This window comes from Cavia porcellus, unplaced genomic scaffold, assembly GCF_034190915.1.
Source record: "Cavia porcellus strain 051 isolate PalLab524CR breed Dunkin Hartley unplaced genomic scaffold, mCavPor4.1 scaffold_6, whole genome shotgun sequence".
NCBI lineage: Eukaryota > Metazoa > Chordata > Mammalia > Rodentia > Caviidae > Cavia > Cavia porcellus.
In genome coordinates, this window is record NW_026947489.1 from 14,164,862 (window position 1) to 14,309,040 (window position 144,179).

The window sequence follows — 144,179 nt, forward strand, 5'->3', positions numbered from 1 at the left end:
TCTTCCTTCTGCAGTAATACTGCTTTCTTCTACTCATCCCCACTGTGTGCTCTCTAAGGCTATCTTGTATAACAGGCTTTCTTGAAGGGCAAGAAATGACAGAGGAATATTTTGGGTATACATATTTAAATACATAGACCCAGAAACAACTCTACCTTAAATATAGATCTCTCCACATTTTCTCTGGCATATACTGCTCACAAAGTTTCTTCTTAGGTTCTCTCTACCATCCTGGAACACCTTTGCATAGAAAAAGCCTTTCTGACATCTTTCAAGCTATTACTCCCAAACTCCGAGTTTCTCTTACCTTAATGGAAGAGCAGTTTGATTCTCAACCTCTGAAAAGCAGAGGTATAGTTCAAAAACCCACATTAAGTTATTTATTTTTCTCATTTTACTTTGTTTCCTTTCCACTGGAAGCACTGATATTAGTGATAACCTTCAGGGGGTGCAGGCAAACATATTAAGAGAAAAATCAGGCATTTGTCCTTATTATGAGACTATAGATTGCAGTCCATATTCAATTGACCAGGAGAAAGCCCTAAGTTGTGTTCATTCCACAAACTTTCACGCAACTGCTATCTAATGAGATTTTCCTATCTTTTTTATTTTGTTTTTATTTTCATTCTCAAATGCACCTAGATGGACTACAGCTAAATATTATAAACACATATTTACTGGGGTCAGATAGGTGACAGAAACAAGAATAATGAAATGCAAACCGTGTCCCTTAGAATTTGGCCTTCATTTAGGTCCAGTAAACTGTCCTCTCCATTGCCACCAAAGATGCTAATTTCTTAAAGAAAACTGGAAATCAGTTTTACACAATGTCTTAGTTACTATTTACTCATCGCTGAGACAAAACACCTGATGCACCAAGTTGGGAAATAATAGGTTTATTTCTTACAGTTTTTGGAGGTTTCAGTCCTCAATTGGCTCCAAGGAAGGTGGCATGGCAGGGCTGCAGTTCATGACAGCTGCAAACAACAAGCCAGAAACCAGCAAAAGAGAGCAAGACACTCCTTCCTGCCGTTACATTACATCCTGGCTCCATCCCTTGGCCAGTGTAACACTCACACCCCCAGTCCAAGCTCAACAATGAACCAATCACAAATGCACAATGCAAATGCATGAGGCCTGGGGCCACCAACATAAATCATGACACACAAAGTATTCTAATTTGTAAAAATGATACCACACAGGCAAGAATAAAACACATCAGTTTGGAGGCCAGTCTGTCCGTGAGTTTTATCCTTGCATCTCCTGATGTGCCTTTGTCTAATGAAATCCCAAGATCCTTGTTGGCTGCCATTTGCAGAGGACCTCATGGGTCCCTCTCCTCTCCTTTAGATTTAATTTGAGGTTAAATCTTACAGTGAGCTGGAGTCTAAAGATAAAGAAGAGCTCATATTTTAGCTTCATCAAATATTTGAGGGAATAGATGAGTGGCTGAGAGTCCCAGAGAGCCTACTGCAGCCTGATAACTGTTAGTGAACTCTAGATTTTGTTGAGCATGTAAAATAAACTCTATGTTCTTCAACAGACATCTTCTTCAGTGATATGCTTAAACCCCTATTACATCACTAGCAAGTATCTGCTCGGTAGGTTTTTACTCTCTCTGATCCTCATCACAACTTTAATCCTGAGATTACTGAATATGGAGGCTCATTCATTATCTAAATATTTCATTCTACCTGTTATAAGGGATTCCATCAAAATCCAGCATCAATGTTTGAAAGTTCAAAGATTCTATGAATTCTGTATTTAACATAAAAAGTTTAAAGTGGAAATTTATTCATAGGCTTAATTGCTACCAGTTATAGAACAAAATACACACAAAAGATAGATCTTAAGTTTTAGTTCATGCTAAAATACTATAATATGCTTTCCATTTGTTTATAGTGTAGTCTTCTAAAGCACAACACCATCCATATTAAATATGTCTGGTTGGATAGTACTTGTTTTGTTATGCTTTGATATTTATGTCAGAAGCATATGTGATGCATATGGCAAACAAATATGAGAAAGCATGTTTGCTATCAAATCAAAATTATCTCTGGTAATGAAATATGCTTTCATTTTAATAAAGATGTTTTATCAGATATCACAACCAAATAAATTATTCATAATCCTTGATCCCTGACACATTTTCCTGTGAACAAGTTAGCTTGATTTCACTTCTTTTGTCTCTGCTAAGTCTGCTTTTGCATTGCATGACTTCATGTGAAATAAAATGTTTGGGAGAATCCTTTCACGCCACATTGCATTAATGAGACCTTCAGATTTTTTTTAAACTAAGTTTTCAAATGACTGCTTGCTAGTTTCAAATGGCCTTTACCATCATGTGTTTTTGTTATTTGGGAATTGGCTGCAGATTCTCAGCATAAGAATCGTGGTAACAACTACAAGGTGAAAAATTCGAATGTAAGTTGTATCAATTCTAGTAGATATCTGAGCAATTCAAATAGAAACAAGTGTGGGAATCGTCTCTTCATCAACTAGCTGATAATTTTTATTTATTTGCCTGCCAAATGAGCTCCTGAATTTTCAGGACATTTTGCTGTACTTCTAACGGCAAGATATTTTTTTTTCACTTGTTAACCACTGGAAATTATTCCAGTAAGTGTTGTTAACCACAGTATTCATTTCCAAATTATAAGGTCAGATATGCTGATTTTGACTAGCAAAACACTGATGAGGATTTATGCAATATTTGTTAGCAACTTATCAATTAGAATGTGATAGACACCGACACAAGAGGCAAACACAACTCTTCCTAGCAAATACTTAGAAATGGTTCTTTTATCATGAAGTTGCACATTTCAAGTTGTCCTTTTCAGGGATCCTTTTAACCAATGTTTTCATTAATTGGACAGAGATATATTCCTCAAGTGCAAAGCAACATTCTTTAAAATTAGATTTCCAGAGTGGAAAGGGTTTTGAAATTCACTAAGTGAAGATAAAGAAATACACATTCTTGGAGTGTCACAGTGGGTACCAGTGTGTTAAAACCAGTAGAGAAAGCTATACAATTTTATTTAACTCAGGGAAATTTATTTTTAACTAACGTATGTGCTAAGAAGGTTATGTCAGGAGATCTGGGTTTTTCTACCTGCAGGTTACTAAGCCAGGTCTGTCTTCAGGAATGGCCCTTGGCTAGAAGACCTTGGGAGATAAACTGTGAACACTTAGAATATTCTGCCTGATTAAAGCGATTTCTATGCCTGAGGCCTTAGGTGATGCTGTGTTGGTTTAACCAGATCCAAGTGACTTGTGGTGGACCACATGTTTCGCTCTGGGGAGGCCGGGGTCTGAAAAGGGGAGGCCAGGCACACGAGCACTGTGCCTACCTGATTGATCTTGATACAAATCTTTACCATCAAACCTAAGCCCAAAGGCTTTCCTATTTGGCAACATATCAATATTTAATTGTACGTTCTTGGCTAGGTGAATTAAACTGGTCCTTGGGGATGTAAGAAGTCTTTGTACTGTGTCTCTCCTAAGCTTTACTCTATCCTTTTTCTCTGTGTTGATTTTATTCAATATCATTTCCCTATAATAAATCAAAATCATTAACAAATCTAGTTCCTAAATCTTGTGCACTATTCTGGGAAATCATCAACACTAACAGTTGTCTTAGACACCTCTGATGTACCCACTCATTAATAGTTCAAAGAAATGAATTTTGGAAAAGTGCAGAGGCTATTTATGACCAAATAAATGTATAAAATGAATTTCAAGAGACTGTTTGTGTTGATAATTTTTTATTTTTCTCTGGTTTGTCCTGCAGGGAAACTAACACCAAAAATCCATTTAGTAATTTTGTTGAGGAAGCTATCTTTGGTAGTTTTGACTCTGGTGTGTGATATGTCACTCAACAAATTAACAGGTAGAAATATTTGACTAATCATGTATGCTTGTGCAATATAAACCCACAGGGATAAGTGCACACACAAATACTCCTCTGACACACGTGTTTTTAACAATTGTTGAAGCAAACACCTACATGAAACGTTTGATGATTCGTATCTGAACAGTTGAGTATAATTTTGTTTTAAATTGACTGATGAAATGGAAACTAATTATTATAAAATTGCACCAATTCCTCTCAGTGAGAATCGGGATTAAAGACAAGTCAAGTAGTAAATCACAGTGCTTGGAGATGTGCTGCCAGGCTTCTTAAAACAAACTGCTAAAATGCTAAGCGAGATTTGTCACAAACTAAAAGATAAGTATTTTTTTTTTAAGTATCGTTTAATTGTGGCTGAATAGTCAGGAAAAAGTTTTATCACTCACACAAGTAAAGGGCAGCCCGCCCAAGGAAAGTAACAGTTCTATTGGCCATTCTCTAGCACAAAATGAGCTGTGGGATGGAACCAAATAAGAACGTAGAGTCAAATACAGTGGAACGGTAGACCATTGTGGGGACTGAGTGAACTGCATAGAAGAATAAAAAATGGAAAAGGAAATTAGACTTTTCACTAGTGGAAAAAAATGACTAGGCAACTCTGGGATATGTTACAACAAGCTTCTGAATAAAATAAATAGGAAGTATTTTTCAGGCTGTCGGGATTGAATGAATGCAATCAATCTCCTTCTGCGGGAACTGCATCACTCTTACCTACAAGCTCCCTCTAGTGAATTAAAGCAACTCACAGCATCTCAACTTGTAAGCCGTTGTCCAGCTTGAGCGGTCGCCATTTAGTCAGAACAATATCTTGCAGCTAACCAGTCAGACTGACAATTACTCTGTATTTTGTTATGATCTCTTATCTAGGAAACCACATCTCCTCCCCACTCTAACTCTATTGGACATAATATATGCAGAATCATTCCTGAATGACCAACAGGGCTATTGCATGATTTCCAATGCCAAAAGCTGACATCATTTTCCTTGGGGCTTTTCAAAGATGTGAACTCTGTATAGAATAACTATTTATGTCTCTGAGAAATATTCTTAGATTACATGGCAGAAGTACGATAGAATTTTTAAATACACCCAATAGATTAATGGCTTGGGGGACATCTCTGAATTCCTTCCATCTGACTAATATATATTAAGTATATAATACATATAAGATTAGTAGATCACAAAGATAGGGTATTAGTGCAATCTTGCCATGAAGGAATTACATATGTCATTATAATAAAAATGGAACTTAAAAGAAAATAATAGCGAATTAAGAACATACCTAAGAAATAGGCCCTGTTTGGCATATATTAGACTCATGATTAGACCATTGACACCAAAAGAAAAAAATCATGGGCAAGTATTTATTTCTGTAAACAAGATTTTAAGTATTTTTAATGTCTCTTCTTCCTTTTACTGAAAAATAAGCCTTTTATATCTGTATCTTGGGCTACCAGCTTTTAGCTTAACTGTTCCATGAAGCAATTTTCTCAACTGGAGAAATCCAAGGAGATCTTGCTGATGAATGAGTAAAAAATAAAGGAGAGAAAAAGACACATGGATAGAAAAGCCTGACAGTTGAGGAAAAACAGTTGATTAAGAAGAAAAGAGAAGATGGAGGACTAAAACCGAACAGAACAAAAGGGGAGAAATAAGAATGATTTGGAAATTTAACATAAAATAAGGAGTTAGGCAATTTATCTACAATAATAAACTCAAACTGTAAATAAATTAAAGAGCAAAATAAAAAATACTAGGAATTAGGGAGATAGTTCTTTTGCAAAAGAAAAGGAAACAAAGAGAGGGGGTGGGGTAGCCAAGAAAGTGTAAAAACTTGAGATGTGTTACATACATGTACCAAATTCCCATGATGAATGTAACCATTATGTACTTTAAACATGTACTAACAAAACTATAAAAATTTTAAGAGTGCCTTAAAGCTGTCTGGCTTTGAAATGTGGTGTAACCCACACATCCATATACATTCCTGATACACACTCATTGAACCTCCCGGTCACTCTTACACTGAAGGGCTGGAAATAAAATTACTTCATTTGTATGTTTTGCTATAAATAAAAGATATTTCATAACTGTTTAATTTCCTCATTCAATTTTGTGAAGAACCATTCAATTACAAGTCTGTTTTTCTTAGCATGGAAATGTAATCAGATGATATCCTTTGCACATTAAAAGCATTTAATGAATTTTAAATCTTTATGAGGGGAGCACTTAGTCTACTGGGCAGGAAAACTTGTGGGGTACCATGAGGTGACACAAGACTGGGGGACCATTTGGGGTCACATGGTCTAGCCACAGTATCTGGTAACTGTGAGCCAACCCTAACTCAGTCCTTTGAGCAAGGAGTCACTCGAGGCTTAAGCAGAGAGAGGCTTTTGGAAGATCTAGAAGATTCACTCTATCAGGAATAAATATTTTCTCATTCCTAGACTTTCAGGTTTCTTTTAGATATTTGAGAAACTGTGGCCCTGTCTTTTCTATCGAACGATATAAACAGAGGCACCTCCATTTTAGACAGTAATCCACCCCTAGGCAGGCTCACCCCTGCCTAAATTATGGGAAATGCCTAAATTTTGAGAACCTAGCTGCAGACCAAAGATAGCTTATCAATAGCAAGGGATTTTCTGCGCCCCACATTCCTCCTGCTCAGTCATTCTTTCCTTTTACTGCTTAAACTAGCTAAATAGCATGGAGTGCAAGCCTTAAGATTCACCAGTGAATTTAAAGGACAGCTGCTTCCCTTGCATTAGGGTTTAATATTTCCCCCTTTTCCATCACTCAGTACACCTGTACCTCCTATTTGCATCTACCTGCAGGAGTAAAAACTTTGCCTTGTGGAGACATCTTGCCCCGTGTCTAAGTAGATTAGTTCCGGAACTTACAAATTGAATTAAGAGACTAAGAGACTCATTTCTAACCAGTGGACTACTTTACACAATGGTTTGGTAGCAAACCAGCTCTCTAGAAGGTAACAACAATAATAGTAAAATACTTGATTTGCTTCAGTTACTAATTGTTATGGAATAATTTGAAGCAGCTATGGATTCGCTCACCAGCTCTCAGAATTTCTGATTATGTAACAACTGACATCCTAGATTGATTCTTGTCTCTTGCAAAAAAAAAAAAAAAAGAACTCTGGATACCTGACTTGGTAAAAGCAGACTCAGCTTTCACAACCAGCACTAAGTTAAATTTACATTCAGATCTGGGAAGATGTACGCATTGGGTCCTCTTTATCATGGTCACTTCCTATAACCTAGCTCCTTCCTGGAACATAAGAGTCCTGGCAATGAACATGTTGCCCCAACCAAGATAGAAATTTAGAAAAAGCAACAAACATGAAGAAGACATGCACAGTTTTTTGTTTTGTTTTTCAGTCTGTTGGTGTTTGTTTTTTACCACTGGTGTTAGAAACGTCAACCTAACTTTTAGTCCTCCATGTCTCCATAAGGAAAATCAAGATAGTATTTTGTGTATATGAAGAGGATGGTGCAGGAAAGTAGACTTTGCAAACAGCATTTCCAGTCCCAAGATTTATTATAGTTGGATCTCTGTAAAACCAAACTGAATAAAGCAGACTGGAAGGGATACTTACACTGCATTGCCAGCTAAATTGAAAGGAATTAGGGTAGAAAACATAGCTGAGATGCAAAGCTGAGTTTGAACAGGAAGAAGGACTGGAAATCCCACAGAGAGTGCAGGGCTGAGTGCAGGATGGGTTTGGAGGCCTCAGTGATGGTGACCCCACATTTCAAAGTCGCCTCTATGCCCCCTCCCTTCCCTTCTCATCTTCCTCCCCTTTCAGCTGTGCACAGTGAGAAAATGACAGAAGACAATGATGTCACTTTAAAGCATCTTACACTGGGGGCCTTTTTTCTTTGCCTTTGACTTGTGAATAACTGCAGATGGTTTTATTGTAAAAAGTTCCTCAAAGAAAAAGACTTTTATTTTACCTAATAATCAAGGGAGCAAGGGAACAATCAGCGTCTTGTCTCCAGCTGCCCTCCAGTCAGGGAAACTGTGAGCAGAATCTCCCAGCCAGAGCTGGGCGGCTGTAGCCTCTCCAGCTTTCTTGACACTGGCTGTAGGGGATGTGGGCAGATAAGCCACTAGGTTCTGTTTAATTTGTCAGTTAAAATATTGGTGTCTTTTAGCAGGCAAAATATCAGGGTCTTTTAGCATCCAAATGAGAACTTTTTCTGAAAGTCTGAATCTCAGCTGGGTTAAAAGACAGGAGAAGAAACAGAGCCTCCCCAGTTAGATTGAGGAGCTACATGGGGGGTGGGATGGAGAGCCACCTCTAGGGGTGCTACTGCAGAAAAGCAGGCACTGATCCCCATTTTCACAAATATTTTATCTACAGATTCATTCTTGATAGTTAAATGTTGGCCATTTACAACTTAATCAGACCTTTTTAACCCTTCACAGCCAAAGGGGTGTTAAGAAAAGTGACAGTGGAGAAGGGAATTTAGAATAAGGACTGGGGTTAGCCACACATTTAAATGTCAATTAGGATCCTTAAAAGTGAAGAAAATTTAAACTATGATGGCACATGATATAATCACATCAGATGACTTTAGTAACCAAGGAAAGAGACATTTCTCTAGAGGTTTTCTAGACTAAAATATTAGAGAAAGTAAGTTCCCTGCAGGCTCAGTTTCACAGAAGTCATGAATTTTAAACAAAAACAATCCTCCTCCAAAGAAGAAACCTAAAAGGAGTACTTAGGTTATTTGCTTAAATTTAGAGTGCTCCTTAATGGTTCACATGTACAAAACATGCAGATATGCAGAAATGCAATTCATAAAAATAAATTGGCAATGATTTAATGTATTTAAAAAGCTGATTTAGTTGGGTTGGATTGTAAAATTAAGAGAAATAAACACATATGCATATTGAGTAAAAAAGGTTTTTTTATCTAATTCAACTTTTTAGATAGACAGCTAGATACAGATGATGGATAGAGACATATTGTATATATATGTGTGTGTGTGTATAAATACATAAAAAAATTGGTTACCCTTTCAGAAGAAGAAAATAAATATTAACCAACTACTTACATTATCACCTTAAATTTTAACAGGGTTTTGCTATGAATATTACACTCATTTGTTACATGTCAAAATATACTCATAAAAGCAAATTAAACTAGACTGTTTTGGTTGCTGTGCGCAGAAAATGGTTTTTCTCCGGAGTTTAGAGACTACTCCCATAAATTGAGTCCCTAAACACTATTTATTAGTTAGATAATGTGGATTTTTTAAAGAGTTCAAGCCTTGCTCATAATAAAATAGTCAGGTGATCATGAGAGGTGGAAGGAGGAGGAACATATGGATGAGAAGACAGGGACACCAGAGGCCAGGGACGGCCAAGAAAAGTGGCCCTGATTTCAACGTTTTACTTAGAGATACACTGGATAGTACAATATTTAACTTTTTTTTATATCACATGTTGGGAGAAGCATAAATGTCACACTACACACACACACACACACACACACACACACACACACACACACACACACGGACTTTGCAATACACCCATGTAGACAAATTTAAAGAAACATGAAAATAACTACTTCTAATGAAGTCAGATTAATGTGACTGCAGTTGGTATCTGCAGTCACTGAACAGCTTTTCCCAAATCATGCTAGGATGTAGGAAAGCAGAAGTGGGAAATAGACCATCACCTCTGTCATCCAGTAGAACAGAGAAATTTGTAAAATAACGTTATGCTCTACACTCTGTAGCAGACGTATGAATGAAAGGTGATGGGACACCAAAGGAGGACAACATTAAGCATGGGGGTGAAGAACAGAAAATTCTTAGTGTCCAGGAAAAGTTACAGCCATAGATTCCAATAATCTCAAACTTAGGTACAGAGGAGGAAGAGTTTAAATGTGTAAGACTGTTATATTCCACTTCCAATAACGGCAAAACCAGCACCCATCAGACTCACTTGCAAAAAACACCTCTAAAACTTTGACACAAAATAGCATCAGCTGACTGGTAAAGACTATGCTCAAGTGGAGGAAATCAAACGAAGAGGTCTTCTTCCTTGTATATTTGGAAACACGAGTCTAAAGGGGTCCCAGCCTGGTGCATAGTTATTTGAAACTTCAGAATGCATGATTAATATAGAATTTGGGAATTCAGTGAATGAAAAAAAGTCAAAAGTGGGGGCTCAACTCCTACTGGTCCACATGTTGCAGTGAGCCTAAACCATGCACTATTGGAACAGATTAAGAAGGAAAACAGATGAAGGCTAAGATTTGGATGCAGACCAGAGACGATGAGCAGAATGGCATTTGTCTTTTGAGTCTAATAAAAAAAGTATTCTTTACTAAATCAAAGGAAAGAACATGCATCAGAGAATATCAATCTCAGCATCCTCACATCTTAGCACCAATAATGGCTAAAATACAAATAAAAGGAGCTGTCATGCAAAACTAGGAAAATGAAAATGGAGCCCTTTTTAAAGACAGAAATAAACTGAAACTGAATTCAAATGACCTAAATATCAGAAACATTAGACTATAATTTTAAAGCAACATATGTAACTATCCTCACTTAAGTAAAAATATATACTCACTATGAAAGAAAAAATAAGAAGGAACGACTTCAGAGAAGAAGAAATAATTTTGTAAAGAACACCAAAGTCAAACCATAACCAGCCTACAAGAGACACACTTCAAGTATAAAGACAATAGCTCAGACCAATGACATACAAAAGAGTCAAAATTGCTACACTGATATCAGATGAATTAGATCTGAAAATAAAATGTATCACTAGAAATAAGAAGGTATCTCAGAATAATAAAAATATTAAGGAAACGTAACAAGCATGTTACTTCTATCTTAAAACATATAGTATCATTAAACAAGTATTAGAAAAATTAAAAAAGAGTGATAATAACACAATCACAGTTGAAAATTTTATCTTAATGTTGTCAGCAATTGATAAAACAGTTAAACAAAATCACCAAAAGTTCCAAAACATAGTTCGACTTCTTTGACTTCAATGATGCACATAGAAAACCAAAAAACTACAGAATATTTAGCAATAAAACCATCTACTACTTATTAAACATAAGTCTCAGTGAACTAGAAAAGACTGAAATCATTTAAACTGTATTTCAACCAAACTGAAGTTTACATTGGAAATTAATGTAGATAAAATAATACTATAAATAAAATACCAAATACAAGCAAATAGAGGAATGAAATCTCAAAGATATATAAAAGAAAAATTACATGGGAACCCATAATCTAGAAGAGGAACTAAAATATCTTGAATAATTAGAAATTAAAATCTGAGAGGTTTATCTAATGGGAGATTTAGAAGAAATTATAACATTAAATGTCTACATTAACAAAGAAGAAAGACCTAAATTTAATTATCTGAGTTTTTTCTTTAAGTAACTAATAAAAATAACAAATTGATCAAACATATGTGCAAAATAAACTGTAAGTAAAAAACTTTATGAAATAGGACACAAAGAAATACCAGAAAAATTATGAGAACAAAAGCTGACATCTGCAAAGAAGCTAAAAAATAAAAACAACAGATATGCTACTTCATATATATATATATATATATTATAATTATATATTAAATATATTATACATTATAATATAAATTATATATTATAATATAAATATATTATATATTATAATAAATATTAAAACTAAATTAAATGGAAAAGCATAGCAAAATTAGAAGTTAAAGGACTATCACTACAGGTTCCATAATTTTTAAAAGGATAAGTAGTATGAACAATTTTTATTAATAAATTTGACAATCTACATAAACTACATGAATTTTTTTAAAGAAAAATAATGCAATGGATTATGGAAGGCATATAAATTGAATAGCATCATTTTTTAAATTGAGTTTGTAATTAAGGATCTATCTCATCACACACACTTTGAGGGGATTCCCCAAGACTGCTTTTCGGATACTAATCCCAAATTTGAGACCCCCCCCCAAGCCACTTCTCAATTTCATAATTTCTTAGGAGGTGTCACCGAACTCACTAACCTGGAGTACTCATGCCTATGTTATATTAAAGTAAGATACATATAAAAAAAATAGCCAAGTGAGCCAGAAGGATAGTGCGCACCAATAATCCTAGCACTCTTAAAGACTGAGAAAGGAGGATTTCACGTTAGAGTACAATTTGGGCAATGCAGCAACAATGAAAGTCTATCTCAAATATACGTGAGTGTGAGTGTGTGTGTGTGTGTGTGTGTGTGTGTGTGTGTGTGTGTGTGTGCAGGTGCGCTGGTGACGTAGCTTACTGCAGAGTACCTGGGTTCAGTCTCCTATGCCATTGCCCCATCTCCCCAAAGGAAGAAACCCAAGGAGCCGAAGTGAATACAAGAAATTTCCAAGGTTGGAACCTTAAATTGTCCTTTGCTGATTAAATAATGGCCAATGCTAATTTTGCTTACAAACAATGTACGTTGATATAGGTGAAGCTTTCCCAGCTCTTAGGAACTCACCCAAGCCTTGGTATCCAGAGTTTTAATTGGGGCCAAAACATATAGATATTGTTGAGTGTGCCAGTTGTAAAACTCTTAATTTCTTGCAGTTATGGGGGTAGAGCTGATATGATGTGACATAAAGTTTCACCATAAATTATATTGTGAAATGTCTGTGAAGTAGGGGCCCAAGGTAAACAATGTCATGTTTATCATAGTGATGCTCAAAAGCTTAAGGATTAATTCCAAGGAAGCAAGGTCAAAGAAGTGACTCTATTTGGATATGCACATTTTAAAATTATCAACCACTTCCAGGGATTTAGCTCAGCAGCATAAGCGCCTGCCTGGCAAGCATGAGGTCATGAGTTCAATCCCAGGTACAAAATAAATAAACAAATAACCAACCATTAAAAATAAAAACTTCAGGTCCAGGTACTTTTATTGGTAAATTTTATCAAATAGAAATAGTAGTACAATACCACAAAAGCTGTTCCAGGACATAGAAAATGAGGCACGCTTTCATGTTGTTTTGTGAGAGCTGTAGGACTGTAACCCAAAACTGCAACAAAGACATTGATTTGAATGTAGGCACAAAAAAATTTAAATAACGTATTAGCGATAAAGTCCACAAACATAAACAGGCACAATACATTATAATCAAGTGAGGCTTCTCCCAATACTGTAATGCTGCTCCAACATGGAATACCTCAAATTAATGAATGAATAAGATAACCATCTGATTATTGTGCCACATGAAGAAGGCATATGAAACAATTCACATTCTTTATTTAAAAAAAAAATAAACTCAACAAGCTGAAAAAAACATATGTTTCAAAACTAAAGTTACATCATAATCAGTGGTGCAAAGATCAATGCTTTTACCTACACTTGAGAACAAACAAGGGTGAACCCTCTCATCATTTACTTTCAATATTATTTTGTATTCTTAGAAATCAAGTGAGGAAAACAAAAGGCTAGACAGTTTGGCAAAGGAGAAATAAAGCAGTTGTTATTGGTGATAAAGTACTTTAGAAAAAACTCTCATCAATCCAGAAAAGTATAAATAAAAATTATATTTAGTAAGGTAAGGGTTACAAGGTTTAATGGTTCACATTTAGATGCCCCACCCCACAAAGTCTCACGTACTTATAAAATGAGGCTTGGGGAGGTGACTAGATTATCCGAGTGTGTGGCTGACTTGTTAGGAGACAGGATCTGGTCAGAGAGGTGCATCACTGGTGTGTGTCCTCACAGGACTGATCTCTGCCCTGGCTCCGCCCTCTTGGTTTTCTGCTTCCCAGTCATCATGCCTTGAGCATCTCACTCTCTGCTTCCTGTCAACATGCGTGGGGCAGCATTCTCTGCCACACCCTTCTTCCATGCTATCTTGGAGTCATCAGACCGTGAGTTAAAACTTCTGCAAACTGTAAGCTGAAGTCAACCTCTCATCCTCTAGCGTGTGGGTGTCTGATATTTTGTGGCAGCAGTGAGAACAGACTGAGACACAGGGAAACAAAAGAATTGTGTTTCTGTACACTAGCAATGAAAAGTTAGAGAATGAGATTTCTAAAATAATTCCAAATATGATGACAATGGAAAGTAAAACAACAATAATTTCAAAAGAGTTGTCCACAGAAAACTGTAACACATTTCAACAGAAAATGAAACACAACCAAATGCAATCAAGAGTTATACCAGATTCATGAATTGGAAAACATGAAATGGAATCATTGCATAGCATGGAAGAAAGCACAACTTCAAAAAATGAAACACATAATGACAATAATTACTTTCCAATTTAAAACATTTGCCTTTTGAAAAAGTAAGTAAAGATAATAAAAGTGAAACTTCAAATAAGGTGAAAAGATTGACAAAGTATATGTTTTTCAAAAGCTTACATCAAAATGTCTAAAGAACTCTTACAACTAAATAATAAAACAGCCCAATTAAAATGTGGACAAATAATTTTTACAAACCCTTTACAAACAAATACAGGAAGATATCAGTAATCATACAGACACTCAACACCTACTAATCATCAGCATGATACAAATGATAACGGATAATGGAATGTCCACTAGAATCAAAAGTCTGCAGGTGCTGTGTACTACCAACAAAAGTGTGAAAAATTGGAGCCCTCATATCCTGCTGGGGAGATTAGGAAACTGTATACCTGCTTTAGAAAAAATGTGAATATCTTATAAAACTAAACTCGCACTTATTATATGATTGAGTAACATGACTCATAATTATTTACCCAAAGGAAATGGTGACAGCATTCCACAGCTCGACTTTCACATGGATATTCACAGCAGGCCTATTCATGAAAGTGTCTCAAGAATATCAGACCAAATTATAAAAGCAAACCAGAATGATAAAATTATTGCATGATTCCTTGAAATGGAAGAGCTGTAATGACTGAAAAATTGGTAAGTATGTATGCCTAGAGTTAAGGGGAGAAAATGAACTGTAAATATGCACAAAGTCTAGTATCAGAGGAATGTTTCAAATGTTGGTTGTCATGGGTCAAATGCGAGTGTATACAATTACGTAATTTCATCAAATGCATACACTTAACTGGAAGCGTCATTCTTTGCAAATTGTACCTAGAGTGATAGAAAATATTCTGCCCTTTTATTTTATTAAAAGACAAAAAGGCTCTTAGAGACAGCCAGAATATACCTGCTATACTTTTATCACTGTGAAAAATTAATCAGTAGAGACCCAAGCTTGGATAGTAAACTATGAAATATTACTTAGTCAGGAAAAAAGATTTTCTTTTCTGACAAGTCTTAGTAGATACACTGTCCTGACTGCCTCAGTGTCCTAAATTGATTTCAAATATTTACCTTTCATCTCAGTGTTGATTTGGGGAAAGCCAAGAAGTGACAAGGTGCCAGATCTAGTAAATAAGTCCAATGAGGACACAACATAATCATGTTTTTACTACCCTAACTTTCCATTGGACAGCACTTGGCAATGATTCATTGCAATTTTTTATTAATCACATTTCATAAAGACACTCACAATAGAGCACTTCCAGAACTGCTTCAGAGAGGGATAAATATGGTGGGATAAGTATGTGCAAAGGGAGTGGGGCCTTTTCAGGGAGATTAATGGCTGGCTCTCTCTCTCTCTCTCTCTCTCTCTCTCTCTCTCTCTCTCTCATTTAAAAACACACCAGATATTTTGCTTAGCTTCTGTTTATATCTTTCTGTTTTACTTACCTTTTTCTTCATTGCTGAGATGAAGCACTCATCACTTAAGATTAAGGAAGAAAGGTTTACTTAGTTCACAGTTCATACAGGAGTCAATCACTAACGGGCCGGTTCTAAAGCAGGGTGGCATGGCAGAGGTGCAACCACTCATGGAGGTGGACGATACCAAAAGCAACAGAGCAAAGGGGCAAATAAGACTCCTTCTGGCCCTTTTATCTTATCCTTTCTCCTGGGATTAGGATGGCTCCATCCAGTCAGTGGACTGATTCAGTAATCCCCATCCTTAATCTCAGCACCCTCAATCTAAGTATTAAACCATAAATCAGTCACAACTTTAGATTCAGCTACCTCCGTAAAAGCCCTATCTTAAAAGGTGAGGCTTTGAGGGGGACATCTAGATACAAATCGTAACACCCTCTGTTCCTCTAAAACTTCTCTGACAGGTTTTGCTACTCTGTGATGTTTTTCACTGTCATTTTCAGGTATTCTGTAGGTCCAACTTGTCACTACTATTCCCTGTCTACACTCAAGCAACTACTAGTTGAGAAACAGGCATGCTAGTGAACCTGGCCATTCACTTCAGGTATGTACAGTTCATCAAATGCATATATTTCCCCGTGTATTTTTTCAATCTGTGGAGTCTCCCATCTATCCTTTCCACTGAGAGTTCTTAGTTAACTGTCGCTGAAATGGGATCTCAAAACCAATTCTGACTGAAAGAGCAACATTTCAATTAAATGAATAATCAAATTCCAAATGTTATTTGAATAATTTGAGTTCTTAAATTAAGCACACAGATCTTTTTCTTCCCCACAAGTAGGCTATAAATTACATTTTCCGCTACATTGGCAGTAAACGGGTAATTAATATTTCAACTTTTCCTTCTCAATGTTGATTTAAAAAATAAAATTAAATAAGCCCAGAACATAAATCAGCACACTATCCCACGTGAGACGTGATTGCCCATCTCCTGTTTACTCCAATTTCTCTGGAGCAGGTGCTTCTATCTTGGAGTACAGCCTACATCAGGCAGAACATCTTACATGGCAATAACAGTTTACAGTAGCTCAGAGATGACACTTGAAAGTTTTTTTTTTTAATGTAGTAAAATCTATGAAATAGGGCAGGGTTTTTTCCTGCTTTAAAATTCATAAAATATTTTCACACAAAGATAATAGCTTACATTTAATATGTTATTTCCACTGTCCCTTACTTAATGATGGGAAAAAGATAATTTAGTGCAAAGATAACATAGAACTCTTTAAAGACATATTTTCCATGTGATCTATTATTTTGGTAAAAAGGATCATGGAATGATATTCAAAGAAGTCCCAGGAAGGTTTTGGCCACGCCAGTCTCAGCTATAAGTGCTTTAGATACACTAATTCATTTAAGCTGTACAATAACCGTAGACAGATATCAGTTTCACTATTGCACTCTAATGGGTGCTATGCTCTGCAAAGAGAGGCAGCTCCTCACCTGAGCTCGCTAAAATAGCAGAGCTGTTTTGGCGTAAGGTCCACCTCTTACCAGGGCCATGGATTCTAACACTGCCGGATTTCCCTGCACACAGTGTGGATTCGCTCTTGCCAATTTATACTAAAGTGACTATTCTTGTTTGTTTAATTTTTACAATTTTTCTTAGTATGTGTTTTCAGTACGTAATGATTGAATTCATCACAGGGAGTTGGTACAGGCATGAAACACATCTCAACCCTTTATACTTCCCCTTCTGCTCCTCTCTCTCCCTCCCTCTACCTTCCCTTATCCCCTTCCTCTTTACAAAAACTCTAATATTTCATGGATTTCTCTTATAAGAAACTCAAAGTATAAATAATTTAGAGGACAAAATAAAAAATCAATAACAGGGAAGATGGAGACAACATGAATATTCTCCTTCACATACATGGTGGGTGCAATCCTAAGTGGACTACTGATAGTCCTGACAAGCTGCATGGGCTAGAGGAATGGTGTTCACTTCAGGTATCTGCTACAAGCTGAGGGGTCTCCAGGTCACTTGAATTTCTGAACAACTAGCTAAAATTTATAGATCCCCCTACCCCTCAGGTGTGATGATTTTCTAGAACAAATGCAGACCTAGGGAGAGTACTATAGGTATGTTTTAACAGATATAAATCAAGACCAGTCACACAGAGAGAGGAGTTATGTGATGTCTGCTGAGGCCCACTGGCTGGGCTTCGGTGACCTCAGGATGCATCATGCCTTCAGTGAATCCGGGTATGATTATTAAACTGGGAAGAGTATCTGAACTTGGTTATTGAGTTTCACTATACAGTATAAGTAATTTAATAATTGTGTACACTGCTGAATTTAATATCCAGCATGATCTCCTCCCTGTAGTACAAGAGATCAAGCTGCTGTCCCAAGGCTAAAACTCTAACCCTTTAATGATATGATTGGTCTTTTTGGTATGGGCCCCAAGCATCCTAAAATATCTAGGGACCTACCTTGGATCATTACCATAAACATAGGGATGGTGTAAGGGACCATGTGTGTCTAAGGGAGATAAAGACACTCCTATCACTAGAGAAACTCCAAGGGCTTCGAGTGTTCCTCTCAGAAGAAAAGACTATGCAAATTATCATGCAATAACAAATCAACCCAGTGAACACTGGTCTCCTCTAACTACCCTTACGACCTCTTCAGAAATCTTTGAAAGATCGCCTGAAAAGCTAAAGAATCTCAGAAGCACAGCTTATTTCTTTAAAAAACCTACCAGCTTGTGACAAAATCAGGAGATGGCTTTGAATCATCAGTAGATAAATTCTGTTTTCCCGAGGAAGACCCAAATGAAGAGATTCAGGGCAGAAATTAAACGTGGTCACTTCCCAATCTCTTTCACTTTTTTTCAGCTTTTCCATTAACTCCAGGAACTATTTGGGTTCCATGTGACAGAGTTACTTTCTGCACTTACCTGTCTTTCAAAATAAACATATTTGGTTAAAAGTTGTTCAGTTTTGTTTACTCTTTCACAGAACAAATTTTTGATTCATTGATCCTTTATGTGTTATACCCAGTTCAGTTATTTCCCAGTCTGATCTTTATAATTTGATTTGTGTATAAGTTTTATATCACGTTATTTATTTGGGATTATTGTATTTTCTAATACTGGCATCCACAATTATAAACTTCCCTCTTAGAATTGCTTCCCATAGGTTTTGGTATGTGATGCTGCTGTTGTAAGTTGCTTCTAAAAAACTGATACTGAATTTAAAGGAGTGTATTACCGCTTTTGAATATTTACCACTGGGCAAGTTTCCCAATATTATCACAATGAATATGCCATGCTACACTGCTTGCTTGCATTTTATACTTCTCTCCCCTCCTTTCTCTGTCTCTCTCTCTGTCTCTCTTTCTCTCTCTCTCTCTCTCTCTCTCTCTCTCTGTCTGTCTCTCTCTCTGTCTCTCTGTCTCTCTCTCTCTCTCTCTCTCTCTCTCTCTCTCTCTCTCTCTCTTTCTCTCTGTTTCTCTCTCTCTTTCCAGATAATGGGACTGTTTCATACCCAGTACTGAAAAGATCCCAGACAATGAATTTACTATGGTATTTCCATATAAACATATATCAGGAATTAATCGCATCCTTATATGCTTCTACTCTTATCCCCTCCCCTGAACACATGCATCGTCTACTTTTAGGTCCATGTGCTTTAAAATCCACATAACAAAACGTGGGTTATATTGGTGATAGGGAGGGAAGGAGACAGACATTTTTGTCTCTTCTAAGGTTGCCCTTTATTTCGGTGTCATTTGTTATTAGATTTATAAATTATATTTACTGGTTATAATGTCACTGAAATGTAAAAAAGTTGATTAATAAAAATAACTTACTCTATTTTATTTCCTTCTTGGTATCTTAATAAACAGATTCATACTGATTCCAAAGTTGTCTTAATACCATCTTGAACTTAGGTGATTTTATCCTTGTTATTCTATTCATTCACTTGCTCATTAAATTACTGTACATATACTGCATTCAGCACGTGGTGGAGGAATAAGAAGCTGTTGTAATAAAACTTGGATCTTATTCCTATTAATCTACCATACATGTGGCAAAAAGCAAAATCATAGATTATTTCCTTTGAAGGAAACTTAAAATCCGCTTTCTCCAATATCATTCCTAAGGCAGAAATACTGTGAAACATTTCATTCATTTTAGTTATAGTTTAAGCACTTCTAACCAAGTTTTGATCTTCTCTCATAAAAAAAGTTTTACAGAAATCTCCTTTTTCTCTCTCCTACTTTTACCCCAAATAACCAAAAGTTAGTCTTGTTTCTCTCTCATTAGTCTCCCTTCTACTTTGTGGTAATTGGCCCAAAGTCTAAGAAACATACTTCCCAGAATAAATCTAAATCTTCCTCAGCCAGACAGAGTGGTCTCTAGAATACCACTTTCTTATTCTTTAATGTCACCTCCACCAACTGCAGAATTTCCCATTGTTTCAACTATTTCTCACCTGGTTGGTTGCTGGATATTTTGTCACCCTGGACACACTCTCAAGAGGCGTTCTAACCTTTCCATGTTCCTGTGGAGACTCAAACCTACATAGTTAAACCCCGTACTGAAAGAAGATGGGGCTGAGGAGAGGACAGATGGGAACAAACACCAGGTCATCTACTAATGAGCCAAATGACTTTGAGGGAGCCTCTTCTTTCTCTTATAAAATTAGGAAGACAAGCACTTGGGATGCTTTACCCCTGATGTGACTTATACGAGGATAAAAGCAGATGTATTAACATTGTCTGTACCCCTTTGCCTTTCTGGAAACCACATTATATCACTGTTATTATTGATTCATTAGTTCACTAAACATTTTCTTTATGTATTTTCTTATCCCAACTACATAAATAGGAAGGATTTTCCATGCCATTAATTTATTTAACTGCAGAGCAGAGCTTACTGTTTATCTAATTTATAAAATTTGTGGCATAAAATAATGAACATCTTTTTATTTCAAAAATTCCTATAAAACAAAGAAACAAACATAAACAGCAAAACATAGAAACTAAAAATAGTTTTATTGGGGGCCTCTTTAAATATCATCAATATCAAATACATGAAGGTGTATAATAAAACTTTGAATGTACTTCATAATTTAAGAGTGAAATACCCATGAGATAATTGGCTCTCTGATACTAAGAGAATTACTTGATTACTATATTAGAATTTAAAACTGAGATTCCAATTACAACTTTACTGATTTCTTGTAAAACCTTGAGAAAGATACAAGTGTGCTTGTAATTTCTGAGGTCATTTCTAGATGGGATCACTTTTAATGATTTACCAATTTGTATTTTCACATAAATGTCTCCCTTAGCTTCTGATAGAAGAGAATATAAATCCCTAATTTCATATCCTGATCAAGTAGGTTATCGTAATTGCCCTCCTGTTCCATTTTTCACTGTTTCAATCATTAAACAAAAGGCAAAGAAGAAAAATTGCAAAATTGAAAAAAAAAGAAGAGAAGGAAAAGAAAAAGCACAAAGAAAAATTTCCAGAATATAACCACCATTTGATTCTCAGTTACTTATATTTAATTTTAGGAAGTAGGTTTATTTTACATCTCAAAAAAAAAAAAAAAAAAACGCAGTTACTATTTTAGTTTTAAGTGAACGTCTGTTTATACAGAAGCCAATACTTTTGTAAACACCACTTTTTATTTTAGATCAACCAAAATAAGGATGCTTGTGGCAAAGATAAAGAGAAGACAGGAGGTAAATGGAAATTTTGCCATTAACTCTTGAATTCTCTGATGTTTTGTCCAAGAGTACATGATGACAATTATTTTATCCATTTTACAGACAAGAAACTAATGTCAAAAGAGTAAGAAACTTCCTTAAATAAAACCTGAGGAAATCCTTAGACCTTGTAAGGAACAGTACTTCTATTCCTCTGGATAAAATAATAGGAATTAGATTCTTTTGTATACTCACCATTTATAATACCATAGATTTCCAAATTAAAGGAAACAAAATTATACTTTTGAACACTGATTCTCAATAGCTGAAGATATTCCTGATTCTCATTGATTTCTTAGTGACAGTTTTAATTGCTGATTTTCAATTAGTTATAGTGATCTAAATATTAAACACATTAACCTCTACACATTGGAAAATTGATCAGTAAGAAAAGAAAAAGCCAGCATTAGAGAAGTCTCATAAGGATTTGGCATTGGTATGGTTTCTGTAAAAGGAATTTTAATCTTTACTTATACACAGCTGTATTTTAATAAAAGATCAATTAAACATTAAAATATACTACTGGGCTAGAAAGCATTCTGACACGATTTCTTAAAAATTTCAAGAAAATGTTAATGTGTTACAAAACACATCTCTGAGAAAAGAAAATAATATAAAAAATATTTTTCAGATCTTCTAACTTTTTTACATTAGGAAGCCATCATCTTAAACCAAAAACGTATGTACACACACTCTAATATGTTAAAATATATATGCATATATATTATAATCATTGCTATTCAAATTTCAATGCTATTTGAATGTCATCACTATTAATAATAGTTATTTTTGCTTGTGTAATATGAAAAGCAACATAAAAATATTAAAGCTACTGGAAAAGATGAAAATACACATATATTTTTCCCTAATATTGACTAGTACTTTTTAAATCTGAAAAATGATAAGCATCAATTTAGATGGAGCAAGACTGAGTGCATTCCCTATAAAGAAAAGGAAACAACATCTATTAACGTTCCTTCTATGTAACATTATTATGAGAAATTGACTAAGGCAATTAGAAGTATGAAAAATCAAAGGCCAAGTTAAGCCAAAATTCTAGCAATTGAAGAATCTGTAAAATAAAAGGGTTTATTGAGCCATTATGGATACTACTGTTTTGAGACAAGATGATTTTTATTTTTGTTTCTGTTGTTGCTTTAGGATATTTTTCTGAGGTGGAATGGACTCACTGTGTAGTCCAGGCTGGCTTCAAACTCACAGTGATACTCCTGTCTCAGCCTCCCAAGTTCTGGAATTACAGGGATGCCACCATAAACTCTTGTCTTTACTTTTGATTTTGAAATGAAGTCTTAAGAAGTCACTAAATTGCCCAGCATGGACTCAAACCAGCAAGGTTCCTACCTCAGTCTCTCAGCTAAATGGGATCACAGACTGGTGGTACCACTTTTCCACAGGGTGGAAAGCAATTTTATTGAAGATTAAGCATCAAGGAAACAGTAGATGAACTAAAAAAATGTCTCTGCAGTGTGTTCTACAGAGAGATTTTATGGAAAGGGAAAGGGGAGAAGCTGTTGGTTCACTGGGTGTCCAGTAGTGAAGGCCTTGGGTTCTCCACATGGCCCTCTTTCACCTTTCTCTTCCAGGGTCACACATCTCTTCTGGAGAAGAGTTCTTAAAGTCTTTCCCCAGTGGTTTGAACTTGTGACATCCAACGGTCATCGTCTGGACCATCGGGTTTTTCTTTTGTTCATATCACCTGATGAAAAGCTGATTTCACTTTACCTCTGGCCGATTTTTGTCCCGAAATCAATAAATAGACACTCTGTTCTTTAAGAAATTGGTATCTACATTTCAGTAATTAGCAAGAAAGGATTGATCCTGAGACTTGTGCGCAGCCCCAGAATCAAAATAGGCATCCACTGAAGAAAATGTCTCATGGATTTACGAAAACAGAGTATTTTACACTGAAGATTTGGGTAAGGAGGGCATAAGCTATTTACTGAGAACCTACCCAAAATATAAACAAAGAGCAAAGTAAGAGCTAGATTTTAGGCTCATGATAGGAGTTGAGTTTTGTTCTCTTGTTTTTTTCAGGCTTGTAGTAAATTATTGATCAACCTCTTAATTTTTCTCCCATCTGTCCTCCTGTCCTTTGCCATTTACATCACATTGGAAATTTTCTCTTATCATCACTGACATAGAGAAGGAAATATAAAACTAATTAGAATCAGAAAAATATTTAAAATACACTATTTAGAAGAACAACCCAAATGTAAACTATCATCATAAATGTAACCAAAACTATGCGAAAGACTTATACACAAAATTATAAAATTTCACAGTAGGTCATTAATGAATCTACAGTATAGATAAATGGAGAACTGACACATATTCATAAAAGAAAGAACATTCGTATAGAAATCAAATCTCCTTAAATTAATCTATGTATTTAATATGTTCTTCAAATTCCCAATAACCTTAATTGGAGAATTTAACCAACTTCTTTGAAAGTTTATGCAGAAAACAAGAGATTGTCCCCTTCTGAAGAAGAAAATGTAGAAGGTTTCTGTGTAGCAGATGAAAAGACATATTAATAGAGCTATAGTGATTAAAAAAATACGGTATTGACAGAAAGACAAATAGACTGGAAGAATTAAAATAGACAATCAGAAATATAAAGTGAACCTGTGCCTAGAAATGTGCATGAGATTATTGGAAAAAGAACCTGTTTTTCAAGAGAAAAAGTGACATGAAAGAAACTTACAATTCATATCTGTTAAAAAGAGTAATACCTAGGAAATAAGGACCATTGGTTAAAAAAAAAAAACTATTAAGGAAAGAAAAATCTGTTAGAAAAGTTGGTAAAAAACATGAAAGGCATTTGATAGAGGGGGAAACATACATGTCCAGTAAACAGAACTAGTGTTCAAAATATGCACACCAGCAAAAGTGAGTAATTCCTTTACAATGGTTTATCTCGCAATGGTGAAGAATTCCAAGAATTGGAAAGGGTATAGTTCCACTGAATCTCTTACAGTTTATGGTTACTGATATAAATTGCTACAGCATATATGGGAAACAATTTGACATCTTATCCACAGTTGAATTTTTGCATACCAAGGATCTTTGTACACCCAGGAGCGTGTACACTAGAAATGCAGCACCTAACTCCCAGCAGACTGCAAACAAGGACACTTGTTGTAGCTCTTCAGCCCCTGGAAGCAATACAAGTTCTCTCCACAAAAAAATAGTGGATCAAAAGATTGAGTTACAATCAGAAAAGGGAAACACAGTAATAGCAAATGACATGAAATAAACACAAATGAAAGATAGTCACACTTAACATTGTGAATGATTGTCAACATAATTTCAATGAAAGACAAAATTTTTGAAGAGTCTCTACAAAATGATATGCTCCTTTTATAAAGTTCAAAGCAAGCAAAGTTATACAAACGTTATTCACTGAGATGTATACTTGTCTGTGTGGTATGTGTCTTCCCCTTTGAAGGGCTCAGTATCTGAAAGTGTTTCATCTTTCCTGAGCAGCAGAAATCAGTGTCAGCAGCCTTTTGTGAGTAGTCAGGCACTCAGGGATGGCCTAGGACATGGTAGTGAACCTATGACACAAGTGCTATTTGTTTTCTTTTAAGACAAACTGTTCATATATGAGTTGTTTTCTCTAAACTAAAACTTGAGCAGTCAGGATTAATTGCAGTGTTTTCACTCTGCAATAAGTACATAAGTTTGGGGTTGGGCACTCGTATCTAAAAGGTCTGCTAACTCTGGCATAGGGGAACAGTTTGGAGGGTGATATCAATCTGCCAGTGTGTCAAATGTGTGGGAGCTCTATCGTATTCTAATCTGTATGCCAGAGCACAAGGAGTCAATGGAAAGATCATTAGAGATTTTGCTGATTCCTGTCTACACCTGTCTGTAGTCTGTCTTTTACCCCTGAAGTTGTGATTCAGCTGAGAGTTTACTGTACCCATGAAAGAACCTTTGCTTTCTAGAATTTATTGCATGTGAGTTTCTCTATGTTCTCGATCATTTGATGCAATCTTAAGTAATGACTTTTGTAGCTTATTGAGAGTATTGTGCATTTGAAATGAGAACAGACCCTCCACTTTACATGTCCAACCATAACTGGATGTGTGCCACAAACCATTTAAAGCGATTGACTCTTGAGAAATGTATCATCGTCACTCATCTAAAACTTTCATTCATTTAAATATATGTATATTAATCTCTAGCCTTTAACATCATGGATTACGGGTTTTAAATGTCACTTTAAAAGGTTTTCTTTAGTTCTGGATTACTTAAAAAAATATCCACTCATGTTTTCTAATAGTGTTTTAATGTATTTATTTTTAGCACAAAATCTTTAGTCCATCTGGAGTTTATTTTGGTGTTGGAAATAGAGTAGAAATACAGTTTCATTTTCTTTTCCAGATGGCTACTAAGTTGTCCTAACTCCATTTATGGACAAAGGATATGAACAGAGTTTTTATATGAGTAATTTTTGTACACATGAAAGGGTGTTCAACTACACTCATAATTTTTCTTAAACTGCAAATAATGACATTATTTAACTAAATTAAATGTGTACATACCTTTTGACCCAGAAATTTTATTTCTAGAAGATTTGCTTTTAGAACATTTTGCATGAATTCATAAATACATAGATGCATGAACATTGTTTATAGATAAGACAGTTAACTGGATAAAAGTAAATTCAAGTTAATGTTTTCTAAGATGCATTGGTATAAAAACAGTCATACACCCACAGTAAGAGAACTATAAGCTCTTTTTAAAAAGTGCACATTTAGGGCTGGGGATTTAGCTCAGCGGCATAAGTGCCTGCCTTGCAAGCAGGCAGTTATGAGTTTGATCCCTGGTACTGATAAAAACAAAAAAGACCAAATAAATAAATAAATAAATAAATAAATAAATAAATAAAATAAAAAGTGCACATTGTACAACCCTGTTAAGATACTGGTTATTTTATTCAATTAAAAAACAAACTACTTTTATGTTGGTACTATAAATTACCGCTTCACCAAACCGAAAATACATACATTCACATGCAAACAGATACATGTATGAATTTGTGTTTAAAATAAATTATCTGAAAAGCTACTAAAGAATCTGAGAGCTGGCATAGCTTTTAAGGGATGAAACCTTCGAACAGAATTTCTACGTTGCGGTGTCGGGAGAAGTCACCTTTGCCTAAGCACGTTTCTTGAATATAATTTCAAGAATATTGCTGTGACTTACCAAATCAAAGCAAAGAACTGCAAATTCATGGTGTGAATATAATGGTCCCTTTAGGTATTACAGTGACAATCACAAGTTCTTTACGTTATTTTTTTTAAGCAAAATCCAAACCAGGAACAAAACATGAGTTCTAAACGTTAACGTCTCTCCTCCATCACAGCTGTAACTAAAGCATCAATTTTCTGAGCCAGTGATTGCTGAACCAAACTTAGGGCTGACCAAACTTTCCACAGGTAGATTTCAGATGCTGCCCTGAGAAACAGGAGACAAAAGAAGCGGAGAGAACATTGTTCTGTTTATTCAGAATAATTCCAGTATTCTTTTTTTTTTTTTTTTTTTGCTTTGGGGGATTTGTTTGTTTCTTTGTTTACTTGCTTGTTTCTGTGGGAAGGAGTGAAGACTCTGGATAACTGTTCTTTTTAAGAAATGATGCTTAAGGTAATCAAAAAACAATCAAACTTCCTCTTCTCTGCTATGCTATTCTAAGCTACATTGTATCATTGATAAAACAACTTCATAAAGTTATGGATGCCTGGAATTTGGAGAGACCTATGAAAACAGAATAACCTTGTCCTTATATTTGATACAGAAGGACAGCGAAATCACAGAGATAAAAGAGAGCATGCCCAGGGTCACACTTGGCTTATTGGCGGTAGATTCAGCTTCTGTTATCCCGGGGTTTTTCTTTATGTTACTCATGGGCAAGTGATTATCCAGCTTCTCAAATGCTGAAAGGAATTTAGAATCAATGTTTTGCTGCTGTAGCTGTAAAGTACTCACGGGACCAACCACCTTATTTTCTCTCTTTGGTGATTACTTGCTTTTCAGTTCAATTCTAAAAGTTTTCCACCAAAGTCTGCTGTACAAGGAAAGCTCTCTCTCTCATTGGCTACCACCTTTGACAACTGTATATAAAGCCAAACCCAATTGAAGACAAAGCAACTTGTCCAAAAGGAACAATGATGCATCTTTAGAACAGGTTTGAAGGTAAAAGCCTTGTGATCATTGCATCTATCTATGAGTTTGCATTATCATTTCATAAGACAAAACAGAAGGTGGCAAAAGCCCACTGCCATCCCTTAGTTTTTGATGGAACATATTCATCAAAAAAGCATTCAGTCCCCTGAGCTTGCAGCCATATGCTACAGGAAAATGTCACCAGTTAAAGATGTATTCATTTGCTGTTTTGAAAACTCTGTTTGATATTCATGCATTCCAAGTGTTTTGACCTAGATTTCTGTAGAGGCATTAGATCCAGTCTTGTGCAGGCAGCTAGACAGCTGTTGCTTGTGTAGTCAAAGGAAGAATCTAAAGTTAAAAAAAGAGAGAGAGAATGAAAAAATGAAAACATTTATTAATGGGTGCCAACATTTTGCAAGCCAATATGTTTAATACTAGATTAACTAATATAAGCATATGGGGATGCATTTGTTGCAAAGCTTTAAAGAAAAGAACAAAGAAAAAAGTTGGAAGTAGCTAAAGTTCAAGGGAAATGGAATTTGCACTTTCTCCTGTAAATGAAAGCTTGGTGAAATGGCAGCATTCTTTAATTATAAGCAAGTGGCTAATGTCATAACATTTAAGATGTTTTTTTCAGAGGAGATGGATGATGTTCCTTGCTTGGCACACATCTCAGATAAACCTAAAATCTATGTATAACAGCAGGTCCAGGAAATCTTTTTAGATACCAATCTTGTTCATAGCCAAAGTCCTCTAATTTTTTTTTTGGTGTATTGAAGATCTAGTTAATTCATTGATATACATTGATATATAGAATAAATAATAATAAATATGAAATATTTATGTTCAGTACTGTCTTTTTCTCACAAGTGAGATGAAAGAAACCATAATGCTTAAGTAAAGATTCACATGGCCTTATATAAAAATTATAAGAAACTTCAGTAGCATTTCCTCTCCACTTCAGTAGGATTATAACAATTAATTTAGTTGTAATGACTTATTTTTTTAGCTATGTGCTCTCAGACTCTCTTCTTTTAGCTTTTGAGCTAATCTGCTGATGCATATGCATCTGTAGATTATCTAAGACATTTGATCAAACAATCACAAATGATTATTGAACATTTACTAATACAGACATTGATAGATTAAGGGAATACTAAAATAAAAGAACAAATCTCACCTTATGGTAGACTCCAGAATATGAGTTTATTACTCTTCAAGGGCACAAAATGACTTGGAACACTATACTGGCTGGAATAGTTTGATTGACTTGAAGTATGAAATTGTTGCAAGCTAGGTGAGATGCTAAAATCTCTGTGTGACATGAGGATGAGCTTGATCCAAGACCTTGGAACTAATAAAAGAAAAATAGTACTTAGACTGATCGCAAAAATTTCTTGTTAAGTTGCCTTTTTTCTCCCTTTTCCCCAATCTTCAGTAGGAACATTTGAATAAATTTCAAATAATGTTTATTTATTCAAAAACATTTTTATATGTGAATAATGCATTTAACATTGTAGAACTAAGATAGAAGACAGAGCCTTGAGATGCATTGAATACAAAAGGAAAGATAATGTGAACATTATGTTCTGCAAACCTGTACCAAGAAAAGACATAGATGGAGATCAGGAGATGGATGGAAGGAGGAGAAGACGGAAGGGAAATAGATGAAAAAAAGGAACTAAGATGTATAATGTATGTACCAATTCCCTATGAGGAATGTAAACATTGCATATGTATTAATAAAGAAAATGATTCACAAACAAGTGTAAGCACCTAATTATGAATGTAATATAACAAAAACAACTTGAAATATAGGCAGTGTCATTGAGCAGCAGAACTGACAGTGATCATTTGTGCTGAGGACATAAAGTATGAATGAAGTTTACCTTTTTTAAGAGTTGTACATAACCTGTCTCATAGCACATCTGGGCAGTGGCCTTTCAGGCTGAGGCAATGGGGTGGTGAGTAGTGGGGCCTGGGTGTACCAGCTACATCTAGAGACAACTTTGAGATCAAAGCAGTCCACAAGGAAAGGCAAACACTTCAGTCAAGCTATCGAGGAAATGAGAAACAGAAATAGAAAAAGGTCAAAATAAATAAGAAAGATGAGGAAGAAGAAAGTAAATACTCTGGATGCTGGAATCAAAAAGCTCCAAACAACATTTTCATTTTAAATCACTGTAAGCATAGAAAATGAGAATTGATTTGATTTTCCACTATAACTTTTGGTTTTTAGAATAAATGTCTATACATCTGTTAAGTAATAAGTAAAACTCTCAATGCACAGTGAAGGAAGCCAAACTCTTTGGTTAACTGAGTCCCTACCAAGAGGAGAAATGTCTGCATGAATTTGAAGCATGAGAGAAGAGTAACTAAAAGAGGAAGAAATGGAGATCTAAGAGGTAAAGTTGTTACCCCACTGCTTCCCCTAGATGAGGAATGTTTGATATGCCTCACATATAATTATGCACTTCTTTTCCACAACACTATGAGATAGAAACTTACTCTAAAGATGAGGCCAGGAGACGTTAAGTAACTGGCCCACAGACACAGAGGTGGAAAGTAGCAGGTCAAAACCTCAGTTATGCACTTCTAACTGCCTGTCCCACTACTTCTGAAAACTCTGAGGTGAGCAAGGAAGCCCTGGCTAGGACCCCTCCATCAGTTCCAAGTCAGGCATGGAAAAATGGGTTTATAGTGGGAAAATCTAAGGAACTGAGGTTTGAAGGCAGATATGATGCAAGAGAAATATGGGGGAGCAAATAAGAAAATGGAGAAGTACCTCATAAAAGAGTTTTAATATGGGACTTCTTGTATCCCTGAGTCAGCATGGAAGAGATAATTCAAACTTGCTATTCTAACTTTTCTTGATGAAATAAATATAATTGAGCATATGTTAAATAGTTTATCTTCAAACAAGGATGTATCCATAAGTCCTCCATAATTTTAAAGAAATGGAGAACCACAGAAACCCCATTGGGAAGCTATCCACATTGTTTAATAAACATAAAAATGAGTGAATACATGTTGCTTGAACAGCCAAATGAGAGTCTTTGAGGTATTCAAAATACTATACCTTTGGAGACTCATGCTACCTTGGCCAGCAGGAGACCCACTGGACTCAGATTCTAGTGGAATCAGTGGGGACTCCAGCTCCACCATGTCACATGGTGATTCACAGTGTCAGATTTAATCAAACAAAAGCATAGCTGTAAGGGAAGGCCCTTGTTTTATATGAACAGTGAGATTTTGGTGAAAAAAACAAGGATGCTCATTGTGTCTCACCTCTTTAGAATCTGAAGAAAAGATGGAGAGAGACTGAACTTTTATACTAATGGGAAGATTCACTCTAAGAGAAAATACAAACTAAGTTTCAAATTGGATTAGCTAACACAGGAAATTCAGGATAGATTAGTGATTATTACAAAGTTTGTTTCATATCAGCTACTAGCACATAAAGATGAGAATGAACAAAGTACAAGATTTTAAAATAGATGTGTGTAAATTTTTCTGTTAAACTTCATTTAAAAAGTCACCAGCAAACATAGCAAATACCTAACTTATTTTGGCTGAAATATGGAAATTTATCCAATATAAAGGTAAACATGCAAAATAAAGTTGAATTTAAAAATCACAAGAATTGCTAAAATAACATATTGCGTAAACGAAATTTTTGTTTTTACCAACTGTGGCGGCACACACTTGTAATCTTAGCTCCTCTGGAGCTAAAACAAGCAGATTGCACTACTAAGGCTAACATTGGCACCTTCATGAGATCACCTCAAAATTTTTTTGAAAAATGCTTCAGGTGTAACTTAGAGGTAAAGCCTTTGCCTACCATAAGAAAGCGTCTGGGTTCATGTTCCATGAGAAATTTTGCTCTTACCCTAGGCTTATGGCAGCAGAGGCCACACCTTTCCTAGATTTTTTTGCTGCAAGGAATGAGTACAAAGACTAAGGTTGAGGTTGGTAGAAAATGACAAAAGCAATGATGTAGGGAATACTGTGATTTTAAGCTTCAAGAACTAATAAATGCATTAGTATTTTATCATGTTATAAAGGAGAACCACACTTTACAATTGTCAGTGATTGTCACTTTGCAAAGAAAATTAAATATAACTGATTTAACTAGCACAAAATTCCAATCCTACAATAAATTTCAACTCCTTACCTATTCTTGACATATTTGGAAACGTTTCTTCTGCCATGAAACTGATCATGTTAATTATATTAAAATCTCACCAATTATAATTGGGGCAATATAGAGCATATTGGTTATAGAAAATAAGTTTTTTTGGAGTATCATTCTCAAATCATCAAGTTTCTACCAACACTGATTTAGTAACAGTACTCTAGCATGTGTACATGTCTGTATGCATTGACATAAATGCACACACAAACACCATGTAAATTCTGCAAAGTTCAGAAGAAGATCTTTACTAAGTAAGCATTTGAGCAATTGTTAATGAGGACATTCCTTGCCTGTTTTGCTCTTTTTCTTTTGGACACTAGATGTGTGATGGAGTTCTTCAGCTTTGTGTTTGGTATTCACATTAAATATGGCAGTGAATAAGTAACATTCAGCTGACTTCATGCCATCTTATATTTCATAAACACCTCCGTGCCATAGTTTCATGTCTGACTCTGTACACATTAGGGACATCCTCAGAATAGACTGTCTTTACGCAGCTAACGACAGCTCAGTTGCCCATATGTATCTTACTCATGAGCCACAGAGATAATATTCTGATTCAGGGTGGGTGTTTGTAGAGCCACAGAGCAGAGACGATGAGTTGTCAGTGCACATTCATTCCTGATTGCTACACAGTACACATGGGAGCCAACTGAGAGCCATTAGGATTGCAGATCCGACAGCTTCGCTATGAGCTGCCAGGTTAAGTTAAGAACTGAGGATTATAGAAGACCAAATGTTTCTGCTGCAGCTCCAGAGGATTTTCTTCTTTTTAAATTGGGCAATAGAAGATGTCTAAATCTGAAAGCAGAGAGACACGACAGAATTATAACTGATGCAGCTAGTGAGTCACCATAAAGGTAACAATATGTGCATACCTTGTCTGAGACTTTTGAAAACTAGAAGTGGTCGGGTGTTGCTTGATTTCTAACCAGAAGTTTGAGCTCACCTAGCTCTTTTAGAATATGGAATTTCCACTTCAAGAATCTAAATGTCTTTATTGAGAAGGTTAAGAGAAATTTAAGTGTCTTTTTACATTAATAACATCCCTGTTTCTAGCCTTAAAACCATAAGTCCTGATGTGCACAAATTTAAAACTGCATATAGTTAACTGTACTACAGCCAGTTTGAGCAGATGGATTGAGGAGAATCAGTCAAATATATATCTTCTCAGAATTTGGCTGCTTTAGCCACTCATGTTAATATTACAGAGAGAGCTGAATTATTAAAACTGCGAAAACTATGAAAAGCTTACTCTTTTACAAAACTCCATGGTTGAGTTTCCTTGCTTTTCATATATGTAGAATTGCTAAAAAGGTGAATCTGTTGAGGTTTAGCCAATTAAAATACTCTAGAATCTATCCATCCTCTCATCTGTCTGGAATACAGGTGAATGTGTATGTGGGGCAGACCAGAGGCTGGCATGAACTTGGAGGTTTGAAGGCAGCACTAGTGGAGCCCGTAGGGAATCTCAGCGCAGGAATATGCAGAGTTCCAGAAGAGCTGCTGGTCTATAGAAAAAGTCTTACTGGGTAGAAGCTTGACTTTGGCGAACTAACTAGGAGAGTGAGTCATGGGATCAGAAAATTGATGCAAAGTCAGCTCCAGACTCTGGCACTGTGAGAATTTGTAAAGATTATTAAGATAAGGTACGAAATCCAGAGAGAAATGAAGGATAAACTTTCACTGAAACTGGGAGGAAAGACTGGAAGAGATTTAAGAGTGAATTAATATTAAAAGCAGCTTGGGCAAGTGGCAAATCAAATAGGCCTACGTTCAAAGAATAAGAATGTTAACTGAAGAGTACATCATCATGTGACCATTCAAAAGATTCTGAGTATCTGCTTGTATCACTGGTGCCATTCTTGGAATCATTTGCTGTAATCATTTGTTTATTTATTGTTGTTGCTATTGTTTTGTTTTTTGTTTTGGTATTTTAATTTCTTTTGGTATCAAGAATTGAACTCAGGACCTTGCACTTGCCAGGCAGGTGCTGTGTTGCTGAGCTGTTTCCCTGGCCCCTGCTATAATTATTTAAATGTAATGGTACATCTTGCAAGAACATTAAATTCTGAAACTTGCTGAGAGGTTAAAAACCACTGTCTTAGTCACTTTCATTGGTTCTGGGATGAAATACCCAACACTCATTACATAAATGAGGAATATTTGTTTTGACTTACAGTTTGTAGAGGTTTTAGTCCATACTTGGCTGGCTACAAAACAGGACAGTTCAGTAAAGAACTTCTCACAACACAGCAGTGGAGAAGCAAAGAGAGAGGGAAAAAAAGTAAGTCAGATTATGGGACGGAGATACATCTTTCCAAGACATGCACCCATATTCCTGCCTCCATCGACCAGGCTCTACCCCAAAATGTACAGTTATCTATAAATGTACCAGTTCACTAATCCTCTCCAATTCCCTCACCTGGAGCATGTGAGGCTTTTCAGGGACATCTAGATATAAACCATGACTACCACCTATCTAAAATCTACAGTTGAGTCCTTCCAAATCCTCCATATATAACCCACAGAGAAATTCACATGCACACAGAACTTTAGAGTGTTGGTTAGAGTATAGAAAAGAACAAAAACAGAGTCTATATAAATTTAGTAAGATGATGAAATCGTTGTCTGGGTAACTGGCAGATCTCTGTTGGCAATTACACAGAAATGCAGAAAAAGTTCTATCATGTCTGTTCTTCTTACAACTGCAAAGCTTCTATGACTTAAGACTATGCATAAATTGTGTTATTTTTAAGAATTAAATAAAAATATACAATAGTATTCTGTAAGCTAATATAATTTATTTATGGTGCCTTTTATTTCATTAACAAGAAGTTATACATTAGTTGTGGTACTTTGAGCTGTATACATTAGAGACATTAATTAACTTAATCTTACCAGAAACCCTGAAAGTTAGAAATTATTGTATCCATTTTACAGATAAAAACACTGACTCAGAAATATTAATTGACCTCAGTCTATACATAATTTAAATAAAATCCTACCTGACTGCAGATATTTTTATTTTCCCTAAATATACATAACCAGTGTTAACAAGTTAACATTTTTAGAGTAACGGTCATGATTTCTTAAAAAGTAGGTTACCACAGAAAATAGATTCAAGATGATTTACTATGATACTTGCAGTGAAAACACCAGGATGGCTTAAAACCGATTTTCTAACTTCAGAATTTTTTTCCAACTTTGTAGAACCAAATCAGTAAAGAAGCCAAGAATTGCCAGAATTCTCAACAATGAAATAAGTCAGTCATCTCTCTGTCTCTTTCAAACTATAGCAATGATTCAAAACGAAATTAAGCAAGATTGTCTTCCAGGGACATTACTTATCAACACTTCTAATTTTGTTCAGCTAATTAACAGAAGAAAGAACTAAAATTTTAAATTTTAATTGCTAATTTTGTAATGTTTTCCACTATGCTAACCTGCTTCTAGGCAAATGAAAGCAATACGAAATGACTAAAATCAGTGAGTACAGGTATAGGTAAGATTCTTCTTTTCAGAAAATGTAAGTCTGGCATCAGTATAAAGTGATTTATTTTGAACATTCATTAATGGGATTCAAGTTTGTGTTGTTGGTTAAGCTCACTCTTTGTATTTTGTTTGTTTCTTTGTTTTGGGTGTGGGGTGAGGTGGAGTCTACTCTGAATGTCTGTGCAAATGTAGAATTCTATAATATTTTTAAAAATATGTGTGTTCACATTAGGTGTACTGATGTCATTTCATTCATTCAGCAAATACATATGACAAGCAGAGGATTCTAGAGTCCCAGTTCTGGAGTCATTCATGGAATGCGCTTCCATTACAGACTTCAGGCCATGTTTGATGCTTTTTGTAGCACAGTGCAGGGGGTACTTTTGCATGGCATGGTCGAAGAAGGTTACGTGGAGAAGATGACTCATGGGCACCAATGTACAGTACAGAGTCAACCATATAGGGCCTCTGTTCTACAGTTGCATATTTTATACATAAGCATGCTAAACTTTAGAGAGATCAAGTTATGTACTCACTATGGCAGTTGTATGGGCTGAGAGAGGTGAAATTTAAGTGCGATTCTATCTGAATTCAAAACCAATAATGACTTTCATGATGAGAAAAAAACATGAGTTTGAAATAATTCCCAAAGAAACCAGCATATGGGAAAAATGCTCACACACAAACACAACTCGAGACTCCTGGAAATATAATAGGTTATCTTTTTCTTTTGCTCTTTAATTCACCACGATTCCATTTATTTCAGAAATATTTGTCTTATGCTAGCCAAGTACAAGAGAGACCAAAAGAGAACTGGAAATGCTGCTCTTCTCTGGCAGATTGTCTCAGGCTCTGGTTTTTCTAATACACACAAAAACAGAATGATAAAATAGGAAGAATTTTACAAATATTTATATAAATGGTGGATTAGGACACCTGGCAGAGCAGGTGAATTAGCTACAGAAGGAAATGTTGCCTGAGAATTCAACTACGAGGAAAAAGTGACACATTTTACAGCTAAAATTAATGCAAATTTGCTCTTCAGTTTATCTCCAAAGCTCAATAAAAGTGAGGGATTCCTTTGTTTTCTTTTACATCTACAAGAATATTTTAAAATTAGATACTCATAAGCAATGACTCTCCAATCTATGCAGACAAATGTATGAGAACAAAATATCAAATTTCTGCATCTCACCCAGATTTAACATGCCACCTATACAATTCCGCAACAAAATCTATCCCTTGAAAGTAGCTCCTGCCATTAGTGTAATGCACCAACGCAGGCAACTGTAATGATTATTTAATTGAATATAGATGTTGGTTGAATACCAGTGCACAACACCATGCATTTTAAATCAATTGTGATACATATTAATTCAACCCTCATAATAGGCTGTTTCTGATAACAAACATAAAAGGATAGATTTTTAGTCTTGTGGGAGTTTATAACCTAAATGAATACATATTCTCCTTTTAAATGTCATATTTTGTTGGCAAATAAGAAGGAAATTTCCAAAACTTTTAATTTATCTTAAATGAAAACTTTATTTTGGTATAATAAATGCAGCATTCCTGAGAAAGAAATTTAGTGCCTTTCCATATTATTAGTCGTATAAGTGGTCATTTTTGAATCTACTATATAGAAAACTGTTTCAAGAGATGAGTAAGTAGATCAGAAAGCAAAGTCTTTCCTCTAGGAAATTTAAATTCTGGCTGGAAAATATATATCACATAGAATAGATAAACGAATATGTAATAACACCAAGGCTGCTAATTTATTGCAAAATAAAAAATTGAGGTTGAACAGAGGGGATTCCTTCAGGTAACCAGGGCAGCCCAGGAGAAGCAACAAACAACTCTGTACCCACATGCACACCGGTCACTGGGGAAGCCTATTGAGTGTAGCCACATGGGTTTGACAAAGCAGCCCCCTACCCCAACACCTCCCTGAGAACATGTCGTGGCCACAAAACCCAGATGACAGGTCCACTCCCTTATACTGAGCCAGTGGGGAAGTGCCTGAGAACTGGCTCCTTTGGAAGATCCCAGGAAAACAAGCATTAAGATGAAGAAGCAAAAGGCAATCTGTAGCCTCCAGTCCACACAGAACAGGTCCAGGAAACATAGGAATGGAAGAAATCAGCAATTACACCCCTGAAATTTCTCAGATAATGGTAACTGAAGTAAAGAAACAATTTCATAAGACTGTAAAAGTCATCAGAACAGAAATAACATCTCAGAAAAAACAAGAAGTGGCAAACATAATAGAAAAAAAACATAGATTTTTTTTTTTAAAGGAGCATAGCAAAATGAAGGAAACCTTGAATGAACAATATGGGAAGGAATTACAAAAACAGGTTCAAAGAGATATCCAGGAAATTAAAAAGTCAATCAAAAACTGGCAAAAACACTTTAAAGAGGCACTTGAAACACACTAAAGATAGACTTTGAGATCTTGAAGACAGGATTACAGCTAGTAATTGTGAAAGGGAAGATCTCCTAAAACTAACAAGAAAGCAGAAAACAACAAAATGAAACAATGAAAAATAAAAAGGTTGATAGGTGTCAGTGAAAATGCAGAAGTCAACACAAATGAGGTGAAAAGGCTTATTTACAGAACAAATTGCAGGGAACTTCACAAACATGGGGAAAGGACCAGATGTACAGATAAGTGATGCATATAAAACTCCAATTAGCTTACAAATAAAATAAAGCTACATCCAGACATGTAATAATCAAGATACCAAAGATTCAGTACAGAAACAGAATATTAAAAGCTGTTAGAGAAATGAAACAAATCATCTATAAAGGAAAGCATATCAGAATCACAATAGATCTCTTAATACAAACCATCAAGTGAAGGAAAGCTTGGTGTGAAGTACTTCAAGTCCAACAACATCCAACCCAGATTGATGTACCTTGAAAAATCATCTTTCAAAATTAATGCAGAAATAAGATACTTCCATGACAAGGAACAATTGAAGGATTCATGACCACAAAACCAAGCGTACAAAGAGTACTGAAGGATATTCTAGAGAGAGATAAAGAGGACCACAGCTCCAGGAAGAGTAGCAATGGGGGATCACTGAGCATGGCAGGCAGTCGAACAGTGGGGCAAAGTAGGGAGCCAATGGCAGGAAAATAACATGGCAGAGATAAACCAGGGCATGTTGGTTGTAACCATTAATGAAAGTGGCCTACATTCACCAACAAAAGTAAACACAGGCAGAATGGATCAAGAAATAAGATCCATCAAAATGCTGTATAAGAGAAGTACTTTTAACATGAAAGGAAACTCATACACTGAAAGCCAAAGGAGACAAATCAATGCTGCATGTGACAGAGAATCAGAAAAAAGGCCGCCACAGTAGCATGCCCATTAACTGCACAATGGGCAAGGAAGATACGGTGTTTTTATACAATGGAAAACTATTCAGCTATAAAAAGGATAATCTTCAGGCTCTTGTAGGTAAATGAATGCAACTTGAGATCATGCCAATCAGTGAAATGATTCAAACTCACATGGGTGAACATTGTGTTGTCTCCTTACTATAAAAAAACTGAAGTAGTTAGTAGGATCCAAAATGTACAATAGACATTGTGAAACTGAAAGAGAAGGAAATGCCTAAAATGGGAAGGTGGTAGCTCCTGGTGATTTCCTATTATCTTGTACTAAGTTCCGGTATCATTTTCATTGTTTTGTTTTGTTAAGTTTTGTTCTGTTTTGTTTTCTTTGATTTTATTAAGTCTGACATCATGGGCATCTGTTTTGAAGGCAACAAGATATACTATGGTAGCTATTGTTATTTCTTATTATCTTGTATTGAACTTGTATCACTTTTTTGTTTTTTTTTTTTTGTTTGTTTTTTGTTTTATTTTAATTCTATTTGATTTGTTTGATTTTATTATTTTTGATGGTATGGGCAGCTATTATGAAAATAACAAGAGGCATAGCTGCCAGTATTGGTTTCCTATTATTATGTTTGAAGTCCTGTATAACTTTCACAGTTTTGCTTTAATTGGCCTTATTCCATTTTATTTTGTTTGGTTTTATTCTCTTTTAAAATAAAAAAAAGATTGATAAAGGGTATAAAGATATAGCAGTACAGTAAGGGAATTATATCATATAAGATGCTCAGAGCAAACATGTCTGTTAAGATATTCATTGACACTTTCATGAAGAACTACAGAATTGATTGTGTAGATTTCTGATGACAGAGAATTCCAGGAAGAAAAGATACAAAGGATGAACCAGAAGGTGCATGATGTGGCAGAATGAGATAGAGACGAGCAGTGTCACTATAGCAGAATGAACTAAGGAGGATTGCAGAAGGATAGGTCAAAAATGGAAGGTCACTGGAATCATAGAGTGACCTCAGATCATAGTAATGACTTTGAACGGTGCTGAAAAGGGATTGTATATACTTTGAGGAATCTGAAAAGAGAAGGAATGAGAATTTTTGGTCAATTGAAAAAGGAATGTCTATAAAGTAAATATATGTCTTTCAAAAAACTCACAAAATCTCAAAGCAAACATTTTCCCCTTCATAGAATAATAGTTTTGGTCCTTAGAATAAACACAGTTGTATAAAGCATAACTACCAAGATATTTTTCTGTCTTTGTCTCTACTTTTTTAAAATCTAAAGTTGTATATGTTTGAAATATTATGATTTTATTTTAGTAGATGTGAAATTCTGGCATGAAATGGAGTAGGGAGGAAGAATTCATGTTATTAAATGTTCTCCCACACTGTGGAGAATTATTTGATTCTTCTAAATTTATATTTTGATTAATATCAAATGCTTATCATATTCCAACAGAAAAACACATCATATGCAATTTGATCTTTACAATATCCTGAAAATTGTACCCATGTTTGGCAGGTAGGGAGATATAAGCAGTCCGCACTCCTGCACACCAAGCCACCACTAATAAGCTTGCATCTCTTAGATAACCTGCATAGTCAGGGAGCAACAACCAGATGCACCGTGTGTGCCTGCAAGCTGCCACTAGAAATTTTTGCTTTGTTTAGGCAGCCGGCATCCACTGATAGAATCAGAAAAATACACCTGGTCTGCCTGCCACCATCAGGGGAATCTTGATGTAGACACACAGGCTGAGGGAAAAAGCAATCCCAACACCATGAACCCCTGGCCAACTGGGACGACTCAGTGTAGATGTACAGGTCCGGAGAAGCCCACCCCATGCCTTGCTCTCTCCCTGGGAACAATTGGTGGTCTCATTCCCTTACACTACAGAGAGGCAGCCAACCTGAGAAATGCTGTGGACCCCACAACCAGCATGTTGGAATGAAGGCAGGAAAAAGTCAAGACAAAAGAACAAAAGGCAATCTCACACCTCCAGCCCACACAGAACAAGTCTGGGAGATATTGCCATGGAACAAAATGGAAGTCACACACCTGAAGTTTCTGAGAGTATAGCAACTGAAGTAAATAAATAACTTCATGAGATTGTTAAAGTAATCAGATCAGAAATAATATCTCAGGCAAAAGAAGAAATCACAAACATTTTGATAGAATTACTGAGCATATCTAAGAAAGACAGATAAAAAAGAGAAGCATTAAAAATGATGGAAATGAACAATATCGGAAGTAACTGCAATGTATGAAGAAGATTCAAAGCGATATCCAGGAAATTAAAGTCAGTCAAAAACTGACAGTACCACTGGAAAGACATTGAAGATACTTTCAGACCTTGAAGACGGGATCACAGCTAGTGATCAAGAAAGGAAAGACCTTTAATTAACAAGGAAGCAGGAAATCAATGCCTGCAAGGCGACACAAAGAAAAATAACTGAAGAATGATAGATATCATCAAAAAAGCAGGAGTCAACACAAATTTTTAAAAAATGTACAGAAGTAATAGCAGAAAACTTCTCAAAAACAGGAAAAGGATCTGACAGAAGATAAGCAAGGCATACCAGACTCCAACTAGCCACAAGCAAAATAAATCTATACTCAGATATGTAATAATCAAGATACCAGAAATTCAGTACAAGAACAGAATGTTGAAAGCTGTTAAGCACCAACAACAAAAAACAGATCGCATATAAAGGAAAATCAGTCAGAATCATGACAGACCTCTCAATGTAAGCTATCAAATAAAGATGAGCATGGAGTGAAGTATTTCAAGTCATGAAAGAAAACAACGTCCAACCCAGATTGATGTACCTTGAAGAATTATCTTTCAAAATTAATGCATAAATAAGATATTTCTGTGACAAAGAACAACTGAAAGAATTCATGACCACCAAACCAACCCTACAATGAGTACTGAAGGACATTCTAGAGAGACATAAAGATGACCGTAGTTCCAGGAACCCCTGCAGTGGAGAATCACCAAAGAGGACAGGCAATTAAAAGAAGGAAAAAAAGTAAAGGACCAACAGCAGAAGGACATCATGGCAAAGACAAGCCACTCCATGCTGGATGTAACTATTAAAGTAGGAGACATCCATTCATCCATAAAAGAAACACAAATAGATTGGATCAAGACACAAATTCCCATGAATATACTGTATACAGGAAACACATTTAACTTAAAGGAAATTCATAGACTGAAAAACAAAGGAGGGAAAATAATTGTTCCACATGACAGGAGACTTGAGAAAAGCAAGGGTAACGCGCATTTACAATAAGAAAGATATGGTATTTTCTTACCATGGAAAGCTATCCAGCTATAAAGTAGGATAATCTCAAGGTTTTTGTAGTTAAATGGATGCAACTGGAGATCATGCTCATGGATGAAATGGTTTGGACTCATACAGGTGAACTTTGAGTTGTATCCCTAACATAAAAAAACAGAAGGAGTAAATGGGATCCAAAAAAAAAAAAAAAATAGATATTAGAAAATCAATAGGGGAGGAAACACCTAAAAAGGTGCCAATCACTGTTAATGTCCTATAACCTTGTTTTGCATCATCGTATCAATTTTATAATTTTTTTAGGTTTGATTTTATTCTGCCTTGCTTGGTTAGACTTTATGGTTTCTGTTAGTGTAGGCAGCTGTTTTGAAGATAACAGGATGTATTATGGTAATCATTGTTGATTTCCTATTATCTTGTTTTGAAGTCTTTAATGCTTTCATTCTTTTGATTTTATTGTTCTGTTTTGCTTAATTTTATTATGTCTGAGAGTATAGACAACTATTTTGAAGAAGGTGAGAGACATTATGATAGTCATTTTTCATTTCCTATTATTTGTTTTCAAATCCTATAATACTTTCATTCCTTTTCCTGACTGATTGTAGTCTGTTTTGTATTGTTTGATTTTATTATATGTGAAGTTATGGACAGATATTTTGAAGAAACCGAGAGACATTATGGTAGCAATTGTTGATTTTCTATTGTCTTTTTTGGATGTCTTTATTGACTTTTCCTGGATGACTTGCATTGTTCTGTTCTAATTTGCTTTATTCTATTTTGTTTTGTTTGATTCTTTTCTCAATTAAAATTAAAAAATTTTTTAAATGCATGTATGTGTTTATGGGGAGAAGAAAATAGGGCTTTTAGAACTAATTATCCCACATTCTTAAAAACAGACAAACCTGACCCAAAAGTCAAGTGCTCTCTCCACAAAATTATGGTCATCTATCTTGAAAAGAAGATGAGTAAGTAGATGAAAGAGTAAGAAAAGAGTAAGTACAGGAAAGAATGAAAGCAAGAAAAATGGGAAACCAATTGGAAAATACAATGTAAAGTGGTTTTGTTACTCCTCTAGAAGGTAAACATATAACTACATTATGAATCAGCATTCCACTACTGTATATGTATGCCTTGAATTAAAAACATATTCAAACACTTCTAAACATGTTGCTCATATCAGCACTATTCATAACTGCCTACAGGTAGACATAGAAAAATGCCCTTCAAAGAATGAATGAATATATGAAAAACAAATTGTGAAATATCTACAATGCACTATTGCTCAGCCATTAAAAAGATCGCTACTGAAATCTACCACAGTGTGCAGGAACCTCAGAATCATGGAGCTAAGCGAAAGAGTTAAGACACAAATAGTTATGTGTTTTGTGAATCTATTTGCAGAAAATAGTCAAAATTAACAAATCAACAGAAATAGGAAGAAGATTGATTGGTAGTTCCCAAGGATTGGGGAGAAAAGGTTATAAGAAACCCACTTTTTGAGTTCCAGATTTCCCTTTACAGTCTGGAAATTGTGTTGTAACTTGATAAATATGATGGTGGCAACAGAGTATGCATGTGCTAAGTGGTTCCTCTTATGTTATAAGGATTTCAGCTGATTAATGAAAAATGAATAACAATGAAAAGAAAATAAAAAAGTAAAAAGAAGAATAGAATAGGTTCATAAATATGAAATATGAGAAACTCAAGTATGAGAAATTGTTCTTAGTTTGTCAAAAAAAAGTTGGAGATACACTGAATGTAGGTATGTGTGCTCCTCTTCTATCATCTGTGCACGGGCTCGATGAATAATTACAAAGGAGACTTACAAAGCCACATCAATCCTTAAGTGTTGTTCTGTTGCTAAACTTTTATAATTCAAATGCAGTAAATGTCATTAAAAAGTCAAACCACACAGTAGTATGTAAAGTGGTTAATGTGCACCATTTTTCATTCTTCAGTTTTAACTGTGGTTAACAATTATCTATTTTTTGTTTGTGTCACTTAGTGATGGGTGACTCATTGAAAGACCTCACATCTTAGGTAGAAACGTATTGTCATCGTTTCAGAAAAATCGCATTGCTAAAATTCTTACTACATTAAATAAAGCTAACTGCAGATTAGATTCAACACGTTTTTTACTATAAAAGACATACTTTGCTGTTGCTAGTTGGCTAGTTTTGTTTTAGTGAGAAGGAAAACACAGGAAATAGCACACACAGACACACACACACACACACACACACACACACACACGCACGCACGCACAGCCTCTCACATGACCAGCCATTGACCTAGTTAAATGAACTTAGCACTGCAGGTTGAATCAGATAGACTGTCATTCCATCACACTGAAGACAGCAAACCAACTGTAACAGATGGGCAGCAATGAAAGCAAATGAGCCTGAGACTTTGCAAATAAACCTTGTTTCACCTCATCAGAAAATGTTTGAACTTTCCATATACTGTTTCCTTAAGAGGTCCATTTGTGTTGTGCTGTATTATAAATAAAAGCCTACCATCTGAAGGACCGTGGCTTTCGCTAACCTTAAACCTAGAAAATATTACTCTAAGACAAATAGTCAAGTGAGTTATCATAATCCAATAAAATATCCTCTATTCCTCTCAGCTCAAAACAAGTGAGGCACATAGATTTAAGTAAAAGCATTCCCATGCTACATTTAGTTTTCCACTGAAGAATTAGATATAATACTGTGACCATTAATTGCAATACAGCAACTTCACTGGAGTAAGAAGTGCCAGGCAGTAAAACACAGTTCTGGGTGTGTCTGTAAATAACAGAAGCTGGAGGACTCGCTGTAGTGCTGAGTGGCCCCAACTAATGTTTTGGGGCTTGGATGGAGTAAAACATGAAAGAAGAATGTATACTCCTTTTCAAGAGCTCCAGGCTTCCTGTGCCAGTGTGCCCGATGCTGTCAGTCACCTGGGTCATGGCCTCCAAGTCTTCAGTTCTTGACCTTATATAGCAGACCTTATAGCCCTCTGACAAGCTTCTAGGTCTTTTATCTTGAACTGGTTCCACATCCTTAATTTCTCTTCTGCAACCACCATCTTCCTAGTTTAAGCAGCTACTGGACCTTCCATTCTCCAGCACACATACTGTGGACTGTCCTGCCTCTTATCAGGCAAGCATATCTGATAAATCTTCTTGAATAATTATACATGTATTTTGTATTGATTTTGCTCCTCTAGAAAGCACTAATAAAATATGAATATTATTCTGTGCTAAATAAGATCTTACTTTTATATAAAACTTTGGTATATTTATCTTTGCACTCAGAAACAAATGTCACTATGTTGTATATATTTAAAAATAATTGTTGTGCTTCACCATTGCTATATTAGTTGTATGGACACAACACTGTTTAATAATGTTTATTACTTATTAATTCTACTTTGATTGTTTTCAAGTATTTATTTGCTATACAGTATTTTCCTAGGAATTATTTGCACAACCAATGTGTGCTCATGACATACAGAGGTAAAGGGAAGGTTGTCACATGGAAACATTTTTTGCACTAGGTGTAAACTTCCTTATTCTTATGTCACTGGCCAATAGCATAAATGCCTAAAATGTTTTGTTGGAATTGTAAATTTCATATTTGACCATATTGAGTAATTTCCACACAAACTGTTACATTACCTTCTGATTGTTCTTGATATACTGCAGTCTGTGGAAACAGTTTTTGTAGCCTCTTTCATTTCCTAAGAATTTCAAATTACCAAATATTTACTCTTATATAACTTAGATGGCAGTGTTATTTTTTGTATAAGTGGTAGGCCTGATGAGGTCAAATGAGATCTCAAAAAGCACTTTACATCACCTACTTAGAAAATGAGCTAGAAATACTGTGTTGCTAAAGTAAATCTGAAACAAACTTCAGGAAATTCTGCATTGAAATACAGGATGTTTGTGATGAAAGTTAGTTTTCTGGACTATTGGCTTCTGCTTCCTGAATGAGAAACATATCACATAACACAAAATCCAACGAGAAGGACAAATTTTAACTAGGCATTTAGTGAGCTGGAAAACAGCACCTAAAAATGAATTTCAAGAGATAAAAAAAGCATCATTATATTATATTAGGAAAGAGTAATCTAATATTTGCAACAATAACATTGAAAATAACTATAACTATGGGTCTTGAGTGGTCATGAAATCTGAGAGCTTTCAAAATTCAAATATCTAGGCAGATCCTTTGAGACTGTGATACTGAAAAGCACTTTAAAAGCTATTCTAGTGATTATAATTTGTAGCCAAAGTAAAGAACCAGCAAACTATACCTATGTGTGAAAACAACATCAGATGTTTATCCAGTAATACTCAAGATATAAATAATAAACAAAGAAGACAGGTATTATTGATGAAATCAGAATTCAAGGGACTATTAACCAGCTCTTCAGATGTGTTCACAGAACTCTCCAAATAACTGAAAAACAGCAGCTATGTAGAAGCACATATCATATAATGACATTTTGGTCAACAATGGATCACATATACAATGGAAGTCTCATAAGATTATGTCACTTAATCATGTTGTAGCTCCCTTAGTTTTTGGAGGTATGATGTATGATCTTGCATTTAGAAGAACACTTAATGATGCATTTCTCAAAATAACACAAAAATAAACAAAAATAAATACTAGTAAATTTTACCTCACTATTACAATAATCACTTCTGTATGCTAATCACTTTAAATGTGAATTTCCCTAAATGCACTTTAAAAGACATTGTTCTATTTAATTAAACACAAAACAAAGCCCACCTATACATCATTTATAAGAAATTAATTCTAAAAAATCAGATTGGTTAAAAGTAAAGGGACATAAAGAAAATTATCTTGCTCGTACCAATCAAAATACAGGAGGAGCACCTGAGTATAATAGATTCTAACAAAGAGAATTATAGAATAGATGATTAAGGTTTATGAAAGATATTATATAATGATAAAATAGTCAGTTTTCCTAAAAGATATAACAATCTTAAACATATATGTGCCTAACAACAGTTCATCAAAATTCAGTAGGCAAAACTTAACATAATTATTTTAGATGCTTCAATATTTTTTTCTTTCAGTACTTGGTAGATTAAGCAAACAGAGAATTAGAAAGTATATGGAAAACAAAAATATACCAATCAAATGGATCTAACTGAAATTTATAGAACACTGTAGCCCATGGCAGCAGAATACATAATCTTGTTTATCTAAATAGTCCACTCTTAGTCATAAAATGCATATTAAAATTTTTCAAAGAATAAAAACCAAAGTAAATTCTTAGACTATGACAGAGTCAAACAAGTAATCAATACCAGAAAGACAGTTATAAAATTCCCATTTATTTGGAGAGTGGTAAAATCTCTAAATAACCCACCAGTCAAGTTAGTTTTGGAGAAATGTAGAAGCGGTTTTAAAATAAATGCAAATGCAGTTTATTAAAATGTGAGGCCACAAGGGCTGCGGATTTAGCTCAGCAGCATAAGCATCTGCTGAGCAAGTGCAGGGTTGTGAGTTCGATCCCCAGTACCAAAATAATAATAATAGTAGTAGTAATAATAAAATAAAGTATAGGGCCACAGCAAATAAACATAAAAAGTATATAACATTAAAAGCAGTTAATAGAACAAAGGTAAGATCTTTTAAATGTAAAAAAAAAGAAAATTAAATTAAAAGCAGGTAGAGGAAATAAAATGTAGTGTAGAAATTGAAGAAATTCAAAGCAATAGAAAAGACCAGCATATTCAAAAGCAGTTTATCTAAGAATATAAATAAACATATCAATCTCTAGTCAATCTAATCAAAGAAAAAAGAGCAAATCCAATGCATAAATTAGCATAAAAAGTGTCACCACTATTTATCCTACATAAGAAGGTTAATAAGGGACACTTAGAATAGATTTCCATATGGGCTGGCATAAATTAAAAAGGGTGTCATCACTGTGGAAAATAGTTGGATAGCTTTCTACCCAGTTGAACATGTATTTAGCCGTGATCCGCCAACCTCATACTGATTTGTGGTGTTTCTCACAGAAAAATGAAAACTGATCCTTACAATTCCTGTATATAAGGTTTTCAGCAGCTTTTTCCATACTTGTCAAGAACTGAACACATAATTACATAAGTTACATGCTATATAATTCCATCCCTATGATGTTCTGGAAAATGCCAAATTACAGGAAAAGAATACATTAGTGGTTTCCAGGAATTGTAGGGTAGGCCCTGGATTTTTCACTAAAAAATGTTGGTGTTATTATACTATCTTACATCTTGCTTTTTGAACTGTAGACATTTTTGAAGGCTCAGGGAAATATACATAAAAAAGAATGAAATTCCTTCTGTCTAAATCTGCAAAAGTCAATTAAACAAAATAAAAAGTTTCAGTGCTGCTGCTTAACCAGAAATAAAATGTGAGTTTACATTTTCAATAGTTATGCTAAGAAACCAACCAAACAGAACTCCCAACAGGTAAACAAATTAATCACATGCATTTTAGTGTACTTAAAGTAAAAACTTGAATATACAGTTTGAAATATTTAGTAGTGATATTCTAAAACATCTTAGTTGATTGTGCTCTAGCGTATTTTTGTCTAAGTGCAAAACACTATGTATGCTTGAGAACCAGGATGTGATGGTTTAAAAACAGCTTGTAAGTCAATAAGCCCTAGCTCTCCACCCAGATCTTTATTTGGTATTTGTCAACCACACCTGAAATACTTAGCCAAATTCTTTTGTCTGTATCTTCCATAAATAATTCAGAGAAGACAATTTAGACAATAAGAACTCTTGAAATTATATGGTAAGACGGACAGTTGAAGAAATAGGCTACATATAGTCTGCAAGAGAGAGATTTAGGTAGGGAAGGAAGTCATAAAAGCAGTTTTTATGGGTAGGAAAAGTACTCTTATAAAGAAGACTTTCCCCACACATCAGTAAGAGTCCTGTGATTAAAAGAATCCAAATAGATTGTATGCTGAGTGTCAAAATTCTTATAAAAAGATATACCATACTTGGTCTATTGGAATCACTTTAAATTCTTCACATTCTAAGATTTGTACTGTAACTATGGACATGTCAATGAACTATCTTGCAAAATAGTGAGCTCTTCCACACATAAAGCATTCAGGAAGTGGCTGAAAAGCCTGGACTCAGATGGGAAGTTGGTTGTCCCTGGATTTCTAGGTTCCCTTTTGATCCAGAACTTTATGGGACTTCTCTGGAATGTTTATGTTTAGACGGATCTTCAATGGTTAACAGTGTTGGTGAATAAGTCTTATAAACAATATTAATTAGCTTTGATTCCCAAAATTACCCCCCTCTCATTTGGCATATGGGAATATTTTATTTTTCTTCATGCTGTTGAGATTGGTAACGCTTTCCTACTTTCTTTCTCAGTGAATTTATTATTGATGTGTGGGAACACTATTGATTTTTGTGTGTTGAGCTTGAATCCTGCTACTTTGCAGAATATGGTTATCTCTTCTGGTTATCAATTCTAAGAGTCTTTCAGTGGAATTATTTGGGTCCTCTTTGTGGAGAATCATCTCATCTGCAAATAATGATAATTTGGCTTCTTCTCTTCCTGTACATAGCCCTTTTATTTCTTTCTCTTGCCTAATTGCTCTTGCTAATGTTTCAAGTACTACATTGGATAGAAATAGGGACAGTAGACATCCTTGTCTTCATCCTGAATTTAGAGGAAAAGCTTTCAATTTTTCCCCAATTAATATAATTTTTGGACACAGTTTTGTCATGAATGACTTTTCTCAATTTGAAGTAGGGTTCTTTTATATCTATTCTCTTCAAAGTTTTTTTTGTTTGTTTGTTTGTTTTGTTTTTTTGTTTGTTTGTTTTTTTAACGTGAATGGATGCTAAAGACTTTCAAAGGCTTTTCTTTGTATATTGAGATGACCATGTGGTTTGTTTCTTGCTTTTGTTTAAGTGTTACCTTTGTTGATTTGCATATGCTGAACCACCCTTGAATCACTGAGATGAAGACTACTTGGTCAGAATGTGTGATTTTTTTCATGATTTATTTCATTTTGTTTGATATATTGCATTGATATGTCTCATCCTTGTGGAGGAATTTTGTATCTATATTTACTAGAGAAAATTGCCTAAAGTTCCTGTTTGATTAGTTTCTTATCTAGTTTTGGAATCAAGGTAATGTTAAATTTTCAGAAAGAATTTGGGAGTATTCCTTTTATATTTTCATTAAAAATTTAAGAAATTCCATCAGGACCTGGGCTTATTTAAGTTGGTGGTATTTTTATTACTGTTTCAATTTCATTACCTGTTATTGAATTATTCAGGGCTATTATGTCTCTCATTTCAGTTCTTGGTAATTTATATGTATCATATTACCTCTCTCTAATTTATTTCTTTACATGTTTGCAAAATAGCTGTACTAATATTCTGAATTTTAGCAGTGTTTGGTGTGATTTCACATTTTTCATTTATAATTGCATTTGCACATTTTTCTTCCTTATGGTAAGATTGTTCATGGATTTATCCATTTTGTTCTTTCAAAGAACTAACTCATTAATTTATTAACTCTTTGTATCGAACTTCTAGTTTCCATTTCTTTGACTTCTACTCTGATCATTATAATGTGTTTCCTATGGTTACTTTCCTGCTTAGAGGTGGGGCCTGTTTGAAAATGGGTCAAATAGCGGCGAATTAGTAGGCTCCTCCCTTTTCTTTCTGCTTCCTGGCATCCATGATATGAGCATCTTTCTTCTATGGCAGACCCTTCCACCACGCCACTTCTGCCTTGGACCCAGAGAAATAGGGACAGAATCTTCTAAAATCTGTGCACCAATATAAACCTTTCATCTTTTAAATTGTGAGTGTCATTTACCATGTCTCAGTGAGGTGCAAGTGACATAGGCACAAGTACCTTCTTCGAATGTCCTGCTTTCTTGCAAAGCTGCCTTCATCTCTGCTGTTGCTTTGAACAGAGCTGCTGATCTCTCCCTCTCCATCATCATGAATGACAGTCCTTGGCCAGCAGCCTTCCTGTTCCTCCCAAGCCCTGCTGTCACCAAAAGTTAATTCATCCTGTCTGTAGAAGTACAACCACTAATCTGGCTCTCAAAATCCTAATCACTTCCTCTCCCATGCCCTTCTATTTTCTATCACTTCCCTCACTCCCCATGTAGGCCTTGCCCTTTAGCAGGGCAGCACCAACCCACTGCTTCAGCCAGGCTCGCTAACCGTCACCACTCTCGGGTGTAACTATTTTTCAGCTGCTCTTTGACTCTCATGGACCCTCCATTCCTTCTCCCTTTGCACTGACCCCTCCTTTTATATTTCCTCCTCAGCACCTGCATTACATGACATGGGTAATGGCCACACTCTCAGGTCCTGTCTGCCACTGCACTGATAGGGCCCCAAGTCAATCAATATTGGTACAGTGTACCAATAATTGGTGTATAATAATACCTGACTCTTCAATATTCCCCAGTAATTATTCACTATCAATAGTTTAAACCTTCTCTACTAAGGCTGCCCCATTGTTTACCTCCTTGTCACCAAAAAAAAAAACAAAAAAAAAAAAAAAACTCTACCTGTATTTCAAGCAAACATCTAACCTCCATTAGAGCCAGTCCCATCTTCTCCCAACAGTCACCATGACACTGTACTTAGGACATGCTGATGACTTAAACCCTAAAATTTATCTCATGACCATCACCCGTAATCTGACTTTCCTCCAAGAATGGCTCTAGCTTTCATCTAGTTGCATACATCAGAAATCTAATCTAAAATGCATTTTTGTTAGCTCTCTTTCTTCTCCCCTCTCCCCTCTATCCCTTTTCCCCTCTCCCTTCTCTCCTCTCCCCTCTCCCTCCTCTTCTCTCTCTCTCTCTCTCTCTCTCTCTCTCTCTCTCTCTCTCTCTCTCTCTCTCCCTCTGTCTTTCCCATTTTGAGATAGGCGATAGGCTCTTACTCTGTAGTCAAGGTTGGCCTTGAACTCAAGTGCTAGGATATGCCACACCTGGATACTGCCCCATCTGCCTCATCTCTTTCATTCCCACCTCTCATCACATTCTGTTTACCTTCTAATGGACCATTTTGTTTTAACCTAGATTGATCACATAGCATTCTAACCATTCCCGTACTCTGTGAATCTGTCCTTTATACAGCAGGCAGAAGTACTGGACCTTCAGCCACAGCAGGTCCTTTCACTGTTTCCTGAGACATCCACCATTGCAGTCATCCTAGTGCCTAACTTCACATACTGAATCCACTGCCTACAATATTTCTTTCATACCCACCTGCCCTGGCCTGTTTAAATTCCCCCACAGTGTACCTCAGCACATCATACAAATGAGTATTTGTAATAATCACTTATGTATCTCATTTGCTCCTATCTGCAAAATTAGGATCCATACGGTTTTTTGTTTTTCTTAACACAATATCTGTCAGAATAATGGAATTGTTAAAATAAAGGATTTCTTAGCTCCTTTGTAGAAAATGAGAGTTTAGAGGCATTTGGCAATCTCTGTAGTATTCTCATCCCAGAACAAATCTCAAACCTTGTGCCTGTGTCTTCCTGGCATATGATACAGCTCTCATCACATGGAATTATAGTTACTGGTCACTCCCTTTCCTGATCAGTCAGTAAGCTACCTCCCTTAGAGATGAAGATTGTCCTATTTGTTTGTATATCCTCTGATACAAACAGCCTTTGTTCCTCAGCGGGACCTGAGCCCAAATAGCAGAGTGACCTCAAGCACTAGGAGAGGCTGGCCTACCAATCCAGAAGCTGGGGTGACATTGTTCAAGAAGAGTGAACAGGAGCCAGATTTACACAGCAAAGACTGAATCACTTCTTAAAGGAGAGTTTACACCACTTTCACCTAACATGGACAAATCAGAATACTGAAACTCCAGCTTATCATCCACGCCTATTTTGTTTGGAGCAGACTGGTATTATAGGCAGCTAAGTTAGATATAAATTAATATACCGAGAAGGATTGGGCTCTCAAGCAAGTGAGCTCAAAAAATAAAACCATCAAAACTGGGCTACAGGCACATCTGAAGAAGGCCAGACCTCAAAACACAAATGCAGTTGCCAGGCCTCTACACCTCCCTAAGGGATATACAGTAACTTGGTATTATACTGTCATTAACGCCACTTGGTCAGATGAGCTCAGACAGGCAGCCAAGCGTAGGGGACCAAAGTGGATCTAACCTTTTCCAAAAAGGTCTTTGATCTTTTTATGTACCCTTGTTATGTGATTTGTTTCCCTGTAGGATCAATAGTGATTCAGATAAATGGCTGTACTGGTAATTCTATAGGTTGATCGTAGTTTGACCCACCTTGTTTTCAGGTTGTGACTTTGCTGTATGTGTTGCTCCTACCAGGGGCCTCTGTGGTCACCCCGGGCCTGTTGTTTTCTCCTTATGTCCAATAAAACTCTCCTAACCTCTTCCTTTGGTTTGTGACTTCACTCTTCCATGCAGTGCGACCATGGAACTCAGCACATCCGGCATCTAATAAGTTGGGGGTTAATTTCTCCTGTATCATTTTGCTTTACCGTTCTATAGACAACCCATACTTATAGAAATCACAAATTTCACTCCAACTGCACAGGGTAAAACACAGCTCTCCAAAGACAGCCTGCCTCTTATGAAATGCAGAAAGTCATTAGTAAATCCGATCTACGCAATTCTGTCTCATCACAAGTTTTCTAGAGAACCTACTCACCTAGAAAAACATCCTTCATTACTTAGCTTTCAAATAAAATTAAAACTAAAACCCTGTAAACTCAAAAACAAACAGAGGGTCTGAGATCCTCTCAGCCGCCTTCACCTGCTGTAAATCTGGGTTTCCTTTGTGCTTTCCTCTCTTCATCTGGAAACTGAAGATAAAAGTATCAGAGAACGCAGAGGCTTGTTAGGGGGCATAAAGAAGATAGGGGTAACACACAGAACTCGGCCTGGCATACTGATGCACGCAGGACCCATACAATAAACAATTGCTGCCTCCTCTGAGATCTTCAGAATGTCACCTAAGCAAGACATCAAGGGCCAGACCCAGACAAAGCGAATCTGCAGGAAGGGCTGGAGATGGGGTCCCGGGCCTGCTCCTGGAGTGCATTCCCTGGGGTGCAAAGTCCCCGCTGCGGCCGTGTGCCGCGGGGGTGATAAGCGGGGCAGGAAGCGCTCACTTCTCGCTCAGCGCGTGTGCGCGCTGGAGGACAATGGGCTCCGGGGCCAGCGCTGCGCCCGGCCCCCACCGGCGCCCCGTTTCCGGACTCCGGGCCGCACACATCCCCCCTTTGTTTTCCCGGGCCCGGCCGCGCGTGTCGCAGCCGCGGTCGCCCCACCAAGCCTTTCCGCCGGGGGGCGCGGGGTCGCGGGGAGGAAGCGGCGGGGGCGGGGCCGGGCCGCGGAAGTGTCGCCGCCGCCGCCCGCGCGGGAAGAGCTGCGCGCCGCGATAAGGCCTCCCGGGCCGGGCATTGTCTGTCCCGCGGCCGCCCAGTGAAAGTCCCCGCCCGGGGATGCGCCGTCCCGGGCACCTGCAGCCGCGCCCAGCCCGGCGGGATGCAGCCCATTGTGCAACCCCCGCCCCGAGGGTGGGGTCCTGGGGTCCCTGCCAGCCACCCCGAGGGCGCTCAGGTCGTTCTGTCCCGGGGATCGTGGCTCAGCGATTTGCCAAGGAAAAGCCGGTGGCCTTGGTGGAATCTCTGAGGCCAGAGAGGCCAGGCCACTTACTTGTACCAGCTGCCCCGTTCCAAAAAAAAAAAAAAAAAGACTGAAACAAAGCTTTTATTGACTATATGCACACAGATTATTGCGTTTAATATGCACACATGGGGCATACATCAATATAATTTTTATTTTGGTAGTCACAAGATAATTACAGAATTTCACCCTCCCCTTTTTTCTTTTTAATTCTAAGCAACTGTGGTTGACATGAGATCCCCCGCCCCCATTCACAGCTGTGTGATGCACTTTTGCCTTGGTACAGATGCAGGACAGAACTTGGGGTTTTCTCTAATCCTCCCCTTCTTCCAGACTCCTGCCCCAGGTCAAAGCCCAGGGCTTGCTCTTCTCCCCTCTCCCACAAGGAGTTTCTTCTCTCTACTTTGGCTCCTCCTCTGTCTGCCTCCTTAGGGAAAACAACAGGGATGTCTCTCCCTTAGGATTAGGTAGGGACCAGGGAAATTGCGTGGAAAGGAACATCTCATTGGCTCATAAACCTGTTACTGTATCTATGGCGCTATGGATCATATTGTGTTCATTTCAAACTACCCGACTTTAAAATCTTTGAATACATATGTTATAGACAATGAGTTAGATCGTTACATTATAGGCAGTAGTTAGACAGGGCTGAGCCCTGGAAGGAGCCAGAGCAGAATTCCAGGTACATTGTAACTATGGAGAAGACAGACACTTGCCTGTGGGTCAGGTCTCAAAAGATCAAACAAATACACCCACATTCTAAGGATTAATATTCTAAATGTCACCCTGTGGACCACAGTAGTCACCACACCAACCCCTGGTGGGAACAGTCACTGCTCTTTAAGCATGTCTGCTTGCTACTTGACTGGCTTCCTGTTTGTCCCCAATTTAGTCAATTAATTTTACTGGTTCTATCCCAGCTCATACCCACCAGCCTTGTGAGTTCCCAGGTTTTCCCTACCTTAGAATTGCCTCGCTTTGTGATTTTACTCTTTAAAGGTCCCTAGAAAAGCGAAGCCTTTGGCACCCAACTTGTGAGACCCTTCTGCCTCTCTCTCAGACAGAAGCATGCTTTCTTAACCTCCATTGTTCCTAAAATTCATTCTTCCATTTCAGACACAGGAGACATCTAGCTGGTTGGGAGTTTCATTCCCCTGTATCACAGAGAGTGCTCTAAATGAGCTTTTAGAAACTACATTGAGGGCCTCTTGGCAGAAAAAAATGTGTTTCAGAGGAAAAATTCGCTTCCTCTGTAGCTCACCCTTCCCTGCTGCCAATTCAGGCCTGTTCAGGTCTCTGAGGTATTTGCTCATTGTAAATTATAGGTAATTGATAGTTAAATTCTGTCCTGCCCAGTGAAGATATAGTTGAACTTCACCAGCTCCCTTGTAGAAAATGCTAGTGTTATCTCCATTTTAAATTCACCTCAAGATTCTTTACACATTTGTGTACATTTGTGTACATCACTGAAATGTGTGCCCTTTTGACTTTTCTTTCCCATTGGCCACAGCGCTGCCCTGGTTGCTTTTATCAGTACTTTAAAGAGTATAATAGAAGAGCAAAACAAGTTCTTCAGTAGGTCATTATAATCCGTATCTGCATGCAAGACATGGTTTTACATATTTCTGAAAATTATGTTTTAACTGGCTTGCTAATTAAGAGTTTTGCAAATCAAAAAGAATGCAGAAAGGAAAGGCAGGGAAAGAACTTAGTGACAGCTTTGGTTCACCATCAGACACAGGTGGCAAATTCATTAATTTGTTCATTATACATAAGGGGCACTAACGGAAGGCTTTTTTTTTTTTACAGTAGGAAGCTAATGTGAAGCAATTATTATATCTCTGAATTATCTTTATTAACTACTAAGGTAATGGAAGGGAGTTAGGGAGAGCTGCAGAATTGAGCTGGCAGATTGCTTTTCAAATCCTGCATGGTACCACTTACATGTTTTGCACAAAGTGAGTTACTTCTGAGTCTGAGTTTCCTTTTCCATAAAATGCGGTTACTAATATCTACCTCCTCTGGGTTATTGGAGGAACAAATGAAGAATTTTTGTGAACTAGCCTGCTGTTATTGTCCCTGCTGCCCAGGAAATATTTGCTCCTTACACCATACTGTTTGCAATCTGGGACAAAGATATAGGAAATAGCAACAAGTAGAAGGTATTCAAATGGAAAAGCTATCAGTATACAGTGTAAACAGGTTTTACAGATAGGTCTAAATACATCTTCCAGAACTGATACTTGGCTCTGTGACCTTGAGCAAGTGAAATCATTTATCTGAACTGCTACTTTTTCATTTGAACAATAAGATTGAAACATACACCTGCGAAAGTTATAGAGCCAGCAAACAATGAATGTCAACTTAAAGGAGAAGCAGTGGCCAGCAGAAAGAACACACCCCGTAAATGCTATCTATAGCTGAGATCTGTCAAAATAATTCAATCTCTAATTACAACCACACTCCTGATTTGCAGGAGCATATTTATTGACAAGCTGAATGCTATGATTTTTTTTTTTCAGTAGACCACCAAGAATAAAAATTCCTCCTCCCTACTTGGAAGTATTCTGCTTGAAGTGCCTGCTGGCTAAAGAAAGGGATTATCCCATGGATGCTAATGTGACAGATCTGTTTCTACAAAGAGGAGGAATGTATAGATGTCATCTGTAACTACAGCCATTCCTGGGGTGCAAGGAGATAGGAGTTCCAAGAAAGGAAAAGTGAAATCTATATGCTGAGCATTTTCATGAAGATGAACACGGGGATATGGACTGCTTTTCATCTATGGCAACAATAAAATAGTCTGTTCACAACATGAGTAATGCATAAGCAAAATAAAGATGGCCACGCTTTATTCTTGTGATCCTTTCTTTCTTTATGTCCTTCTCCAAAATACCGTAAATGAAGACATAAATGACTGGTCCCAGTATGGACACCAGCCACACGGCCCCAAGTTTGAGACTGGCTAGGAACTGACTGTTGAAGTGGGGCGATTATAGATGATAACACGAGCGAGGGAACAGTCCTACTCTCTTTCTGCAATTCAGTTGGTAAACAGAGAAGACTCCGTGAATAATAGCAGTTAAAGAACCACACACTTGCGTAGTTGGTACAAACCCAGGTGATGAGGTAGGATGGAGGTTGAGTCAATGGGAGTAAAGCTAAGGTAGTAAAGATGCCACATGGTTCCCTGGCAAAGCTGCCTGGTGATTTGCCTCATTCCCAGGGGTTTGTGAGCCTTGAAAGGCAGATGAGTAGAGAGGGCCAGTGTTTCCTGGTTTCTGCTACTACAGAAATCTTGTGGGTAAGCTCTAGTTTAATTTGCTTGAAATAAGAGAAAGACACTCTTCTTTCTTTACTTTTTCCTCCCTCTATCCTTCCATTCCTTTCTCTTTTCCTCTCTTTCCTTGTACACTTCTAGCTTTTAAAAAAAAAAAAAAAATTGAGTCAAACTCCTGCTAATGCACTGAGTGATCCTCCTGCTTCAGCTTCCCAGAGTTCTGAGAGTACAGGAATGCACCCCCACACCCTGCTTCTCTTTCCTTTTCCACACAGACTGGACATAGATCTAACAGCCCTAAGGGAAGAAAGAGCTGCAAAAAGGAAGGAATTTATTTCCCTGAATCACCATTAGAGAGGTGCTACTCCCTGAGATTACAGGTACATTGGGCTATTTCTTAAGCAAAGAGCAAATTTTATTGCATTAAGTTACCCTAACATACACACACAAAATGAGGGCGGTCTAGATGAAGAGTAGAGATGTGTGGTCGTGTGACTGTGAGCAGGGTTGTTGGCCCTGCCATGGACTGTGCAGATAGTTGAGTGAGCTCTGAAACATCTCTGTGAGGTCTACTGAGGAATCCAGTCCATGTGTAGCCCTAAAGCTTATCTCATTTATTGGAGATGACAACATATCTGTGATGTTTATGTTGTACACAGATAAAGAAATGAATGGATATATCCACATAGGTACATACATTTATATATGTACTCACTTAGAAGATAGTTGTTTTATTTTTTACATACATTTCAAATTTTCTTTCAAAAGTTTTCTTTGTAACACTTCAGGGATCTATACTCACAAAAGTGATTTTTGCAAATCTTATGTGGCAACTATTTGCCTATTTATTAGGCCCTAACACTCTCAAAAGGAAAACCCTAATATTTTGATTGGCCTTGATAAAATATTTACTAGATGAAAAGTGGGGCAAGTAAACAGTAAAAGTATGACCTAATCTTTATGAAACAAGCTGCTTCCTAGGAAGCACTTGTCTAAAGGTCAGTTTCTGATGTTCCCCGGAGGCTGTCTTGCCAAAGATGTCAGGGAGGCTCTGTGGCCATTCGTGGCATTGAAATATTAAAGTAGGAGAGAAGAAATAAATAAGTAGAAAGGAGACAAGAAAAATCATAACATTAAAGTTTGAACATATAAGAAAAACTATAGCTTCTGGACAAAAATTTTCTAAGGTTATAATGCCTTTATCCCTTTCAGAAAACTCATTCTAAGCAAAACAATTTCTGAAGGTCTTGAAGATATAATAAACCTGTAAATCGGGCCTGATTTTCACCTATAAATTATACTTGTGCTTTTCTCCCCACAGACCTCCATCACTATTAAGCAGGCCATGGATCTCTAAACTTCAAACACACACAGACGGTTTGCCATCTAACCCGGCCACCAAATGGGTAGCCTGATAGACAATAGGAATAAACGTCTTACATCATCCATTTAAAGACAGCCCTAGATTACAAAATCCCCAACACCAAACCATAATGCAGCTCGCTCTTGAAGGCCCAGATTCCTCTCTGTACTTTTTTTCTGCCTAATCAATCTCTTTTGCTTCTGGCACATCCAGAAAATTCTTTTTTCTACAATGGAAGTCAGAGAGAGCCTACAACTGACCCCATGGGTGGAGTTAGTTGTAATCCTCATATCCTCTTTGAACTTCTCCTTGGTGACAATGTCATTGGAAATGCATCTTATTCTGAGCTCTCATTTGTTACTTCTTGATGATTAGACAGGTCCTTTAATATTTTAGGTTAAATTTGGATTAAAAAAAAAAGAGTACTAGTAAAAAACTCTAAGTCAGTAAAGAGAAAACATCCTCTCCAAGTATTATAGGGGTCTCCAGGAAATGATTTTGTACCCAGAGGTGTTTAGGATTTCTCCTGTACTTCAAATATATGCCTAAAACCTTTAAAAGGGTGTGTGAGAGAAAAAAGAAAAAAAAAAAAAAAAAAAAGAGGCAGAGAGAGAGAAAGAGAAATCAAAGGGCCATGAGAATGCAAAGCTATATTTTCCCTTGACACCCAAGGCCACACAGGAGACAAGTGAGTGTCACTTCTGTTGAAGATGTAAGGTGTAATAGTACAGTGACAACTCTTAACACAAAAAAATGAACATCACAGCCAGCTTGGAGAGCTTTTGAAAGTTAGTGGGAAAATGCTGTATTACACTGAATCTTGCACGTATAAAGAGAGGCAATACCACATATTAAAATACCCAGGATTTGTTGTAAGGATATATATTGACTGTTCTAAGCATTCATTTAAAATACTGGCACAAAGGTACAAAGCATAAGGAATGTCAAAGCTGTGGCAGTTATTTTATTTTATTTCTGTTCCTCAGGAATGTGAATTGAGTGCCTATTAGTATTAACAATCTCAGTGTTCATCACATGCCTACCATATGCCTCCACCCATACTCAAGACTGTTCTCAGGAATCGGATCATCACTTTTGTAATATGATGTTCCTGGAATTCTTGAAGACTTCCGGAGTGTGTGCTGGAAAGGAACATATCCAAGTAGTGTAGAAAGCATAGGATACTTAATTTTAATGGAACTTTTCTTTTCTTTCTGACACAAGCAGATCCTGCTGTGCCTGACAAATATGTTCGAGAAGGAAGCTCAATCTAGATGTTATGTGTAACTTTATCTTATTCCCCTTTGAATACTACTGTTCTTGCAAAGTGATCTCTCTGCTGCCAAAGTCATTACACCCTTTTCCTCTCACATTGTCCCTCTGTAAATGTCAGGAATAACTACGTTTTTATTTGCAGAGATACCGCTGCTATGAATGAGAGAAAGTTTTCTGCTCCCCCGCCTCTCTCTCTTTACCCTGTGTGCATTCTACTAATATGATTTGTTGAACAAATTGTTCCATTAATCTGGGGCTGTTTGACAGAGTGAGAAAATAAGTGCCAAAGTGAGAAGATTCACAAGAATCGGAAATCTCAGTGCCTCTTTCTCAAGGTAAATAGTTATTATATCAGGGTGTCAGACTGCTGAAATGGATGTGCCTTCCTTCTCAGTTTGTAAATGTCACTTTTCCTCAGCCCATCAGGGTGACAAATGAGGTGTGGGTTACAGTAAGAGTTCATTCTTTGACAAAGTTCTTAACAGTCTATTTCAACAGAAAGCATCCCTAGCCTTCCTCACGTTTATAATCTAAGCCCTGTAACACCGCCAGAATGTCCCACTTTGGCTTATGCTGCTGTACCACAATGCTCAAAGAGAAACATGTCCGTAGCCAAATTTAAAATCTCAAATAAAAGTAAAAGTAAATAGATTAGAAAGTAATTTATAAACCATGACACAGATTTCCCAGGGAAATTCCACTTACTGGCTTGCAAGAATTTTATGATCCAAGGGAAATTTATTTTATTAAGGTTCTTGTTTGAATTTTCTTTCACTTTTTTTTTTAACAACATTAACTCTTGATGATTTTGCTACACTTATTTTCTTAGTATAGTTAATGAATTTTGTATCATAATGGATATAAACAATTCAGATAAACAAATTTCTATAATAAATGAATGAGAGTGACTGAGTAAAAGAAAATTCTGCATCTGATTTCTTCCAAATATGTTTCTTTGATTAAAATGAAAAATAAAAAAAACACATAAATGAAACAGGCAAATAATATAATAAATGGAGTTTAAGATAATTTGTGCAAATACATTTCAAGATATAATAATGGAATGAGAAAACCAATGCTAATACATAGTGTATAAATTGATACTAATACTCTAAGAAACACATATTTTTGTCCAGGGTACAATTACAATTATTTTGTTGATAACATCCATCATCACTGAATTGTCTTTCTCCACTAATTTTCCACATTAACACGTTCTTGATTAGTTACAACTAAAAGATTCAATTACTGAGTCATCAAGGTCTTTCATTCATACCACTTACTCAGTCTTCCTTATTCTGTTGTTTAAAGTCCCCAAGCCTTGATTTCATCTCTAAATTGGGTATAATGTCATCTGCACAGTGTCATCCTTGGATATATGTTATCCTCACAAGACATTTAAGAGTACCACATGACACAGATGTACATGGTGAACTTTCATGGAAAATAAGTTACACTTACTCACAATGGCAACTTCTTCACTAATTGGTTCCAGGAGTTGTGACAAGTACCAGAAATGAATGCTAAAAACACTTTTGACTGAAAAGTGTGGCAAGTCACAATGCAATTGACATCAAAAAGTCCAAGCTTATACATGGAGTACTAAACATATGACGAGTGCTAGTGATATTGGGGAATGAAACCCCCAACCTACTCTGTCCGTGAGTTCATGTTCTCTAAAATCAAAGAATGAATTTTAGGAACAATGGAGGTTAAGAGTAGAATATATTTATTGAGAGAAAGAAAGGTTCTGAGAGAGAGATAGAATGGGTCCTGAGCGGGTTGCCAAGGAATCTTTTCCAGCACTCTTTTATAGAGCAAAATCATGGGGCATGATGGGGTAATGGTGGGGGAAAACTGGGACCTCACAAAGCTGTTGGGCATAAGGTGGGACATAACTATAGTTAGCCAATAAGATTAGTAGTTCAGGTAAAATTGATTAAATTGAGGACAAACGGGAAAGCAAATCATGTAGAAAGCAGGCATTCTTAGAGAGCCTTGACTTTTCCCTAGGGGGTTAGAATGGCGACTCCTGGCTTCCTCAGGATGATAGTGAACTATTTAGAATATCAATCCTTAGGATGTGGATGCATTTGTTTGATCTTTTGTCTTGAGGCCTGGCCCCAGCAGGAGGTGTAAGCTCCACACTCCATCCTTCCCCTCACCCCCAGACAGTTGCAAGGTACCTGGGCTTTTGCACTTTTGCACAGGCTCCTTTGAGGACCTAGCCCTGTCTCATTGCCTATAATATTTCTAACTAACTCAGCTGTTTGCAACATTAAGACAAAATTTTTGCTTCAAAATGTGCTCAGTACATATTTGATAAATTTTAAAACTGTCATGACTACATATATAGATTTTTGTGGGTGGAAATTTTCCAAGGAAGCTCAAGGAAAAAGTAAAGAACCAGTGAACTTGAGATTGGTAGATAGGGAGGAAATATCCAACAAAAGAAATAGGAAAAAAATCAGTCACGCTAGACGTCAATAGATAGACAAAAGGTGTATTGATTTAAAATGTTAAATTCAGAGAGTAAATGGGTCCATGGGCTAAAAAAGGTGTCAGTAGAAAATAAAAGAATAGAGGATCTCACCATTCAGAAGGCTCCATGTGAAGATTCTTCAGGTGCGATGTGAAAATTGGTTTGAACAGCCAGTGGAGCTCTACAGGATAGTTTGGAGAAGAAAGGATGGGCTAAGAAGGAGAATCATGCAGTTTCTTGATCCAGGAGAGTGATGGGCCAGCATGGGTCATCCAGCCTTGGAAGAGATGAGAAGGAATGTGGTGGCCAGAGCAGAGTCTATGGCTGTAAAGGCACAGGGGGTGAAACAGTGACCATGGCTTCCCTGATCATTTTGCAATGAAGTTTTTTACCTGCAGGTGCTTGTATAGATCATCTACCCCTATTTATAACAGGACACGGAAGCCAATAATCACAAAGGGGCATTTTAATAAACAAGTTACAACTGAGAGCACCTTGTCACCAGAAAAGGTATCAGTAGTGAAGAGACCAGCCACAAACAGCAGAAATGATCACAAACCCACAAAGTCAGAAGTGCACTGTCAAGAAAAAGTAGATGATAGTAAACTGCATGTACTGCAAATATGTACTTTTTTAAAGTTAAAAAAAAAAATCCTCCACAATTCAGTAAGAAAAGAACAGAACACTACTGAGGAGAAAGATTTCCTCAGCCTTCTTAGACTCCCTAGCTGGGTCTGAAAATAAAAACTGAAGGAGAGATTAATAGAAGAAATATATACAAAGTTTTTAAGAATCTTTCAATGTGACCTAGAGTCTATGAGGAAATGAAGACTCAAAGAAAGAGAACTCTGTGTGCTATAATTGTAAGCGTGATGAAGAAGTAGAAAGTTGTAAAGATATAAGATTAAACAAATTGGTTATGTTCTAATGGAATAAGCTGGGGGACAGAATAATAAGCTGTTGCTTGAATTCCTCCCCAGGTCTCTGTCTTCTGTGATAAACTCCTTACTCTTCTTGGGGAGAAGTACTCAGCATTTTAGGAACTTCTTTAGGGGAAGACCAGCTGGGCTCCAGGCCCACTTTGGAGGGGAAAGTGCAAAGGGAACCCTTTCTGGTTCCTATAGCACTCTTTAGAAGGGATGGGTTGGAGAAGGTCAGAGACACCACCCATCCCCCATTTCTGTCTGTTTTCTCAATTTCCTGAAGATTAAAATATTCCGTAGGTCAATGTGCTGCATTCTGGAGTAGTGTAATCTCATCCCATCACAGCACACAAAAAGTAGAATTCAGCCAGCCACTTCTAAAACAGAAAATCCAAATGACCACGGAATATAGCAAATCTGCACTCAGTATCATTAACATTCAGAGAAATGAAAATGAAACCACAATTGGCAATTAGTATGCAAATAGGAGCAGAATGGCAAAAATCTAAAACTGCTTGTTGTCAATATCAAGTGTGGCTAAGGATGAGGGTCACTGGGAACTGCAACACACAGCTCTGGAAGAGTGAAAATATTTGCTAGTTTATTGCAAAATGCTCTTCAGTAAAGTGGAGAATGCATTCAAAGTATATAGCGGGGGTAAAGGTCACCCAGTACAACTATGTGCAATAATATGAATAAATGTTACAGACATGATGTTGAACACAGTGTGCATTTATCAAATCACTTGTTCATACATTTTAAAGAACTGTATTGCTTTATTATCTACACCAGAGATCAGCAGACTAAGGTCTACAGGATTGTTTTAAAAACATGAGAAAAGGAAAAATAAAAGATAGTGACTATACATGGCTTTTAAAGTCTAAAACATTATGTGGCATTTTCAGAAAAACAAATTTCTGACCTCTGACCTACATTACAAATAAAAACAAGGAAGCAAGCACAAGATTTAGGAAAATGCTAATCATGGGGGGGGGGAACAAAACAGGGAAGGAAGCTTCTTTTCTAGGAAGGTGACACTGACATATCTTCAACTAGGTGATTGCTCTTTTGGTGAGATTTTAAAATAATACATACTTTTTTGTTTTGTTTTGTCTTTTGTACAGGGAATTGAACACAAGGCCTTGGCACAGATCTATATCTTCGGCCCCTGCCTTCTCTTTTATTGAGACAGTCTTGCTAAATTGCTACATTGCCCAGGCAAGGCTTGGAACTGTCCTGATTCTCAGCCTCCTAGAGAGCTGAGATTACAGGTGTATGCCTTCACACCTGACTTAAAATAATCGTTTGTAACCTGTATACCTGCACCTGTACATGTATCTTGCACATTTCCTGCAGTTTCTCTTTGTATACTCTGCATAGAAGCTAGTGGAAAACACCTTTCCCTTACACAGCTCTTGCTGCATCTCTATCACTAGCTGATGTGACCCTAATGAGAGTAGTGGCCACACAGATTTGTAGCAAAGTACGTTATATTTGGGCACAGAAACTAGGAATGCTCTTTACTCGTATCTGTTTGAGATAGCAAAGCCAAGAGGTAAGGGCTTTATTGGAGAGAAGAACCAAAAAGGAAGAATTTCATCAAGGGTGAAAGGGGAGTTATGACCATAAATGAGGTAATGAAGAGTGATGTCAGGAGCAATTCATAATGTAGCTCTCAAGTGATGTGGGTCAGGCAGTTCAGGCCTAATCCTTGAACGGTGAGAACATATTGGAAACCAGCTGCTATTATGAGGCTCCATCTCTGAGAGGGTCAGCCAGGTAGGACAGAAAGGGAACAGAATTCAAGTACACATACGCAATATAAAGATTTAACTTCTGCTTGTAGACCACTGACCTCTTTGAAATAACCAGGCAGCAACTCAGACTGTAGCCAATTAATCAATATTACTTGTCCACAAGTATTTTCATCTAGTTTACAGTACTCCACATTGCCACACTGGAGTTCTTTCTCTTCCCTTTTGCTCAGAATTATAATTCGGTAGAAGCAAATGAATATTATAACAAGATGTTTTCTCACTTTGCAAAGGCCTGGTTCTCAGTTATCAAGAAACCCATATTCACTATGATGAGAAATATTCCTCAGCTTGGCTTTGTTTTCTTTTACTTAGCATTAGGGTCACAAAGTATAAATACATAAAGATCAAAATGAAAGACAGATAGCAGGAAACAGGGAGAAGCATATTTTGCAATGAGGAAGGGGACTGTCTTAGTTACTTTTCTCTTATTGCTGAGACAAAATACCTAACACTCAAAATGAAGGGAGGAAGGATTTATTTCTTATAGTTTTTGGAGGTCTCAGTCCAGGGAGAGAAGCCAGCAAGGGAGAGAAGCCATGCTTTCTCCCCACCTTTGCACTGTATCCTGGCTCCTCCTGTGGGTGGGTGTAGCACTCACACCACCGATCCCAGTGCCAGACAACAAACCAAACACAAACGTCAGACTCAGCCCCTTCCATGATTACGTGAGGCTTAAGTGGGGACCATGGGAGCACACTATAACATTCCACCCCTGGGCCATCAAAGACTCATGTATATCTTTAGTACAAAAGACGTTTAGTTCATCCCCAAGATTGTCAAAGCGCTAACAGTTTAAGCATTGCTGAAAAGTCCAAGTCTCAACTCTTTTCTGAGAACTATAGCAAACTCTGAAGTGTAAGCCTCTATACAAATGAAACAAGGTTAAACTTTTCCAGGATGCAAAGGCTCACAATAAACATTACTGTTCTAAAAGTTACAAACAGGAAGACAAAGCATTGGAAACAAAGCAGTCCAAGATCCAGCAGGGCGAGCATTAAGTGCTAGAGTTTGATGCTCAGCATCTGAAGTAATCTGGTTGCAAGCTCCAAAAGGCTTTACCTCCATGGCACTTTCAAGGTTTCCAGTTCTTACAGTTTGTCTCCTAAGCTTTTTATCCTTGGTTTTTGCAGCTTTCCTTGGATGACCCAGGTTCCTGGCTTTTTTAAAATTCTGGATTTTCCACTGCAATTTTGCTTCACCCTTACGTCTTTACATATTGCCCCTCTCAGGGACATACTTTCTGGCCTCCCAGGTCCTCTGAAATCAGGGTGGAATCTGCCTTAATCTCAGAACTTGTGCATTTTCCTTGCACTTAAAACCAGTACCACATGGATGCTGCCAAGGTCCACTGCCAGCTGGAGCAGTAGCCAGGCTTCCCTTTCTCTAGGATTTAGGGGTTGAGTGTCTGGATCACTCAGCTCTTGAACTGACTGTGAGGAAAAACTTAACAATATGGCGACCATTATGGAATCTGGGATAGTTGCCACCATTTTGGAACCTCCTGTGGCCTCCTGCGCTGCAGCTTTCTCCTCAGAGTGGTCTTTTGTAGATTGGATACTGTAAAAGGTGGAGGCCCTGCTGCTTCCTGGGATGGCACCAAGCCATCTTTTCTTATTTCTTTGTTCTTTCTCAGCAATGGAAGTCTCAGCTCTATCTTTACAGTCTGCAGCTTCCTGGCCAAACTCACAAAGTTTTAAATTATCTGCTGGGCCCTTTGCTCTCGATTCACAACATAAATCTGGTTTAAACCCCCCCCCCCGCCAAAAAAAAAAAGCCATGCCACCACCCCAACATTTAACTACCTTGAATTCCTTTATCAGATTAATCAAGCCATTGCCCTTAATCTCAGTCTCAGGAAATCTCTAGACACAAGCAAAATGCAAACAAACTTTCTGACAAGCCATAACATACCAATGTAGTCCTTCTTCCCAGCAGAAACCTCCCCAAGCTGATTATTACAAGCAGGCTTTCTTATCAGCCTTCTGGTTTCCTGAGCTTTGACCAGAATCTCCCCTACAGAACAGCATAAGTTGTTCCAGCTCCATGAATTCAGGTGACATTTCCAAATCTTTCCAAATTCTTCCTCCAAGCCATTTCCAAAGGCTCTTGAACCACATGGTCAGGTACAGTCATAGCAATGATCCCTCTTTCTGGTACCAACTTCTGTCTAGTCATGAGTTGTGATGGGAAAACTTACAATCAGGGCACAGAATTTATAATATTAGTTTATGGTGGTCATGCAAAGTTAAACAAAAAGTGCAGGAAATCTGTTCACAGCACCAAAGACCCAGAATAGTCAGCCAAGGGTCTGAATCCCACAGCAATGCCTTTCATGAGTCCAACTGAAGACCTAGAGCCCATGACAATGCCTTCCATGAGTCCAATTAGAGGTCTAAAACCCACAACAAGGACTCACACCAGTCTGTTTTATGCATGTCTTAGGAAGGCCCAGAGGTCAGTGGTGGAAGCCAGAAAGTCCATGCCAGCTGGATGAAGGAGCTGTGCCGGTAGGTTGAGTGTTCTACACTGAAGCCAAGAAGGCACACTCAAAATAAGGACCAGGGCTCCCCTGAAAAGTGCCATAGCCATCCTCAGTGACAAGGAGTTCCTGAGCTCCTCTGACAACAAGCACAGTCAAGTACATGTCAGGAAGCCTGCATGACAAGCTTCTCCTGGAGATTAAATAGCACACATCTTCCCCTCCAAAGGCAGGAAGCAATGCTCAATGTAAGAAGCAGAGCTTCCCCAAAGTGAACTGCAGCTACTCTCGCTGACAAGGTCTTGAGCTCCCCAGATGATAATGGCTGAATTCAGATCAGGGAAGCCAGCATGACAGGCTCCTCCACGAGAACAAACAGCTGGAAACAGCAACACTTAGGAGAACCCATAACATCTAGCCCTGCTTCTCCACATCTCTATTTACACTGGCAACTTTCCTCAGGTGGCCCATCTACACTCAGCACCATGCTGATTTAATTCAACTGGTGTTAAATTGACCACCAGTTTTTAATTCATAACATGGACCAAGAGACAGATGGGGGGAGTAACAATGGGGTTGGGAGGGGACAGAAAAGAATTAAGCTGTATTATGTATGTATAAGAACTCCTTATAATGAATATCACCATTTTGTACTACAAACATAAATGAGCAAAAATAGAAATTAGAAAAATATTCCTCACAAAATTAGTAATACCAATTAAGCATGGATAAAAATGTTGTCCAAAGAGAATACCATGAACTTCTGAGTGACTTTAAATGTCTCTGCTTGGGTTTTTTCTCTGTTTGATTTTCCAGCTCTTGGAATATTAAGGAGAAATTCATACTTAAAATAATCTGAGTGTGTATAAAATGTTGTGATATATTCATAAATGGGATACAATTCATCATTTAAAAGGAATCAACCACAGATACAAAGTGAGTGAATATAAAAAAGGTCTCTGTTAAAAAAGGAACACATGGAAAACTATGCACTGTATGTACAAGTTTAAAAATTCACCAGTAATGACATAACTATGACTACTTGTCTGAGTCTGGAAGTGAAGAGAACTTGACTGAAATGGGCCATTGGGAACATTATAGAATTGTGCTTTGTTTTCTGAGTTGGAACTATAATTAACATGATTGTATGTATTCATCAAAATCATTGAACCATTCTCTTCAGAGGAGTATATTTCCTTGCATAAAACATATGTACAGCCTTAAAAGTTCATTAATAATTTTATGTGAAGCTTGTAGAAAAGAAGGAACCCTCCCTCTAGAGCAGCTGATATTATCATTCGTTTGGTATAATGGTAATACAGGGGAGGAAGTAGATTTAAAGTAGAAGCCAAAGATGAGTATTGATTCATACTGTGTGTTTGAGGTGCCTGGATATCCAAAGAGAATCATGGAGGAAGTAGTAAAACAGACCTGACTGTTGCTCAGAACCTAAGAAAGATACAAATGCTTGACAATGGGGTTGAAACTTGCCATGAAAGGTGTATAGAACACTGAAAGATTAGTCAAAAGTTTAAGATTTGAATGGTAGCCCACAAAAGAGTCACATTAGTAGAATATCACTTTTGATTTCAAAATTTCCACTTTTTGCAAATTGGGTACCTAATAATTTTGTACCAACAAAATATAATCAACAAAGTCAAACATTTTCTCCGCCTATATGAGGAAAGATAATCATTGCTATAGTTTGAATCTGGAACAGCCTCAGAAAACTCAAGCATATAAGACTGGATTCACAGGCTGCAGGTATAGCTCAGTGGCTTAAGCACCTGCCTAGCAAGCGCTAGACTGTGAATTCAATCTCTGGTACCAAAAAAAAAAAAAAAAAAAAAAAAAAAAAAAAAAAAAGAAAGAAAGACTGGATCCACAGCCACAGAGCAATTAAAAGGAGGTTCACACGTTAAAAGTTGGGGCCTAGTATGTGGTCTTAGGCTATTGCACTTGTGCCCTGGGAGGGCCCTGTGGAATCTCATCTTTCCCTGTCTCTTTGCTTCCTGGCTGCCATAGAGTGAAAAGGTTTGCTGTCCCACAAATTTCATGCTGTGATGTGCTGCCTCACCACAGGGCCGAAGCTGAGGGACCATGCAACAAATCGACACTCCAAACCGTGAGCCAAAATCAATCTTTCCCTTTCATAAATTGATTACAGAGTGCCAAAAATGTGACTAAAAGAGTTAAAAGTTGACCCCTTTGGTGCATATTCTTTGTCATCTTTATGTTGATGTATTTCACTTATAAGACAAGAAATTATTGAGTCTATACAATTGTCCAATCATTTGCAACAGAGGAGAAATAATATTTAGATGTCTTTGAGAGATCATACTGTACTTTGATTAAGAAGAACTTTGGGCCAGGTATGTAGATCAGTGGCACGGTGCTTTGCCTGACAAATGTGAAGTCATGAGTTTGATTCCAAGTGCAGAAAGAATGAAAGAAAGAAAGAAAGAAAGAGAAAGAATGAAAAGAGAAGGAAAACATATCAACCTGCAAATATAAGTAACTGTTTTAAAGTATATATATATACTTGCAAGGTTATATGAAGAGCATATAAAACAGAACAGTTATTTATTAATGGAGATGAAATAAAGTAGCAAGGAAAATACAACTGAAAGATGAGCAGTCATTTGTCAGAAGTGCACAGATTGTCATGGAATTTTATACAGAGGGAACGACTTGCGAAAAAGCATGGAATATGACGTCTTCAGGCACATTCTGGGAGATGCAGGAGATGTAGGACAATGGAACATACTGTGGAATACACCCCACTTGGAGTATGGAACAAAGATACTCCATCTGGAACACACTCTACTCAGATCTGGGTATGAACTGAAAATGAGACTCAAAAGACAGGAAAAGAACAGATTGTCAGAGTATACATGATCTATATTAGGCATAAAATACCCAGATTGGTAAGATATTTATTTCTTCTCATTGCGAGGGTCTCCCTGCAAGGGGTTTCCAGATGTTAGGAAATAGGCTAAACCAATAAATACAACAGACGTATTTGGAGAAACGTTAAATTTCAAACCTCTCATTTTTTGGGACACTTTTATACAATCTTAACTCATCTTCTTTTTGTATTTTATTGAACTTGAGTAGTTGACAGGAAATAAAGACAAGAGAAGTAACTGGGTTTTTTTTAAAAAACACTTGGTTGAATTATTGAAACATTTAAAGTGTCTAGATTACACAGAAACTGTTGAGTGATTGGGGAGAAAAACTACTCAAACAATCTCGTCAAAAAAATTTAGCAAGCCCACAGATGGAACCATTTGTTGAGAATTTCAATGATGTTTTACCTTACTAAAAGACAACCTTTATGATTTTTATTCCCTTAAAAATTAGCAATGGCTAACTAGTTTGCCATGACTGTTTTGCCATGACCTGCTTACTTCTAAATCTGAAAATAATCAAATATACCTACTGATATTTTATAAGTATAATTTAGAAAGCACTTTTTACCAAGTATTTCATATCATTTGAGCAAAGAAATATGGTTACATTATACAATTTTAGAGATAAAGAATAAAAAATGCTAAAATCAAGTTAAAAAGAATTTAAAGACCCAATGAGGAGCCAGTATTCACAAGACAGTGGACAATAGGTCTTTCAAAAATAGAAGGCAGGTCTCCTGACATGTATGCCGAGGCTCTGAAGTATGTTGCCTTTTATCGTAAACAAGTAAGAACTACAGCAGTGCCCCAAACAGATCTTTCTTAACTGACCAGATTGTGATGACATAGACCCCCATAGCCACAAGCCAAGAATCCAGAGAACAGAGAATAACAATCATTTTTCCAAAAAGTCTGGAGGAGTAAAAAGCATTCAGCAATTAAGATGCAATAAGGCCAAAGAGGAATTAGGTGAGTTAAAGAGGGCAGTTTTTATATCACCATGTACCTTTCACTTGCCAAAATATACTACTTTCTAATAAGTAGTCTTTTTATTCATTGAGATAATTAAGACATTTTTTATATTATAGGGAAAAAATTAAAATGATACAGAGTTTCAAAACAATATAGTAGGAGATTGACAATGGATAATATATTGTATACTGTTAACTTCAAAATAGTTTCTCAGATTATAAGAAATAGGCATAAAAAACTGATCAAACAATATGATCACAAACCATTCTTTTCAATGAATAGAAATTAGTAGTATAATTATCTATCTTATATGTGTGTGTATATAGAGACGTAGATAAAGATACATCCCCATCCCTGTTGTTCTTTCCTTTTGAGAAGTTTCTTCTCATTTCATAAAATGTGTTGTGCAACTTGGATCTTGTTTATTATTCTAGTTTCTTAGACTAGGAATACAATAAAGTGTTTGCACATTTGCATCTGATTTATTTCACTTATGAGTATTGTCTCAAGTTGCATCTGTTTACCTATAAAAGCCTCAAGGTTATCCTTCTGTATCGCTGACTAGTACTCCATTCTATAAAATATCACTTCTTTTTTATCCATTCCTCAGTTGATGGGCATTTGGGTTGTTTCCAAGACTTAGTTATTACAAGTTGTGCTGCTATAATCATGGATATATATATATATATATATATATATATATATATTATATATATATATTATAAATATATAATATATATAATATATATATATATATATATATATATATATTAAGATGGTTTTATTTCTTTAGGTAAAATACCCCAAAGGGATATTTTGAATGGGGTCTCTGATCTTACTTTTCAGAGGAATCTCTACAGTGGTTGCAACCAATGATGGAGAAGTGTTTCATTTTCCCCCAGGATCCCTCCAGCAATTTTTATTAATCGATTTCTTGAGGATATCCATTTTTTCTGGGGTGAAATGAAATCTCAGTTTTGTATTAGTGTGCATCTCTCAAATGACCAATGATGTTGAGCACCTTTTTTAATTGTTTGTTTGCCATTTGTATTTCTTCATCTGAGAAATGCATATTCATCTCAAATGCTGAGTTTTGGATTGGGTCTTTGGATTTGGGGCTTGATTTTTTTTTAATTCTTTATACGTTCTAGATAGAATTCCTTTCTCTGAGGAGCACTTGGCTAAAACTGTTGCACAATTCATGTGTTTTCTTTTTACTCTGTTAATGATTTTTTTGATGTGCAGAAATTTTAATAAAATGAGATCACAGTTGTTGATTCTTTGAAGTATGTCCTATGTGGTGTGAGGTTTGTTCATGAACACTCTGTCCATATCTACGTCTTCAAGATTTCTATTCACTTTCTCTGCCAGTAGATTTAGTGTTCCTATTATATGTGGATCTTTGATCTATTTTGACTTTAGTTTAGTTCATGATGATAGGCATGGTTCTAGTTTTAATCTTGAGCATGTGGAAAGCCAGTTTTTCCATTTATTAAAGGGGCTATCTTTCTTCCCAGTGAATAATTTTGGCCCCTTTGTCAAAGATAAGGTAGCTAAGTGTGTTTTTAATTGTGTCTGCATCTTCTAATCAGTTCCACTTGATCCTCATTTCCATTTTTCTTTTGTCAATACCAGACTGATTTCATCACAGTAGCTTTTTAGTATATCTTCAAGTCAGGGATTGTGATGCCTTCTACTTTACTTTTGTTGCACAGGACTGCCTTTGTTATTCTAGATCTCTTATTTCTTTTTTGAAAATTTTATTTTAAAGAGGGTAAAATTAAACATAACAAAACAGAATGTAAGAAAACAATACAAGAGACACAGTTTTCAAAGCAAGACAACAAGAGCTCTTCACCATCATACTGTCTTTTGCTTTCTTCCAAATAGTTGTCCATATCTTCACATACATTGAATTCATACAAAACATCTTAGTATAAAGCTGATCAGAACAGGATGATGAGGGCATTTTAGGTATTCAAGATCAATCAATAAGGAAATCAGCAATGACTGTAATATTGTCTCTCATTCTTTTCGAAATAGCTGCCCATCCCTGCACATATGTTGAAATTAAACAAAACAAAACAGACTAGAATCACTCTGAAAAAGAATAATAGTATTGCTGGATTTCATGTCATGGCACTACAAAATCAGCACTGGGTACCTTAGTGTCTCTTTTTCTTCAAAGTAGTTGTTCATTTCATCATGCATTATATAATCAGTTCTCATAAACTATTTAGAAGTTCTACACATGCGTGAGTCTCTTCATATATAACAATCCCTTCTCTATTACAGGGAAAAACAAAATAAAACAAAGCAAAATAATACAAATTCCTAGAAAAATATGAAATGAAAAAGACACATAAAAGCACAATACAAGATGATCTACAATGGTTCCTATGATGTCTCTTGTTAACATCAATATAATTGTCTATATCATCAGGCATAGTATAACTGAACATAGCAGTACATAACAATATTAATAAAAACAAAACATTGAGACATTATAAGACTTCAAAAGCAGATGATAGTTAAACCAGAGTGGATATCCTAGTGAATCTTCTTGTCTTCTGAGTATTTGCCTATACTCTCAGACTTGATACTATCAATAATAACAGTTTTGAATAAAATCAGTCAAGAAAAAACAGTTATCTAATGAACCAGATTCAAATTAGATCAGTCATAATAAGACAGCATAAGTTATACAGGGCTTCAGATTAAGTTAATAAGAAATTAAGGATGGTTACCATAGTATCCTACTGTTTTTCAAAAGCTGTCTGTGCCCTCAAATCTAGTACAAGTAGCAGATTGGAACAGAATATAATCAAATTAAACAGAGCAATGAGAATAATGTGGATGTTGAATCCTGATACACTATTAACAATGTCCTCTGAATTCCTTTTTTAGACAATTCCTCCCCTTTCACTTTCACAGGGTGCATTGTAAATGTTGGGTCCTACTAACTCCTTTAGTTTTTAGATTAGGGGGTAATCCACTACTTGAATAAGCAGTTTTGAACCTTTTTGCCCCTAGGCTTGATCATTAGTTGTATTCCTTTACCTACAAATGCCTCCAAGTTTTCCTTCATTATAGCTGAATACTTCTCCACTACAATAAAGTGCCGTGTCTGTCAAATCTATCTGAAGCTGATGGGGAGCTACCCCTATTTCTCTCTGGTAAGCATTGCCCTCTCACATTTGACTTTCAGTCCATAAACCCTCTTTCAGGTTAATTATATTTCCTATACAGAGGTTCTCGATGGACTCATCTCCTGATATACTCTGCCTGTGTTTCTTTTTGTTAGTGTATCAAGGCCATCTATGTTAGAGGTTATAGCCAACCTTCTCTGCCTCATTTCTGCTGTGATATTTTTCTGCCATTGGTTATCTACTTTTCCCCTTCATTCCACTGCCTGCCTCATTCATTGAGGCCTCTCTGCTACTGTTCCTGATACACTGGTATTTATTTTTCTCTCTCTAGAATGTTCTTCAGCATTCCCTGTAGGGTTGGATTGGTGGTTATGAATTCCCCCAGTTCCTCTTTGTCTTGGAAGCATCTTGTTTCTCCATTAATTTCTAGAGACAGTTTTTCAGGATACATCAATCTAGGTTGGAGGATATTTTCTTTCAGGCTTGGAATACTTTGCTCAAAGCTCTTCTTGATTTGACGGTTTGTGAAGAGAAGTCTGTCGTGATTTTGATGGTTTTTCTTTTATAGGTGATCTATTTCTTTTCTTTGACTGTTTAATATTCTGTTCTTGTGATAAATTTCTGGTATATTGATTATTATATGTCTGGGTGGGGATCTGTTTTGGTTGTAGCTGGCTGCAGTTATGTATGCCTCATACATCTGGATATCATTTCATTTTCCTATACTTAGGAAGGTTTCCTTAATTATTTCTGTAAACAACCTTTGTATTTCCTTTGTGTTCACCCCTGCTTTTTCACTCACATTTTTTATTCTTAAGTTATAGATCCTCTTGTCATTTTCTAACCTTTGTACTGTTACTGCCTGTTTCCTTGTTATTTTTAAGAGATTTTTTTCCTTTCATGATCATACAATGCAAACATATCATCAAATTTTGTTAACCTATCTTTAGTTTCTATCAGACAACTTTTCCAGCTTTCAATGGAGTTTTTAATTTCCTGGTAATCTCTTTGAATCTATTTTATGTATTCTAGGTTTTTTTCAATATTCTTCATTAAGTTTTCTCTCCTTTTTCTGTATTCCTCCTTTCTTCAACCTGTGTCTTCCTGAGATGTGCTTAGCATTTTCTTTTTTTAATCTTCTTATATCTTGCTTTATTTGAATTAGTATTTCAGTTTTGAGTTCATCTATAATGTCACAAAGCTAATGTCTTTACATTAGCTGATGCTGTATCTGATATTGCATGTTTGCTGCCCTTGATCTCTTCTGTATTTACCTCTCCTGGACCCACTTTCCCTGGTTTGTGGGCTGGAGGCTTTTTCTTTTTTCTTTCTCTTCTCATGATTCTAGTTTTTTCCATAAAGGTGTATGGTAGAGGTTCCAGCCCCTTTCTGTATTGGTTATGGTTCTTCTAAAGTGAGCTGGCTAGGGATTGCTGCCCTCTCCAGTTTGCTGGTCACTGAGGTGCAAGCAGGGGTGATGTAGACTGGCCCCTCCCCTCTGAGCCAGTCAACCAGCAGGGAGACTTCACTACATTAGTGTGTGCCATGTGGAAGGAACCAGCTCAGGACAACTTCAGGGACAATTTCCTCCCTGGCTATTGGATCCCAGCCAGGGATATGACCCAGCCCAAGCAGATCCTACCAGTCTGCTCTGGGCAGGGAGCTGTCCACTGAAGTCATTGCCATACCTTGTTGCATCCTGCCCAATCCAATATGTGGTCCAGTCCGTTATCCTCCCCCTACCCCCCCGCCAGGAAGAACAAATTCTAAGCACTCACCATGGGTTAGTGCAGGTCTCCATGCCAGCTCTGTTCTCCACTGGGCTAACCAACCCCTGATTTCAGGATGACTGTGGCTCTAGCGATAGTGCCTTGACCACGAGTTGGACTGGCTCCAGTCAGAGCACATCTGGCTCCAGCCCTACATCCCAATTTTTCTTTTCTTTCCTTATTTTATTATTCTTTTACTTTACTTTTCTTTTTTTTTCCCCTTAGTTTCTTTCTGGGTCATGAGGATCCCTCTCCTATTGTCCAGTCTTCTCCATGGTGGTAAATTCCAGCATCTGAGCTGTTTCAGAGAGGTTCTTTACCTTACTACTTATCAATCCGCCATCTTCTCTGACCAAGAGCCAAATTTGTATAGAAAATTATCTGATTTCTTTTCTCAGTGCTGGGGCCCAAGCCCCAAACCTGACTTGATAGACAAGCCAGGTAAGCACTGTACTATTAAGCTTTATCCCCACCCTATATTTCCCCAATTTTAAAATATGCAGCTAAATTTCTAAAACTTTTAAGCCAGACATAGTGATGCATATCTGTAATACTATAACCTGGGAGGCTGAAGCAGAATATTATCTCTTCTGTTCCTAAACGAGTTTCAGAAAAGTTTTCTCTGATTTTGTGAGATATGCTAACTGTTTTTGATTAGAATTAGTTAAAACTGTATAAAAATTTTGGAAACCAACATTTTCACAATGTTTGTTCTTTCTATCCATGAGCAAGGGATAGCTTTCCATTTTCTGATATCCTCTTCAGTCTCCTCTTTCAGAATCCTATACTTTTCAATGTATAATCTTACTTCCTTTTGTAGGTTAATTGCTAAGTATTTCATTTTTTTGGATGTTATTGTGAAGCATGTGGTTTCCCTAATTTTTCTATTTGTGAGTTTGTTATTTGTGTACAGGAATGGTATTGATTCCTGAGTGTTTACTTTGCATCTAGATATGCAACTTAAGTTGATTATTATATATGGAAATTTTTGTGGAGTTTTTGGATTCTTCCTTGTAGAATATCATGTCAGCTGTGAAAAATAATAATTTCATCATTTTTATCCTTATTCCTTTTATTTTTCTCTCTTGTTTAATTGCTTTGTATAATGTTTCCAGAACTATATAGAATAGGAGTGATAGCATTGGACATCCTCATCTTGTTCATAATTTCAAGTGAAAGCTTTCATTTTTTGTCCATTTAATATGATGTTGGCTGTAGTTTTGTCACAGATGGCTTTGGCCAGGTTGAGATAAAGGCCATCTATTCAAATTTTCTGTAAGTTTTTTTTTTTTTTTTATCATGAATGAGTGTTGCAATATATCAAAAAACTTTTCTGTATCTATTGAAGTAATCATGTGATTTTTGGCTTTGGCTCTGTTGATACGATATATTATGTTTATTGATTTGCATATGTTGAACCATTCCTGCATTCCTGGGATTACACCTACTTGATCATGGCATATATTCTTGATGATTTGTTGCATTATCTTTGCTAACATATTGCTGAGGATCTTTATATCTGTTTGTTTGGGAGATTGGCTGGTAGTTTTCTTTTCTTTTTCTTTTTTCTTTTTCCTTTTTTCTTTCTTTCTTTCTTTCTTTCTTTCTTTCTTTCTTTCTTTCTTCTTTTCTTTCTTTTATTTCTTTCTTTTTTGATCTTTTACTAGTTTTGGTATCAGAGTAATGCTTGCCTCCAGGTATGAGTTAAGGTGAATTGGTTGCATTTCAATTTTATTGAAGAGTTTGAGGAATATTGACATTAAATTTTCTTTAAATTTCTTGTAGAATTCAGCTCTGGATCCATCATTACCTAGGCTTTTCTTTGTTGATAAGTTTTTAATTATGTTTTTAATTTCATTAACTAGACTTTTTAGAATTTTTATGACTTCTTGGTTCAAATTTGGTAACTCATATATTTATAGGAATCTATCAATTTTTTGAGGTAGGTATTGATGATCTTCTGAATTTCCAGAGGATTCATAGTGATATCTCCCTTTTCATTCCTCATTGCATAAATTCGAGTGTTTACTTTTCTTTTTTTGAGAAGGTTGGCGAGGGCTTTATCAATTTTATTGATTCTTTCAAAGAATCAACTCTTCATTAATTCTTTTTATTGTTTATTTAGTCTCTATTTTATTAGTTTCTGCTCTGACCTTTATAATTTCTTCTTTTTTATGGGCTTTGGGCTTCAATTGCTCTTCTTTCTGTAGAAGTTGAAGTGTAGCATTAGGTTATTTATTTGTATTCATTCTGTTTCCTGATGTGAAAATTCACTGCTATGAATTTCCATTTTAGGACTGCTTTCATTGCATCCCACCTCTGGTATGTTGTATTTACATTTTTGCTTAACTGTAGATATTGTTTAATTTCTTCCTTAATTTCATTTGTGGTCCATTGTTTGTTCAGGAGGGTGCTATTTAATTTCCATGTGTTTATGGAGTTTTTGTGTTTTCTTTTGCACTTAATTTCTAATTTTATTGCACCATAGACAGATAATATCCATGGGATAATTGCAATTGCTTTGAATTTACTTAAGCATGTTCTATGGGCTAATATGTTGTCTATTTTAGAGAACACCTCGTGTGTAGCTGAAAAGAATGTGTATTTTGATGTTGGGTGGAAAACTCAGTAAACATCTTCTAACTACATTTATTCACAGATTTGTCTCACTTCTGTTGTTTCTTTGCTGATATTTTGTCCAGTTGATCTCTGTCCTTGTAACAATGGAGTATTACATTCCCCTGTTATATTTGTGTTGTTGCCTTTTTGGTTTTTTGTTTCTATTAATATTTATCTTATATAGTCAGGTGGTTCCATATTTGCTGCATATATATTTAGGATTGTTAACCCTTCTTGAATTTTTCTCCTTACAAGTATGTAGTGACCATTTTTTTAAAATCTCTTTTGAGATTTAAAGTTGGTTTGAAGTTCACATTGTCTGCAAATGGGATAGCTAACCCTGCTTTTTTGAGTTCCTATCATATGGAGCATTGTTTTCCATTTTTTGATTTTCAGTTTATGAGTTTCTCTTTGAGTTAAAAGTGTTTGTTGTAGACCACATATTGTTGGATCTTGTTTCTTGATCCATTTGGTCAGTCTGTTTTGTTTGTTTGTTTTGTTCCCATTTGTTTTCATTGGTAAATTGAGAGCATTTACATCAATGGTTACAATTGTTATGTATTGACTTGTCTTTGCCATATAATTTGTTTTTGTTCATGGTCCCCTGTCTTTCCCCTCTGTTTAATTGACTCTCTTTCCTGGTGGTTTCTTTCAATTGATACTCATGAAGTTGTGGGCTATGTTGTCTCTTTCTAGAATATTATCCATAGTTCTTCGCAGAACAGGTTTGGTTGTCATGAATTTCTTCAGTTGTTCCTTGTTATGGAAGCAGTTTAATTCTCCATTAATTCTGAACGATAACTTTGCAGGTTACATCAATCTGGGTTGGAAGTTGTTTTCTTTGAAGACCTCAAATATTTCACTCCACGCTCTTCTAAACTTTAGAATTTGTGTTGAGAAGTCAACAGTGATTCTGATGGGCTTTCCATTATAGTGATCTGTTTATTTTGTTTAACGGGATTTAATATCCTGTTTCTGGGCTGACACTCATGAATCTTAATTATTGTATGTGTGGGTGTAGATTATTTTGCTTATGACTATTTTGAATTCTATATATTTCATTTAACTCTATGTCATTTTCTTTTCCCATGCCAAGGAATTTTTCTGCTATTAGTTTTGTAAATAGTTATGTTTTTATACAATTTGTGTTGATACTTGCTTTTCATTGAAACATACCAGTATTATATTGTTTTTATTTGCATCACTTGTACCTGTTGAATTTTTTCCTGGCTCCTAGTTACTTTACTTTTAAGAGATCTTTCCTTTCATGATCACTAGTAATGATCCTGTCTTCAAGGTCTGAAATTCTATCTTCAAGTTAATTCAAGTGGTTTTGCCAGTTTCAGTGGAATTTTTAGTTTCCTGGATATCTCTTTGAATCTGTTTCCTGTATTCTGTTTCTTTCCAATAATGTTTATTCAAGGCTTTCATCATTTCCCTATGTTCCTCTATTTTTTTTAAATCTGTATGTTCTCTAGATATATTGGACACTTCCTTCTTAGATTTGACATTTTATTTTTTAGCTGAGAGGTTATTTTTGAACTAATTTCCTCTATATCTCATGGATATGTTTTCTACTTCAGTTGCCATCATTTCAAAAATTTCAAGTGTGTTTTTTCCAATTTATTCTATGTCTCTGTTCCTCGGATTTATTCTGGGTTGGCTGAATGGCTGAGTTTGCATTTTGTTTCTTTGTCTTGCTGTTTTCTACTTCAAAACTTATTTTATTTTATTTTCTGTACTGATCATTGTGAGACTTTTTAATACGTACTTATATCACTAATATCAAGACTTTCCTGAGACAAATCTGTGCTTCAGAGTTGTCTTTTGTATGTAGGACTTTCTTGGTTCATGTGTGTCCAAGATGCTGCTTCCCAATTAATTAAGAGTGGGATGGTGGTGTCTGTTTGGCTCAGTCCCCAGTCCTTTTAGTAGGGCTGTGGTGAGGTAATTACCCCAGGACTTCACAGTACTATTATAGAAGATAGAACCTGTGATTACAACAGATACAACATCTTAGTTGAAGCAGTACAATTAGCAATAAGAATAATACCAAGCACAATTTAGAAATTGACAAACTGTGGTAACAACTGATTTTGTATTTTTAGACCACGGGAGCAAAGTCTGTAATTATAGAGCCAAACTGATTGCTAATTAAAAGCTTGAATGCAAATTTTTTTCCCCTTGGTAGTGTGGTTTTACCCTGTGGTGGGGAAATTTAGGGAGTGCATAAAACAAAATAACTAGAAAATAGTAGAAGCAAGGCTGGACATCAAATGATGATATTGCAAATTTGGGAAACTAGAAACTAGAGAATGGGCAGAAAAAAAAATATTTGAGAGATTATTTGAACTTAGACTCTGGATGGGGGATGGGATCAGTTTTCCGTGGTTGGAGTTCTTGCCAACCATTTAAAAAACTTTTTTTAAAGGAAAGAAAAATAAAGAAAAAGAGAAAAAATAAAATGAAAAAATCTAAAAGAAAAAAGCAAAAGCAAAAGAAGGTAAAGTAACACAAAGTAATTTTATTTTAAAAAAGGGAGGGGTGGGCCTACCCATCTACTTCTATTTCATGTGTCTTTGTCCCTAAGCATGATAGTGGTTCACCTAACTCACCACCTGTTGGCTCATGTTTCAAACTTGTTTCTCTTGCTGGTCTTGACTGTACCTAGTATGTGCCCTTGGCAGGGTTCTACTGCGTGTCAGTCTTTCCCTCAGTGGTGTGGTTCTACAGTGTAGGGACTGGGGCCAAGCACCCAAATTCCTCCTGCAGAGTGGGTTGCCATATTCTGGTTATTCCCACTCTGGTTGTCAGTCCCATGTTGTCAACAATTTTCAATTTTGCTAAAATTTTAATTACAGTATGTTCCCTGGTTCCATGTGAAAATACCATGGTAGTTTACATCAGAATTTGTAAGCATATAGAAGCTACCCAACGAATATTTTCTGCCTAATCAATTTCCATGAAGCACCTCCAAGTGACAGTCCACAGCATTAACATGGGCCATATACCAAATGAGGTTGATATAAGGCCCACTCCTCGGATAGTAATTAGACAGTACACTTCCTGTTGAATAGTTTTGTGTTACATACATGTGGAATATTTGATGTAATATTGTGCTTTTATCTCCCATATGTCATGCCTGCTACCAGAACACGATGACCAAATTAGCAAGCAAAGGAAAGATATCAAGAACAACATTTCATGCAAGACCACCTTTTATTGGTAAACACCATGCTTTGTGGTTTGTGTACTCACTGAGTATATAGCTTTTTTTACTGTAATGTGAGCAAGTGGCCTATAATTCATGGTCCTGGGAAAACATATCTACAGTGTGGTTCAAAATATATCTGTTCACTCAAATTTTAATCAATTCTTAAGGTACTTCCAGCTATGTTACAAATTTGAATATCTCTGGAATTACAAAAAGAGAAAATAGTTGAAGAATATTCAAAACAGTGGGTGAGACCAAGACATCAGAGAGTTGAACCCCTCTTAGAGATACTAAAAAGAATTGTCTTTGCTTTTGTTCATTGCTGTAGTTTGGCTACATGTCTCCCATAGGCTCCTGTGTTAAAAGCTTGGTTGCTACCTTGAGGTGTCATTAGGAGGCTGTGGAAACACTAGGAGGTGGAACTTACTGGGAGGAAGTTAAGATTTTTGGGAGGTGTAATTGGAGAGGACACTGGGACTCAGACTCCTTCTTGCCTTTGTGTTTCTGGGCTGACGTGAAGTGAGCAAATCCCTCTTACACATGCAACCACCATGGGGTAAAATCTTGCCACAGCTTCACAGACAAGGGACTAAGGACTGAATCTATGGGTTAAAATAAACTTTCCTCGTTATTATTTGCTTACGTCAAGTATTTTGTGACAGTGATGGAAAGCTGATTAACACATCCATTATTATCAAGTATTGTGTGCATTCTATGAAAAGTTTAGCATTTGAGCTCAGGAGCCCAGTTTGTGGGCCCTTGTCTAATTAAGTGCATCCTGTGGTGTGAAGGATGATATGTGTGTTGGCCTGTTTTCTCATTTGTAGCATTAACAACAACAACTTCTGAAATAGTATGAAAATATGTCATTTAATTTCTAACAACATAGTACCACAATATAGGTATCTATGAGTCTCTATCTTTTCCTCTGTCTTTTTTGTAAAAAAAAAAAAAAATACTAGATTGACTACTAAGTTATGAGAATGACCACAAATGGCCACCATCCATAAAAATAAAAAAAGAATTATGAAGCAGTGGATCTCCACATCTCTAACAGTGTTGGAATCTTTTTTCTCTAACCCCTCCTTGATTCTGAATGAATCACTTGCTTTGGCCAGCAGCATGTTTGCACACGCAGTTGCTCAATAGGACTTTCGGACTCTTGCCTTTCTTGAAATTGTGAGGCCATGTGTCACTATGTGAAAGAATTCAAGCTAATCACCTGCCAGCATAGCAACTGACATTCAGTCATCTGTATATGTCTTACAACAATAGCCCTGACCAGAAGAACCACCCAACCATCTACAACATGTGTGCTTAAAAAATGAATATTATTTAAAACACAAAATCGTGTACTACATGTTTAAAGCTAATTGATGTATAAATAAAATTTCTTATATGCATTATTCTGATATTATGACAGTGTCTTTTCAATAATAATTCATAATATATTTCTTCTTCTTTTTCGTCTCTCACTTCTCCTTATTCTTTTTAGTCCTATAAACTTGAAAGAAAGAGGAATGATCTGTTTACTTTTACCTCATAGATAAAAGTCACATTTTTGGTATTTAAGGATAATGAAAATAGAATCTGTGTTATGATAAGGAAAAAAAATACCCATTAGAAAAGGAGGCAAGAAAAATGTCCTAAAGAGTAATTTTACAGAATAAATCAAATCTTAATCAGCAATACCCAAAGAACATTTAGCACTGTCACAGTCAAAGCAATGGAAGTGCTACCAAAGAAATAAGTATGGTAAGCATTTAACACAAAGGCAAGTATGAGTGTCAAGTGAATTATTTCTATAATCCTAGCCCATGTTGAAGGGAATAGGCATAATGGAACATATGGGGCACATGGTGTCCTAAACTATTTGAGCATTTAGGATCTTCTTTCCTTGAAATCAGAAACTGGACTGGACATAGTCCTTGATGAGAGGAGATAGAGAGTGTTGTGGTTTATATCTAAAATGTTCCCCCAAAACCTTACGTGCTCCCAGATGGGGTTTTCTGGAGGCGGTTTGATCTAGGTTATGTGAATATGTACTAATGGTACTTAAAAACAGATTAGCCCGCTGATTGGATTAAGATGATTTTGGGTGTTGGTGCATGGATTTACTGAAGACAGAAGGCTCATCCAGAGTGTGAGTGGCACCAATAAATAGTCTGAGTGGAATGAAAATAGAGAGAGAGGCTTGCTGATGCTGCTTTTTCCTTCCTGCCCTGCCATAGACTCTTTCTTCTATGCTATGCCCCTCTTTCATACCACTCTGCTTTGGAGTTAGCTGACAGTGGACTGAAACCTCAACAAACTGTGAGATAAACATTTATTGCTCTAAGAACTGGACATCAGGTATTTTGTCCCAGTAGTGAAACAGTAACTAAGAGAAATACAAAAGTGAGACCTTTACTTCAAGGCAATAAGAGATGATTTAAATGCTTCTATGTATTTTCTGTTCTTAAGTGATGGACATAGAAGTAGATGGACAGGAGAGAGTTTGCTGTTGGAAGAAATTAATGTGTTCAACTCTGAGAATCTGAGAAGGAACTGGAGTATGTAAACAAAGGTAACATTAAGGATTTGTAATAGAGTAATATAAAAAGAACATCCAAATTGCTTCTCTGAAGTAGTTTATCACATAAAGATTCAAAGACTTTATTTAACAACTATAACCCAATCTTCAGACTTTAGGTAAAAGTACACTGATTATTTTTATTTCCTCAATCCTTGCATCTCTAAGTCTTAAATCTTGCAGCATAAGTAGGGAAAACACTCAGCTCAGGAAGTGTTGACAACACTACCTGGATTCACTCATGTCAATGAATCAAGTCCATCTTATTATAATGCTCTGGTGGAACATCATATCAATTATGAACTTTAATTTACATTTAAGCTCCGTCTTTCACAAGTTATGATTATTTTGAAGATTTTTAATAATATAATAAATAAGAGAAAAATAACAAAATATCAGAGAAGCAGGGATAAGCAGGTAGTATTAAAGAGTACATTCACATACCTAAATTTCACATACCTTATATAATCACGTTCTCTACTATCTGATATTTATCTTCTTTTTCTCTTAATAGACTATTAAACAAAAACTTATTAAAACATTACTCATAAAAGTGGATAGTAAAGTGCAAGACATAATTATTTTCCTTTCTTAAAATGAATGGTGGAGTGTAAGATTTAACATTTACAATACTTATAGCAGCAACCAAATGTATGAAATACCTAGAAATAAATTAAATAAGGAATAATAAAAAGTAAAAAATACCTGAAGGACGTAAAATATGACCTGAGTTACTGACAAAATATTGCCTTACTGGATGGGATAACTAAAAACTGTAAAGATGTCAATTTCTCTCACATCATCTTAAAAACATGATGCCACTCACATCACAATCCTAATGTATTTTTAAAGTCCTTGACAACTTGATAATAACTTTTACCTGGAAGAATAAATGCATGAAAATAGACAAGAACACTGTGAATAAGAATAATGAAAGAAGATTGCTTTGCCAGATATCAAAATTTAATGTAAAACTCTAGTAATTAAAATAGCATGTTTCACCTATGATGATCAACAGATACATCATTAGAAAATGATAGAAATTCCAGAGGGCTCTCCATGTTTGTGCCAATTGTGTATTCCATAAAGTTCGCATTTCTAACCACAAAGGGAAAGATGGATTATTCAACAATTGCTCTGGCATTTGGAAATAAAATTAAGAATAACCCAAACCCTCTTAAGTAACATCAGCTGCAAAAATGCACCTACCAGATTAGATATTTAAATAAGGGGGAGAAAAGCCCAGGGAGAATATCTTTATAATTTAAATGCAAGAAAGCATTATAGGAAGCAAAGAGACTACAAGAGATAAAATATGAGGTATTTTAACTAATAAAAATATTAACTTTCTATTTATGATGAATAATAAACAAAAATATTTTTCAAGTATATTTCAAATACAAATTTAATATGCATGATGTATAAAAAGTTTCTAAATTAATTTTAGAGCTATGTATTAAAAGAGAAAGAAAAATTGGCAAAGAATTTAAAGCAACACTACAAACAAGAAGAAATATAAATCAAATGGAAGCTAAGAAATCCTTTTAGCCTTGTCATATTGAAAATATTTGAAAAATTATATTTTCTATTAACGAATTTTTAAATTATAAGTTTGATAAAAATCGATGCATCATTAGACCTGTGTATTAGTACTTTATGAATTTTTCTTTTCATACTTAATGTTTATTTTTCTAAACACTACCCACACAAAATATGAGTTAATTTCATAATTTCACGTTAATTTCATGAGATAATTTCATAATACTATCATCAAAATTAAAGTTGTATTCAGATCTAGAAGAACAGAGATTATTTGGAAGTTTTTGAGTTATCCTCTGACCTGTTTAGATTACCAGTCTTTGCTGGGAATTTAAATACTGAAATGGAGAGGAAGCATTCAGAATCATTGGCAGCAACTTAAGAGTAATTTTGTGTTCATTGCATCTAGTAAGCAAACATCATGGCTTACATTTGTATTTATTTCTTTTCATTAATTAATGATATTAGAAAACATAATCATCTATTTTCTTTATCTTCTTTCTTTCCCAATTTCTTTGTTTTTATATCTGCCATTCATAGTTTCCCCTTCCTTTCTCCTTACCTTGCCTTCCTGTCTCTCCTGAATGTAGTAGCCCGCAGAGTGCTCCTGCCATGGGAGGGGAGCAGAACTGGGCAAAGGTCGGGGAAGTGTCAGGGCTGCTGCTCTTGGGAAGAAGCAACCAGCATTCTTCATACTGGTTATAGTAAATAAGTTCTTGCAATGATTAGGCAAATTAGTAAATATATTGAAAATAATGAAGACTAATTTCCTATTGTCAGAGAAGATATTTGCAACCAGGGAAAAGGGAAGGCAAGAAAGAGCTCATACATTAAATTAAAATTGGTAACATCATTATGAACTCATCTCCTAATTTACACATAGATAAATGAGGAAATAATGGTATTTAACGTGTTTGTATATATGATTTCCTATATAAAATATAGCATATATGTATTATATACAATGTTTATATACTATGTGTATATATATATACTACATGTAGTGCATATTATATTATACAAATACATATATCAAACATGCACAATGTTATAGTTTGTGTTTGGAAGCCCCCCAAGTCTCATGCAATCATGGGGGCAGTTGAATCTAGCATTTGTGATTGGTTTGCTGTCTAGTGCTGCAATTGGCAGTGTGAGTGCTGCACTCACCCAGGGGAGGGTACCAGCATACAATGTAAGGACCGGAAGGAGGCAGCGTGCTTTCTCTTCTTTTTTCCCTTTTGCTCTTGTCCTTTGTGGCTGTCGTGTATGGCTGCCCCTCAGCCTTACCACCAGTTGCCCCTCAGTCCTTGCCACCTTGGAACCAGTCGAATACGGACTGAAAACTCCAAAAGCTGTAAACTAAATAAATATACCTTTCTTGCTTTACTTTGGGAGTCAGGCATTTTGTCTCAACAATGCAAAAAAAAAAAAAAAAAAAACAAGAAGCATATGTAATGTTTATTATGTTAAATAGCATGCAGTAGTTATATAATATGCTACTTTACATTACACGTTTATGTATTTGTACAGATATTAATACATTTTAAACATTCTATGATACACATGGTATAATATATCATGTTATGTTATAACTTTACATTTGATGTTAATAGATATATAATGTTAATTATATTATCATATAGACTATTTCCTAGTTCTATCCACTGAAAGAGACTTTTATCAATAACAATGAGTTGCCCAGCTATTTTTCTCTCTATTAAATAATATTCTAATAGATTTTCCTAGCTGAAGGAGATACTTACTGATGAGTTGAAGATAAGATGTCGCTTCCTCATGACCTGTGGAGAATTTAGTATCTCAGCATTCGTGTTCCCTGTGAGGCTCCTCGGATTAGGAGCTCTGAGAATGAAACATCTAGGAAAGATTGACAAGGACACTGCAGGACCCAAGGAGATCACTGAGTCGGAAGAATGGAGATCAGGATACCACAAGATAGCCCAGTGACCAAAGTTCCCTGGGCAGGAGTTTAACAACAGGGAACCACTGAGAAACTAGGACCTGCTCTTAGTGAAAGTATCCTGGCACTCAGACCCTGTGAGAGGTGGGGCCACAGAGGACTCCCATGTTCAGAGAGTGGAGGTTCTGGTTGTGTTCATTCTGCATCTGTCATCAGATGCCTGCTCACTCCTCTGAGATGGTCTTGCTCCTCTCCATGCTGTTTCTTTTTGCATATGTTAGTGTGTTAGCCTTTCATCAATATGGCACGAAGTAGGGGCAGAAAAGATACGATGTCAGAGAGGCCAGACGGTCTATTTCCTGGAGTTATAATGGAACCGAAATGATTAAGTCAGGATGATTCTAAGCAGATGATGCAAAGTTGGACTTCAGCAGAGAGCCAGCAAAAGTTGCTCAAGGGTTGTTCCTAGAAGAACTGGCAATCCTCAAAGACATTTCCCTTATTCTTAGTTTATTCTCAGGTTCTGTACTTAGGACAAGTATTTTGCAAACATTTAAGAATTTTACATCCCCAGGTTTTCCTCACTTTTAGAGATAAGAAATCTCTGCAGCATTCTCAGAAGCTCTCTTCTCTTTGCAGAACACTGCCTGTGAGCACTGCTGTTGAGAAACATGAGCCTGTCACCAAAGAAACCTTCTAAGCCTCCCATTTTGACAGTGACTGGTCATAGAATAAGGAAAATCTGAAAAATCAATATTTTTATCAGAACATTAAAAGCATATTGCACTGGGCAAATGTATTTGCAAATTTTATGTTCATTTGAACATTTTAGAACTTATAGTCTGGTGAAAGAGAAATGTCTCTTATGTTCTGGTGGCTGAAAGAAAAATACTTCGAGCTGAGTAACACAAATGGAAAGAATTTATTGCTCACAGTTACAGAGCATGGAAAGTCTAAGATCAAAGTGCTAGCAGATTCAGTGTCTGGTGAGGGCCTCATTTCTCACACAGAATACATTCTGGCTGAATACTTATATCACTGAAGGATCAGGAACTCTCTTTTTAAGGATGTTTGCCCCATTCTTGGGAATAGAGCACTCCTGAGCTACTAATCTCCTAGAGATCCCTCCTCCTAACATATTAGAAATTTTTGGCTCAGTTTCCATTTAGGAATCGTGAAAGCCTAAACATTCAGACCACACAATAAGAGTGGCTTATAATGTGATTTTCTAAATTTCTGAAAGAAGCTTCAAATCTTCAGAAATATGAGTCTGTGGTGTAACATCTTCATGATACATTTTATATCTGAAAATTTTTCTTGTTTGTTGAAAAATCCCTTTTAGACATCTTCAACAAGAGAGAGTGGAGATTGCAATTTTAGCTTTAAAGTCATAAATTTGAAATGATTTAAAAAGTGGTCCCAACTCTTTTTGTCACTGAGGATCACATTCATAGAAGACAACTTTACCACCAGTGGAAAAGGAGGAGGGCTGAATGGTTTCAAGATGATTTGAAAGAACAAGAAGCTGCCAACAGTCACCCAAGATCCCGCACATGAACAGTTCACAGTGGGGTTCACATTCCTCAGAGTATCCAATGCTGAGGCTGATCTGACAGGAGGTGGAGCTTGGGAGTAAAGTGAATGATGCAGAGAGGCTATAAACAAAGATACAGCTTCAAGGCTTCCCTAGTCCAGCCGCGCAGCCAGGAACTAAAGAACTCTGATCTGATTACAGACTAAATGTAGTTTAGAGGTTTGGCATTCAGAAAGCTTCAGAGTGCGAGCAAAAGAGAGGATGTGGCGTGCCCTGGATTTTCTCTCACCAGGTTTAAATAATGGTGTGCAAGCACTTTAGAAACACAAATTCATTAACCTTCATTGCATCTTCATGAGATGGATGCTGTCATTGTCTCTATTTGAGGCTTTACAGTTTTCAGAACAATCTGATTTTCTAAATTGTTTAGAAAGCTTACTAAAACTTGGTGGGAAAGTCAACAGGTTGGAAAGAGGGTCACAAAACAGAGAAATATGGCTTTGTGTTAGGATGGTTTTCTTCAAACTCTGCTTAGAACACTAGTTTGACAAATTAACTGCTCAACAGTTTTGACCACTGAAGACTTCTCTAATTTCTTTGCATAATTATATTTTGGGATTTTTTAGACCCACAACACATTTGCCTATGTTTTGAATTCAGGCATTCTGACTACTGCCTTTGGAATAAATTATCAATTTAAACCAAAAGGAAAAAAAAATAACATGGAACAAATGTCCAGTTTCAATTGTCATAGAACAATTAGTTCTCCCAGGAGATGAGGTAATTTGAAACACATTGATGTAAAGTGTAAACAGTGTCACCCCTGCCCATAATTTCTTTCTAACAGCCAGAAAGGAGGAGAATACGGTGTGAAATATCTGTATGCAACAGCTTGTTAGCTAATTTCATCATTTTTGTGAAAAGAGACTAGATGAAAACTGAAATATTCACTCATATAGAGAAGCCCTAGAAATTTTGACAGGTGGCAAAGGAAGACTACTTCCTTACTTACAATAAACCAGGAGCTCAGCAATTATAAAGAAATTTACAAAATATCATAAAAGCAGACTCTTGACGATAAGAAAACCAATAAATGGCACTGGAACTCTCCCTTAAAGTGTCCTGAATAATCTGACATTTCTGGGTGACCTCCATGTAGGAAAGGATTTACAAAACTTTCCTGTAGACACAAAAGAAATCTTTTGGCTGTGTTATCTGAATCACACAAGAATAAGAACAAGTATTTATGTTACTAATAGAATTTTCAATAAATATAGAAATCTAGAAGCCTTCTGAAACAATAGTTTCTTTTCTATGTAATTTAGGAGAAAGAGAGCAAAAGACAAGAGGTAAATAAAAGATATAAAGCCTCAGTTACCTACCTTTGTCAAATCCTTCACATTTCTTTTCAACAACAAATTCTTGCACATAGTAGGTGTTTATTAAGGCACTACCATGTGTAAATCTTTACTTTTAGTACATGAAAAATTTAAAATATAGAATGCAGAAAATTGCATAACAATTTTTATAAGCACACCAGCTTCTTAATTACATGGTAGGACCCCTAGTGTGAAAGAAAAGTTGCTAAATTTGATTATTTTTAGTTATATCACTTAGCAAGCATAGTGTTCTGTTATTCATACTCTTAGAGATGAATCAGTTTTGGGTCCATAATATCATTTATTTAACAGATATCTGACTTTTAGAGAAAGCATTTCTTTATTAGAATAAATTTCTTATTCAGAAATATTTTTATTTAGCATTTCTATCACCATGAATCTTATAGAGCATTCATAGTATATATATATATATATATATATATATATATATATATATATATTCAGCTTGGCCTGGAATTCAGAACCACTGTGTTCTGTGTTGGCTTTGCTACATTGTTCTGAATGTATGATTCTCTTAATTGCTTCAGGGTCTATTTCCTTTCATCCTTAAAATAACTACAAAATGGGCTGTGCATGTAGAATTCTACCATCAACAAGTTAAATGAGATTATACTGTTAAGCAGATTATTTACATCTCTGCCTAATACTGGACTAAATAAAAGACTTGCCCTCTGAATTTCTTCATTGGTTTGAACTCTTTTGCATATTTTTCACATTTTTTAGACCTTTATCATAATGATTTATTTACCTCCAAAATTAATTACTTTCTTTAGAAGTCAGAGGGATTCATGTGCACAGTATTCAAGACCAAGCAAACAAAACCAAAAGAACAACAAAAAAACATAATCCGAATGTAAACCAAACTGCAACTCATCTTTTTCTCTTCTAGAAATGAAAGCAATTTGTGGTATGCACACTTTTTGGTGTTCTTTAGCAGAAAAATAAAAGGGGCAGCTAGAAATGAAATACCAAACCCCACAGATCACTGAGGTCATTTTAGACAAACCCTACACTGAAATGCCACCTGCTGTCACCGAGCCTGGAAATGTTTTGTGCCTCATGAAGGAGAAAGAAAAGCTGCCCCAAATGGAGGCTCTTACCTTCAGCATCCTGAAACTCCTTCACCTTTTGATGTATTAAAATATTTAATCAAAATCAAATGCTGCTGCCCCTATTTATACAAGTGCTTTATTATCCTGTACATTATACCATAACCTGCCTGGTTCTTAATGTGACCTGAAGAGCCAGCCGGCATTTATTACAAATGCAAGGCAGTCAGCTTCTGGCTGAGCAATTAATCACCAACGCCAAGGAATTTCTCCTCTTCAGGTGGGGAACCCATCCAAAAAGTAAGAAAAATAATCGAGCTAATTAATTCTTATCTGCAAAGAGCAATTAGATAAATGACCTCAAAGAAAGACTTGTCACCCCTAGTGAGACACTGGCTTTCTAAATAGAATGTGTCGCAGCCTCTTTTCACTGGGCAAGTGGTACTGTGAAATGGAGATGACAGAAATGAACGGGAGGGAGAAGATAAGGGGCAGGTTAATTAGGATGATGGCTGGAGACAGAAGGAGAGAAGGAGAGAGGCAGAGAGACAGAGAGGAAGAGAGGGAGAAAAGGAGAGAGGGAAAGGAGAGAGAGGGAGAGAGAGAGAGAGAGAGAGAGAGAGAGAGAGAGAGAGAGAGAGAGAGAGAGAATATTTTTCTGTGTTACCGCAGGCAGGTAACACACAGAGCAAGTTCTGACATTTCTAAACATGGTAGAATTCACAAAGCTCCACTGCTTTCTGTTTTATTTACTGCAATGCATTCCTTTCTATTAGCAAACCGAATACACTCTGCTGAACTTCCAAGGCGTATCAATGCTGATGGGAAGTATCTTTTTTGTTGTTGTTGTTTTTCTTTTGGATCCATGCTGATGGCCCTAGGTATTCCTGACTGACAGAACTTAATCTGCTGTGTCTCTAACTTGTCATCTGTATGCCTTGGACTCTTCAGTGCTGTGGCTGCTGGTCTGCACCATTGTATGCTGCCTGTTTTTGCCTTTCTAAATTCCTTTGACCTTGATTCTTTGGTCATATTCATGCTTTACAACAGGACCAGAAAGCAGGGAGCAGTTTGATACTAAAAGTTGATTATTGAGGCTAGAATATTTAGATGTCTGCAATGCAATTTTGAACTGGTTTTTGTAAATATAGCTTTGACTATGCTTTCTCCTTTCCTTTCTCTTTAAGAAAAATAGCAAAACACATCTTTTGTTAGTGAACTGATTACTTATTTTTTTCTTTATTTTTCTCTTCCATTTTTTCCTGTTTCTTTGTTTTAGGCAAATTAATGTAAACCAAAATGTCTCAGAATATTCTTGTTTTTCATGACCTTGACAATTTGAGGATGGTTGGTCAGATATTGTGTAGAATGCGTCTTGATAAAGTGTCATTTAAATTTTTGTTTTTGTTGAGAAACTTGTATCATTGTGGGTTGTTATGATTTTCATTGGAACTCTTCATTTTGGCCCTATAAGATGGACCTAGTTCCAAGAACAACCTTTTATTCTACAATTAAGGATAAAGCATAAACTGATGGAGAGGAAACATAAATATTGAGTTAACTTCAGATGAAAGAATTATAGGTCACAAGGGGAAAAAGAAGGAAAACACAGGAGACAAGAGAAGGATGTAAAGAGAACCAAAAGCAAAGCACAAAACAAAGAGGTCGCGTTGACCTGAGTTCCAGGTTTGCCTGAGTCTCCTGCTTCATTATTCTATATTCTATTTCCCAATGCAATTTCCACATTTATTATTCTGTTTTTCCCTAAACTCAGTGATTTTGAAACCTCAAGAATATTATATTATGATTTTGAAGAATAAACAGGTGCTGCATATTTAAAGAATACATCACCAAAGTATGAGAGAACTGTATTTTTTTTAATTCTCTTGCTCACTGGCTGTGTGATCTCTAGTAAGTTTTAACCTTGCCTCACCTGACTCCAAATGGTCATAACTGCACAGATAAACAGAAAGGCAGATGAACACAGCCAGAGAGTAGGGTTCTAACAAGTGGAAATGTTAAGTGTGCAGGATAAGGAAAAGCCTATAGTAGCTGTGTAGTGAGCCTATGTCACCTCTCTGCACACCTCTAGCTGTGTGTTGCAGTGGCCTGTACACTGACATTTTTATAGAGCAATTTGGAGGGTTGCTAACATCAAAGCAGTGCATATGCATATCAACTTTGCCTAAAATAGTTACTAAATATGCTTACCTTGCCCCAAAGACACTGGCTTGTCTGGTTTTCAAGAACAATTTTTTATTTCAGGCAAGGTAAACATTTAGGAGAAACCCATTTCTTCTCATATAAATATTTTCATTTTAGAAGCCTTGTACGGTGAGGCTGAAGGGGGAAAGATGAAAAGGAATAAGATACACTTCAAATTTTATTTTCAGCTTTACTTCAGATTAAAAACAAGAGCAAAGGTTAAGTTGGAGGTTCTTCTGGCACTACTCATGTGTATATATCAGGAAGTGAGTAAGCTCCCCGCCAAACTAAGCAAGTTTCTGACAGCGCTAAAGAAGCATCTTTACCTGCCTTACACTAACATGGTAACGCCATAAGAGGCTGGCAATGGATGCAATTCTTTTCCACTAAGAGGGTTTGGTAACACAGCACTGCACCTCCACAGGATGCCAATCAGACTGTTATAAAACTAGAGCTAAAGCTGCTATTCAGTAGGTGGGAAGTGCACCTGTAAATAAGACTCATATTAATCTGCAATTCTGCTCCATAAGACTCCACTGGAAAACAGTACACTGACAGCAGAGTGCAGGACATAGTTATTGTTAACCCCAGGGTCCTCAATCCCCATTAGACATAAGTTTCTGTCCAGCAGTGTGGCCACAAGTATTTATGCACACTCTTGTTTAACAAAGAAAAAATATGTCTCATATGCATACTGAATATGGAAACCTTAGCATTCAAACTACTTTTTTGAACTTTTAAAATAAACTAAGAACGTAAGCACCTGCCTGGCAAGTGCAAGGTTGTGAGTTTGATCTCTAATACCAAAATAAATAATTTTTTTAAAAGTAAGCTAAGAAATAAAGAGAGAAGAGCTGAAATGTTAGTGACGTCATCAGTGATGGTTACAGCTGTCAGTTCCTGCTTTCTCGGCTTATGAATTCATTTTCTGTTACTATAAGAAAATACCTAGGCTGGGTGACTTTATGAATGAAAGTTTACTAGATCACAGTTCAAGAGCGTGATGCCCATGTCAGTCATCTTCAGTGGGAGCCTCATGGCAGATGGCACCACACAGACAAGGGAATATCTAAGGAGGAAGCCAAAGGTCTGCCTCAGGTGGTCAGGCTTATAATTTACATCAGCTGTGCCATGTATACTGAATATTACTTTACTCTCTTTGATGTGGAGTGCCCAGCAACACTTAATGACCTCCCACCAAGTTCTATCTCTAAAAGTTTCCATCATCTGTCATCACTGCCACCCAAGACACAAGTCCTCAGCACAGGAAGCTGTGGGGAATACCACAAACCTTTAGAAATGATGGTAGTTAGTACTTCCCTGCACACCCCAATATTAGCTTATTCATATAATCGCCTTCCTAAAATCTTTGACTGGCATTAGTATCACCTGGCTTTGCAAAGAGCCACTTAGAATAGCAATGACTTCTCTCTCCTATTCAGTTTTAGAAATTTGTGGAGAAGTAACATTAAAAACACTTGGGAAAATCATCTGGTAATCTTATAGACAGCCAAAATTACTGGATTTTCAAGTTATAATTTTTGATGTGATATTCTTAGCAAATATATAAAATACTTTGTTATATATAACAAAAGTAGGTGAATTATATACTGTAAAAAAACATTATGCATATAGAAAAGATTCATTATTCATTCAATTTTATAAACACAGAAAAATAAGAAATACTGAGAAGTGAAATTGAGCTGAAATCCAAAGAACTAAATCATCATGCTGGACTTCAATCTTAAGAGCCTGTGTCAAGACAGGTACATTTTGGTCCCAGATTAGAGAGCTCAACATACCTGAGGAACAAGATGCAGGTCTGAGATGACAGTGAAGAAGGAAATGTCCAATAAGATGCTCACACATGAGCCTGAAATGATCAGTCTTGCTTCTCTGGCAGTGCCTCCCCTTCATTGCTCCTCCTCTTTCCTCACTATACACACATTTTATACTTGTTAGATTCTTACTCTGTCCTCCATGTATTTACATCTTTTCATATTTTCTGCTTTTTATTGCTCTGGGATTCATTCGGCATGATTTCTTCAGTTTTCTCTCCTTTTTAGCAATTTCCTGTTGAGCATATTTCATCTTATAGTAGTCTATGTCTTGTTTGATGTTAATCTTTTATTTATTTTTGTCTTATATGATAGCAACGAACATTAAAGTCATTAAATTTTAATTTACTTTATTTTATTACGCACTGAGAATCAAACTCGTGACTTTGTGCTTGCCACGCAGGTGCTTATGCCACTGAGCTACATCCCCGATCCTTAATTTCCTTTATGACATTTAAAATTTTCTATGCTATCTAGTTGCTTTCCTGATATGCACAATTACTTTACTATTTTCCATTTTGTACAAAATTTCAAAGTTTTATTCTTTAAACATATACAAATGTATTTTATACTTTGTAGCAGGTATTTCCCAAATCAGAAGACTTTTGCAATCTAATTTTTGTTCTTTTGCTCTTGATACCTTCTGCTCTTGATACTTCTCCCACTCCAGTGTCATAAGAAATAAGACTCATAATTTGCTAGAACTGGTGGAAGACATAAATCCATAAATTTAGAAAACCTGTAGTAAGATAAATAATAATACAATCCATGGTAAGGCATATCACAACGAAACAGCTAAAAATAAAAAATAAAGTTAAAATCTTTTTAATACATGCACAAAAATTCAATAGGTTACTTTCAGAAGAGCAACAATGAGCTAGCAACTAGCTTTTTTTTTTGTATCAGAAATCAAACTCATGATCTTGTGCTTGTCAAGCAAGCCACTAACTTTTTAAAACCACAAATGGAAGATGGATGTCCATAAGACTATGCTGACCAGTGACATTCTTCACAAAAAAGATGTCACGTGAAAATTCTGAAATATAAAATGAGCCATAAATATATAAAATATTTGTCATGTGAATATCACAGAAAAATCTAAATAAATGTTACATTTATAAAGCAAAGTAATGCTATATAACATATTAAAAGATCATTTAAAATATCATTTGACTTTCCAAGAGGAAAATGGTCCACCAGCAGACCAGTGTGTGTTTGAATAAAAAGATATAGCAAAGACACGTTGCTATTAATCCCCTCAATATCCTCCCAGTCACTTCCAAGGCACATTTCCCATTGTTTATACTCTTTTAGGAAGCACTTCTTGAAGTCTTCTTCTGTGATTATTTTAGAAGGCTTAATAATAAATATGGTGAATGTTATTTCTAATTGCCAGTCAATGAAAAGGAAAGCTTATAAAGATGTCACCGTGTGTTCTCATCCATCTTAATCCCTGGATCTGGCACATGGGACCTCTGGATCTTCCCTGAAGTCCAAATGGCCATGAAAGATAAATATTTTCAACCAATCCAGCATATGAAATAACAAACTTAAGACACTCAAGAAAGGAATTTCCAGAACTGCTTCAGGAAATGGGAAGGGCAATGGGATATGTATGTTTGAAGGGGAAGATATTTTGAAGGTGATTAGAGGCAATATATGCTTTAATATAACGTTAGATCACATGTCATAAAGAAAAGTATCATGTTAATTGGTTACAAAATATCATGGAGCTATTTTTTCTATTAGAACTGATTAATATATTTTAAAAATTCTACTTAAACCTCTAGTAAGGTTATATTTAAAACTTACAAATTGAATCCAAAGACATGTGAAAGACTAGAAGGCCAGGAAACTCCCAAAGAATCCTGGAAAATAAGGGCCAGGGTAGGGGACCTGGGATACCAGTAATGTAGAATTTAATTTATTTCTCTTTTAAATTGACATATAGCTCAAATTATCATAAAATGCAGCATTTTAAAGTATATATTCATAGTGTCTTTTAAAAATTGTATGTGAACTGAGTAAACATTTTTTTCTTTCTTGTTATTACTTTCTTTCCACAGATGTGGTCTTTATATGTCCTCCACGTGAGCCCTGAACCTGGTATCTCAAGTTTGTAGCGATCCTCCTGCCTCATTTTCCTGAGTGCCTGGGATTACAATGCACACAGCTTTGCCTTGACTGACTTGTCATTATTCCTTAAATAATTGTGTTAGCTTTCTGTCACAGTGACAAAATCCTTGTGGCAATCAGTTAAGCATGAGGAAAGGTTTGTTTTGGTTCCTGGCTGGTTGGCTCCATCGTTTCCAGGCCAGCCTTGGTGAGTTCATACCAGCAATGGAGCCCTTCAGTGCACAGCCAGGACCCCAGTACCCCTTCAAAGAAACAGACTGAGTGACTCAACTTCCACCAGACTTCGGAAAGTCTCCAGATCACTTTCCATAATATCACAGGCTGCTGAGTAAGTCTTAACAAAGGAGTTTTAGAGAACCATTTCAGATTCAAATTCTAAAATTCTTCCACGAGTCCTGAAATGCTGAGCACCCTATGTAAAATGCATCAAACAATCTCCAAAATCTCAACAGTTCACAAATCCAAATCTGAATCACTTCTAAGTCGTGAATCAAACTTTTAGCTGGGAACCCCTATAGAAAACAAGGAAACAATCTTTCCTACTTCTAGGATAAGCAGTCCAATCCAAAAGTGAGAAATAGGAAAATAGCAAAGAATGAGACCAACGCAGATCAAATCCAAGTCATATTCCAATTAGCAAGTCTGTGTCCAGCATCTGGCAGTGATACATATGCCTTGGAAGGCTTGGGCAGCACTGTACAGGGATCTTGCTGGCGGCAGCTCAGTGACCACTGTCTTGGGCTGCCTGTAGTTTCCTTCAGCATTTTTCCACATTCCTGGAATCTCTAACTTCCTGTGGTCTCAGTTTCAGGTTTGACGTCACTCTCACAGCATCCTCTCATGTGCTACCCTGAGAGACTCTGAACCTGCCATCAAGAGCCTTGCCTGTGAGGCTTTCCCTTGAAATCTTATGGGAATGTTCCACGGTCCCATGAAGTTTATATTCTGCATGCCTGCAAAACCAGTCACATGCGGATACAGCCAAGGTCTATTGCTGACCATAGCTGTACTGGGTCGAATCAAACCACAACCGTAGTGACCTCTGGATGTCTGGTTGGCTAAACCTATGGAAATAAATCTCAAACAAACAGTTCTACAAGTGGCCTTGTGCCAGATCTCACATCTCAAAAGTAAATATATCAGTGAATGCATCAATAAATATGAAGTTTTTGAGACTGTGGTAAGCTGATTCTCACTGATTCCTGAGATGATATATTTTTATTGTCCTGTTGTGAAATATCTGACTTCTTTTTAATAGTGCTATAAATTTTGCACCCATGTCTTCCCTGATTTCAACTTTAATTGCATTCCTTTTCTGGGCAAACTTTAAATTTTTCTGATAGTAACTGAAGATAAACTGTACTTGTTTTAAATATTTTGGTCACATAACTAGGAATGTAATAGGTGGATAACATGGTAAATCTCTGCAAGTTTTAAAGAATCATCAAATAACTTCCTAACGCAGTTGTACGGCTTCATATTCCAATTAGCAATGTATGAAGTTTCTGATTTCAAGTATTGTTTGTATTCAATTTTATATTGTAGCCATCCCATCAGGTATGAAGTGATTATTGTGCTTTTGATTTGTATTTGTCTAATATCTAATACTGTTGAACATCTTTTCATGCACTTACCTATTTGTACCTCTTCTTTGTAGTAATGCCTAGTTAGATCACTTTCTTAATTTTTATTTGGACTGTTAAATAGTTGTACTTCATCAAATATTCTAGTCATCTATTCCCTATCAGGGACAATGTTTTGAAATATTTTCTCCCACTTTTTGGCTTATCTTTTTGCTTCACAGTGTCTTCATTGCAAAAACTTTTTGATGAATCTCCAGGTATCTATGTTTTCTTTCAATTCCTTGTGCTTTAGATATATATTCAAAAAATTTGAGTAATTCAGCATCATGAAGACTTGCATCTTTGTTTTCTTCTAAAAAATTTATTGATTTTGCTTTTAAATGTGAGTTCTTAATTTGTGTTAAGTATATTTTTTCCTTATCTATGTTTTGTACATAGATAATACATATAACCATTTGTTAAGATACTATTACTTTCCATCTGAGTTGACTTATTACGTTTGTCAACAACTATAGAAAATACTAATAAGTATTTTAAGCCATAGTAATTAATTCATTAACCGAATAATGAGTAAATTGATAAGTATACATAATATGTATAAATATGTCTACATAAAAGAAAAATATTATTAAAGTAAACTTTAGCTCACATATTACATGAGTCAAGAATACATTACCTATAAATAAGATGTAAACCTGTATAAGTTGAAAGACAGGAAAATTTTTGTTCCTAAGATGAAATAATATTTATTAAACATTACCCTTAATTTGCAAATTATAAAAGAATAGAATATCAATATTATCTGATTAAAATTAAGAGTATAGACTCATCAAAGATATCAGAAGGAAAATGAAAAGATACACAAGAAATAATACATAAAGAGAGAAAGAAAGAGAGCTTCAAATTAACAAGTAAAACATAAATATCCCAGTAGATAAACGTCATTTTACAAAACAGGTAGTTTGAATGACCAATAAACACAAAATGCAATGTTCAACCTCATGAGTAAGTAAAAAAAAAATGCAAATTATAATTATAGTAAGATCATGTTCACATCAGATTAGCAAGAATTAAAAAAAGTTGGACAAAGCAAACATTGGCTAGAATCTATCTATCTATCTATGGAGACAAATAAAAACCATTTTAGTGTATACTCAGAACTAGTAGGAGTTTATTTCTCAGACTTTTAATTTTGATGAATTTTAAACTGAACGTGTTTACCATGTGAATAACAACTGTTGACTTTTGTGCAATATCCTACATTTTTTCCCACATCAATTTATTTATTATGTTTTGATCTATTTTAGTGTTGACCTGGCCAGTGTGATCCCTTCAGTGTGCTTCCTGTCTGACCTCTTTAGGATTTGCAGACTTCTTCACTTTCCAGCATACCAAAATCTCCTGTCTCAGGGTCTCTGCTAAGACGTGAAACAGATAGTATTCCTTTTGCACTGATGCAGAACATACTTTGATGCCATTGCCAGTGTTTCATTGTTATTGTTACTGTTTATTGCTATTTTTTGAAATTATCTTCTGATCTAGTGGCCACATATCAAGCCTTCATGCATCTGTCATAGACAGTTTTGTCAAGAGACATCTGCTTGAAAATTAAATGTCTATGTGTTTAATTACTTTGAATTCAAAGTGGACTATTTCAGATTGGTAAGTATGTGCATTATATCTCCCATTGTTTTGGTCCCAATTGAGTATGGTAAGTATTAATATATGATACCAAGCATTAAGTATGTGCATACCTCTCTGTGTGCTGCTGTTTGTTTTTATACAAACACAGAAATAGCCTAGAATAAGGGTGGGGAAGATCTGTAAAGGAGCAGAAACATAATTTCATTTTCATTTCCTCTGAAAAGCTGATTGGCCCCTGTTTTGTAGGTGATGACCTTTGTCTGAAACATGAAGGGACTTGAAATGATTCTCATAAAAGCGCTTGTAGAGTTGTTGACTTCAAAGAAGGATCTTCCCCCTGACTCCTGATCCTGGTCTCCATGCCTCTCAGAAACCAGTGGGCTTCGGAGTGACTTATGTTTCACTGATTGAAATGATTGGAGCTGACGCAAACACTATGGGCAGGCCTCGTAGCCACACGCTCGGCCAGACTTATTGTCAACATTGCCCTGATGACAGCATTCTCCTACCCCATCTGCAGCTGCAAGGGAATCCATTATTTTTCCCATCCCGAGGGAAGGGAAAGGTCTCCGGCATCATTACTCCTAGGCAAATGTAACTGACTCTACCACGTACCCTAATTTGCTTGCCATAATTATAGGTCGCTCACCTGCTTTGTTATTTCCAAACCCCTCCCCTTCTTTTCTGTTCTTATCAATAATAAATGGAGCCTGTGAATCATACTGCTGTAATATTTGTGTATTATGAAAATGCTAATAATAACAAGGTAGCGTCAGCAACGCCCTGGTTTTATCAGCTGGTCAGATGCTCTATTAGGCAGCCAGTGAGCAGTTCAAGCAAATTGGTTATGTTAATGTCCTGTAGTACTTGAAAAAGATGAGGAGTTGGCAATTAATTTTTTCCAAGCTTGAGGCCGACAGGCAAATTTATATTCCTCCCTCTCAGTGGGATCAGGCTAAGGGAAGGTGAGGCGGGGAAGCAGATTTCAAGTAGCTTTCCAGGGTCTAATTGAATGGTGCTAAATAAAGCCTGGAGAAAAGCAGGAAGAGGGGAAGGAGTGTACCCAACAATGGGCAAGCAGTGTTCCTTCCCATTCATTCCACTGACAGGGCTTTTGTAACTTAAACCTGTTTTATTAATTATGTTTGACATTTCCTTAATTAGTTTCATTTACATCCCATCAGCCCCTACCAGACAATTGCTCCATACATCATTTTACTAGGAGAGCACGATGCCTGCAGAATTATAACAACAACAGACACTTTTACGGAACTTACAGAAAATTAGTGGACAGCCCCTCCCATTACACATGATTTCCCAAGAAAGGGTAGAGTGGATTATCTGGGAATATTGTTTTCTAATTTCTAGGAGATAGCAATATATTAACAAAATTAAGATCATCCCACTTGTATGTATTTATATGCTCAAATGAGTTATCTGCCTGTAGGTTTTTACTAAGTCTTAAAGATTACCAATTAAAATAGATGCAAACCTGAATAAATGAAGAAGGGTCATAAACATAGCAGAAATGGCCTTAGTCCTTGTATCCTAATGTCCTCTGCTCTCAGCAGCCAAGCACACCTTCTTGGTCCTTGCCTGGAACCTCAGCCAGCTCTCAGACACAGAAGTTTTAAGCTTAACAACTGCTTAAGTACAAAGTTGAAGAAACAGTGAATGAATAAATTAAAAGCCACAGATCCTGGTCATATCTGCTGAAATTCCCTTTGTGATTATGACTCCTTGAACCCTCTGGATTTGCTGTTAGAATATGAAATGATACAAGATATGCTGCAGGCATTTGTCAGCATAACGTGCTATGCTCATACAAGGCACTGTATTTGTTAACATTCTGGGTTTTGTGTCTGTGACAGAGGTACCTCACAAGGATCCTAGTGAGTGTAATGGTGAGCCTGTGCTTTAATAAGAGGCTGACTTCTAGGCTTGAAATGTTTCATTTTCTTATCCATCTCCTATTGCTGCTTTCTTGGAGCTTATAGTATGAAACCAATCAAACTCCCCACCAGCTTTCCTTGAAGGGATGACCTCACTACTACCCAGCTCCAAGAGTGATACTTGCATAAAATTTATACTCAGAATCAATATACGACGAATGATATTTACCAAAACTGTATTTTGTCCAGCAACTAAGGACTCTAAAACTTGGTTATTAATATTAGTAGTAACACAAAACCACGAGGACAAAGTATTCTAATGACTGCTACCCTATCCAGCTTCTATTGCTTCATTTCCAGAAATTCTCATTATTTTTTATTGAAATTATAACCTAGGGTTCTGATGGGTATTGATTTTATAATGTCTTATTGACCAAGAGCCAATGAAGGTAAAGTGTGGGTTGCTTTCCTGGATCTCATATATTTCAGGCTGAGCTTCAGGGACAAGATTGGCACTGCTTCTGAGGAATGAACACAGCATGGACTTCAGTTAATTGGTGAATTCTATTTAGGTTAATCCATAACATTTTAATGAGCCCCAATGAACCAGCATTATCCCATAATTCATTATTGAATTATATGAGAGCTTATATTAAACAATTTGAATTTGAGCTTCTTTCTTTCTTTCTTTCTTTCTTTCTTTCTTTGTAAGTTGGGTTATATGAGAGCTTATATTAAACAATTTGAATTTGAGTTCCTTTCTTTCTTTCTTTCTTTCTTTCTTTCTTTCTTTCTTTCTTTCTTTCTTTCTTTCTAAGTTGGGTTAAGTGTTTGTTGATCTTATTTAGTCTTTCAAAGAACAAAGTCTTTCATTCACTTATTTTTGTATTGTTTTGTTAGTCTCAATTGCATTAATTTCTGCTCCCTAGTGTAAACTTTGGGCTTCATTTGCTTTTCTTATTCTAGAAGTTTGACGTTTCTCATTAAGTTCTTTATATGAGCTCATTCCTTGTTCCTAATGGGAAAGTTCACTGCTATTAATTTTTTTCTTATGACTGCTTTCATTGCATCCCATAAATTCTGCTGTGTTTTATAAGCAATATCATTTAATTGTATATACTTCTAATATCTTTAATTTCTTCTGTAATGTGTTGGTTGTTTGTAGGATATTATTTAATTTCCATGTGTTTATGGAGTTTTTGTGGATTCTTTTCACTATGGTCTAAACATATGCAGGAGCTACTTTTAATTCTTTTGACTATATTTTAGCATGTTCTATAGGCTGGTCTATTTTGGAGAACATCCTATGTGCTGCTGAAAAGAATGTTTATTCTGATATGGGCTGAAACACTCTGTAAACATCTACTAATCCATTTGTTCACAGGTTTTATTGTGTTCTGGTATTTCTTTGTTTACTTTTGGTCTAGTTGATCTATTTGTGATAATGGGGGAATTGTGGTCCCCGATACAATTGTGTTAGCGCTTATTTGATTTTTCATGTCTATTAATATTTGCTTTATATGATGGGTGCCCCTGTATTTGGTGCAATATGTTTATGATTGTTATCTCTTCTTCTTGTGGTTTTCTTTTAATAAGTATGTAGTGTCTTTATCTCTTTTGATCTGTCTTGGCTTAATGTCCACATTTTCTGTGAATAAAATATGTACCCTTTCTTTTTGCTGGGTTCTTATCACATGGAGTATTGTTTTGCATCCTTTGATGTTCAGCCTATGAATTACTTTGGTTAAATGTGTTTCTTGTATACAGCATAATGTTGGATCTTGCTTCTTGTTACATTCTGCCAGTCTACTTATTTTGATTGGTGAATTGAAGCCATTTACATGAATGGTTGCAACTGATACATAATGACTTGTAATATAATTTACCTATTGATAAGACTCTGTGTGTCCCCTCTGGTTAATTGTTTTGTTTCCCTTATCCTGTGGTTTCTTTCTATTGATCCTCTTGCAATTTGGGGTTTTGCTTTTTCTTTCTAGAATAACACTCATAGTTCTTTGCAGAACTGGATTGTTTGTCATGAATTTTTTCAGTTGTCTCTGTTATGAAAGTATTTTATTTCTCAATTCTGAAAGACAATTTTTCAGGATATATCAGTCTGGGTTGGTTGTTGTTTTCTATTGGGGCTTGAAATACTTCAAGCTGTCTTTGATTTATGGGTTTGTGTTGAAAAATCTGCTGCTATTATGATATACTTTATAGGAGGTTTGTTTCTTTTGTCTAAGAGCTTTTAATATTCTTCTCTTTTGCTGAATTTCTGAAATCTTGATTATTATATCCCTTGATGTGGATTTATTTTGGTTATGACTGTTTGGAGTCTTGTATACCTCATTTATCTAATGTCAAATTCTTTTTTCATGCTTGGGAAGTTTACTACTATTACTTTTCTGAACAAGTTTTTTCTTTTTTTTTTTTTTTTTGTACTGACTCTAGCATTTTCATTGACTACAGTCAGCATTGTGTTTTTCTTCTTTGCATTGTCTTGCAATTGTTGGAAATTTTTGTATGATCCCTTGTTATTTTTAAGATAGCTTTTTAATGATCACTAACCATGATTCTGTCTTCTAGGTCTCATAATCTACTTTTCATACAGTTTTGCAAACATTCAATGGAATTTTTAATTTTTATCTATTAAAATTTGTTTCTTGGGTTCCATTTTATTCCTGTATTGAGCATTCATGATTCCCATTATTTTTCTATGTTCCTGTAATTTTTTTGTCTGTGTCTATATTTGCTAAGCAAGTCCTTCATTATGGACATCATCTCTATTTTGTTTTTACCTGTAAAATATGTCCTTGTTGGGTTGGAAGTCTGAGATTGCATTTTTTTTCTACTTCTTGTCATTTTCTATTTTAATTTGCTTTATATGTTATTACTTGTATTTTTCTTATGTTAGGCAGCTTCACCATGGGTATGAATGCTTCCATAGTAAATTTTTATTCCTCCAAGATGTCTTCTAGGCATATATGGCTATTGGTCTTTATGTCTGTCACAAGTTCCTATCTTTTCATCTTATTGGGAATGATGTCTTGCCGCTTATCTGGTTCAGCATACAGTGCTTTGGTACCTCATTAGAAGAATGATTATGACTCCAGATTATCACAGTGTTATTATACAAGCATGAACAAGTGATTACAAGTATAGTATCTTGGCAAAAGTAGTACAACTAGTAATAACAATACCAAACATAGCATACAAGCAGATCATCTGCAGTAACTGCTAAGTTGGTATTTCTAATAATCATAGAAGCAAGATCTATAGTTATACAACAGCATCCAACATAGACAAGGTATTTATATGCAGTATTTTTCCCCCATGGTAGGGTCATTTTATCCTTTGGGGAGGGGAAATTTAAGAGTGATAGGGACAAAACAAGAGTGGAAGAGGAATACAGTAGAAGCAAGGCTGAAAAACTAAGGATGATCATCCAAACACTGGAAAACTGGAGAGAAAGAATGAAGAGAAAGCAAAAGCACTTTATCACAAAACAAAAAGACTAGACACAGTGTTTATTCACCTATTAGTCTCCAAGAATACCAAGAGACAGGTGAGAAAAGAAAGAGGCAGAACAGAGAAAATACAGCAAACAATAAAAGTCAAAAAGTATACCACCTCCCAGAAAATTGTTCAAAAAATATAGAAAAAAATAAAATAGAAAAAATGTTAAAAATGAAACATTCCTCTGGTAGCCTCAGTTCAGAGTGCACTAGTCAGAGATGAAATCTGTACTGAACCATTCCAAAAAAGTCTGCAGTAGGATTACTGCTGAGTGTGGGGCTGATTTTGGTTTCACTGCTAATCTGCCTTACACAAATTGTTGGTAGGGTGAGGGGTGTGTCCTCTTCAGTGCCATTTGCCTCCTTGTCAAGGGCAAGGGATGGTGCCTTTGTTCTGCCCACAGCTTCTTGCCTCCTTGCACAGCAGATCACAGGGTGGTGGTGGGCATCAGTGCACTTGTCCTATAACCAGCCAAATCCTCTTGCTTGTTTGTGCCTCTGGACCAAGAGCTATGGGCAGTGCCCTTGTTCTGCTGCAGGCCAAGGATGCTTGTCTGTTTACACTGCAGGGTAGGAGGCTGCTTCTAGTTCTTTATAGCTAGGGCAACACCAGATTAGAATCTGGGTTCCAGCTCCTACTTCTTAGGTGACTTCCTCCCAGTCTGTTGTCCAACTGCCAGATTTCTCTTATGCCTGGACAGCCTCTCATTCCACTCAGGTACATTGATACTGAAGTGACCCCAATATGTTGTGTTGCTGGAATTGTAGCCTTTGAGAACTCTGAGATACAGTGGCAGTGCTATTACTCCATGGGACACATTTTGGGGTGCAGCTGATCTGGCACCCTCATCCACTGATGTCTGATGGGGTAGTTCCCTTGGAAAAGAAAGTGTCTTTTGTTCTCACTGGTGCGTCTACTGCACAAGACTCTCCTGGTCCAGGTCAGGTCTCAGTCTCCCAAGAAGGAGCACATTTGCTTTCGCTGGCGCCTTGCCTGCCAGGTCTGCTACACATGATGTTTATTCAACTGCTACTGGCTGAGTTCACTATTGCTTCACACTTTTCCATACTGCTGGGCCCCGCTTGCTGGCCTGCACAGCACCAGGCCATTGATAGTGTATGTCCTTTTAAAATTCTTTTCTGTCTTAGAAAAGCTGACAATTCTCTTTTCTAAACCCATTGGCCATATGAAGTGGTCTCTTTCCAGTTTGTTTCTTAAGCATCCTTTTCTCTCTAGACATTTCCAGTTATTTGCATCAGTTTCATTTTTCATAGGGAAAAAAGGAAACAAAAGAAAAAACATTTCCTTCATGAGTTCTCCAAATGCTCCTGTATTTTAATTTGCTTTCTCTAGGAGAATTCTTAAATGAACATTTCTCTGATTACTTTGAAAATGCCCTTCAACTACTGACATTGATACTGGACTTCTGAAATGCATCTCTTCCTTGCTCATTAGTTTTTATGATTGCTCAATCCTAAATGATTTTCACAGGAAACTGGCCCTTCCATCCTGAAACCTAACTTCTTCTCTTCTCATTCTTCCTATGTATCACCCATCTGAACAAGAAACAATGAGCCTCCAAAACCAATGAGTCTATACTGCACAAGAAGCAGTGCTAGAAGGTTTGCCAGAAAGATCAGATTGGACTCCTTTAAGAATCTGAACTCATTGAAAAAAGGAAATCCTACCTGTGAATATTAACATGGGGAGAATGATATAACTGTTCCAATGAGCATGTGATCTTTGCTTATGTAGCAGCCAGCGTTTCAACAGCCCTGTTCCTATCCTAAGGTCAGTGCCATTGTCTAAGTTACCCAGTCTCTCTCTCTCTCTCTCTCTCTCTCTCTCTCACACACACACACACACACCCATGCACACACATATGCATGCACACACATTCATTTTTGTTTCTTTCCAACCACTCTCTTCTCTGAATTTTTGTTTGTTTTTGCTAAAATGACTTTAACTTGACTTACTTAAGCTTTATTTTTTGTCTAGTGATAACATCCCCAGAATGTCAAAATGCCATCCTAATATTTGAAATTCCAAAACCTCTCACCTCCAGTATCTTTACTTTGCTGAAGCTAAACACATTCTGTTCATGTCCTCTTTCATCGATGTCACACTTTGAATGATTTCACTGTCTGTTAGCTAAAAATGTAAATGCTTAGTCTAAGATACAGGCTCCAACCTCCATCACTTTTTCTAGCCATCATGATAGTGGATGCTTTGGATTTTACCTGTTTTTCTCAGTTTTTGATTGACATTATTTTTCCCCCATCTGCTGTGTTTCCCATACACGAATGTCCACCAGCCTAGTCTCCTCCATATATTCACTGCCCACTTACTGGGAAGGCGTCCCTCATTTAAGTTCTCATTTTTTCTATCTCCATTCTTTGCTTCTGCTCCTGTTCTGACCCTTGGCTGTTCTTATGCAGCTATTTTGAGGTAATATTCTTCATCTGAGTTTTTGTTTATCTTGTTAGCTGTGTTTGCTTTCTGTCTCTAATGAGACTGTAAGGTCTAAATGTTCCTACATAGTTACTTTCTGAATTGCTCATGCACCATGTTCATAAAATAGTAGTCAAGGGCAGGACAGTGTGTTATGGTTTTCTGTGCTGATACAAAGTACCAAGAACACCAGCACATACTGGAGCTCAGAAATTCCTAAGAGACAGTTAATACTTCAGGAAAACAGTTAAAAATCAGTAGATTATGAAAAATCAGTAGATTCAACTGTTATGAAGAATAATTTACAGGAATATAAGAACATTGGTGGAAAAGAATGCACCCCTAAAACCACTACAAGTGAGCCTCGGACAAAACCTCGTTTTGTTGGTACGTTTTGTAATGTTCACAACTTATAATATCCCTAAGTGGTGAGAACCATACCTCCCTTATTCAGCCCTTATTTCCCTGCTTTCACTTATCAAGCAATCTCCTTTTCACGTTAGAGGACAGCAAACAGAGAGAGATGCAAACTCTATTCACAGCCATGCAACAAATCAGCATTCATGAGAAAAAAGGGGAAGGCAGTGGAGGAGGAAGAAGTGAAGACTAGGAAAAAGAAGAGAAAGAAGAGAAAATAGAGAGGGGGAGCTAGAAGGGGACGAAAAGGCAGGAGAAGAGGAAGGGACAAGAAAAGGAGGAGCAAGGGAAAGAGGAGAGAAGTGGGAGAGAAAAGGAAGAGGAGATGAAAGAAAAAAAAGTGAAATTAAAATGGAAAGGCAAAATAAAAAGAAACATATTTATTCTTTACTTCCATTGGTCCTTGCTTGTCCTGGTTGTATAATTTGTCACTATCATTGTCACTTTCTTTAGCCAAGTGTCCTGACTGCTCCAAATATCAGGTCATACAGGTCATTTTCTGTTCTGCTGCTTCTATTTCAGTAATTCTTTTTTGTGCTTGCATTTGAAGAAAGTATTTTTGAGAAAGTGTCTTACATCCAAGGAGGTAGAACAGAGGCCAATTAGGAGACTTCACGGAATGTGAAAAATATAACTGGGGTCGTGATACCCAGGTCATTAAGGCCTCTTTTTAGAGGTCACAGCAATAAATCTAAGTAGTCTGTTTCTTTACCAGATAATTATATGGTGCCTTCCTACATTCCTCCTGGAATTTTTTGACATAATTTCAGTATACAAAGTTCTGTGATATTGCCATTGTCTACTTCTATTTTTTACTAGAAAACGACCTTACTTTGGGGTGTGAATGAGGTGAGATATGATAGTTATCCCCTGGCACTTCAGACATCTGGCTCAAAGTAGTACTAACTACGAATCATCCATAACCTACACGGTTACATTCCCTTAAGATTGCCAGGAAAACTGTTGTCCTCAAAGCAGCAAATAGAACTGAGGATCAGTTTAGTATGGGTCCATACAAATTTCATTTATCCCAATTTTTGTCTCACAAGTTTATATCACAAGTTTTGAGGGCTGCCCTTGGTAAATACTGAGTGTATCTACATAGAGTTCTCATCATCTTAGGGTGAAGAAGGTAATGGAAGTGTTTGGTTGTTAAGAAGTTTACGTCTGACTACAGAGGACAGGTAAAATACGGAAGAACACCATCAAAATAAATAAATAATAAAATGAGATCAGAACAGTGACTGACTAGGATTGGTGGGAAGAGTTGGAGAACATGTGTCACTGGTTATGCAGGTTGAGGTGGTTGCAAATTTTTGACCATTAGTAAAATAAGGGTAGAGAGGGGGTTTTAGAAGAGAAGGAAGGGAAAATGCAGAGCCTTCAGCACAAAGGAATCGGTGTGTTCAAAGTTGAAGAAGTCAGTGTAGCTAGGCTACAGTGAGCCAGAAGGGAGTCACAGGAGAATGTCAGAAGTAGATATGGGGACATTGTCTAAACTCAATGGGAAGTCATAAACGTTAAATACGGTTTTATTTCAGAACAGTTATGAATATCAACATCACATGAGTATGAATTTAAGTGAAACAACAACTTCAGTGATCATGCAAGTTTAGTGTAATTTTCATTTGTTTAACTTCCAAATATGATAAATATCTGTGGGAAAGGCTTGGTTGAAATGCATCGAGGTTCATTGTGAGCTTATTAAAATGATCTGTTACTGAATTTTTTTCAGCCTCTCTATGACCTCCAAATCATTATTAGCTATATCCTCCAAGAGTTTCTGAGGAGAAATTTCTAAGTTTCTAAGTTTCTAAGTTTCTAAGTTTCTAAGAAGAAATTTGCAACGTTCAAGGTAAAGGCACTACTCCATTGTTTTTGGAAATTATTTTCCATACCTAAAAAGTAACTGCTCCAAATTCTTGAAACTGATAGAGAAAAGTTCAGAAGTGAAAATATGTTCAGCCTTTCTTTGGGCTCTCCAATAACTGTAGCTTTTGTACATATAAATTCAAGTTTGTTGGTTCCTTATTTCTTAGCTTACTTACTTAAGCCAGGACCTAGGAATAACTGATGGTCCACACCACCTGTTACTCTGAAAATGTAAGATCATGCACTCGGGTAGGATTCACTTGAAATCTGAAGGACAATGCAACCATATAAAGCACTTAACTGTCCCATTTTCTATAAAATACTGTGCTGCTTTACAAAGGGCTGCAAGAGAGTTGAAATATCATCAAATGGTAAAAAATCAAAATATTTTGCTGTCATATGCTGTCACATACTGTCAGAAAGGCTTGTGCTATGACCACAGTCAACTTGAATCAGATGAAAAGATCAGCAAACAAGGCAGGTTTAGGGGTATTTGACCTCATCAGAGCTGTGCCTGGAAGTACCTGTCAGTGCCTCTGTTGTCCTGTGCTGTGACACCATTGCTCATGCAGCTTGCCAATGGATATGCCTGGTGACATCCTGCAGAGGAAACAACAGATTGATGGGCTCGGTTTGCTATTTTCAAATAGCACTCAGTGCTGAAAAAATGGAGCTTAAATTTAATTCCAATTACCAGTTCCAGGAACAATGAATTATTCAAGATAAACTGCCCAGTTTTACTGAAGCATATGAGTAATATGGGTGTGCTTGTTGCTATCTATACATATGTGGATGGAGAAGGAGAAATTCAATTAATTTCACCTCAGTTTTTTAGAATTTATCAATGCTATATATTTCAAAAAAAAAAGTTTATCAATAGTTATGGACCTGGGGTTGTGTAACACAAAAATTGACATACTTTAGATATATGGGATTCTATTTGTAAGTTTTCAGACTATACATGAAAATTTGATGTACATACATAAGATTATTTTTTAATTTTAAGAGCAAAGAAAATAAAGTGCAAGATGTGTGAGTGTGGATATGTGTATGTGTTCAAGAAATAGGGAGATAGAAACTATTTTTTTCTTTAATCCATTTTGAGATTGCACGGGGTAAATATCATAATGCTATTAGCAGAATTAATATGTGAGCTTGTTTTAAGAAAGAATAATGTCTTTATCATGACAATTCATGTAGAGAAAATATACACTTCATTTTCAGCAGCTCTGCCCCAAGAATTTTCATATATTAGCCTTAGGCAAAAATGAAACTTTTGTCCTTGTTTAAAATTTCTGCATTTCACAAGGAAAGAAAATTCTTGCTTCGCTGCGCGTGACAGTTTCCCCATCTGTGAGAAACTGCTCTGGAAGCACTGATGTAAGTCTAAACACTGTTTCCCTTTTTAAAAGTCCTCAATTTTTAAAGCAATTTTTTCCTGAATTACAGAAATATATACAGAAAAGTGGACACATAATTAAGGTTGGGTGGATTTTTATAACCAAGATACTTCTTCAAGCAACTTACCACAGAAAAATCAGCGTCCCTCTCACAGCCCCTCCCAATCAGCGCCTCACTTTGATGGCTTACTTTTGCTGCTGTGTACTTTTTACCTGTGGAATCCAGCTGTATGCCCTCTTGTTCTCTGGTTCCTTTCTTCTACATTATGTCAAAGAAATTTATCTGTACTGTTATGTTAAGCACATGACTCAGTCAACCTGTTGCATAATATTCCATCAATCAGTTTTACAGACCACACTAAACAATTTGCTGAAAATTGTTGCACAATTTTACACTACCAATTAATATAATTTGCATTTCTATATCCTTGCCAAAAATTGTCTTGGTTAATCTTTCAGGCCACCCATGGTGACAGGTTATCGTACACTAGCATTTCAATGTGGTTTTAATATGTTTATGAGATTAGGTAATGCCTGCTTTCTCATCTACTACATGGATTTACTTTTTGTGAAAGATCTACTTAATTTTGTTTTCTTTCTTAAGTTCACTTGTTTGTTGTAGCTTGACTTCCCAACAGTTCTCTTTGATTTAGTATATTTTGTATCCTGTTTAATACAATTTTGCCTGCTCTAAAGTTGTGATGAAATTCTACCAATTTTGAGGATCTATTGTTTTACTTTTCCTGTTTATTTCTTCAATTCATCTGGAATTCATTTGAGGTGGGCATTGCATTTATCTTTTAAAAATAACATCCATTTAATATTGAGCTACTTGTGGAACAGTGCAGTTTTCTTTCCGCACTACTGAAATGTCACTTTGTCATAAATTAAATCACCATATATACATTCCACTTTTGGATTCCTTATTTTGGTCACTTGGCCCATTTTTTAATGCTTGTGAAGATGTGGTGGTCACCTTCGTCTCTTTTGATCTTTTTGGCTTGAAATCTGCTCTGTCGGAAAGTATGTGGGCTACTCCTGCTCACTCTCAGGCCCTGGTTTCAGTTCATCCAATACTCTCTCCTATGCATGTCTTTATGAGTGAGTTAAAAACACACTGTACAATGAAACGTGTGACTCAGCCGGCGAGTAAGTCCACGGAGACCCTAGAGGGGGAGTGGGGATGAAGAAGGACAAGAGGCACAAAGGATGGAGACAAGATGAAGAAGTCCAATCAAGTCTCGTTTATTCAAGGAAGGAGTATCAAATATATAGGGTATTGGGGAGGAGGGATTTGGGTTCTGAGATGTCAGCAGGTAACTTAGCAACAGTGGCAAGACCGCGGGTTATAGATCAATTCAAATTTCCCGTGTGCGGACTCAGAAGCATAATCCCTGAATAATGGGCCAGGCTAAACAAGCTAAGCAAGGTGCTGCTTAATTACCAAACTTAACTCCTAGAGAAAATTAAGGTGGTGCGGCCTGTAGTATAAGGTGGCAGCCAATTACAGGGCTCCCCACAAACGTGGATATGCCTGATGTTTATGGAAGCACCACTCAGAATAGCTGAGTCTTTGACACAGCCTGCGTGGACGCTAACAGGTGAATTAATAAAGAAAATGTGGCATACATTCATAATTGAATACTACAAAAAGGATAAATTTAAGTCATTTGTAGGAAAATGGATGCACAGTGCTCGGTGAAAGTAAATCAGAAACATAAGGTTAAACACGGCATGGTTTCCTTTATAAGAGAAGTGCAAAATATAAATAGTTTAAAAAGCAAAAATATGACAGATTATAGGACACAGGTAGACTGACTTTTTGGGGATAGGGAAAGGAGGTGGAGATGAAGAACACAGCAGGCCTGGAAGGGAAGAAGTAAAATGATTAAATTCAATATTTGCTCGTAGCAGTTCTCCAAGATGAATGTAACTATTCTGTGTCACCAACTAAATCTCATATGTAAAAATTAGAAAACAAAGTATACATATAAAGTGAAAAGAGAAAATGCAAATTTTCTTGAAAATAAAAAATAAACAAATAAAAAACAAAACATAATGGAAAAGCCTTATGATGCTCTGCTAACAGTGAAACTCCTCTGATTTTATTCTTTTAAGCATGTCTGCTATTTTCAATTTTTTGTATTACTATACATATATATATATATATATTTTTAAATGCTATCAATTTAGATACAGAACCATTTATGATTTTCTTTGGTGTGACACTAAATCTACAAGTGAATTCAGGGAGAATTAATATGTTAGTTTTATGAAGACTTCCATCTATTAATTTAGTACATTATTCTGTTTTTCAAAAATTAAACATTTATCTCAATAGTTTGGTGGGTTTTAGAAGTCTCACAAAGTTATGTTGTATTTATTCCTGAATATTTGATATTTAGGTTATTTTTATAAATAATATTACTTATGAAAAGTTTTGAAATTATTTTTGCTAATATATAAAACAGAATTATTTTTGCATTTGATTTTATATATAGTGACATACTTAGAAGGATTTAGTCACTTTATTTTTTAGTAATACTCTGCAGGTACTGTGGGTTTTCTATGTACACATTCTATCTTCTATATACATCATGAAAATTTTAGTTTTTTAAATATTTATGTTTCTTAAATGCTTTATTTCAATTATGATTGAGCACCCTCAGAAAACACAAATAGGAATATTTCATAACAGGAATTATTATAGGGTTAGGATTTTAGGAAAGTAACATCTAATATTTCACTATTGTTTGAAATTTGCTATAGACTGTGTGAACACTCAAATTTATCTAGTTCTCTTCTACTGCCTAATAGAGGTTTTTAATCAGTAATAGTCATTGAGTTTTACTAAATATGAGTGGTTCATATTTTCTTGTAACATTATTGTAATAGATTACATTTACTCTGAATAAAAAAAAACATTCTAGGAAGCAGATCAGTGTGGTTTTGGTCATCTTTTTCACATATGTATGGGTTTAATTTCATATTAGAACATTGTATCTCTTCAGAAGGATTATTTATCTACAATTTTTTCTTCTTATAATATCTTTTTAATATTTTTGGTATCAAAATATTGTCACCTAATAAAAAATTTAACAAATATTCCCCCTTTCTTAGGAATCAGCATAAGAGCAATATTGTTTACATTTTGAATAAAACCAATAAAGAAGCCGTCTGAGACTGGATCTGAAAACAAAGTTATTTATTTCTTACTTAATAATACATAACATATGGAGAATTACTCAAATCTTCCATTTCTTTTTTGCATTATTTTAAGTTTGTATTTTATTAACATATATTTTACATATTCTTATAAATGATAAAATTTGATTAACATTAGCATAAGGGTTTTTATAATTGTGGGTAACTTGATTATGTTTATAGAATCTACAGACTTTTGCATTTTTCTTTGCTGATACCAAAATCTGCTACATTTTTGTTAAGCCCCTCTTTAGATAAGTTTATTACCTTTATGAATTTTTTCAATTAACCAAAATATTATCTTCTGTATAATTTTACCTCTTAACATTTATATCGGCAAACCTATGGTGGTACTATAGATCATGAACACTTTTGTTTGCAAAAATTTATTTCACATACAGAAAAATTTTATTTTTGTTGAAATCAGGTAACAAACATGACCATAGTCATCTTTCCCACATGAACACAAATGTGGCAATCTTTTCCAAAACTGTACAACAGATTAAGCTTGTAAATAAGGTGCCATCGTACATTTTGGCATGAATACTTAAATATCTGATTTTTATTATTTATTAGATCATTGATTTTCAGTCTTTTTTCTGGAAAACACACATGTGCATACACACACACACACACACACACACATATCCAACATGATGACTTTATCACTAGAGTATTTTTCTCCTCTCATCAGAAATCAAGAGAGATTGATCGCCTTAATCAAATCAAAGTCTGAGAAGGTTGAGACTGTGGTGGAAAATGTTGAGACTTCATTGCTCGTTCTTTTATTTCTAAGGGCTTAATCCTCTAAATCTTAATAATGTCATACTTTTTAGTACCTGTGTCTTAATATCTTTCATCTACTTTTTTAAAAGTCTTGGCATGGCTTAACTCAGGTACAATTTCCCAATCTACTTGCTCTCTTCTCTTCTTGAAACTTAGTTATTTATGGGTCTATACATTTTAATTTTGCCTAATTTTTCTTTTACATCCCTCTCATATCTCCTTTTTTGTTCATTCTGTATGTTATCCATGCTGTGTGTTACATAGTTGGTATTCATGTGAATAAGGTTTCTTTTTTTAATTGTGTTGATTTGATGTTAAATGCCTGCACTGAGTTCCTAAGTTGAGAAATTTGCACTCTTTCATTTATAAGAATTCCAACTTCCTTCATTTGCAGTGCCAGCAACTGAACCCAGGACCTTGCTTATGCTGGGCAAGTACTCTCTTAACGAGTAATATTCTCAACCCTTTACTTTTTAACTATTCTAATTTTCTAAAAACTTTCAAGGGTTTAGTTATTGAGCATAGTAGTTTCAGTTCTTTTAAATTCTTTATTTGATAAGATACCTGGGTCATCTCTATATTCTTAATGCCAATTAACATTCTTGGCCATATTTCTTTATATGTCCGTTAAATATTAAAACATATATACATGATGACTGCAGAAGAATCAGATGTGCTTGTTTCTTTCTCTATTAATGTAATATCTATTTTGTGGTAGAATCTATGCCAGGAATCATAGATCTTATTCTTATAAGAGACTGGGCTGCTTTGAGTGATGATTCTAGACATTTAAAAGCTTGGTGGGTATCTGGATCACCCCCACTACGTGGGACTGGATCTCAGATATTCTGATTGAAAGCCTGAAGTTATTTTTGAGCATCTCTCTTTTTATTAGTGGATGCTGGACTTTAATATTTGTGCTTTTAATAGTGGGACAATTCAGTTTAGCCACTTGTCTCCCTTGACCTCTAGTCTTGTGAAATTTAAGAATTATTGAATTCTTCATGGTGACAATAGACACAAGATACAATACTCATTTCTCTATATCTCCCTTTATATTGGACTCATAAAAGCTGAGTGTTTACTCTCATGGAAAGCCTCAAGTTGTCTTTTCTCAACCTGTAAGATTGTTGCAAGCTCTGCTTGTTATCTTTTAGCTACCACCCATTACTTGACTTTTCAATTTATTTCATTGGTTGTGTACAAGTCAGCTAACACATACTGAGGAAATTGTGTTGCACAGCAAAATCTGTGTTTCTTCAAACTTTTGGCCCCTCAAAAACCACTTTCTTGGAAACTTTCTTATGTCTTTCAGTAGAATCCACCAAAGAAAAGATTGAAAGTGTTACAGGGCTTTAAAAACAAGAAAATAGAAAATCAACAATGGTTACCACAATACATTCCTTTATCTTCAAAATAGCTGCCTAAACCATCAGAAACAGTAAAAGCAAACAGTTCACCCATATAAGTCCAAACTATTTCACCTATGAGCATGATCTCAAGTTGCACTCATTTACCTTCAAGAGCTTCAAGATTATCCTTCTTTCTAGCTGAGTAGCTTTTCAATTTATGAAAACCCTTTAGCTTCCTTTTCTGTGGTCAATGGGCAAGCTCTCTCTGCTTTTTTCTGGTTTCCTGCCACATGAAACATTGCTTTCTCTTCTTTGACTTTTGGTCTATGATTCTCCTTTTGAGTTAAATGTGCTTCTTGTATACAGAATTTTGATTTTGTTTCTTGACCCACTCTCCCTGTGTTTCTTTTTATTGGGGAATTGAGTCTATTTACATTAATGATTACAGCTGACATGCTTTTGCTCCTTTCTACCATGCTATCCTCTTGCTGTAAAGAAAATAATGTTCTGTCTGAAGCTACACCATCATTGCTGGAAGGAGAAACTCTCAAAGCTTTCACATTTAACTTAAGAAAGATTTTATCTATATTGCAAATCAACTTTCTCCCTAGCAAGAACATTGATTTATCAATAATATCTTTGTTTCTTCAATTATCTAAGGTGCAAACATCCGTTAGGACATTAGAATTGTATCTGTGAGGACAAAAGAGATGTTAATATGAATCAAATTTTGCATATTTGATTCATTTTTTAAAAAGGCATTTTTAAACTGGATAAAGTGGTCAATATCTGTAATTCCAACACTCTGACAGGTTAAGACAGGAAGATTGAAATTTTGATTCCAACATTGGTAATTGTCATGGTTTATGTCGGTGGCCCCCAGGCCTCATGCATTTACATCATGCATCTGTGATTGGTTCATTGTCTAGAGCTTGGATTGCTGATGTCAGTGCTACACCCGCCTAGGGGTGGAGCTAGCATACAATGTAATGACTAGAAAGAGGCATGACTCTTGCTGGTTTCTGCCTTGTTGTTTGCAGCCACCATGGACTGTGGCCCCACCATGCCACCCTGCCTGGGAGCCAACTGACTGTGATTGAAACCTCCAAAAATTGTAAGAAATAAACCTTTCCTTTCCCAGATTTGGGCATGAGGTATTTTGTCTCAGCAACCAGTAAAAAGTAACCAAGACAGTAATTTAGTGACTTAACAAGACTTTGTCTTAAAATTTAAAAGAAATATATAACATAAGGTGGGGACATAGCTCAGTACAAAGACTCTGTTTTAAATTTCAGGTATTGTCAAAATAATTTTTTTCCAAAGATTTTTTTTGATATCTTATAAATACCTATCAGTATTTTGAGTTCTGATTTTACTACTTTTTCACATACTTAATAAAAATTGAATAACTTTTGCATTAGTACAAAGATAATTCAAATAGCAAGAAGTAAGTTTATAAAAATCAGTAGATTTTACCTTTGGGATTTAAGAAATATCTCATTATGTATAATGTCATGACATACTGACTAACAAACTATGTGATGGACTGTCATTTGTGACAGGAAGACTTCAATTAAACTGATGACAAGATGACATGTTCATGTAGTTGGTATCTTGCTCAGTCTTACCGTGTTTTTCTCATAGTGCCACTGATTCTAAGGATCATGTTCTTGGTTATTTGGTAACAATTTATTTCTTTCTAGTTATTTTCAAACTCAAAGTAAATGATCATAAGAATTGTTTTCAAATGTAATCCTGGGAAATTCTTTAATAGGTTATATCTGCAATGTGGACCCCTTAAGTGCCATATGTTTTACCTAATAATTTCCTCCTTTGGAATGCAAACAAACACACACATGTAAGTACTCACCTGCCTCTTCTCTCTCTTCTTTTTCATTTCTTTTCTCAACTGATGGGATCAAATGAAAATGAGTCAACTTCTTTTTTATAGTTTTTTAATATAAACTATATTTGCATATAGTTTGTTGATAATCTAGATCCTACTTAATTTCCAGTTATAAATTTTTAATAACTAAACCTAGGCTGCACTTTCAGTTGTCTTGTCTTGAGGGTCATTTTCGGTTTCTTACTTGGCTCTAAATTGCATCTGTAGACATGACATCCTCGTGACAGTTCCTCCTCTGCTCTTTGTCACTTCTTTAAAAAAAATTTTTTTTTTAATGTAGGCTCCTTAAATGCAGAGCTTGAGGCAGGGATTTGGAGGCACATGATTAGTGAAGGGAGTGGTCTTTGGATGAAAGGAAAAGGAAAACTTCAAGGTAGGCAGTGAAACAGGAAGAGACAATGAAAAGAACAGGTCATGAGTACAGTCTCAGATAAAACTGTCCCTTAGTCTAAACCTCTGGGATCAACTAAGGAAGTGGGGCTGGGTTTGCAGACCTGTTATCATTTAGTCATTGTCTGTAGGGTCCCCTAAAAAGGACTGCATGACTTCCCTCTAGTTCAGTGACCCCCATCCGTTCTGATACTGGGGACCAATTTTAAGAGGTAAAAATTTTTCACCATGGGGTAGGAAGGTGGTTTCAGGTGGATCCTGGGATGCACACATTACACAGAGTAGGGTTCATGAGACTCTAAGGCTCACGCTGACCTGATTGGATGTTAAACTCTGACACCAATGTGAGTGATAGCAGTAGTTGTAAATACAGATGAAAATTTGCTCCCTGGCCCAGGGCTCACCTCCTGCTGTGTGCCCAGGTTTCCTAACATGTGGGGTGGGGGACCCCTGTACTTGTCTCCTAAGGAAAATTCTAGAGAACTAGGCAACTATCACCCTTTCAGCCAGCACTCTGGTGTCTAGCAAGGCACCTAGACAACTCCTAACCAAGTGATCTCATAAAACTAAAAAGCAGGTGACTCACTCCTCTGTTTGACAGCTTTACTGTCCAGAAAAACAAATAATAAAACAACAACCCAGAAACTTATCTCAACTGTTCCTGCCCACAGCATCAGTGTGTTGTGGCTCACATTTACTTCTCAGACTGCATCTTGTATTATTTTTATCATGCTACCAATGAACCTTCATGGAGAATATGTTTTTACAAGGCACCACGCCTCCTGCTAGACACGGTGGATACAAAATCCCTCCAGTCAGAATTGCCTTTCTTGTCTTTTCACTCACCCCTTTCAAGCCACATGTGTGATTTTTCTCCCTAAAACATGAGTGCTATGGTTGGGGCAAGTGACTGGGCCCAGAGAACCACATCTTCCCGGCTTGGTCCCCAGACTGGTGCTACTAAGTGCCGGAGGGAACATTAGGAGATGGGGCCCAAGGGGCAGGCTCCCAGAACAACACCCTTGAAAAGACTGTGAGAACCCAGCCTCTTCTTTTTCACTTCTATTTCCTGGTCATACTGTGAGCAGTTTGTTTCACCATGTGTTCCCTGATGTCACCATCCAGTATGTCCAGTAGAGGCCCAAAACACTAGATTTGCCCAATCCGAGTCTGGCAACTAAAACTGAGCCCAAATCAGTCTTTCCTCTCTGTACGTTAATTAGAACCAGTATTTTGTAGAGCAGCCGAAAGCTGACCCATAGTGAGGAGCTGGAATTTGCTTCTCGCTCCCTGGAAGTATCACATTCGCTAATTTCCATCGTACTCATTTCTCTCATCACTTCTGTGTAGAAAAGTTTTTCTTCCAATCATTTTGTTAGGTTCCTCTGGTCACATTCCTCATGATGTGTGATTTGCATCTAATTAGTTTTACTTCCTATACTTTGACTCTGTCATGAGCATTGTCTCCAAATCCTGGGCGATTCATGGGCGCTGATGCAGTAATCAGGAAATGTTTGAAAAATGAGTAACAAAGTGACTCACAGGTAGGTTGAGGGCTTTAAATTCTTGATGATTTTAAATCTTGGTGTTAAGTATAAACTATAAATGTGTAGCCTATTCTCTACTCCTTTTATCTCTCTTGAATTGTGGCACACAAAATTGCCCTTAAGAAGTTCTGATTTTGATTAACTGAATTTACCTTCTTCAGTTGGGTGATCCATACGGCAGCTACTAGTAGCAAAGTTCTGAAACAAATGTTTTTAATGAACTTTAATGCACATTCCCGGCAGTGGAAGTGAGCCACATAAACCCCTATTTACTATAATCGCTGCTTGTCCAAGTTAAAAATGAGAAATATCCTAATCCTGGTGAGGAAGAGCTTACAAAAAGACAGTACTTGCTATGAGATCCCAATGCAATCCTAAGGAATGAACACAGTTGGAGGCTGAGGATTTTTGTACTCATTCCATACAAAGAATCTTACCCTGTCACTGGACAAGATCAGCTCCTGAGCTGTCGGAACTCACACATCAGTGACGAGGCTGTAGGACACCTATGCAACTTGATGCTCACAGGATGGAGAATGCAGACTCACAGCTTAGGGATAAATTGGGAAGCCAAGAAGGGTTTCATTGTCTGTTGCTTTTCATTGACTCCATCTGCCTCCAGAGCACCTTGGGGAAGAGCTTGTCCCTGGTATCTCCATGAGTGCAAGTTTAATGGTGAAATGCTGCAGAAAGTACCACCTAGACTAGGTGTCCTGGGGACTTCTAAGTGAAGGACCTGGGGTAAGGGGATCAAGCAAAAGGAGAGGGGAAAAGTATGCTGCTGAGTTTAATCTGAACAGTGTATCCATCACCGAAAGCGAAACAAATCAGCCATTACTGGATCATGCAGAAGCAACTCTCCTACCTGCGATCCCCCCTTTGCTTTCTAAACCCCTTTTCAGCTCAGCCTAATGAATTGTCAGAACTGTCAGACAGCTCTAAGGAATGACAAATGTCTATGATTTGCTGCTGCTGCTGCTATTTTGCTGGAAACACCTGATGTATGTAGTCTTGAATTCTTCAGTTTCGAATTAGAGACTTGGAAAACAAAATCAACCTTGATAAATTTAGCAATTTTTCCACTGTGCTGTAAGCTGAACTGAATGGATATTTTTAAAGATAAAGAAGTCTCTTTTTTTTCTTATAATATGTACATGGCATGGGATGAATCTCAAACAAAGAGCTAACATCTCCGTGGCAGGTCATATGTGTGTATGGGGGAGGATTTGCACAAAGTCATGAATTAGTGACATTATTATTGTCAATATTAATAATTTGTTCTTTTAAAGCAAGTTATGTTGCCTTGATTAATGCCATTAGTGACCACCAGGATTTCAAAATGTTGAAAATGTGTAGTAAAAATCCAACACCAGCTAACATTTCATAGGAAGTATCCTACGTTCCATAGGACCGGTAATATTTACTTATACTACAAGTATTTATAGACCAATTGAGAGAGAGTGTTGGATGCTTTAAAAGTGGAACAAAATATTTACTAATAAATAAATCCCTCTAGTGATAGGAAAATTTCCCTAGATATCACATATCTAATTTAGCACAAAGATGAAACAAAGGCTGTAGTTGACTAATATATTTTTCAGAAAGAGAAATATCAGGAAATTTAGTACAAATCTGAATTAGTTAGACTAAACAAAATATTTGATTCATGGAGATCATTATCTAGATTTTCCATTACATTTTTATGAATATGTCCATGTTCAATTATGTAGTTATAAAACTGATACCTTTAAATAGTTTACCCTGGTCTATCATTGTTTGTTTTTCTTATGCAATGACTTTACATTAGCTGTAACAGGTAGGAAAGATTACAATATTTTTTGAGAGCATAATATCACTGAAGTTATACCAGTTATATAAACTTCTATGATTCTGTCTAGTAAATCATTTCTATTTCTTCCTATAAAGTTCTTAATAAGAAGTAATGTGTCAAATTCTTAAAGCACATATTCCCAATCTTTTTTTTTTTTTTGTCAAATTCTCAAAGAAATTTCACAGAACCAATATTCATGAATTTTGAAGTAACCTGGGAGTTACATTTTGAAAGCTGTAATAATACAGACTTTCAATTCTTGGTATGTTTTAAATATGAAGAATCTCTCAAAGATGCATGTATTTAAGGCTTGATCATCACTGCAGCAAAATATTCAGAGGTTGTTATGGTTGATATATCATGTCAACTTGAGAAGTTTAGGAGTTTAATTGAAAGATTCAGCATGAATCAGGGTTCTTACTTTGAAAATATCCTTATTCTGTACAAAGAAGGGCAAGGAGATTTTGTGAGTGTTACACCCGCCCTAAAGAGGGGCAGGTGGCTGTGTACAATATAAGGCAGGAGAAGAGGCTTGTTTTGCTCCCTTTTACTCTGGCTGTCTTTTTGGCTCTGGTGGTAGCCTTGAAGTGTTGCACCCTGCCTTGGAGCCAGCTGATTATGGACTGAAACCTCCACAAACCGTGAGCTAAATAAACCTTTCCTTCCTTCATTTTTGGTGTCGGGTATTTTGACCCAGCAATGAGAGAAACATAAAAGTAAACAAGACAGAGGTGGAGCCTAAATATAAGGTTAGGTCATGATGGTACTAATCTCATTAATGGACTAATCCACTAAGAAGTTCCTAGCTGACTTGCTGTTAGGAGGTGGGGCCCAGCTGGAGGAAGTAAGTCACTGACAGGCTTTGAAAAGTGTATTTTCCCAGTCCTTTACACTCTATTTCCCATTGCTCTGGCTCTTCACTCTCTCTCTCTCCCTCTCTCTGCCAAATAAGCTGCTTGCTCCAATACTCTTCCTCCCTGAATGAACTTTCCACCTTAACACAAACCCAAAAGCAATGGAGCCAGTTGTCTTCTGAAACTGAGAGCTAAAATGCATCATTCTTTCTTGTATTTTCTAGATATTTTTCACAGCTATGGGAAAGCTAACACAATGCTTTATATTTTCTAGAATGAATGATTGCCAGGTTCCAGACAGCAAGTCCTGTTAGGCAGATAATGAAGACACCGAATATTTTTGTTAGAGGCCCAGCAGCTTCACCAGTCTGCATTGAAGGCCTAAACTAACTCAAGCCTTAGATTTATTGAGGAATAAAATGCCAATAGAGTTTTGCTGAGCACAGATGTCTGTTTTAGGTAGCAAGGCAGGCAAGCAAGGCACAGTGACAGTTTGACTGAATAATGAACTTTTATCTGATTGTCCTCTTGAGGGCTTCCTTGTTTTTCCCATAAGGTTCATCTCTGCTTGAACTTGCAAATATCCCATGTCCTACACTTTGAACTTCTTGGGTTTAGCAGTCTGCCACTCCAGAGTTAACCTGAGGGATATCCACCCGTTAGGTGTCACAAGGAACTCCATCAATGACTGAGAAGGCAGCCTAACAAGTCAGTGAGACCACTTTTGTCCGCATAGTACGAAATAAAACCTGGATTCCTATGATGATAGTTTGTATTATATTAGTCTGTATCACTGAGTGGTCAGCAGAGTACAGGATGATAGGCACAATGCCATAGAAAACAACACATGTTTTGAATTCAGAAAATTTGCAATTCTCTTCACTTCACTACAGTTTTGGGCAGGTTTTCACTTATGAAATGGAAATTTAGGATGTTAGTTGTGTCCAAAAACAAAAATCATGTTCATTACCCGTAGCTCATAATAGGTGCTCCACATATCATAAATATAAAGGAACAAATAGTTATACTTTGTCTATATAAGCTAATAACAACTGATTCTCCTAGACAGATGCTTTTACTTTCTAGCAAATGTATATTTAGATCTTTTAATAATGTAAATCCTCACTTTAATGCCCTGTTTCTGGAGAAGCCATTCGTATTCACATGTTGGTAACTATTCTGCAGTTGGAAATGTCTGCACTTGAATCAATGAGTAATCCGAGAGCTTTTCTCTCCTGCCCTTAAGATGTTCCCATACCCTCAGTCATCAGGAAAGGAGAGGAATTATATTCTCCACATAATAATGTGAAATAGTGAGACACAAAAATAAGAAAAGATGAGTTCCTGAAGAAATGGAAAGGCCATGATGATAATATTTGGTAATTGCACAAAATGTTTGCTTTCAAGAATTACTTAGGCTGCATAAAACACCTCATATTTGTAAAATGCTTCATAAAGGCTACCAGAGAGTTTATCCCAATACCCCATTAAAATATTTTGGTATGATCACTTCCATCTGATAGAGGAGGAGGCTGAAATATGAGGAGGGAGATGAAACAATCCCTTTAGGGAAGATGCTTTTGAGTTTCCATGGAGGCATCTAAGAAGCAGTGGGCTTAGTTCTCTTCCCCACCAGCTTGGTCAGTTCCTGACAGTAAGTGAAGTGCTAGAATGAACAGCTACACATAAGGATGGTGATTTTTAAGTCAAAAGCAGTACTTTTACAGACCAAATGACTGCAGTGAGTATATGATACTTTACCCTTTTTCTGGATCTCTGGATTATTCAAGGATGACCAATGAGCTCATCGTTATAGAAATTCTGTAAGGGGTTGCAAGTGTATTCTTTTGTCAGATGGATCTCAGCACTGGGCATTCTTTGCATAGGGAGTTTGGAGAGAACTCAGATGCCCAACTATAGCACCCTGACCAGAAAAATCTCATCGAATAAACTTGTTCCTTTGCGTTACTTCATAGATAAAAGGAAACCTTGTTTCTGATATCAGTGTACTCTAAATCTCATTTTAAGGAAAATACTGGTTTTCTTTATATTTTCTAAGAAATGCATAACTCTTCATGCAAAATATGGAAACTTATAGGGAAATTAACCTTTTACTTCATATCCATTTTTGCTTTCCCTCTCTCTAACCTCACTACTCAGTGTATCTCCTTAGGTTGATGGATACAGAAATGGATAACTGAGCTGAAAGCGAGGAGAAAAATGTCAATAAGATTAAAGAAATCCAAATTAAAAATTTTAAAGAACCAGCATTCACATCTGCTGCCACAAGAATAAAATAGCAAAGTTCTAGACTTAGGCAATGGATTTGGAAGTACTGAACAAGAGAACCAGCATATTCATTCATCCAGGGTGCAGGCTATGAGACAGGCCGTGTTTTCAATGCTGGGACAGGTCCAGGGCTCTTCATAGTTACCAATGCATTAGACAGGCATGGGGAAGAAAGGACTGAACACAAGGAGAATGATGGAGAGACTCAGGGAGCTTGGATTCTCATGAGGAATGGGCAGATGGCATGGATGAAATAAGAACCAAACTGAACTTTTGCCCCAGCCAAAGCGAAATCAAACTCTTTGAAGAAAAAAAAAAAAAATCTCAGTGTTGTATCATTTCTCTTCTCATTGTTGCAGTTTTGTGCCCTTTGACGTCTGGAAAATCTCAGATGAATAAAGTGAAGAAAGCGCAAGACCTCTTCTAGCATTATTTCCAGACTTGAAAAAGCTAAACCCAGTATTTCTTGGGCTAGGGGTGCCTTCTAAATCCAAATATGTACGTGCATATAGAACTGTGTATGTGTGCCACCTGTATTTATGTAAACTCCAGCTTCGAAGCGATTAAACGCACTGAATTAGCATCTACGTTCAGTCATCCGATTCAAACTACCATCTTTGCATTATCTGGACTTCAATCATCACTGCACGAGAACTTCGGCAAATAAAGTCCCCAGCCCCTTCCTCTCCTGTCTGTGGTAGGAGAGCCCTTAGTTTATGAGGCCATCCTAAAGCAATCAATGTCAGATAGCTGGCGAATGGGCACTGCTTGATCTACAGCTGGGGAGAGCGTAGTCATCACACCCCAGCCAGCACTGACTCTCCATGCTCTGTCATCAGGGGTTGGAGGGAAGAGGAAAGCTGATTAAGTACCTGCACTTCAGAAGCAATGACTCTACCCAGGCAGCACCTTCCCTGTGACCCTGTCCCACTGTACGGAAACTATAGGTGTGCACCCAGCAGCTTTGCAGGGAGCACTTTTAACTTGCTGACTATCTGTCTTTGCCCACCTTCAGGGAAACAATTCTACCCACACTGTCAAAGGCACTGTCAAAGTCAGTCTAGTGCTCCCACCCAGCACTCTGCAGCCTAGTCATACTCCCTGCCAGTCAACATGCTTCTGACTCAAATCCAGGAGTTTGAGGCAATACAAACGGCTGCTTTTGCTGGCAGCCGTTACTTTGAGCCCCACTTTTCCTCAGCTGTAAATATGAAAAAAAAGCACTAAAATAATCCTAACAGCAAGCTGGGTCTGAGGGCTTTTGCATACTGTTTTTTCACACACACAAAAAACCAATTTATAGCTGAAGAAATTGATGTGGATAAAAGAGCGTGCAAGGGTCCCTTATTAGCAGACTGGGAAGGGACAGCTGCAGAGTAGGGAATTAAATACCTCTCCATGTCTCAAACCTTCACCTGACAGCATTTCAACATGATGGGAAAGAAAGACCTTTACGTAGCCTTTAACATTATCACTAAAATTGGTAAATAGCAGCACGTTGGTGCAGAGCGGATGCTCTGAATTTCAATTCAAAACCCTACCATTAGGGAGTTTAGGAGTTTGTAAAAGATGCCTTGAGTAGTACAGTCTGCTTTAACAACGGCCAAACTAGAGCTCTGATTTTCCTCTGCATCCTTCTTCTCTTTGGTCGTCATGATAGTCATTAAGCAAAGGCCATTTTCACTGGGGACTCTCTCCAGATAAATTACAAGCACAACCAGTAGAAGTTACTGAGTTTTCCACCACACCTATATGGTTCAGCCCATAATCACCTCCTACATCTGCATTAATATTAACTTGCAATAAGAAAATATACTTTTTCACCATACTATAAATAAGTGATCATAATTCTATAGCAAGGTTGACCATCTACCAGATTTGTGAAAGTGATTAGGAATGGAGTTAGGATGGCAGGAATAAACTATATATTTTGAATCACCACAAGATCACTGCTTACATTGTTTTCTTGATTCATACATCAAGTGTTGTTATAGGTTCAATTATGTCCTTCTCCCACACCAGGGAATTATATCATTTGGCCCCCACAGCAGATCCATGTTGTCTCTCTGCCCAGTGCTTTCGACTATGAACCTATTCAGATACAGTGTGTTTATAGAGGTAATGGAAAACATTCAAGCCATTAGAGTGAACCTTAATCCAGTACAAGAGTTGTTCTTTTAAGATTAGAAAGCAGATATAAACCATCAAGGAAGATGACGCTAAGTTACAGAGGAAAAGTCAGCCATCTGTAAGCCAAGGAAGAAAGCCTGAAGCCTATCCTACCCCTATTCTTCCAGAAATAAACAAACAAACAATGACACCTTAATCACAAGATGACTTCTAGCACTGTGAGCTGACAGATTTCGGGTGTTTTAGCTACCCACTTTGCGCTGCTTTGCACCTGACGTCCTTAATAAACTATTACATGTGTATCAAAATTGTGTCCCAGGCCCCTTAAACTAAATGGTATCCCATATTACTAATATCTTGAAAAGCTTTTTGTAGTACACATGTAAAACTATAAGCTATAGTTTAAATAGCTTGCTCAAATATCCAGCATTCTGCCTTAGATATAATCTTGGATTTCTCTGACTTTAAAGTTTTTGTAGAACTACCCGTGATAAGGAAAGCAATACTTTGTAATAGATGACTATATTCCTAAATTTTGCGTGATGCTTGTAAATGTGTGTGCACGTGTGTATATGTGTGCCTGCGTGTATATGTGTGAATGCATAATGTGAAGCAGTGACAGAAAGCCCACATATAACCACACGAGCATGGCTGATGAAGTGTTCCTTAATCCACTGAGTTTGTGGCTCATAACCAATGACAATTCACAGATGTGTTATATCTTTAAAACTGAGGACGGTGTTCGAAAAACCGATCAGAAAAGCTAAAGGAAGAATGATTACCATTCAGCGGCATCTGTTTCCCCAAAGGCATTTGGACCATTTGTAAAGCCCAGTAGAACCTCAGAGGCAAGAAGAATCAGGATTGCTTCACACTCATCACTGAGTTCCGTTATTACATTAGCTGACAGTGGAGAGCCAAGTCTTCCAGGATTGGAACATAAGAAATCCCTTAAGTGGCCTGCAATTCATACTAGATCATCACTCGCTATTGTCGTAGAAATAATCATGCAGATTCTGCAGCGGAGGAGCGTGGCTGATAGGACAGAGTTCATTCATGACATACGATGTATGTGTTCAAAGGGACAGATACATCTTTCTTACTGCCGCCACGCAGGAGCTCTCACCCATCGTCCCTCCCACGCAAATCACCTCAAATAAATGGGCGTACGGCACCAGTCACAGTAATTCCTTCATTTTTAAACACATAATGGAAATGTATAACTGGTCCTCATAAAAATTTATATCTCAATCCGTCCCTTTAATTTATAACAGGCCCTCTAGGCGGTTATTATTCAAACATTAATAAAATGCCTATGGATCACCTAAAGCGAGTGTCCGTAAGTTCACTTCTTCTCCTATTTGTACATATACAAAATGAGATTAGTGTTGATGCCATTTCTACTCCAACGACAATTATGCCTTTAATAAGAGATGGCTGTATGATGTATTATCTTAATCATGTTAGGAAAGGGGCTCCGATCATAAGACCAAAGTTGAATTTTTCATGCCCTTTACAACAATTGTTACTCTTAATACTCCATAAGTTTGCATTCTGCAGTTTATGCAAATGCTCCTTTTCTATAAATTTTAGATTTATCTCCATTTGTCATTGTATTCATTTTAATATAAGGTGATTGTTTTTTTCCTAAACATATGATTAAAACCCATTTCAATTATTTATACTTGGCAAGGAAATAAAATAAAAATAGATAGGATTTTCCTTGGCTGCAGGGTTAATTATATGGCTTTAAATTGCTAATAAATTTAACACAAGTCCAAACATCTCCTCAGTTTTTAAAAATAGTTGTTTTGAAAATGATTTCATTGAACCAAGTGGAGAAGATCATAAACACATAGCTATTATTTGCATTATGCTGCTGAAATGTTGTATTAAGCATTCCATCAAAGGGCAGCTTTTCACCCTTCTGATTCTGCAGTTTACTTCTCACGCCTGCCATTTACCCATGAACCTTACAACCTTGTAGCACGCATTTTCCTGAATTAAAGAATAAATAAATAAATAGCTGACCTGTTTTCTCCTCTAGACTTAAATGATGCATTTAAAACTGCTTGATGCTTTCTGAAGAGTTTTTGTACAAGGCAGAGCTATTACCATAGAACACAGAAGCACAGAAGATGTTTTTCTAACATTTTTTTTATGTTAGCAAACATGTTCTGATACTACCGGAAGGTCTTCCTGAATGCTTACAATAAGTAGGCTACAGAGATCGCTTTCCAGAATATGAGAAATCCAAAGTTTCCATGTGGTATGTGTTCCTAAGCAAAGTTTCTTTCCATGGATAAGTTCAATTTCTCCCCATCCGTCTCTCTCCCCAGCCATTTAAAAACACCAATGGGGGGGGGGGAGATGAGAGGTTTTCAGTAGACCAGGAAAAAATCTTTAATAAGGCCCTTGACTTCAATATATTACCCAATTTTCCACAGATTTTATTGCAACTATTGATTTTTCACCTCTGTGATGCCTTTTCAATACATTCACAGCAACAAAGCTAGAATCACGGGTTGATTCTGGTTAAATGTTAGTCGTTACTGCTAATGAGCTCCTGTACCTTTAAAAAGCTAACTCGGCTTCATTCCCTTTATATCCTGTAAGTCTAACGGTCTTCTCACTAATTGGTTCTGTGTAAATGAAACAAGCTGAAAAACACTGTGGCACCAATAAATATTAATAAGTTATTGTTTGTTTTCTTTACCTTGCTTATGAATTCATACAAAGACAGTGCTAAGACATTAACTCCAGTCTATTAATTGCCACCTGATAATTGCCACCTGATACTTTTCTCCTGGATAATTAGGTACCCATTAGTTCTAATCAAGTAGTTACTTAATTATTGCAGTAATTAGTCTAATGGACTAGCAAATTGAAGCTTTATCACTTTTGGATACTTAATGTTCCTGACAGAGTACTTCACAAGTGTCAGGGTTCCGGATTCAGCAACCTGTCATTTGAGAACCCCCACCTTCTCTTCCACTGCCCGGTTAGTATCATATCCTCTCTCCCAACATGGCAACTTCCAGGAGGCAGCTCAAACTTGAATTTAGCCTTCCTGGTCACAGGACATCTTGAGAAACTTAAGAAGTTTCAATCCTCTACCTCTCTCAAACACTGCCCATCTAATGGGCCAACTTCTGGGTGACATAAGATATCACTTCCACAGACTCTCTGCATTTTGGTGGATGGTGTCTGCTCAGACTGGACCTGAGGTGAAGGGAAAATGCTCCTTTAGGAATGAAAAAGGGTCTCATTGATGATAGCAACCCATATGTCTCCCACTAAACAGAAAGGTGATGTGTAAGAACCAGAGTTATCTACGACTATTCCCAAATCATAAATTCTGTATACAGGAATGGAAAGAAGCCATTGTCCCAGCTGAATTGTAGATGACCAGCTAAAAAGACGTCTGGAAAATGACAAAATCGCTTTTCAAGATAATGTTGTCACTTTTGTTGCGGAATCTCAGTGGATTCTGAATGCATAGATTACTTTTTCCATAAAATGTGCTGCACCATTAAACAGACATTCCGGAACTGTGTAGGTCTCTCCATTTCCAGAGCTGATTATTTCCTGCTCTGTGTCTTCTGAGCGAGCCACTTGTGACTTCATTTCAGGGGTCTTCCTTTTTGATTGATCAGTACTTTCCTGTCCTTGCCAATCTGTCCATCTTGGTGGACTTTAGGGCTATGTCCTGGGTTTTATTTACTTCTTCCATTGTTTATTAAAACCTATGTACTCCATTATGTGACCACACTTCTGTAAACAGCTTACAAACCAGATCTGGTCAGCTTCCTGCTTAAACCCTTTCAAAGCTTCCTCTTTACTCTCATAGTACTCTCTAGACTCCTGACTTGACCAGTAAATTCTTGCTGGATTCACACCCTTTTCTCACTGGTCCTCCTTACACAACATTCTTCCTTACATGGCACATTGTAGTCACGTGCACAGACGCTTTTGTAGTTATTGATCCCTTCCAATTTAATTCAATCACAAGACCTTTTTACTTGATCTTGTTTGTTTGTTTCTATTTGCAAAATACTCCCCTGGTCTTTTCAAGTCCTATTCTTGTGTTATGTTTTGATGTGATTTTTTTGTTGTTGTTGTTGTTACTATCAGTGTGTTAACAGAGAGACCATCCTTGAATATCTTATTCCAAACTTTTCGCCAGGTAATTATCTAATTCATAGGTAGGGGTTTTTTTTTTTTTTTTTTTTTTTTTTTTGTTTGTTTCCTTTCTGACACTCACCAGTAAATGCCACCGTCTTTACTAGGATTAAACTACCTGAAAACAGGGACCTTGCCTGTCTCATTCACCACTGTTATCCACAGTTACCTAAGTAGTATATCAGGTATAGGGTAGTTGAATAAATAAATAAATAAACAAATAAATAAATAAATTTAAGAGAAAAGTCATTGTTTTATTCTTAAATAATACCAAATTTATCAAATCCTTCCGATAGTAAGTTTATATTGTTAGATTCTAGTTAGGGGATGAGAGTTTTAAATTCCATGTATTTGTACCCAGTCCATTCAGGATTCCTACTCTACGGACCCCGTGGAGCATATAGAAATAGATGCAATAATCTGCCACTGGCTACCAATTAGGAGTGAGACAGACCTGCATTCAGTTTCCAGCTTGCCCATCATGTGACCCCAGGTTTTGGCTTGTTCACCCAGAAAATGGAAAGAATAACAGCAGCTGAATGGCAAGAGCATATGTCAATATTTTGTAAGATAAGAAATATGAAAGTCTTATTCAGTGATGAGACCTAGACATTGCTCCCTAAAAATAATTATTGTCATATTGAAAATACAAATTTGTATTCCTGAAGTCCAGGCTATTTTGTACAAGCCTCTCTTCCAAGACCAAGATGATGACCTAAGGACTGGGTCTCACCTGTTCCTTCCTCTTCATCAGCATCTTCATCTGCATCTGGACCATCTTATTTAAAGATATTCCCCAGATTCACAAATGTGGTCTCACTGGAATCCCTCTGTGTCATTTTCCAGACTTTCACAATCCTATCATATACAATTTTTATTTTAATTATACAAATATCTCTAGAAAACAACCATTTCTCTATAAAAGTGCTCTTGTTTTTTAACATCTCTTGTTCCAAAAAAATTGTATTGGAAAACAAAAGTTGCAGGAATTTACAGGAAGCCCGGTTGAATGGCTGTCTCTTTTGCTTTTTTATTCTCCACACATGATCTCTATTTCTCAGCCCAGTGACCTAGTTGGGAGCCAAATGAACACAGTCCTGGAGGGATGAGACTGCAGCTGCTGGAGAAATGATGAGACGGAAGAAGGTCGATGTCAGGAGAGGACTGGAAGTATGATCCTGTGAATTCTGCTGCTCACCACAGCACCAGGTGAAACCTGAACTTTGTCTGTTCCACTGATTAACTTTCCATTCTTTCAGTACTCAAATCACATTTGTATCTATATTGATCACTGAGCCCTTGACAAGTGTCATCCGCCATATATACTACAGCTCATGACATTCAAGGACCCACTGACCTAGAAATCCAGCTCCTGTGTGTGAAACGGGACACTTTGATTTTAAAATGTGGTCTAAGTGAAAAATGCTTGTATTAACTCGAATACACAGCAGGAGGCCAGAAATTAAGTGTTATGAGATCTATTTAATGATGCCACCTGTTTATTTTTACCATACCCTTATCTTTTCACTAAACAAGAAGGTGAGTAGTACCAAGTGCATATTAGGAACTAGCACTGATCTTATCATATTGTGCTTCAATTGTAGATACCATAGAAGATTAAAAGAACAATGCTAAATTTATCAGATGCTTTTGCAAACAGATAACAATACATTATGCCAATTATTTGAATGAAAACACATATTCCTAATACTTACTTGCCATTTGTATGTTAAGCATTATACAAAATAATACAACAATAACTAGACCACGTTTCCTAGAAAAAATAGGCAAACATAATCTTAAAAAACATGTGTGATGCCATAAATATAACATGGAGACATGGTTATTAAACTCATACTTTACTGGCATTAGTTCCTTTTCTGTAAAATAGGAAAACTAATACCTATCTCTCACACCAAATTCACAAAGATATGATAATCAGGTAGGTGAATCTACAGGAAGTGATTTTGAAAGTTAATGCATTTTCAAAGAATAAACATTTATCTTTTTTTAACTTCAGGTAACTCAAAATATTGGCATTATGTCTAGCTTTAACTATGCAAATTTAGGGTATTTGAACCATGCGTCCCCCAATGTAGCTATCAGTGCAGGGTACATTGATTCTGGACAGGACAAAAGAAAGGAACTTCATTGGAAATCCCTGAGTGAGTCTAAGTTTTTAATCTCAGTGAAGTCCTATCAATAAACTCCTTTTCTACCTCCAACAACATTCCTTCAGTGAAAAATAATAGCAAGAACAGTCTCCTCAAATAAATTGCTGCCATGTACCACGTGTATCGTGAATAGCTTCAAAGTAGATATAGTAGAGTTTTGCCTCTAGGCAAAACTGGAGCCCAAAGGATCTGAAATGGTTTCTCCAGGACCTCATGTTGATACGAGGCAGCACTAGAATTTCAGAACAGTCCACTAGTCCTGTAGACTGCCAAGTCCCTCAGGAGGCTGGCACGTCACTGAGTTTCCTAGACCTTTCTACAGGGACAGATATCAAGATGCACATGTTTTTCTTGCCCATGATCTCCAATGGGGTGCTTAGGGCACAATGGATATCTAGAAAATGTTGACGGTCCTTAATTGACAGCTACATTTGGTCACATTTTTTGATAGCGTGTGGCCTGAAAGTGATGTTATTCTTTTCCCACCTGCGATCAATGGCACTCTGTGTTCACTCACTTTGCTCAGAGGAGACAGTCAACAAGACCAAATGGGGAGCCTGTGTGGACAGGCTAATTTCTTTCTTTTTCTTTTTTTTTTTTTTTGTCTTTTTCCTTTTTATCGGTACCAGGGATCGAACTCAAGACTGCCTGCTTGCAAGGCAGGTGTTTATGCCGCTGAGCTAAATCCCCAGCCCCTTGTGGGTTTTTTTTTTTTTTTTTTTCTTGGACAGGCTAATTTCACAACATGCTTTATGTTAACTACTGGCAGAATAGCTCTGTTGTCAATCTGCTTTGGGTGCCTGAGAAGATGATTGTCCGTTGGCTTCTATTCCTGACACTAAACTGCTTTAGTGGCATCATTTATCATGACTATGGGGTATTGATTTTTTCCTAAGGAAGATCACCACTTGTGCAAAGATGAGTGCTGGCATTAGGTCATGAATGTGATGATTTTGACTCGCATGTTGAAGTTTGCTTTACAGACTCTTACAAGGTGTCCCTGCAGTGTTTAGCTTCCTCATCTTTTTGTATTTGAGTGCATAATGTATGGCATGCATTGGTCTTATGGTGGTATTTGCTGACAATAGATGACAAATGACAAAAATTAGAAGAAAAACACAGTACTAATGTCATTATTGTGCTCCAAACAAGTGAATTAGCCCAGACCCATGAAAGAACTTGAAACTTAGATATTCTGAGCTAATGATGTACAATGAAGAGTATGGCCTTTCAATCTTGATTCTATAATTTAAAAATTATGCTATCACATGAGATATTGAGCTTCAGTGATGCACGATTATCCTGTCCTCAAAACACCTTTCTCATGATAATTTTGTAAGTTTAACAATAAATCTAAACAGAACAATATATTTTTTAGCAATAATGCCCTCTGTGAATGTTAGCTATTATTGTAAAGGAAGAAAGCCATGTGTCCTTTATTACCTGCTGTTTGCTGTGATTTCAGTTTCTTCTCTACCCAATTATATGTTGGTGCTGACCAATGAGTGACATTATAAGGGTGATTGACACAGAATCAGGTGATGCATTATGCACCAAGATGGTCAAGGCTGCAAGTCGGCACTTTCTGTTCTTACCACCTCTGGAAACCGGCTGTTGAACAGTCACCAACATATATCTTGACTGTATCTATCCTTTAACCTCTGTACTCTCCCAACAATCTCCTACCTCCATGGAAGCTACAGGATCCAAGAATGTTTGATTCATAAACCATGAGACCTTTTTGGTGAGGTTTTGTTTATCATCCAGCTCTGAGTGTTCCATAAACCAAGTACTTAATAAAAATTGATAAATTAATGGATGAACTCATCACTTCAAGGATCCATGAAAAGACATGCATGGCTCTGACTTTCGACAGTAACCTCTGAAATCTGAGCAACCAATTAACTGCTCAGAAACTTTAGGTTTCTACATCTGTAGAATGGGAGAGTTAATACTCACTTCATAGGCGATTATTGTGAAAATTAACCAAGGTAACAGGAGCAGCACGTGTTGTTGAGCAATTAAGCAAGGTTAGGTGTCTTATCGTCTTTCTGGAGGCTAATGGCTATTTCTGTATTTTACAATTTATCCTCCTGTTTGGCTACCCCCTCCTCTCTCCCACTGAGTTATATACATATTTATGTTTATACACAAACACATATGTTTAACAACTAGCTGCATAACCATCATTTCACACCAGGATGCCAAGCTCAGCCAACACATTTGGATGCTAACACCTGCACGGATGGCAGAGAGAATGACATCCATAAACCACTGTTTAGTTTTTGAAATTGGAGTGGGTGATTCAGAAGGGTAATTCACAAATTTGTAATTGTTTTTATTTTCAAGCTATAAGCGGGTGAGGATTCGATATTCATTTTGCCTACCTGTTAGAATGGCTATAAAGTCCGAGCGAGAGGATGTGTAGAACACTCTCTACGTGCTAATTGTTGATGCTATTAGCATAGGAAAACAACATTGATGAATCCTGTAGTCAGATTGTTGGCAGGAAGCTGAGATCCTCTTATCACTTAGTCTGGCCCAGTAAATCCACTGACAGCAATTTTCGGACAAATGAAGTGACTTTCCTTAGCTCGCCCAGTTTAATTAATGACAGAAATTAATACAGAATCCATTGACTCCAAATCCAGACCCTTAGCATACATCCCTACCCTCAATTTGACAGTGATTAAAATAGAAGCCGCTGGAATAAAGTAGAATCTGAACCACAGGCAGGATGATTAAAAGAGCAACCTGAAGTTGCCAGCATGTACAGAGAAAGCGTGTACATTTGGAGTTGTTGGCTCATTGCAGCCAGATCATTTTAAAAGCATCGTTTTGTAGCTATGAAAATATAATTAAAGTTAGTGGAAAGAAAAACAAATGGCTCTTAGAAGAGTTTTATAAAATAGCAAAAAAAAAAAAAATTCAATAGACTGAAATAAAAAAAACACAGCCACATAACTGGGGCCTACATTCACTGGATTCAGTGAATAATGTTGGAGCCAAAGGGACAATGCAATAGAAATAACATGGAAACAGCAAACATTAACCCTATCTAGGAGGTGACTCTCTCACACTGTGTTCAAATGCTGTATTTGCTCATGCCTACATTTCTGAGTTCGGATGTAATCCATCTGAGCTTGTATTCATTCTGCAGCTGAAGACTCCATAATGGCTCAGCCCACTGCTGTTCAATTGCCTGCAACTTCTGGAAAGGAAGGTGTCCCGCTAAGGCACTCTGACAAGAGTCTTTGCATGGATAGTGGAGAAGAAGAAGCAAGGTAAATCAATCAAACTCAGTCACTGCTCCAGATGATAGGTAACTGTATCACCTTTAACTCTGGGATGATGCTAATTTTGTCTAATAAATTGTAGACTACAGGCACCAGTGAATCTAACTGAAGCTGAGTGTAGCATAGGAAAACGTTCAGGAATCTCTCTCATCGGGAGGGCCACAGTGCTAGCCTTGCTTAGAGATGGGAAAGGGAGCAGACACTGTTTGCCAGCTGGAGTGGAAGTTGTCACATATCTTATGACTCAAATGGCATTCCTGCTAAGATATTAGGGTGCCTTTCACACATTTCCACCTTTCATCAGTCCCCAGCATTCCAGTTTCAGGGTTGATAGAAAGAAATCCCACAGTGGGTGGCATAGTTTCAAGCATCCTACAACTCCATAGCTCAAGATATCAGGTTTGCAAAAAAATAAAAGGTGAGGCTGAGATTTCACATCAGTGAGTCCTGGCTGAAGTTGATTTCCATGCATCCTTGGATACAAAGCCAGGGCCCCTCAGAAGCAATGCCAGAGGTGTCCAGAACCAAGACTGATCCAGTGTAGATGGAGATCTATTTGTACCCAGAGTGCTCAGCCTAGCTTGTGCTCAGCCTCACAGGCAGAATCCCTCATGTATCCTTGGTCTCCAGCACTTAACCAGCTCCCAGATGTAACTGTCCACATGCTCATGCTGGAAGTGTTGGTTTGTGGCTTCATATTTATGTGAAACCAGAGACATAGAAGCTGGTGTTCTTCAAGGGCAAGGCAATGCTGTAATTTCTTTTCCAGGTAAACTATTCTTCCTTATCCAAAGACCAACAATCCACAGGCATTGTGATGTTTACAGGAGATCCATGCTTTCTGGAGTAACCCCACCACTCTTAATGGTAAGGTCACATTCATGGCCTGCACAGCATGGGCTGATAGTTGTTTTGCTGTGATCTATCCACTCCCATTTTAGGAGACAGCTGCCTCCCAGAAAAGCCACTTGCCCTTTCTTTACTGCTTTCTGCAGCAAGAGACTTCTCAGCTGCCTACTTCATTGGGCCTGATGTAGCCAACATCTTGCAGATATAAAATAGAAAATGGGCTTCTCATCAGAAAAGCAGCAGCTGTTGAGTGCCATCAGAAAACAAAATCATCATACTTTAAAACCAGATTTAGCAGTTTAAAAGAGCTGCTAAGACAGAATTAGATGGAGACAAGAGTGTAGTTTTGAAACTGACATTGCATCCACCAAACCCTCTAATTCATGTAAAAACAACTTTAAAACATTAAATGGTGGAAGTTAAGGGAAAGAGCTTTCAGCCTCTCAATGCATGCTTGCAAAGCATGTATAAATTTATCTTATCGTCATTTTTATCAACTTTTTAAATAGCATTATATCCAAACTTCCATGATTCCAATTATAGGGATAATGCATTTTTTCCTTGATCATGGATTCACCAATGTGGTTTGTATATTTCTTTTTCAGAAACTGCTTTATACTTTGCTACCGATAAATGTGCTTGCCCTTGCAAATTTTCATGTTGAAATCCTAACTCTCCCAGGCGATGGTTCCAAGATGTGAGTCTTTAAGAGATGATTAGTCCGGGAGGTAGGACCCTCATCCATGGGACTTGTCCACTGATAAAGAAACTCTGGAGACTCTCCCACTCTCTTCCCTACAATAAAACACAGCAAAAAGATAATGACCAGGGAACCATGAAGTGGGACCTTATCAGCCATTAAATCCACAGATGCCTTTTTTGGGGGACATCCAAGGCTATAGAATTGCAAGAAATAAATTTCTGTTATGTATAAGTCACCCAGGTTATGCTATTCCAGTTGCAGCAAGTCCAATGGACTAAAGCACTACTTTCTCTAAACAATTACATGATAGGCCACTTTGTTAAGAATGAGACACAAAACTTTCATATGAAGTCTTTCAAGTTAGTAATGTATTTTAAATTCATTGCTTTCACTTTTAAGTAAGTTATTGGTTATTTCAGAGTATCTATTGGACAAACTACCAGTGCAGAAGAATATTGTGCCATTTATAAAATTGCTTTCTCTTCCAGCCAACAGAGTCCTTCTTGTGATTTGCTTTCCATTTTGTTTGTCTCTGATTTGACAAGGTATACTCAAAGGGTAAATTTGTAAGGATTTACAAAAAATACCTAATTATTATCAAAGTACCTTTTTCTTAGCTAGATCTTCTCTCATGCTGATAAAATTTTTGGAAATTGTGCTACATAATTTATTAGTGTTAAATTTGACTTTTTCCTTTTACATATAAAACTGATGAATTGCCTGTTTACAGATTTTTTTTCTGTTTTTTCCTTCTCTTCCAAAATAGATAATGAATTTCCATGCATAAATTGTCTGGTTTTTTTGAATCCAAAACATTTTATCAGTGCCCATCTTCATTTGTTACAATATAGGTGAATGGGACCAGAGATCTGGGGATAGGGCTCAGTGGTAGAACACTTGTCTAGCATCTATGAGGCCACAATTTAATTAATAAAACACCAAATGATTTTCCCATTTTTATATTAGTGACTTAAAAATAAATGTCACAAGATTAAAATAAGCCTAGAAATGCTAGAAAGATGGGAAAGAACAGGGAAGAAAGGCAGTACTAGGCATGCGGAAGGAGGCTGGATGTGTTCAGGATTCCACGCAGTGAGATGCAGGCTGAATATTTAGGGAGAGCTGGGTGCAGGGACACTCCAAGGACGGGGCCTCCAGGGAATGATAAGCAGTGACTGAGTAAAAGAAATTGGAAATAAACCTCCTTTAGTATGCTTTGGCCAAGAAAAGAATGGTCAGATGAGAATAAAACCTTGGAAAGAATATTAGGAGGCCTAAAAGCTATACTACTGAGCTGAAATGTATGAGCTGAAATGTTGTCACAATTATATTTATAATTACTTATTAGATACAATATCGAGTTTTGATTATCAAGAGAGAGAAGCAATAGGGTTATGACTGAGGTGGGGTACCTATGTTATGCACCTGGATTCAGATTCTATTTTTTTCCAGTTCTGAACTGGGTGATACTGGTTAAGTTCTGTAAGTATTGCATTACTTCATCTGTAAAATGGACCTACTGGTATATGTGTATATGCATATAAAGGATAAACAATCGCAAATCAACATTCAATAACTGTTAGCTTGTTAAAATAAAATAAAAAATCAAGACTAGCCTAAACTGTAAAGAATATTTCAATTCCCGAAAGAAAGAAAAAAAAATCCCTAAAAGTTAACAGACACAGGATAAAGACTCCCTGAAATCATCATCTCAATGAAACCCAAAACCTTCCCAATATCATCTATGTCCTTTGAACCAACTGACAGCTAGATGCGTCTTTTTAATTTGCTGCCTTATTCATACATGCACAACTGACTAAAAGGCTTTTTAGAGAAGAACCCAATGAAACCGCAGGAGAAAAAAAGTCAGAGAAAAAAATTCCTCCCAGGGAAGTGACAGAATTCAGGATCCAAGCACACAGTGCTGCCCGAAGCTCAAAGTTTTTACAAGCTAAGTGGTCGATATGGCTGCCTAAGATCATCCCCTGGTCTGGCCCTAAGAGAACAAATAAAGGACCTGGCAGTGAGGGGAAGAGAGAAAAGCACTCTGCTGAAAGATTGACTGATCTCTCCACAGATCAGATGGATGGTTCTAAATGACCTGTAAAGACATTCCCCGAGCCCTGGGCCACCGCATTAAGAGCCCAGACACCTCTAGCACTTCTGAAGTAGTTATTAGTGACTGAAGTCGCTGCTGACAACTGCAACTTCAGTTTCAAGTAATGGTTTAACAGCATCAACGTGAGGAAAGGTTATATCTCGCTGTGTCTGGTGTACTCCTGACACTTAAAGGACGTAATTGGTAGATTTAGAGCAGAGAGACAAGCTGGTGGATAGAATAGGAGGGGCAGTGGAAAACTTAGGGGAGAAGTTCAGTGTGACTGTGTGAAAGAGCCAGGAATCCTTCCTTGAGGTCACACAGGCATAGAACCACGTGCACATAGACAGGGTCCTCTATCCCCAAAACAGTCTTCTGCACAGCATCAAAGCCCAGGGGGCCTTGAGTCGGTTCCCCTCTCAAATACCAAGGCATGGGAATTCTTCATGTGCCATTACTTGCCACTAGGACATACTGCCGTCTATTTGGGACGTACTGGTCTCCACAATGAAATCTGTGCACTTCCTGCAGCTTTTCAGGGAGAGTGCCGGTCTGTGCCCAGCCTTAGGAGACCTTAGTGTTTTCCTTCTCTGCAGCTCCCTGGGATTCCTCACTAAGCCCTGCGGCTCCCACACTCACCCCTCACCACACTTCAGCCATCTGGATGTGATTGTGGGGAGGTGATGAAGGGTCATGTCAGTGGACCAGAGCTGGAGACATGCCTCA

General features: G+C 36.6%; 1 long non-coding RNA gene across 1 annotated transcript; it reads left to right on the forward strand.

Annotated features, from left to right (window-relative positions):
- Positions 1–32,376: 32,376 nt before the first annotated feature.
- Positions 32,377–103,036, forward strand: LOC134476368 (uncharacterized). Its single transcript, XR_010047947.1, has 4 exons — positions 32,377–32,636; positions 70,287–70,386; positions 99,018–100,267; positions 101,978–103,036. It is a non-coding gene; the product is annotated as an uncharacterized LOC134476368 (long non-coding RNA).
- The last annotated feature ends 41,143 nt before the right edge of the window (positions 103,037–144,179 follow it).